The sequence below is a fragment of the Heptranchias perlo genome, unplaced genomic scaffold, assembly GCF_035084215.1.
Source record: "Heptranchias perlo isolate sHepPer1 unplaced genomic scaffold, sHepPer1.hap1 HAP1_SCAFFOLD_645, whole genome shotgun sequence".
Classification (NCBI taxonomy): domain Eukaryota; kingdom Metazoa; phylum Chordata; class Chondrichthyes; order Hexanchiformes; family Hexanchidae; genus Heptranchias; species Heptranchias perlo.
The window spans coordinates 1-118,266 of NW_027139672.1; the positions used below are offsets into that span (position 1 = coordinate 1).

The following is a 118,266-nucleotide window of genomic DNA, read 5'->3' on the forward strand; positions in this document are numbered from 1 at the left end:
TATTCACACTGTATATAATGTCTATACCCACACTCCTCTCTCTCTATTCTAGTTATTCACACTGTATACAATGTCTATACCCACACTCCTCTCTCTCTCCCTATTCTAGTTATTCACACTGTATATAATGTCTATACCCACACTCCTCTCTCTCTATTCTAGTTATTCACACTGTATATAATGTCTATACCCACACTCCTCTCTCCCTATTCTAGTTATTCACACTGTATATAATGTCTATACCCACACTCCTCTCTCTATTCTAGTTATTCACACTGTATATAATGTCTATACCCACACTCCTCTCTCTATTCTAGTTATTCACACTGTATACAATGTCGATACCCACACTCCTCTCTCTCTCCCTATTCTAGTTATTCACACTGTATATAATGTCTATACCCACACTCCTCTCTCTCTATTCTAGTTATTCACACTGTATATAATGTCTATACCCACACTCCTCTCTCCCTATTCTAGTTATTCACACTGTATATAATGTCTATACCCACACTCCTCTCTCTATTCTAGTTATTCACACTGTATATAATGTCTATACCCACACTCCTCTCTCCCTATTCTAGTTATTCACACTGTATATAATGTCTATACCCACACTCCTCTCTCCCTATTCTAGTTATTCACACTGTATATAATATCTATACCCACACTCCTCTCTCCCTATTCCAGTTATTCACACTGTATATAATGTCTATACCCACACTCCTCTCTCTCTATTCTAGTTATTCACACTGTATATAATGTCTATACCCACACTCCTCTCTATTCTAGTTATTCACGCTGTATATAATGTCTATACCCACACTCCTCTCTCCCTATTCTAGTTATTCACACTGTATATAATGTCTATACCCACACTCCTCTCTCTCTATTCGAGTTATTCACACTGTATATAATGTCTATACCCACACTCCTCTCTATTCTAGTTATTCACACTGTATATAATGTCTATACCCACACTCCTCTCTCTCTATTCTAGTTATTCACACTGTGTATAATGTCTATACCCACACTCCTCTCTCTCTATTCTAGTTATTCACACTGTATATAATGTCTATACCCACACTCCTCTCTCTCTATTCTAGTTATTCACACTGTATATAATGTCTATACCCACACTCCTCTCTCCCTATTCTAGTTATTCACACTGTATATAATGTCTATACCCACACTCCTCTCTCCCTATTCTAGTTATTCACACTGTATATAATGTCTATACCCACACTCCTCTCTCTCTATTCTAGTTATTCACACTGTGTATAATGTCTATACCCACACTCCTCTCTCTCTATTCTAGTTATTCACACTGTATATAATGTCTATACCCACACTCCTCTCTCTCTATTCTAGTTATTCACACTGTATATAATGTCTATACCCACACTCCTCTCTCCCTATTCTAGTTATTCACACTGTATATAATGTCTATACCCACACTCCTCTCTCCCTATTCTAGTTATTCACACTGTATATAATGTCTATACCCACACTCCTCTCTCCCTATTCTAGTTATTCACACTGTATATAATGTCTATACCCACACTCCTCTCTCCCTATTCTAGTTGTTCACACTGTATATAATGTCTATACCCACACTCCTCTCTCCCTATTCTAGTTATTCACACTGTATATAATGTCTATACCCACACTCCTCTCTCTCTATTCTAGTTATTCACACTGTATATAATGTCTATACCCACACTCCTCTCTCCCTATTCTAGTTATTCACACTGTATATAATATCTATACCCACACTCCTCTCTCTCTATTCTAGTTATTCACACTGTATATAATGTCTATACCCACACTCCTCTCTCTATTCTAGTTGTTCACACTGTATATAATGTCTATACCCACACTCCTCTCTCTCTATTCTAGTTATTCACACTGTATATAATGTCTATACCCACACTCCTCTCTCCCTATTCTAGTTATTCACACTGTATATAATGTCAACACCAACACTCCTCTCTCTCTATTCTAGTTATTCACACTGTATATAATGTCTATGCCCACACTCCTCTCTCTCTATTCTAGTTATTCACACTGTATATAATGTCTATACCCACACTCCTCTCTCCCTATTCTAGTTATTCACACTGTATATAATGTCTATACCCACACTCCTCTCTCCCTATTCTAGTTATTCACACTGTATATAATGTCTATACCCACACTCCTCTCTCCCTATTCTAGTTATTCACACTGTATATAATGTCTATACCCACACTCCTCTCTCCCTATTCTAGTTATTCACACTGTATATAATGTCTATACCCACACTCCTCTCTCCCTATTCTAGTTATTCACACTGTATATAATGTCTATACCCACACTCCTCTCTCTCTATTCCAGTTATTCACACTGTGTATAATGTCTATACCCACACTCCTCTCTCCCTATTCTAGTTATTCACACTGTATATAATGTCTATACCCACACTCCTCTCTCCCTATTCTAGTTATTCACACTGTATATAATGTCGATACCCACACTCCTCTCTCCCTATTCTAGTTATTCACACTGTATATAATGTCTATACCCACACTCCTCTCTCTCTGTTCTAGTTATTCACACTGTATATAATGTCTATACCCACACTCCTCTCTCTCTATTCTAGTTATTCACACTGTATATAATGTCTATACCCACACTCCTCTCTCTCTATTCTAGTTATTCACACTGTATATAATGTCTATACCCACACTCCTCTCTCTCTATTCTAGTTATTCACACTGTATATAATGTCTATCCCCACACTCCTCTCTCCCTATTCTAGTTATTTACACTGTATATAATGTCTATACCCACACTCCTCTCTCTCTCTATTCTAGTTATTCACACTGTATATAATGTCTATACCCACACTCCTCTCTCTCTATTCTAGTTATTCACACTGTATATAATGTCTATACCCACACTCCTCTCTCCCTATTCTAGTTATTCACACTGTATATAATGTCTATACCCACACTCCTCTCTCCCTATTCTAGTTATTCACACTGTATATAATGTCTATACCCACACTCCTCTCTCTCTATTCAAGTTATTCACACTGTATATAATGTCTATACCCACACTCCTCTCTCCCTATTCTAGTTATTCACACTGTATATAATGTCTATACCCACACTCCTCTCTCCCTATTCTAGTTATTCACACTGTATATAATGTCTATACCCACACTCCTCTCTCTCTATTCTAGTTATTCACACTGTATATAATGTCTATACCCACACTCCTCTCTCTCTATTCTCGTTATTCACACTGTATATAATGTCTATACCCACACTCCTCTCTCCCTATTCTAGTTATTCACACTGTATATAATGTCTATACCCACACTCCTCTCTCTCCATTCTAGTTATTCACACTGTATATAATGTCTATACCCACACTCCTCTCTCTCTATTCTAGTTATTCACACTGTATATAATGTCTATACCCACACTCCTCTCTCTCTATTCCAGTTATTCACACTGTATATAATGTCTATACCCACACTCCTCTCTCTCTATTCCAGTTATTCACACTGTATATAATGTCTATACCCACACTCCTCTCTCTCTATTCTAGTTATTCACACTGTATATAATGTCTATACCCACACTCCTCTCTCCCTATTCTAGTTATTCACACTGTATATAATGTCTATACCCACACTCCTCTCTCTCTATTCTAGTTATTCACACTGTATATAATGTCTACACCCACACTCCTCTCTCTCTATTCTAGTTATTCACACTGTATATAATGTCTATACCCACACTCCTCTCTCTCCCTATTCTAGTTATTCACACTGTATATAATGTCTATACCCACACTCCTCTCTCCCTATTCTAGTTATTCACACTGTATATAATGTCTATACCCACACTCCTCTCTCTCTATTCTAGTTATTCACACTGTATATAATGTCTATACCCACACTCCTCTCTCTCCCTATTCTAGTTATTCACACTGTATATAATGTCTATACCCACACTCCTCTCTCCCTATTCTAGTTATTCACACTGTATATAATGTCTATACCCACACTCCTCTCTCTCTATTCTAGTTATTCACACTGTATATAATGTCTATACCCACACTCCTCTGTCTCTATTCTAGTTATTCACACTGTATATAATGTCTATACCCACACTCCTCTCTCTCTATTCCAGTTATTCACAGTGTATATAATGTCTATACCCACACTCCTCTCTCTATTCCAGTTATTCACACTGTATATAATGTCTATACCCACACTCCTCTCTCTCTATTCCAGTTATTCACACTGTATATAATGTCTATACCCACACTCCTCTCTCCCTATTCTAGTAATTCACACTGTATATAATGTCTATACCCACACTCCTCTCTCTCTATTCCAGTTATTCACACTGTAAAAAATGTCTATACCCACACTCCTCTCTCTCTATTCTAGTTATTCACACTGTATATAATGTCTATACCCACACTCCTCTCTCTCTATTCTAGTTATTCACACTGTATATAATGTCTATACCCACACTCCTCTCTCTCTATTCTAGTTATTCACACTGCATATAATGTCTATACCCACACTCCTCTCTCTCTGTTCTCGTTATTCACACTGCATATAATGTCTATACCCACACTCCTCTCTCTCTATTCTAGTTATTCACACTGTATATAATGTCTATACCCACACTCCTCTCTCTCTATTCTAGTTATTCACACTGTATATAATGTCTATACCCACACTCCTCTCTCTCCCTATTCTAGTTATTCACACTGTCTATAATGTCGATACCCACACTCCTCTCTCCCTATTCTAGTTATTCACACTGTATATAATGTCTATACCCACACTCCTCTCTCTCTATTCTAGTTATTCACACTGTATATAATGTCTATACCCACACTCCTCTCTCTCTATTCTAGTTATTCACACTGTATATAATGTCTATACCCACACTCCTCTCTCCCTATTCTAGTTATTCACACTGTATATAATGTCTATACCCACACTCCTCTCTCTCTATTCTAGTTATTCACACTGTATATAATGTCTATACCCACACTCCTCTCTCTCTATTCCAGTTATTCACACTGTATATAATGTCTATACCCACACTCCTCTCTCTCTATTCTAGTTATTCACACTGTATATAATGTCTATACCCACACTCCTCTCTCTCTATTCTAGTTATTCACACTGTATATAATGTCTATACCCACACTCCTCTCTCTCTATTCCAGTTATTCACACTGTATATAATGTCTATACCCACACTCCTCTCTCCCTATTCTAGTTATTCACACTGTATATAATGTCTATACCCACACTCCTCTCTCTCTATTCTAGTTATTCACACTGTATATAATGTCTATACCCACACTCCTCTCTCTCTATTCTAGTTATTCACACTGTATATAATGTCTATACCCACACTCCTCTCTCCCTATTCTAGTTATTCACACTGTATATAATGTCTGTACCCACACTCCTCTCTCTCTATTCTAGTTATTCACACTGTATATAATGTCTATACCCACACTCCTCTCTCCCTATTCTAGTTATTCACACTGTATATAATGTCTATACCCACACTCCTCTCTCTCTATTCTAGTTATTCACACTGTATATAATGTCTATACCCACACTCCTCTCTCCCTATTCTAGTTATTCACACTGTATATAATGTCTATACCCACACTCCTCTCTCCCTATTCTAGTTATTCACACTGTATATAATGTCTATACCCACACTCCTCTCTCTCTATTCTAGTTATTCACACTGTATATAATGTCTATACCCACACTCCTCTCTCTCTATTCTAGTTATTCACACTGTATATAATGTCTATACCCACACTCCTCTCTCTCTATTCTAGTTATTCACACTGTATATAATGTCTATACCCACACTCCTCTCTCTCTATTCTAGTTATTCACACTGTATATAATGTCTATACCCACACTACTCTCTCCTATTCTAGTTATTCACACTGTATATAATGTCTATACCCACACTCCTCTCTCTGTATTCTCGTTATTCACACTGTATATAATGTCTATACCCACACTCCTCTCTCCTATTCTAGTTATTCACACTGTATAGAATGTCTATACCCACACTCCTCTCTCCCTATTCTAGTTATTCACACTGTATATAATGTCTATACCCACACTCCTATCTCTCCCTATTCTAGTTATTCACACTGTATATAATGTCTATACCCACACTCCTCTCTCTCTATTCTAGTTATTCACACTGTATATAATGTCTATACCCACACTCCTCTCTCTCTATTCTAGTTATTCACACTGTATATAATGTCTATACCCACACTCCTCTCTCCCTATTCTAGTTATTCACACTGTATATAATGTCTATACCCACACTCCTCTCTCTCCCTATTCTAGTTATTCACACTGTATATAATGTCTATACCCACACTCCTCTCTCTCTATTCTAGTTATTCACACTGTATATAATGTCTATACCCACACTCCTCTCTCTCTATTCTAGTTATTCACACTGTATATAATATCTGTACCCACACTCCTCTCTCTCTATTCTAGTTATTCACACTGTATATAATGTCTATACCCACACTCCTCTCTCTCTATTCTAGTTATTCACACTGTATATAATGTCTATACCCACACTCCTCTCTCCCTATTCTAGTTATTCACACTGTATATAATGTCTATACCCACACTCCTCTCTCCCTATTCTAGTTATTCACACTGTATATAATGTCTATACCCACACTCCTCTCTCTCTATTCTAGTTATTCACACTGTATATAATGTCTATACCCACACTCCTCTCTCTCTATTCTAGTTATTCACACTGTATATAATGTCTATACCCACACTCCTCTCTCCCTATTCTAGTTATTCACACTGTATATAATGTCTATACCCACACTCCTCTCTCTCTATTCTAGTTATTCACACTGTATATAATGTCTATACCCACACTCCTCTCTCTCTATTCTAGTTATTCACACTGTATATAATGTCTATACCCACACTCCTCTCTCCCTATTCTAGTTATTCACACTGTATATAATGTCTATACCCACACTCCTCTCTCCCTATTCTAGTTATTCACACTGTATATAATGTCTATACCCACACTCCTCTCTCTCTATTCTAGTTATTCACACTGTATATAATGTCTATACCCACACTCCTCTCTCCCTATTCTAGTTATTCACACTGTATATAATGTCTATACCCACACTCCTCTCTCTCCCTATTCTAGTTATTCACACTGTATATAATGTCTATACCCACACTCCTCTCTCTCTATTCTAGTTATTCACACTGTATATAATGTCTATACCCACACTCCTCTCTCTCTATTCTAGTTATTCACACTGTATATAATGTCTATACCCACACTCCTCTCTCTCTATTCTAGTTATTCACACTGTATATAATGTCTATACCCACACTCCTCTCTCCCTATTCTAGTTATTCACACTGTATATAATGTCTATACCCACACTCCTCTCTCTCTATTCTAGTTATTCACACTGTATATAATGTCTATACCCACATTCCTCTCTCCCTATTCTAGTTATTCACACTGTATATAATGTCTATACCCACACTCCTCTCTCTCTATTCTAGTTATTCACACTGTATATAATGTCTATACCCACACTCCTCTCTCTCTATTCTAGTTATTCACACTGTATATAATGTCTATACCCACACTCCTCTCTCCCTATTCTAGTTATTCACACTGTATATAATGTCTATACCCACACTCCTCTCTCTCTATTCTAGTTATTCACACTGTATATAATGTCTATACCCACACTCCTCTCTCCCTATTCTCGTTATTCACACTGTATATAATGTCTATACCCACACTCCTCTCTCCCTATTCTCGTTATTCACACTGTATATAATGTCTATACCCACACTCCTCTCTCTCTATTCTAGTTATTCACACTGTATATAATGTCTATACCCACACTCCTCTCTCCCTATTCTAGTTATTCACACTGTATATAATGTCTATACCCACACTCCTCTCTCTCTATTCTAGTTATTCACACTGTATATAATGTCTATACCCACACTCCTCTCTCCCTATTCTAGTTATTCACACTGTATATAATGTCTATACCCACACTCCTCTCTCTCTATTCTAGTTATTCACACTGTATATAATGTCTATACCCACACTCCTCTCTCCCTATTCTAGTTATTCACACTGTATATAATGTCTATACCCACACTCCTCTCTCCCTATTCTAGTTATTCACACTGTATATAATGTCTATACCCACACTCCTCTCTCCCTATTCTAGTTATTCACACTGTATATAATGTCTATACCCACACTCCTCTCTCCCTATTCTAGTTATTCACACTGTATATAATGTCTATACCCACACTCCTCTCTCTCTATTCTAGTTATTCACACTGTATATAATGTCTATACCCACACTCCTGTCTCCCTATTCTAGTTATTCACACTGTATATAATGTCTATACCCACACTCCTCTCTCCCTATTCTAGTTATTCACACTGTATATAATGTCTATACCCACACTCCTCTCTCCCTATTCTAGTTATTCACACTGTATATAATGTCTATACCCACACTCCTCTCTCTCTATTCTAGTTATTCACACTGTATATAATGTCTATACCCACACTCCTCTCTCCCTATTCTAGTTATTCACACTGTATATAATGTCTATACCCACACTCCTCTCTCTCTATTCTAGTTATTCACACTGTATATAATGTCTATACCCACACTCCTCTCTCTCTATTCCAGTTATTCACACTGTATATAATGTCTATACCCACACTCCTCTCTCTCTGTTCTAGTTATTCACACTGTATATAATGTCTATACCCACACTCCTCTCTCTCTATTCTAGTTATTCACACTGTATATAATGTCTATACCCACACTCCTCTCTCCCTATTCTAGTTATACACACTGTATATAATGTCTATACCCACACTCCTCTCTCTCTATTCTAGTTATTCACACTGTATATAATGTGTATACCCACACTCCTCTCTCCCTATTCTAGTTATTCACACTGTATATAATGTCTATACCCACACTCCTCTCTCCCTATTCTAGTTATTCACACTGTATATAATGTCTATACCCACACTCCTCTCTCTCTATTCTAGTTATACACACTGTATATAATGTCTATACCCACACTCCTCTCTCCCTATTCTAGTTATTCACACTGTATATAATGTCTATACCCACACTCCTCTCTCTCTATTCTAGTTATTCACACTGTATATAATGTCTATACCCACACTCCTCTCTCTCTATTCTAGTTATTCACACTGTATATAATGTCTATACCCACACTCCTCTCTCCCTATTCTAGTTATTCACACTGTATATAATGTCTATACCCACACTCCTCTCTCTCCCCATTCTAGTTATTCACACTGTATATAATGTCTATACCCACACTCCTCTCTCCCTATTCTAGTTATTCACACTGTATATAATGTCTATACCCACACTCCTCTCTCCCTATTCTAGTTATTCACACTGTATATAATGTCTATACCCACACTCCTCTCTCCCTATTCAAGTGATTCACACTGTATATAATGTCTATACCCACACTCCTCTCTCTCTATTCTAGTTATTCACACTGTATATAATATCTATACCCACACTCCTCTCTCTCTATTCTAGTTATTCACACTGTATATAATGTCTATACCCACACTCCTCTCTCTCTATTCTAGTTATTCACACTGTATATAATGTCTATACCCACACTCCTCTCTCTCTATTCTAGTTATTCACACTGTATATAATGTCTATACCCACACTCCTCTCTCCCTATTCTAGTTATTCACACTGTATATAATGTCTATACCCACACTCCTCTCTCCCTATTCTAGTTATTCACACTGTATATAATGTCTATACCCACACTCCTCTCTCCCTATTCTAGTTATTTACACTGTATATAATGTCTATACCCACACTCCTCTCTCCCTATTCTAGTTATTCACACTGTATATAATGTCTATACCCACACTCCTCTCTCTCTATTCTAGTTATTCACACTGTATATAATGTCTATACCCACACTCCTCTCTCCCTATTCTAGTTATTCACACTGTATATAATGTCTATACCCACACTCCTCTCTCCCTATTCTAGTTATTCACACTGTATATAATGTCTATACCCACACTCCTCTCTCCCTATTCTAGTTATTCACATTGTATATAATGTCTATACCCACACTCCTCTCTCTCTATTCTAGTTATTCACACTGTATATAATGTCTATACCCACACTCCTCTCTCTCTCCATTCTAGTTATTCACACTGTATATAATGTCTATACCCACACTCCTCTCTCCCTATTCTAGTTATTCACACTGTATATAATGTCCATACCCACACTCCTCTCTCTCTATTCTAGTTATTCACACTGTATATAATGTCTATACCCACACTCCTCTCTCTCTATTCCAGTTATTCACACTGTATATAATGTCTATACCCACACTCCTCTCTCTCTGTTCTAGTTATTCACACTGTATATAATGTCTATACCCACACTCCTCTCTCTCTATTCTAGTTATTCACACTGTAGAAAATGTCTATACCCACACTCCTCTCTCCCTATTCTAGTTATTCACACTGTATATAATGTCTATACCCACACTCCTCTCTCTCTATTCTAGTTATTCACACTGTATATAATGTCTATACCCACACTCCTCTCTCCCTATTCTAGTTATTCACACTGTATATAATGTCTATACCCACACTCCTCTCTCTCTATTCTAGTTATTCACACTGTATATAATGTCTATACCCACACTCCTCTCTCTCTGTTCTAGTTATTCACACTGTATATAATGTCTATACCCACACTCCTCTCTCTCTATTCTAGTTATTCACACTGTATATAATGTCTATACCCACACTCCTCTCTCCCTATTCTAGTTATTCACACTGTATATAATGTCTATACCCACACTCCTCTCTCTCTATTCAAGTTATTCACACTGTATATAATGTCTATACCCACACTCCTCTCTCCCTATTCTAGTTATTCACACTGTATATAATGTCTATACCCACACTCCTCTCTCCCTATTCTAGTTATTCACACTGTATATAATGTCTATACCCACACTCCTCTCTCTCTATTCTAGTTATGATGTGGAGATGCCGGTGATGGACTGGGGTTGACAATTGTAAACAATTTTACAACACCAAGTTATAGTCCAGCGATTTTATTTTAAATTCACAAGCTTTCGGAGATTTTCTCCTTCCTCAGGCAAATGTTTCAAGATCTCCTTGAAGCCTACGCATTTATACATATTGAACAATAATACATGGTGTTTACAGACTGCCCCTGCAACTGCCCGTTGCCAAGGCAATCACCGTGTTCAGACAGACAGGTGTTACCTGCAGAACCTCCGAATACACATTCAACAAAAAAACAAACAGGAAAAAAAACAGAGAAAAAAAAAACACAGAGAGAGGCAGAAACATCCGGAAGTATACCCACACTCCTCTCTCTCTATTCTAGTTATTCACACTGTATATAATGTCTATACCCACACTCCTCTCTCCCTATTCTAGTTATTCACACTGTATATAATGTCTATACCCACACTCCTCTCTCTCCCCATTCTAGTTATTCACACTGTATATAATGTCTATACCCACACTCCTCTCTCCCTATTCTAGTTATTCACACTGTATATAATGTCTATACCCACACTCCTCTCTCCCTATTCTAGTTATTCACACTGTATATAATGTCTATACCCACACTCCTCTCTCCCTATTCAAGTGATTCACACTGTATATAATGTCTATACCCACACTCCTCTCTCTCTATTCTAGTTATTCACACTGTATATAATGTCTATACCCACACTCCTCTCTCCCTATTCTAGTTATTCACACTGTATATAATGTCTATACCCACACTCCTCTCTCCCTATTCAAGTGATTCACACTGTATATAATATCTATACCCACACTCCTCTCTCTCTATTCTAGTTATTCACACTGTATATAATGTCTATACCCACACTCCTCTCTCTCTATTCTAGTTATTCACACTGTATATAATGTCTATACCCACACTCCTCTCTCTCTATTCTAGTTATTCACACTGTATATAATGTCTATACCCACACTCCTCTCTCCCTATTCTAGTTATTCACACTGTATATAATGTCTATACCCACACTCCTCTCTCCCTATTCTAGTTATTCACACTGTATATAATGTCTATACCCACACTCCTCTCTCCCTATTCTAGTTATTTACACTGTATATAATGTCTATACCCACACTCCTCTCTCCCTATTCTAGTTATTCACACTGTGTATAATGTCTATACCCACACTCCTCTCTCTCTATTCTAGTTATTCACACTGTATATAATGTCTATACCCACACTCCTCTCTCCCTATTCTAGTGATTCACACTGTATATAATGTCTATACCCACACTCCTCTCTCTCTATTCTAGTTATTCACACTGTATATAATGTCTATACCCACACTCCTCTCTCTCTATTCTAGTTATTCACACTGTATATAATGTCTATACCCACACTCCTCTCTCCCTATTCTAGTTATTCACACTATATATAATGTCTATACCCACACTCCTCTCTCCCTATTCTAGTTATTCACACTGTATATAATGTCTATACCCACACTCCTCTCTCCCTATTCTAGTTATTCACACTGTATATAATGTCTATACCCACACTCCTCTCTCCCTATTCTAGTTATTCACACTGTATATAATGTCTATACCCACACTCCTCTCTCCCTATTCTAGTTATTCACACTGTATATAATGTCTATACCCACACTCCTCTCTCCCTATTCTAGTTATTCACACTGTATATAATGTCTATACCCACACTCCTCTCTCTCTATTCTAGTTATTCACACTGTATATAATGTCTATACCCACACTCCTCTCTCTCTATTCTAGTTATTCACACTGTATATAATGTCTATACCCACACTCCTCTCTCTCTATTCTAGTTATTCACACTGTATATAATGTCTATACCCACACTCCTCTCTCCCTATTCTAGTTATTCACACTGTATATAATGTCCATACCCACACTCCTCTCTCTCTATTCTAGTTATTCACACTGTATATAATGTCTATACCCACACTCCTCTCTCTCCCTATTCTAGTTATTCACACTGTATATAATGTCTATACCCACACTCCTCTCTCTCTATTCTAGTTATTCACACTGTATATAATGTCTATACCCACACTCCTCTCTCCCTATTCTAGTTATTCACACTGTATATAATGTCTATACCCACACTCCTCTCTCCCTATTCTAGTTATTCACACTGTATATAATGTCTATACCCACACTCCTCTCTCCCTATTCTAGTTATTCACACTGTATATAATGTCTATACCCACACTCCTCTCTCTCTATTCTAGTTATTCACACTGTATGTAATGTCTATACCCACACTCCTCTCTCCCTATTCTAGTTATTCACACTGTATATAATGTCTATACCCACACTCCTCTCTCCCTATTCTAGTTATTCACACTGTATATAATGTCTATACCCACACTCCTCTCTCCCTATTCTAGTTATTCACACTGTATATAATGTCTATACCCACACTCCTCTCTCTCTATTCTAGTTATTCACACTGTATATAATGTCTATACCCACACTCCTCTCTCTCTATTCCAGTTATTCACACTGTATATAATGTCTATACCCACACTCCTCTCTCTCTGTTCTAGTTATTCACACTGTATATAATGTCTATACCCACACTCCTCTCTCTCTATTCTAGTTATTCACACTGTATATAATGCCTATACCCACACTCCTCTTTCCCTATTCTAGTTATACACACTGTATATAATGTCTATACCCACACTCCTCTCTCCCTATTCTAGTTATTCACACTGTATATAATGCCTATACCCACACTCCTCTTTCCCTATTCTAGTTATACACACTGTATATAATGTCTATACCCACACTCCTCTCTCCCTATTCTAGTTATTCACACTGTATATAATGCCTATACCCACACTCCTCTTTCCCTATTCTAGTTATACACACTGTATATAATGTCTATACCCACACTCCTCTCTCCCTATTCTAGTTATTCACACTGTATATAATGTCTATACCCACACTCCTCTCTCTCTATTCTAGTTATTCACACTGTATATAATGTCTATACCCACACTCCTCTCTCTCTCTATTCTAGTTATTCACACTGTATATAATGTCTATACCCACACTCCTCTCTCCCTATTCTAGTTATTCACACTGTATATAATGTCTATACCCACACTCCTCTCTCCCTATTCTAGTTATTCACACTGTATATAATGTCTATACCCACACTCCTCTCTCCCTATTCTAGTTATTCACACTGTATATAATGTCTATACCCACACTCCTCTCTCTCTATTCTAGTTATTCACACTGCATATAATGTCTATACCCACACTCCTCTCTCTCCCTATTCTAGTTATTCACACTGTATATAATGTCTATACCCACACTCCTCTCTCTCTATTCTAGTTATTCACACTGTATATAATGTCTATACCCACACTCCTCTCTCCCTATTCTAGTTATTCACACTGTATATAATGTCTCTTCCCACACTCCTCTCTCCCTATTCTAGTTATTCACACTGTATATAATGTCTATACCCACACTCCTCTCTCCCTATTCTAGTTATTCACACTGTATATAATGTCTATACCCACACTCCTCTCTCCCTATTCTAGTTATTCACACTGTATATAATGTCTATACCCACACTCCTCTCTCCCTATTCTAGTTATTCACACTGTATATAATGTCTATACCCACACTCCTCTCTCTCTATTCTAGTTATTCACACTGTATATAATGTCTATACCCACACTCCTCTCTCTCTATTCTAGTTATTCACACTGTATATAATGTCTATACCCACACTCCTCTCTCTCCCTATTCTAGTTATTCACACTGTATATAATGTCTATACCCACACTCCTCTCTCTCTATTCTAGTTATTCACACTGTATATAATGTCTATACCCACACTCCTCTCTCCCTATTCTAGTTATTCACACTGTATATAATGTCTATACCCACACTCCTCTCTCTCTATTCTAGTTATTCACACTGTATATAATGTCTATACCCACACTCCTCTCTCTCTATTCTAGTTATTCACACTGTATATAATGTCTATACCCACACTCCTCTCTCCCTATTCTAGTTATTCACACTGTATATAATGTCTATACCCACACTCCTCTCTCCCTATTCTAGTTATTCACACTGTATATAATGTCTATACCCACTCTCCTCTCTCCCTATTCTAGTTATTCACACTGTATATAATGTCTATACCCACACTCCTCTCTCCCTATTCTAGTTATTCACACTGTATATAATGTCTATACCCACACTCCTCTCTCTCTATTCTAGTTATTCACACTGTATATAATGTCTATACCCACACTCCTCTCTCTCTATTCTAGTTATTCACACTGTATATAATGTCTATACCCACTCTCCTCTCTCTCTATTCTAGTTATTCACACTGTATATAATGTCTATACCCACACTCCTCTCTCCCTATTCTAGTTATTCACACTGTATATAATGTCTATACCCACACTCCTCTCTCTCTATTCTAGTTATTCACACTGTATATAATGTCTATACCCACACTCCTCTCTCTCCCTATTCTAGTTATTCACACTGTATATAATGTCTATACCCACACTCCTCTCTCTCTATTCTAGTTATTCACACTGTATATAATGTCTATACCCACACTCCTCTCTCCCTATTCTAGTTATTCACACTGTATATAATGTCTATACCCACACTCCTCTCTCTCTATTCTAGTTATTCACACTGTATATAATGTCTATACCCACACTCCTCTCTCTCTATTCTAGTTATTCACACTGTATATAATGTCTATACCCACACTCCTCTCTCTCTATTCTAGTTATTCACACTGTATATAATGTCTATACCCACACTCCTCTCTCCCTATTCTAGTTATTCACACTGTATACAATGTCTATACCCACACTCCTCTCTCCCTATTCTAGTTATTCACACTGTATATAATGTCTATACCCACACTCCTCTCTCCCTATTCTAGTTATTCACACTGTATATAATGTCTATACCCACACTCCTCTCTCCCTATTCTAGTTATTCACACTGTATATAATGTCTATACCCACACCCCTCTCTCTCTATTCTAGTTATTCACACTGTATATAATGTCTATACCCACACTCCTCTCTCCCTATTCTAGTTATTCACACTGTATACAATGTCTATACCCACACTCCTCTCTCCCTATTCTAGTTATTCACACTGTATATAATGTCTATACCCACACTCCTCTCTCCCTATTCTAGTTATTCACACTGTATATAATGTCTATACCCACACTCCTCTCTCCCTATTCTAGTTATTCACACTGTATATAATGTCTATACCCACACTCCTCTCTCCCTATTCTAGTTATTCACACTGTATATAATGTCTATACCCACACTCCTCTCTCTCTATTCTAGTTATTCACACTGTGTATAATGTCTATACCCACACTCCTCTCTCCCTATTCTAGTTATTCACATTGTATATAATGTCTATACCCACACTCCTCTCTCTCTATTCTAGTTATTCACACTGTATATAATGTCTATACCCACACTCCTCTCTCTCTATTCTAGTTATTCACACTGTATATAATGTCTATACCCACACTCCTCTCTCTCTCCATTCTAGTTATTCACACTGTATATAATGTCTATACCCACACTCCTCTCTCCCTATTCTAGTTATTCACACTGTATATAATGTCTATACCCACACTCCTCTCTCTCTATTCTAGTTATTCACACTGTATATAATGTCTATACCCACACTCCTCTCTCTCTATTCTAGTTATTCACACTGTATATAATGTCTATACCCACACTCCTCTCTCTCCCTATTCTAGTTATTCACACTGTATATAATGTCTATACCCACACTCCTCTCTCTCTATTCTAGTTATTCACACTGTATATAATGTCTATACCCACACTCCTCTCTCTCTATTCTAGTTATTCACACTGTATATAATGTCTATACCCACACTCCTCTCTCCCTATTCTAGTTATTCACACTGTATATAATGTCTATACCCACACTCCTCTCTCTCTATTCTAGTTATTCACACTGTATATAATGTCTATACCCACACTCCTCTCTCTCTATTCTAGTTATTCACACTGTATATAATGTCTATACCCACACTCCTCTCTCCCTATTCTAGTTATTTACACTGTATATAATGTCTATACCCACACTCCTCTCTCTCTATTCTAGTTATTCACACTGTATATAATGTCTATACCCACACTCCTCTCTCTCTATTCTAGTTATTCACACTGTATATAATGTCTATACCCACACTCCTCTCTCCCTATTCTAGTTATTCACACTGTATATAATGTCTATACCCACACTCCTCTCTCCCTATTCTAGTTATTCACACTGTATATAATGTCTATACCCACACTCCTCTCTCCCTATTCTAGTTATTCACACGGTATATAATGTCTATACCCACACTCCTCTCTCCCTATTCTAGTTATTCACACTGTATATAATGTCTATACCCACACTCCTCTCTCTCTCTATTCTAGTTATTCACACTGTATATAATGTCTATACCCACACTCCTCTCTCCCTATTCTAGTTATTCACACTGTATATAATGTCTATACCCACACTCCTCTCTCTCTATTCCAGTTATTCACACTGTGTATAATGTCTATACCCACACTCCTCTCTCTCTATTCTAGTTATTCACACTGTATATAATGTCGAAACCCACAGTCCTCTCTCCCTATTCTAGTTATTCACACTGTATATAATATCTATACCCACACTCCTCTCTCCCTCTTCTAGTTATTCACACTGTATATAATGTCTATACCCACATTCCTCTCTCCCTATTCTAGTTATTCACACTGTATATAATGTCTATACCCACACTCCTCTCTCTCTATTCTAGTTATTCACACTGTATATAATGTCTATACCCACACTCCTCTCTCTCCCTATTCTAGTTATTCACACTGTATATAATGTCTATACCCACACTCCTCTCTCCCTATTCTAGTTATTCACACTGTGTATAATGTCTATACCCACACTCCTCTCTCTCTATTCTAGTTATTCACACTGTATATAATGTCTATACCCACACTCCTCTCTCCCTATTCTAGTTATTCACACTGTATATAATGTCTATACCCACACTCCTCTCTCCCTATTCTAGTTATTCACACTGTATATAATGTCTATACCCACACTCCTCTCTCTCTATTCGAGTTATTCACACTGTATATAATGTCTATACCCACACTCCTCTCTCCCTATTCTAGTTATTCACACTGTATATAATGTCTATACCCACACTCCTCTCTCCCTATTCTAGTTATTCACACTGTATATAATGTCTATACCCACACTCCTCCCTCTCTATTCTAGTTATTCACACTGTATATAATGTCTATACCCACACTCCTCTCTCTCCCTATTCTAGTTATTCACACTGTATATAATGTCTATACCCACACTCCTCTCTCCCTATTCTAGTTATTCACACTGTATATAATGTCTATACCCACACTCCTCTCTCTCTCTATTCTAGTTATTCACACTGTATATAATGTCTATACCCACACTCCTCTCTCCCTATTCTAGTTATTCACACTGTATATAATGTCTATACCCACACTCCTCTCTCTCTCTATTCTAGTTATTCACACTGTATAATGTCTATACCCACACTCCTCTCTCTCTGTTCTAGTTATTCACACTGTATATAATGTCTATACCCACACTCCTCTCTCTCTATTCTAGTTATTCACACTGTATATAATGTCTATACCCACACTCCTCTCTCTCTATTCTAGTTATTCACACTGTATATAATGTCTATACCCACACTCCTCTCTCCCTATTCTAGTTATTCACACTGTATATAATGTCTATACCCACACTCCTCTCTCCCTATTCTAGTTATTCACACTGTATATAATGTCTATACCCACACTCCTCTCTCCCTATTCTAGTTATTCACACTGTATATAATGTCTATACCCACACTCCTCTCTCTCTATTCTAGTTATTCACACTGTATATAATGTCTATACCCACACTCCTCTCTCTCTATTCTAGTTATTCACACTGTATATAATGTCTATACCCACACTCCTCTCTCCCTATTCTAGTTATTCACACTGTATATAATGTCTATACCCACACTCCTCTCTCTCTATTCTAGTTATTCACACTGTATATAATGTCTATACCCACACTCCTCTCTCTCTATTCTAGTTATTCACACTGTATATAATGTCTATACCCACACTCCTCTCTCCCTATTCTAGTTATTCACACTGTATATAATGTCTATACCCACACTCCTCTCTCCCTATTCTAGTTATTCACACTGTATATAATGTCTATACCCACACTCCTCTCTCCCTATTCTAGTTATTCACACTGTATATAATGTCTATACCCACACTCCTCTCTCCCTATTCTAGTTATTCACACTGTATATAATGTCTTTTCCCACACTCCTCTCTCCCTATTCTAGTTATTCACACTGTATATAATGTCTATACCCACACTCCTCTCTCTCTCTATTCTAGTTATTCACACTGTATATAATGTCTATACCCACACTCCTCTCTCCCTATTCTAGTTATTCACACTGTATATAATGTCTATACCCACACTCCTCTCTCTCTATTCCAGTTATTCACACTGTGTATAATGTCTATACCCACACTCCTCTCTCTCTATTCTAGTTATTCACACTGTATATAATGTCTATACCCACAGTCCTCTCTCCCTATTCTAGTTATTCACACTGTATATAATGTCTATACCCACACTCCTCTCTCTCTATTCTAGTTATTCACACTGTATATAATGTCTATACCCACACTCCTCTCTCTCTATTCCAGTTATTCACACTGTGTATAATGTCTATACCCACACTCCTCTCTCTCTATTCTAGTTATTCACACTGTATATAATGTCTATACCCACAGTCCTCTCTCCCTATTCTAGTTATTCACACTGTATATAATGTCTATACCCACACTCCTCTCTCCCTATTCCAGTTATTCACACTGTATATAATGTCTATACCCACACTCCTCTCTCCCTATTCTAGTTATTCACACTGTATATAATGTCTATACCCACACTCCTCTCTCCCTATTCTAGTTATTCACACTGTATATAATGTCTATACCCACACTCCTCTCTCTCTATTCTAGTTATTCACACTGTATATAATATCTATACCCACACTCCTCTCTCCCTATTCTAGTTATTCACACTGTGTATAATGTCTATACCCACACTCCTCTCTCTCTATTCTAGTTATTCACACTGTATATAATGTCTATACCCACACTCCTCTCTCCCTATTCTAGTTATTCACACTGTATATAATGTCTATACCCACACTCCTCTCTCCCTATTCTAGTTATTCACACTGTATATAATGTCTATACCCACACTCCTCTCTCTCCCTATTCTAGTTATTCACACTGTATATAATGTCTATACCCACACTCCTCTCTCCCTATTCTAGTTATTCACACTGTATATAATGTCTATACCCACACTCCTCTCTCCCTATTCTAGTTATTCACACTGTATATAATGTCTATACCCACACTCCTCTCTCTCTCTATTCTAGTTATTCACACTGTATATAATGTCTATACCCACACTCCTCTCTCCCTATTCTAGTTATTCACACTGTATATAATGTCTATACCCACACTCCTCTCTCTCTCTATTCTAGTTATTCACACTGTATAATGTCTATACCCACACTCCTCTCTCTCTGTTCTAGTTATTCACACTGTATATAATGTCTATACCCACACTCCTCTCTCCCTATTCTAGTTATTCACACTGTATATAATGTCTATACCCACACTCCTCTCTCTCTATTCTAGTTATTCACACTGTATATAATGTCTATACCCACACTCCTCTCTCCCTATTCTAGTTATTCACACTGTATATAATGTCTATACCCACACTCCTCTCTCCCTATTCTAGTTATTCACACTGTATATAATGTCTATACCCACACTCCTCTCTCTCTATTCTAGTTATTCACACTGTATATAATGTCTATACCCACACTCCTCTCTCTCTATTCTAGTTATTCACACTGTATATAATGTCTATACCCACTCTCCTCTCTCCCTATTCTAGTTATTCACACTGTATATAATGTCTATACCCACACTCCTCTCTCTCTATTCTAGTTATTCACACTGTATATAATGTCTATACCCACACTCCTCTCTCTCTATTCTAGTTATTCACACTGTATATAATGTCTATACCCACACTCCTCTCTCTCCCTATTCTAGTTATTCACACTGTATATAATATCTATACCCACACTCCTCTCTCTCTATTCTAGTTATTCACACTGTATATAATGTCTATACCCACACTCCTCTCTCCCTATTCTAGTTATTCACACTGTATATAATGTCTATACCCACACTCCTCTCTCTCTATTCCAGTTATTCACACTGTATATAATGTCTATACCCACACTCCTCTCTCCCTATTCTAGTTATTCACACTGTATATAATGTCTATACCCACAATCCTCTCTCTCTATTCGAGTTATTCACACTGTATATAATGTCTATACCCACACTCCTCTCTCTCTATTCTAGTTATTCACACTGTATATAATGTCTATACCCACACTCCTCTCTCTCTATTCTAGTTATTCACACTGTATATAATGTCTATACCCACACTCCTCTCTCTCTATTCTAGTTATTCACACTGTATATAATGTCTATACCCACACTCCTCTCTCCCTATTCTAGTTATTCACACTGTATATAATGTCTATACCCACACTCCTCTCTCCCTATTCTAGTTATTCACACTGTATATAATGTCTATACCCACACTCCTCTCTCCCTATTCTAGTTATTCACACTGTATATAATGTCTATACCCACACTCCTCTCTCTCTATTCTAGTTATTCACACTGTATATAATGTCTATACCCACACTCCTCTCTCTCTATTCTAGTTATTCACACTGTATATAATGTCTACACCCACACTCCTCTCTCTCTCTCTCTATTCTAGTTATTCACACTGTATATAATGTCTATACCCACACTCCTCTCTCTCTATTCTAGTTATTCACACTGTATATAATGTCTATACCCACACTCCTCTCTCTCCCTATTCTAGTTATTCACACTGTATATAATGTCTATACCCACACTCCTCTCTCCCTATTCTAGTTATTCACACTGTATATAATGTCTATACCCACACTCCTCTCTCTCTATTCTAGTTATTCACACTGTATATAATGTCTATACCCACACTCCTCTCTCCCTATTCTAGTTATTCACACTGTATATAATGTCTATACCCACACTCCTCTCTCTCTATTCTAGTTATTCACACTGTATATAATGTCTATACCCACACTCATATCTCCCTATTCCAGTTATTCACACTGTATATAATGTCGATACCCACACTCCTCTCTCCCTATTCTAGTTATTCACACTGTATATAATGTCTATACCCACACTCCTCTCTCCCTATTCTAGTTATTCACACTGTATATAATGTCTATACCCACACTCCTCTCTCCCTATTCTAGTTATTCACACTGTATATAATGTCTATACCCACACTCCTCTCTCCCTATTCCAGTTATTCACACTGTATATAATATCTATACCCACACTCCTCTCTCTCTATTCTAGTTATTCACACTGTATATAATGTCTATACCCACACTCCTCTCTCTCTATTCTAGTTATTCACACTGTATATAATGTCTATACCCACACTCCTCTCTCTCTATTCTAGTTATTCACACTGTATATAATGTCTATACCCACACTCCTCTCTCTCTATTCTAGTTATTCACACTGTATATAATGTCTATACCCACACTCCTCTCTCCCTATTCTAGTTATTCACACTGTATATAATGTCTATACCCACACTCCTCTCTCCCTATTCTAGTTATTCACACTGTATATAATGTCTATACCCACACTCCTCTCTCTCCCTATTCTAGTTATTCACACTGTATATAATGTCTATACCCACACTCCTCTCTCCCTATTCTAGTTATTCACACTGTATATAATGTCTATACCCACACTCCTCTCTCCCTATTCTAGTTATTCACACTGTATATAATGTCTATACCCACACTCCTCTCTCCCTATTCTAGTTATTCACACTGTATATAATGTCTATACCCACACTCCTCTCTCCCTATTCTAGTTATTCACACTGTATATAATGTCTATACCCACACTCCTCTCTCTCTATTCTAGTTATTCACACTGTATATAATGTCTATACCCACACTCCTCTCTCTCTATTCTAGTTATTCACACTGTATATAATGTCGATACCCACACTCCTCTCTCCCTATTCTAGTTATTCACACTGTATATAATGTCTATACCCACACTCCTCTCTCTCTATTCTAGTTATTCACACTGTATATAATGTCTATACCCACACTCCTCTCTCTCTATTCCAGTTATTCACACTGTATATAATGTCTATACCCACACTCCTCTCTCTCTATTCTAGTTATTCACACTGTATATAATGTCTATACCCACACTCCTCTCTCTCTATTCTAGTTATTCACACTGTATATAATGTCTATACCCACACTCCTCTCTCCCTATTCTAGTTATTCACACTGTATATAATGTCTATACCCACACTCCTCTCTCTCTATTCCAGTTATTCACACTGTATATAATGTCTATACCCACACTCCTCTCTCTCTATTCCAGTTATTCACACTGTATATAATGTCTATACCCACACTCCTCTCTCTCTATTCTAGTTATTCACACTGTATATAATGTCTATACCCACACTCCTCTCTCTCTCTATTCTAGTTATTCACACTGTATATAATGTCTATACCCACACTCCTCTCTCAATTCTAGTTATTCACACTGTATATAATGTCTATACCCTCACCCTCTCCCCTATTTATCATTCACTCTATAGACAATGTATACAATCTATAGGATGTCTATACCCTCACCCTCTCCCCTATTTATCATTCACACTATAGACAATGTATACAATCTATAGGATGTCTATACCCACACCCTCTCCCCTATTTATCATTCACACTATAGACAATGTATACAATCTATAGGATGTCTATACCCTCACCCTCTCCCCTATTTATCATTCACTCTATAGACAATGTATACAATATATAGGATGTCTATACCCACACCCTCTCCCTATTAATCATTCACTCTATAGACAATGTATACAATCTATAGGATGTCAATACCCACACCCTCTCCCCTATTTATCATTCACTCTATAGACAATGTATACAATCTATAGGATGTCTATACCCACACCCTCTCCCCTATTTATCATTCACTCTATACACAATGTATACAATCTATAGGATGTCTATACCCTCACCCTCTCACCTATTTATCATTCACAGTATGGACAATGTATACAATATCTAGGATGTCTATACCCACACCCTCTCCCCTATTTATCATTCACACTATGGACAATGTATACGATCTATAGGATGTCTATACCCACACCCTCTCCCCTATTTATCATTCACTCTATAGACAATGTATACAATCTATAGGATGGCTATACCCTCACCCTCTCCCCAATTTATCATTCACTCTATACACAATGTACACAATCTATAGGATGTCTATACCCTCACCCTCTCCCCTATTTATCATTCACACTATGGACAATGTATACAATCTATAGGATGTGTATACCCTCACCCTCTCCCCTATTTATCATTCACTCTATACACAATGTATACAATTTATAGGATGTCTATACCCACACCCTCTCCCCTATTTATCATTCACTCTATGGACAATGTATACAATCTATAGGATGTCTATACCCACACCCTCTCCCCTATTTATCATTCACTCTATACACAATGTATACAATCTATAGGATGTCTATACCCTCACCCTCTCCCCTATTTATCATTCACTCTATAGACAATGTATACAATCTATAGGATGTCTATACCCACACCCTCTCCCCTATTTATCATTCACACTATAGACAATGTATACAATCTACAGGATGTCTATACCCACACCCTCTCCCCTATTTATCATTCACTCTATACACAATGTGTACAATCTATAGGATGTCTATACCCACACCCTCTCCCCTATTTATCACTCACACTATGGACAATGTATACAATCTATAGGATGTCTATATCCACACCCTCTCCCCTATTTATCATTCACTCTATAGACAATGTATACAATCTATAGGATGTCTCTTCACACACCCTCTCCCCTATTTATCATTCACTCTATAGACAATGTATACAATCTATAGGATGTCTCTTCACAAACCCTCTCCCCTATTTATCATTCACACTATGGACAATGTATACAATCTATAGGATGTCTATACCCACACGCTCTCCCCCTATTCATCATTCACTCTATAGACAATGTATACAATCTATAGGATGTCTATACCCACACCCTCTCCCCTATTTATCATTCACTCTATAGACAATGTATACAATCTATAGGAGGTCTATACCCTCACCCTCTCCCCTATTTATCATTCACTCTATGGACAATGTATACAATCTATAGGATGTCTATACCCACACCCTCTCCCCTATTTATCATTCACACTATAGACAATGTATACAATCTATAGGATGTCTATACCCACACCCTCTCCCCTATTTATCATTCACACTATGGACAATGTATACAATCTATAGGATGTCTCTTCACACACCCTCTCCCCTATTTATCATTCACACTATACACAATGTATACAATCTATAGGATGTCTATACCCTCACCCTCTCCCCTATTTATCACTCACTCTATAGGCAATGTATACAATCTATAGGATGTCCATATCCACACCCTCTCCCCTATTTATCACTCACACTATAGACAATGTATACAATCTATAGGATGTCCATACCCACACCCTCTCCCCTATTTATCATTCACTCTATAGACAATGTATACAATCTATAGGATGTCCATACCCTCACCCTCTCCCCTATTTATCATTCACACTATAGACAATGTATACAATCTATAGGATGTCTATACCCACACCCTCTCCCCTATTTATCATTCACACTATAGACAATGTATACAATCTATAGGATGTCTATACCCTCACCCTCTCCCCTATTTATCATTCACTCTATAGACAATGTATACAATCTATAGGATGTCTATACCCACACCCTCTCCCCTATTTATCATTCACACTATAGACAATGTATACAATCTACAGGATGTCTATACCCACACCCTCTCCCCTATTTATCATTCACTCTATACACAATGTGTACAATCTATAGGATGTCTATACCCACACCCTCTCCCCTATTTATCACTCACACTATGGACAATGTATACAATCTATAGGATGTCTATATCCACACCCTCTCCCCTATTTATCATTCACTCTATAGACAATGTATACAATCTATAGGATGTCTCTTCACACACCCTCTCCCCTATTTATCATTCACTCTATAGACAATGTATACAATCTATAGGGTGTCTCTTCACAAACCCTCTCCCCTATTTATCATTCACACTATGGACAATGTATACAATCTATAGGATGTCTATACCCACACGCTCTCCCCCTATTCATCATTCACTCTATAGACAATGTATACAATCTATAGGATGTCTATACCCACACCCTCTCCCCTATTTATCATTCACTCTATAGACAATGTATACAATCTATAGGTAGTCTATACCCTCACCCTCTCCCCTATTTATCATTCACTCTATGGACAATGTATACAATCTATAGGATGTCTATACCCACACCCTCTCCCCTATTTATCATTCACACTATAGACAATGTATACAATCTATAGGATGTCTATACCCACACCCTCTCCCCTATTTATCATTCACACTATGGACAATGTATACAATCTATAGGATGTCTCTTCACACACCCTCTCCCCTATTTATCATTCACACTATACACAATGTATACAATCTATAGGATGTCTATACCCTCACCCTCTCCCCTATTTATCACTCACTCTATAGGCAATGTATACAATCTATAGGATGTCCATATCCACACCCTCTCCCCTATTTATCACTCACACTATAGACAATGTATACAATCTATAGGATGTCCATACCCACACCCTCTCCCCTATTTATCATTCACTCTATAGACAATGTATACAATCTATAGGATGTCCATACCCTCACCCTCTCCCCTATTTATCATTCACACTATAGACAATGTATACAATCTATAGGATGTCTATACCCACACCCTCTCCCCTATTTATCATTCACTCTATAGACAATGTATACAATCTATAGGAGGTCTATACCCTCACCCTCTCCCCTATTTATCATTCACTCTATGGACAATGTATACAATCTATAGGATGTCTATACCCACACCCTCTCCCCTATTTATCATTCACACTATAGACAATGTATACAATCTATAGGATGTCTATACCCACACCCTCTCCCCTATTTATCATTCACACTATGGACAATGTATACAATCTATAGGATGTCTCTTCACACACCCTCTCCCCTATTTATCATTCACACTATACACAATGTATACAATCTATAGGATGTCTATACCCTCACCCTCTCCCCTATTTATCACTCACTCTATAGGCAATGTATACAATCTATAGGATGTCCATATCCACACCCTCTCCCCTATTTATCACTCACACTATAGACAATGTATACAATCTATAGGATGTCTATACCCACACCCTCTCCCCTATTTATCACTCACTCTATACACAATGTATACAATCTATAGGATGTCTATACCCACACCCTCTCCCCTATTTATCACTCACACTATAGACAATGTATACAATCTATAGGATGTCTATACCCACACCCTCTCCCCTATTTATCACTCACACTATAGACAATGTATACAATCGATAGGATGTCTATACCCACACCCTCTCCCCTATTTATCACTCACACTATAGACAATGTATACAATCTATAGGATGTCTATACCCACACCCTCTCCCCTATTTATCATTCACTCTATAGACAATGTATACAATCTATAGGATGTCTATACCCACACCCTCTCCCCTATTTATCACTCACACTATAGACAATGTATACAATCTATAGGATGTCTATACCCACACCCTCTCCCCTATTTATCATTCACACTATGGACAATGTATACAATCTATAGGAGGTCTATACCCTCACCCTCTCCCCTATTTATCACTCACACTATGGACAATGTATACAATCTATAGGATGTCTCTTCACACACCCTCTCCCCTATTTATCATTCACACTATACACAATGTATACAATCTATAGGATGTCTATACCCTCACCCTCTCCCCTATTTATCACTCACTCTATAGGCAATGTATACAATCTATAGGATGTCCATATCCACACCCTCTCCCCTATTTATCACTCACACTATAGACAATGTATACAATCTATAGGATGTCTATACCCACACCCTCTCCCCTATTTATCACTCACTCTATACACAATGTATACAATCTATAGGATGTCTATACCCACACCCTCTCCCCTATTTATCACTCACACTATAGACAATGTATACAATCTATAGGATGTCTATACCCACACCCTCTCCCCTATTTATCACTCACACTATAGACAATGTATACAATCTATAGGATGTCTATACCCACACCCTCTCCCCTATTTATCACTCACTCTATAGACAATGTATACAATCTATAGGATGTCTATACCCACACCCTCTCCCCTATTTATCATTCACTCTATGGACAATGTATACAATCTATAGGATGTCTATACCCACACCCTCTCCCCTATTTATCATTCACTCTATAGACAATGTATACAATCTATAGGATGTCTATACCCACACCCTCTCCCCTATTTATCACTCACTCTATAGACAATGTATACAATCTATAGGATGTCTATACCCACACCCTCTCCCCTATTTATCACTCACTCTATAGACAATGTATACAATCTATAGGATGTCTATACCCACACCCTCTCCCCTATTTATCATTCACTCTATGGACAATGTATACAATCTATAGGATGTCTATACCCACACCATCTCCCCTATTTATCATTCACTCTATAGACAATGCATACAATCTATAGGATGTCTATACCCTCACCCTCTCCCCTATTTATCATTCACTCTATAGACAATGTATACAATCTATAGGATGTCTATACCCTCACCCTCTCCCCTATTTATCACTCACTCTATAGACAATGTATACAATCTATAGGATGTCCATACCCACACCCTCTCCCCTATTTATCACTCACTCTATAGACAATGTATACAATCTATAGGATGTCTATACCCACACCCTCTCCCCTATTTATCATTCACACTATAGACAATGTATACAATCTATAGGATGTCTATACCCACACCCTCTCCCCTATTTATCATTCACTCTATAGACAATGTATACAATCTATAGGATGTCTATACCCTCACCCTCTCCCCTATTTATCATTCACACTATAGACAATGTATACAATCTATAGGATGTCTATACCCACACCCTCTCCCCTATTTATCACTCACACTATAGACAATGTATACAATCTATAGGATGTCTATATCCACACCCTCTCCCCTATTTATCATTCACACTATAGACAATGTATACAATCTATAGGATGTCCATACCCTCACTCCTCGCTCGCTCCACGGCCACCTCGGTTGTAAGCCGCCTTCCCATTGGCCAGTTCTCCCCCCCGCCCCGCGCGGCGCGACGGTTGCGTTTTAAATCCGACGTCACCAACCGCCGCAGCGCGCGGCTCGGCCCCGCCCCTCTCCGCCCCTCCCTCCTTTGTCCAATCACCGCGTCCGACACATCGGCCGGCCTCCCGTCCCCGAAAGGTAGCGGGTCCTCGATTGGCCGCAGCGGGGTGATGGGTGCGTCCAATCAGCGCGGCCGACACATCACTCCCCCCCCCCCCCCAACCTCCACAACCGCCGGCGGGCTTTCATCCAATCAGAGGCTGCGGTTGACCAGCGCCGGCCGGGCCCGGACCAATGGGGAGACGCCTCCTGCCGCGCGGCCGACCAATCAGAAGCCGCCTCTCCCTGGACCTGGCCCTCTCCACCAATGGCGGCGCTCGGAACGGCCGCCGCCCAATGGGGGAGCCGAAGGCGCCGGCCAATGGGAGGGGCGAGGGGGCGTCGGCGGGGCGGGGCCAGTGACGTCAGCCGCCCGGTTCGCCGTTCAAAGGGGGAGGGAGCGGAGCCTGAAAAAAAACCATCCCCTCCCCCACCCGCCGAGGGATCCACTGGATCTACTGGATCCCCGGGTTAGGAGTCACCGTGTCCGCCCAGGGAGAGCGGGGCCGGATCCCCGGTGAGTGAGGCCCGGGGGGAGGGGGAGGGAGAGGGAGGGGGCTGCTAGTTAACGGCTGGTTAGACACCGCTGACTAGTAACTGGCTGACTAGGCCAGCTCGTTCACTGCATAGTCACCGGCTGGTGACAGTAACCGACCAGCAGTTGGATAACTAGCTCCAAGTATTGGTCGACTAGTAACTAACACTGAAGTATTAGTGATCAGTAACTAGCACTGAAGTACAGTATCTAGCTAGCACTGAAGTATTAGTGATCAGTAACTAGCACTGAAGTATAGTAACTAGCTAGCACTGAAGTATTAGTGATGAGTAACTAGCACTGAAGTATAGTATCTATCTAGCACTGAAGTATTACTGATCAGTAACTAGCACTGAAGTATAGTATCTAGCTAGCACTGAAGTATTACTGATCAGTAACTGGCATTGAAGTATAGTATCTAGCACTGAAGTATTACTGATCAGTAACTAGCACTGAAGTATAGTAACTAGCTAGCACTGAAGTATTACTGATCAGTCACTAGCACTGAAGTATAGTAACTAGCTAGCACTGAAGTATTACTGATCAGTAACTAGCACTGAAGTATTACTGATCAGTAACTAGCACTGAAGTATAGTATCTAGCTGGCACTGAAGTATTACTGATCAGTAACTGGAACTAGCACTGAAGTATAGTATCTAGCTAGCACTGAAGTATTACTGATCAGTAACTAGCACTGAAGTATAGTATCTAGCTAGCACTGAAGTATTACTGATCAGTAACTGGCACTGAAGTATAGTATCTAGCTGGCACTGAAGTATTACTGATCAGTAACTAGCACTGAAGTATAGTAACTAGCTAGCACTGAAGTATTACTGATCAGTAAGTGGCACTGAAGTATAGTAACTAGCTAGCACTGAAGTATTACTGATCAGTAACTAGCACTGAAGTATAGTATCTAGCTAGCACTGAAGTATTACTGATCAGTAACTAGCACTGAAGTATAGTAACTAGCTAGCACTGAAGTATTACTGATCAGTAACTAGCACTGAAGTATAGTATCTAGCTAGCACTGAAGTATTACTGATCAGTAACTAGCACTGAAGTATAGTATCTAGCACTGAAGTATTACTGATGAGTAACTAGCACTGAAGTATAGTAACTAGCTAGCACTGAAGTATTACTGATCAGTAACTGGCACTGAAGTATAGTATCTAGCTAGCAGTGAAGTATTACTGATGAGTAACTAGCACTGAAGTATAGTAACTAGCTAGCACTGAAGTATTACTGATCAGTAACTAGCACTGAAGTATTACTGATCAGTAACTAGCACTGAAGTATAGTAACTAGCTAGCACTGAAGTATTACTGATCAGTAACTGGCACTGAAGTATAGTAACTAGCTAGCACTGAAGTATTACTGATCAGTAACTAGCACTGAAGTATTACTGATCAGTAACTGGCACTGAAGTATAGTATCTAGCTAGCACTGAAGTATTACTGATCAGTAACTAGCACTGAAGTATAGTATCTAGCTAGCACTGAAGTATTACTGATCAGTAACTGGCACTTAAGTATAGTATCAAGCACTGAAGTATTACTGATCAGTAACTGGCACTGAAGTATAGTATCTAGCTAGCAGTGAAGTATTACTGATCAGTAACTAGCACTGAAGTATAGTATCTAGCTAGCACTGAAGTATTACTGATCAGTAACTAGCACTGAAGTATAGTAACTAGCTAGCACTGAAGTATTACTGATCAGTAACTAGCACTGAAGTATAGTATCTAGCTAGCACTGAAGTATTACTGATCAGTAACTAGCACTGAAGTATAGTAACTAGCTAGCACTGAAGTATTACTGATCAGTAACTAGCACTGAAGTATAGTAACTAGCTAGCACTGAAGTATTACTGATCAGTAACTGGCACTGAAGTATAGTAACTAGCTAGCACTGAAGTATTACTGATCAGTAACTAGCACTGAAGTATAGTATCTAGCACTGAAGTATTACTGATCAGTAACTAGCACTGAAGTATAGTATCTAGCTAGCACTGAAGTATTACTGATCAGTAACTGGCACTGAAGTATAGTAACTAGCTAGCACTGAAGTATTACTGATCAGTAACTGGCACTGAAGTATAGTATCTAGCTAGCACTGAAGTATTACTGATCAGTAACTGGCACTGAAGTATAGTAACTAGCTAGCACTGAAGTATTACTGATCAGTAACTAGCACTGAAGTATTACTGATCAGTAACTGGCACTGAAGTATAGTATCTAGCTGGCACTGAAGTATTACTGATCAGTAACTAGCACTGAAGTATAGTAACTAGCTAGCACTGAAGTATTACTGATCAGTAAGTGGCACTGAAGTATAGTAACTAGCTAGCACTGAAGTATTACTGATCAGTAACTAGCACTGAAGTATAGTATCTAGCTAGCACTGAAGTATTACTGATCAGTAACTAGCACTGAAGTATAGTAACTAGCTAGCACTGAAGTATTACTGATCAGTAACTAGCACTGAAGTATAGTATCCAGCTAGCACTGAAGTATTACTGATCAGTAACTAGCACTGAAGTATAGTATCTAGCACTGAAGTATTACTGATGAGTAACTAGCACTGAAGTATAGTAACTAGCTAGCACTGAAGTATTACTGATCAGTAACTGGCACTGAAGTATAGTATCTAGCTAGCAGTGAAGTATTACTGATGAGTAACTAGCACTGAAGTATAGTAACTAGCTAGCACTGAAGTATTACTGATCAGTAACTAGCACTGAAGTATTACCAATGAATAACCAGCTCGCACAAAGTATTACTGATCAGTAACCAGCTAGCACTGAAGTATTGCTGATGAGTAGCTCGGACTGAAGTATAGTAACTAGCTAGCAGTGAAGTATTACTGATCAGTAACTGGCACTGAAGTATAGTAACTAGCTAGCACTGAAGTATTACTGATCAGTAACTAGCACTGAAGTATTACTGATCAGTAACTGGCACTGAAGTATAGTATCTAGCTAGCACTGAAGTATTACTGATCAGTAACTAGCACTGAAGTATAGTATCTAGCTAGCACTGAAGTATTACTGATCAGTAACTGGCACTGAAGTATAGTATCAAGCACTGAAGTATTACTGATCAGTAACTGGCACTTAAGTATAGTATCAAGCACTGAAGTATTACTGATCAGTAACTGGCACTGAAGTATAGTATCTAGCTAGCAGTGAAGTATTACTGATCAGTAACTAGCACTGAAGTATAGTATCTAGCTAGCACTGAAGTATTACTGATCAGTAACTAGCACTGAAGTATAGTAACTAGCTAGCACTGAAGTATTACTGATCAGTAACTAGCACTGAAGTATAGTATCTAGCTAGCACTGAAGTATTACTGATCAGTAACTAGCACTGAAGTATAGTAACTAGCTAGCACTGAAGTATTACTGATCAGTAACTAGCACTGAAGTATAGTAACTAGCTAGCACTGAAGTATTACTGATCAGTAACTAGCACTGAAGTATAGTAACTAGCTAGCACTGAAGTATTACTGATCAGTAACTGGCACTGAAGTATAGTAACTAGCTAGCACTGAAGTATTACTGATCAGTAACTAGCACTGAAGTATAGTATCTAGCACTGAAGTATTACTGATCAGTAACTAGCACTGAAGTATAGTATCTAGCTAGCACTGAAGTATTACTGATCAGTAACTGGCACTGAAGTATAGTAACTAGCTAGCACTGAAGTATTACTGATCAGTAACTAGCACTGAAGTATAGTAACTAGCTAGCACTGAAGTATTACTGATCAGTAACTGGCACTGAAGTATAGTAACTAGCTAGCACTGAAGTATTACTGATCAGTAACTGGCACTGAAGTATAGTATCTAGCTAGCAGTGAAGTATTACTGATCAGTAACTAGCACTGAAGTATAGTAACTAGCTAGCACTGAAGTATTACTGATTAGTAACTGGCACTGAAGTATAGTAACTAGCTAGCACTGAAGTATTACTGATCAGTAACTAGCACTGAAGTATAGTATCTAGCACTGAAGTATTACTGATCAGTAACTGGCACTGAAGTATAGTATCTAGCTAGCACTGAAGTATTACTGATCAGTAACTAGCACTGAAGTATAGTATCTAGCTAGCACTGAAGTATTACTGATCAGTAACTAGCACTGAAGTATTACCAATGAATAACCAGCTCGCACAAAGTATTACTGATCAGTAACCAGCTAGCACTGAAGTATTGCTGATGAGTAGCTCGGACTGAAGTATAGTAACTAGCACTGAAGTATTACCGATCAGTAACTGATGAGTAACTAGCTATCACTGAGCTATCACTGATCAGTAACTAGGACTGAACTAGTACTGATCAGTAACTAGGACTGAACTATTACTAATGAGTAACTAGGACTGAAGTATAGTAACTAGCCAGCACTGAAGTATTACTGATCAGTAACTAGCACTGAAGTATTACTGATCAGTAACTGGCACTGAAGTATAGTATCTAGCTAGCACTGAAGTATTACTGATCAGTAACTAGCACTGAAGTATAGTATCTAGCTAGCACTGAAGTATTACTGATCAGTAACTGGCACTGAAGTATAGTATCAAGCACTGAAGTATTACTGATCAGTAACTAGCACTGAAGTATAGATTCTAGCTAGCAGTGAAGTATTACTGATCAGTAACTGGCACTTAAGTATAGTATCAAGCACTGAAGTATTACTGATCAGTAACTGGCACTGAAGTATAGATTCTAGCTAGCAGTGAAGTATTACTGATCAGTAACTAGCACTGAAGTATAGTATCTAGCTAGCACTGAAGTATTACTGATCAGTAACTAGCACTGAAGTATAGTAACTAGCTAGCACTGAAGTATTACTGATCAGTAACTAGCACTGAAGTATAGTATCTAGCTAGCACTGAAGTATTACTGATCAGTAACTAGCACTGAAGTATAGTAACTAGCTAGCACTGAAGTATTACTGATCAGTAACTAGCACTGAAGTATAGTAACTAGCTAGCACTGAAGTATTACTGATCAGTAACTAGCACTGAAGTATAGTAACTAGCTAGCACTGAAGTATTACTGATCAGTAACTGGCACTGAAGTATAGTAACTAGCTAGCACTGAAGTATTACTGATCAGTAACTAGCACTGAAGTATAGTATCTAGCACTGAAGTATTACTGATCAGTAACTAGCACTGAAGTCTAGTATCTAGCTAGCACTGAAGTATTACTGATCAGTAACTGGCACTGAAGTATAGTAACTAGCTAGCACTGAAGTATTACTGATCAGTAACTAGCACTGAAGTATAGTAACTAGCTAGCACTGAAGTATTACTGATCAGTAACTGGCACTGAAGTATAGTAACTAGCTAGCACTGAAGTATTACTGATCAGTAACTGGCACTGAAGTATAGTAACTAGCTAGCACTGAAGTATTACTGATCAGTAACTAGCACTGAAGTATAGTATCTAGCACTGAAGTATTACTGATCAGTAACTAGCACTGAAGTATAGTATCTAGCTAGCACTGAAGTATTACTGATCAGTAACTGGCACTGAAGTATAGTATCTAGCTAGCACTGAAGTATTACTGATCAGTAACTAGCACTGAAGTATAGTATCTAGCTAGCACTGAAGTATTACTGATCAGTAACTAGCACTGAAGTATAGTAACTAGCTAGCACTGAAGTATTACTGATCAGTAACTGGCACTGAAGTATAGTATCTAGCTAGCAGTGAAGTATTACTGATCAGTAACTAGCACTGAAGTATAGTAACTAGCTAGCACTGAAGTATTACTGATTAGTAACTGGCACTGAAGTATAGTAACTAGCTAGCACTGAAGTATTACTGATCAGTAACTAGCACTGAAGTATAGTATCTAGCACTGAAGTATTACTGATCAGTAACTGGCACTGAAGTATAGTATCTAGCTAGCACTGAAGTATTACTGATCAGTAACTGGCACTGAAGTATAGTAACTAGCTAGCACTGAAGTATTACTGATCAGTAACTAGCACTGAAGTATAGTATCTAGCACTGAAGTATTACTGATCAGTAACTAGCACTGAAGTATAGTATCTAGCTAGCACTGAAGTATTACTGATCAGTAACTAGCACTGAAGTATTACCAATGAATAACCAGCTCGCACAAAGTATTACTGATCAGTAACCAGCTAGCACTGAAGTATTGCTGATGAGTAGCTCGGACTGAAGTATAGTAACTAGCACTGAAGTATTACCGATCAGTAACTGATGAGTAACTAGCTATCACTGAGCTATCACTGATCAGTAACTAGGACTGAACTAGTACTGATCAGTAACTAGGACTGAACTATTACTAATGAGTAACTAGGACTGAAGTATAGTATCTAGCTAGCACTGAAGTATTACTGATCAGTAACTAGCACTGAAGTATAGTATCAAGCACTGAAGTATTACTGATCAGTAACTAGCACTGAAGTATAGTAACTAGCTAGCACTGAAGTATTACTGATCAGTAACTAGCACTGAAGTATAGTAACTAGCTAGCACTGAAGTATTACTGATCAGTAACTAGCACTGAAGTATAGTAACTAGCTAGCACTGAAGTATTACTGATCAGTAACTAGCACTGAAGTCTAGTATCTAGCTAGCACTGAAGTATTACTGATCAGTAACTGGCACTGAAGTATAGTAACTAGCTAGCACTGAAGTATTACTGATCAGTAACTAGCACTGAAGTATAGTAACTAGCTAGCACTGAAGTATTACTGATCAGTAACTGGCACTGAAGTATAGTAACTAGCTAGCACTGAAGTATTACTGATCAGTAACTGGCACTGAAGTATAGTAACTAGCTAGCACTGAAGTATTACTGATCAGTAACTAGCACTGAAGTATAGTATCTAGCACTGAAGTATTACTGATCAGTAACTAGCACTGAAGTATAGTATCTAGCTAGCACTGAAGTATTACTGATCAGTAACTGGCACTGAAGTATAGTATCTAGCTAGCACTGAAGTATTACTGATCAGTAACTAGCACTGAAGTATAGTATCTAGCTAGCACTGAAGTATTACTGATCAGTAACTAGCACTGAAGTATAGTAACTAGCTAGCACTGAAGTATTACTGATCAGTAACTGGCACTGAAGTATAGTATCTAGCTAGCAGTGAAGTATTACTGATCAGTAACTAGCACTGAAGTATAGTAACTAGCTAGCACTGAAGTATTACTGATTAGTAACTGGCACTGAAGTATAGTAACTAGCTAGCACTGAAGTATTACTGATCAGTAACTAGCACTGAAGTATAGTATCTAGCACTGAAGTATTACTGATCAGTAACTGGCACTGAAGTATAGTATCTAGCTAGCACTGAAGTATTACTGATCAGTAACTGGCACTGAAGTATAGTATCTAGCTAGCACTGAAGTATTACTGATCAGTAACTGGCACTGAAGTATAGTATCTAGCTAGCACTGAAGTATTACTGATCAGTAACTAGCACTGAAGTATAGTATCTAGCTAGCACTGAAGTATTACTGATCAGTAACTAGCACTGAAGTATTACCAATGAATAACCAGCTCGCACAAAGTATTACTGATCAGTAACCAGCTAGCACTGAAGTATTGCTGATGAGTAGCTCGGACTGAAGTATAGTAACTAGCACTGAAGTATTACCGATCAGTAACTGATGAGTAACTAGCTATCACTGAGCTATCACTGATCAGTAACTAGGACTGAACTAGTACTGATCAGTAACTAGGACTGAACTATTACTAATGAGTAACTAGGACTGAAGTATAGTATCTAGCTAGCACTGAAGTATTACTGATCAGTAACTAGCACTGAAGTATTACCGATCAGTAACTGATGAGTAACTAGCTATCACTGAGCTATCACTGATCAGTAACTAGGACTGAACTAGTACTGATCAGTAACTAGGACTGAACTATTACTAATGAGTAACTAGGACTGAAGTATAGTATCTAGCTAGCACTGAAGTATTACTGATCAGTAACTAGCACTGAAGTATAGTATCAAGCACTGAAGTATTACTGATCAGTAACTACCAAGTATAATAGAAAGATCCCCCATTTCTACAGTGCCTTTCACCACCTCAGGACGTCCCAAAGCTCTTCACAGCCAATTAAGTACTTTTGAAGCGTAGTCACTGTTGTGATGAAGGAAATGCCAATCTGCGCACAGCAAGATCCCACAAACAGCAATGTGATAATGACCAGATAATCTGTGTTTTTTTTTAGTGATGTTGGTTGAGGGATAAATATTTGGCCCCAGGACACCGGGGAGAACTCCCCCCCCCCCCCCCCCCCCCCCCCACTGCTCTTCTTCGAAATGGTGTCCGTGGGATCCTTTACGTTCACCTGAGACGGCAAATGGGGCCTGGGTTTAACGTCTGATCCGAAAGACTGCGCGGTGCCCCCTCGGTGCCGCCCCTCCGACGGCACGGCGCCCCCCCCTCGGCGCCCCCCCTCCGACGGCACGGCGCCCCCCCCTCGGCGCCCCCCCTCCGACGGCACGGCGCCCCCCCCCTCGGTGCCACCCCTCCGACGGCACGGCACTCCCTCATTCTCCTTTTCAGATATTTATCGATCTCCCTTTTGAAAGTTATTATTGAATCTGCTTCCTCCGCCCCATCAGGCAGTGAATTCCAGATCATCGCAACTCGCTGCGTTAAGAAATTCTCCTCATCTCCCCCCCCTCTGGCTCTTGTGCCAATTATCTTAAATCTGGGTCCTCTGGTTACCTGCCACTGGAAACCGTTTCTCCTTATTTACTCGATCAAAACCCCTCATGATTTTGAACACTTCTATCAAATCTCCCCTTAACCTTCTCCGCTCTGAGGAGAACAACCCCAGCTTCTCCCGTCTCTCCACATAAACCGAGGTCCCTCATCCCTGGCACCATCTGGTAAATCTCCTCCGCACCCTCTCCAAGACTTTGACATCGACTACTTTCGATGATATAAAATGCATCACACAGCCCACCCTGCTCTACAATTCTTCGACTAAACAATGCCTTGCAGTGTGACCTCAAATCAGACTGGGGCTGACTGACCTCAGTCTGCAGGGGGTGGGTCCTGTGTGTAGTGGCCGTCTGGGTCCAGCTGACCATGCTCGACGTTTAACTGGGAACGAAAGACAGCGAGATCCCTGCTGCAGTGTGAGCAACACAGTCGTGAGAGCAGCATCTACAGGAAATCGAGACAAGAAAGGACTTTGCTTTTCTTGACAAAAAGAAATTGGGTCCAAAGATTTTCGAGGGTTCAGCGAGCAGTATCGTTGAGATGTATGGCGTCCATATCTGTAGACCGCCTACTACAAACTGCATGACGTCGCCCCTCTCGGTCTCCGCCCCCTGCCTCAGCTCATCTGCTGCTGAAACCCTCACCCGTGCCCTTTGTGACCTCCAGACTCGGACTATTCCAATGCTCTCCTGGCCGGCCTCCCACCTTCCACCCTCCGTAACCCTCAACTCATCTAAAACTCCTGCAGTCCCGTTCACCCATCGCTCCGCTGTGCTCGCTGGACCGACATTGGCTCCCGGTCCGGGAACACCTCAATTTTAAAATTCTCATCCTCGTTTTCAAATCCCTCCACGGCCCTTTCCCCCCTCCCTATCTCTGTAACCTCCTCCAGCCCCGACAACCCTCCGAGATCTCTGCACCCCTACAATTCCGGCCTCTTGCACATCCCCGATTCCTATCGCTCCACCATTGGCGGCCGTGCCTTCAGCTGCCTGGGCCCTAAGCTCTGGAATTCCCTCCCTAAACCTCTCCCCCTCTCTCTCTCTCTCTCTCCTCCTTTAAGACGCTCCTGAAAACCTCCCTCTTTGACCGAGCTTTTGGTCACCTGTCCTAATATCTCCTTATGTGTCTCGGGGTCAGATTCTGTTTGAATACGCTCCTGTGAAGCGCCTTGGGGACGTTTTACTATGTTAAAGGCGCTATATAAATGCAAGTTATTGTTAACGTAAAGAGTCTGCAAAGGGATATCGACAGGTTAAGTGAGTGGGTGAGAAGGTGGCAGATGGAGTGAAATGTGAGGTTATTCACTTTGGTAGGAAGAATAGAAAAACAGAATATTTTTTAAATGGTGAGAAACTATTAAATGTTGGTGTTCAGAGAGATTTGGATGTCCTTGTCCACAAAACACAGAAAGTTAACATGCAGGTACAGCAAGCAATTAGGAAGGGAAATGGTATGTTGGCCTTTATTACAAGGGGATTGGAGTACAAGAGTAAGGAAGTCTTACTACAATTGTACAGGGTTTTGGTGAGACCTCACCTGGAGTACTGTGTACAGTTTTGGTCTCCTTATCTAAGGAAGGATATACTTGCCTTGGAGGCGGTGCAACGAAGGTTCACCAGACTGATCCCTGGGATGAGAGGGTTGTCCTATGAGGAGAGATTGAGTAGAATGGGCCGAGACTCTCTGGGGTTTCGAGGAATGAGAGGTGATCTCATTGAAACATAGAAGATTCTGAGGGGGCTTCACAGGGTCGATGCTGAGAGATTGATTCCCCTGACTGGAGAGTCTAGAACTAGGGGGACATAGTCTCAGGATAAGGGGTCGGCCATTCAAGACTGAGATGAGGAGGAATTTCTTCACTCAGAGGGTGGTGAATCTTTGGAATTCTCTCCCCCAGAGGGCTGTGATGCTCAGTCATTGAGTATATTCGAGGCTGAGTTCGATAGATTTTTGGACTCTCGGGGAATCAAGGGGGGGAAAGTGGAGTTGAGGTCGAAGATCAGCCATGATCTGATTGAATGGTGGAGCAGGCTCGAGGGGCCGAACGGCCTCCCCCTGCTCCTATTCCTTCTGTTCCAATGTGATGTTGAAAAATAAATAGGATAAATTTAAGTGTTTTTACTTCAAAATGTGGGAGAAAATTACACACCCCATAATCTGAATTTTATCGATGGAAATTGTTTAAAAACTGATTTTATTCTGAAATCCTCCCATTAATCATAAATTCATGCTTTAATTTTGCATCAAATTTCTGATCGTTTAAATTTATCTGCCAAGGTGTCATTCATGACTCTGTTGGTAGCACTCTCGTCTCTGAGTCAGAAGGTCTTGGGTTCGAGCCCCACTCCAGAGACTCGAGCCCCCATAATCGAGGCCAACACTCCCGGCGCCACACTGAGGGAGTGCCGCACTGTGGGAGGGTCAGTACTGAGGGAGTGCCGCACTGTGGGAGGGTCAGTACTGAGGGAGTGCCGCACTGTGGGAGGGTCAGTACTGAGGGAGCGCCGCACTGTCGGAGGGTCAGTACTGAGGGAGCGCCGCACTGTCGGAGGGTCGGTACTGAGTGAGCGCCGCACTGTCGGAGGGTCAGTACTGAGGGAGCGCCGCACTGTGGGAGGGTCGGTACTGAGGGAGCGCCGCACTGTGGGAGGGTCGGTACTGAGGGAGCGCCGCACTGTCGGAGGGTCAGTACTGAGGGAGCGCCGCACTGTGGGAGGGTCGGTACTGAGGGAGCGCCGCACTGTGGGAGGGTCGGTACTGAGGGAGCGCCGCACTGTCGGAGGGTCAGTACTGAGGGAGCGCCGCACTGTGGGAGGGTCGGTCCTGAGGGAGCGCCGCACTGTGGGAGGGTCGGTACTGAGGGAGCGCCGCACTGTGGGAGGGTCGGTACTGAGGGAGCGCCGCACTGTGGGAGGGTCGGTACTGAGGGAGCGCTGCACTGTGGGAGGGTCAGAACTGAGGGAGCGCCGCACTGTGGGAGGGTCAGTACTGAGAGAGCGCTGCACTGTCGGAGGGTCAGTACTGAGGGAGCGCCGCACTGTCGAAGGGTCGGTACTGAGGGAGCGCCGCACTGTCGGAGGGGCAGTACTGAGGGAGCGCCGCACTGTGGGAGGGTCGGTACTGAGAGAGCGCTGCACTGTCGGAGGGTCAGTACTGAGGGAGCGCCGCACTGTCGAAGGGTCGGTACTGAGGGAGCGCTGCACTGTCGGAGGGTCAGTACTGAGGGAGCGCTGCACTGTCGGAGGGTCAGTACTGAGGGAGCGCCGCACTGTGGGAGGGTCGGTACTGAGGGAGCGCCGCACTGTCGGAGGGTCAGTACTGAGGGAGTGCTGCACTGTGGGAGGGTCGGTACTGAGGGAGCGCTGCACTGTCGGAGGGTCAGTACTGAGGGAGCGCCGCACTGTGGGAGGGTCGGTACTGAGGGAGCGCCGCACTGTCGGAGGGTCAGTACTGAGGGAGTGCCGCACTGTGGGAGGGTCAGAACTGAGGGAGCGCCGCACTGTGGGAGGGTCGGTACTGAGGGAGCGCCGCACTGTCGGAGGGTCGGTACTGAGGGAGTGCCGCACTGTGGGAGGGTCGGTACTGAGGGAGCGCCGCACTGTGGGAGGGTCAGAACTGAGGGAGCGCCGCACTGTGGGAGGGTCGGTACTGAGGGAGCGCCGCACTGTGGGAGGGTCAGAACTGAGGGAGCGCCGCACTGTCGGAGGGTCAGTACTGAGGGAGCGCCGCATTGTGGGAGGGTCAGTACTGAGGGAGCGCCGCACTGTGGGAGGGTCGGTACTGAGGGAGCGCCGCACTGTGGGAGGGTCAGAACTGAGGGAGCGCCGCACTGTCGGAGGGTCAGTACTGAGGGAGCGCCGCATTGTGGGAGGGTCAGTACTGAGGGAGTGCTGCACTGTCGGAGGGTCAGTACTGAGGGAGCGCTGCACTGTCGGAGGGTCAGTACTGAGGGAGCGCCGCACTGTGGGAGGGTCAGAACTGAGGGAGCGCCGCACTGTCGGAGGGTCGGTACTGAGGGAGTGCTGCACTGTCAGAGGGTCGGTACTGAGGGAGCGCCGCACTGTCGGAGGGTCAGTACTGAGGGAGCGCCGCACTGTCTGAGGGTCGGTACTGAGGGAGCGCCGCACTGTCGGGAGGGTCAGTACTGAGGGAGCGCCGCACTGTCGGAGGGTCAGTACTGAGGGAGCGCCGCACTGTCGGAGGGTCAGTACTGAGGGAGCGCCGCACTGTCTGAGGGTCGGTACTGAGGGAGCGCCGCACTGTCGGGAGGGTCAGTACTGAGGGAGCGCCGCACTGTCGGAGGGTCGGTACTGAGGGAGCGCCGCACTGTCGGAGGGTTGGTACTGAGGGAGCGCCGCACTGTCGGAGGGTCGGTACTGAGGGAGCGCCGCACTGTCGGAGGGTCGGTACTGAGGGAGCGCTGCACTGTCAGAGGGTCGGTACTGAGGGAGCGCCGCACTGTCGGAGGGTCGGTACTGAGGGAGCGCTGCACTGTCGGAGGGTCGGTACTGAGGGAGCGCTGCACTGTCGGAGGGTCGGTACTGAGGGAGCGCCGCACTGTCGGAGGGTCGGTACTGAGGGAGCGCCGCACTGTCGGAGGGTCGGTACTGAGGGAGCGCTGCACTTTCGGAGTGGCAGTACCTCTTAAGTAGACATAAAAGATCCCATGGTCACTGTTGGAAGACGAGCAGGGGAATTCTCCCCGGTGTTCCTGGCCAATATTTAACAAAGGAACAGGAGGAGGTCATTCAGCCACTGGAGCCTGAGCTGTCATTCAATTAGATTGTGTCTGATCGGTATCTTAACACCATCCACACGCCTTGGTTCTGGAACCTTTAATACCCTTGCGCGTGTGCTCTCTCCCTTTCTCTACGCCTCTATCCCTCTCATCTCCCTCTTTCTCTTTCTGCATCTCTGTGTCTCTCTCTCCCTGAATCTCTCTCTTTGCATCTCTCTCTCTCTCCCTCTCTCTTTGCGTCTCTGTCCGTGTGTGTGTCTGTCTCTCTCTCTCTCTGTCTGTCTCTCTCTCTCTCTCTCTCTGTGTCTCTCTCTTTCTCTCTCTCTCTCTCTCTCTGTGTCTCTCTCTTTCTCTCTCTCTCTCTCTCTCTGTGTCTCTCTCTTTCTCTCTCTCTCTCTCTCTCTCTCTGTGTCTCTCTCTTTCTCTCTCTCTCTCTCTCTCTGTGTCTCTCTCTTTCTCTCTCTCTCTCTCTCTCTGTCTCTCTCTTTCTCTCTCTCTCTCTCTCTCTCTGTGTCTCTCTCTTTCTCTCTCTCTCTCTCTCTGTGTCTCTCTCTTTCTCTCTCTCTCTCTCTCTCTGTGTCTCTCTCTCTCTGTGTCTCTCTCTCTCTCTCTGTGTCTCTCTCTCTCTCTCTGTGTCTCTCTCTCTCTCTCTGTGTCTGTCTCTCTCTCTCTCTGTGTCTGTCTCTCTCTCTCTGTGTCTGTCTCTCTCTCTCTCTGTGTCTGTCTCTCTCTCTCTGTCTGTGTGTCTCTGTCTCTCTCTGTGTCTGTCTCTCTGCGCTTCTTTCTCCGTCTCTGATAGAGAGAGAGAGAGACACGGACACAGAGGGATTCTGCCGGCGGGGCTGGTAGAATGGAGAAAAGAGTGTGAGCTGAAGGGGGGGGATTACTAGTCAGGGGGAGCACTGAGCTGGAGGCCAGGTCGTGTTGTTACCACCCTTCAGGGACGGTGGGCGACCAGCTTTGACATTGCTTTGAGTTTGGATTGGGTGAAGAGAGGGGTGATGGCCAGATGAATGGGTGGGTCAGATTAACCCCCAGGGACTTGGTCTTTGATTCACTGGGACAGACTTAATTGTCTCATTGACTGCTCCCGTACACTGTGGGCAATTAAACTGCTGTTTATTCCACACTCAGCAGCTGCCACACCATTTGCTCGTCTGGAGACACTTACCGGAGTTACTTTTATTTAAAATGTGGGGCTGGGGGGGGCCAAGACAGAGCTGGAAAGGCCCAGGCTTCATCCCCGGGCCTAGTGCTGAGTGAACTGATCTCTCCCGGGGTCCCGACTGAGCCCCTCACACAGAGCAGAAGGGGCGCGGCCCCTCCGACGGTGCAGCGCTCCCTCGGCGCGGCCCCTCCGACGGTGCAGCGCTCCCTCGGCGCGGCCCCTCCGACGGTGCAGCGCTCCCTCGGCGCGGCCCCTCCGACGGTGCAGCGCTCCCTCGGCGCGGCCCCTCCGACGGTGCAGCGCTCCCTCGGCGCGGCCCCTCCGACGGTGCAGCGCTCCCTCGGCGCGGCCCCTCCGACGGTGCAGCGCTCCCTCGGCGCGGCCCCTCCGACGGTGCAGCGCTCCCTCGGCGCGGCCCCTCCGACGGTGCAGCGCTCCCTCGGCGCGGCCCCTCCGACGGTGCAGCGCTCCCTCGGCGCGGCCCCTCCGACGGTGCAGCGCTCCCTCGGCGCGGCCCCTCCGACGGTGCAGCGCTCCCTCGGCGCGGCCCCTCCGACGGTGCAGCGCTCCCTCGGCGCGGCCCCTCCGACGGTGCAGCGCTCCCTCGGCGCGGCCCCTCCGACGGTGCAGCGCTCCCTCGGCGCGGCCCCTCCGACGGTGCAGCGCTCCCTCGGCGCGGCCCCTCCGACGGTGCAGCGCTCCCTCGGCGCGGCCCCTCCGACGGTGCAGCGCTCCCTCGGCGCGGCCCCTCCGACGGTGCAGCGCTCCCTCGGCGCGGCCCCTCCGACGGTGCAGCGCTCCCTCGGCGCGGCCCCTCCGACGGTGCAGCGCTCCCTCGGCGCGGCCCCTCCGACGGTGCAGCGCTCCCTCGGCGCGGCCCCTCCGACGGTGCAGCGCTCCCTCGGCGCGGCCCCTCCGACGGTGCAGCGCTCCCTCGGCGCGGCCCCTCCGACGGTGCAGCGCTCCCTCGGCGCGGCCCCTCCGACGGCGCAGCGCTCCCTCGGCGCGGCCCCTCCGACGGCGCAGCGCTCCCTCGGCGCGGCCCCTCCGACGGCGCAGCGCTCCCTCGGCGCGGCCCCTCCGACGGCGCAGCGCTCCCTCGGCGCGGCCCCTCCGACGGCGCAGCGCTCCCTCGGCGCGGCCCCTCCGACGGCGCAGCGCTCCCTCGGCGCGGCCCCTCCGACGGCGCAGCGCTCCCTCGGCGCGGCCCCTCCGACGGCGCAGCGCTCCCTCCGACGGCCCCTCCGACGGCGCAACGCTCCCTCGGTCTCGGCACAGCGCAGCGCTCCCTCGGACGGCACAGCGCTCCCTCGGCACTGCCCACCGGGGACTGTACGCCTGGATTACGGGGCTCGAATCTCTGGAGTGTGAGGGGCTCAAACCCACGGTCTTCTGACTCGCGAGAGTGAGACCGAGCGAGGCAGGCTGATACTGTGGGGTTCATCGACACCCTGTGTGGGGCTGGGTGCCGGGGTTGGGGGGAGGGAGGGGATGTGGGACTGTGTGTACTGGCTGGTAGCCACCAGTACAATGACCCACAGTGTCCACTTCTTACAGGAAGGGGCCACCGATCATTGAGGAATGGCTGGTCCGTTTGTTTCGGTCTAACTGTCCATGTTTTGTTCACCAGCAGCTGCTCTGTCCGATAGCCCAGGGCCAGGAAGCTCCAGCCTCCTCCATGATTGCTGTGTTGGCCCGAGGACCTCTCCGAGAATCCACACACTCCAGGGCCTGAGGTTTTCACACGCTCTCAATCCAAGCCATGGACGGTGACCTGGAGCAGGCGGCCGCTCCCCTCCTCACTTCCCACGTGACTCTGCGGAGACCTCGCATTCACGGAGCCTGCGGACAGACAGAACGCACAAAGAGGCGGTGTCAGAGGCGGGACAGGTAAGGCAGGGTCTCAGTGTGTGAGATACACAGTCCTTTCCCCCTCTGGGACCGGGTCTCACAGTGTGTTAGATACACTGTCCTTTCCCCCTCTGGGACCGGGTCTCACAGTGTGTTAGATACACTGTCCTTTCCCCCTCTGGGACCGGGTCTCACAGTGTGTTAGATACACTGTCCTTTCCCCCTCTGGGACCGGGTCTCACAGTGCGTTAGATACACTGTCCTTTCCCCCTCTGGGACCGGGTCTCACAGTGCGTTAGATACACTGTCCTTTCCCCCTCTGAGACCGGGTCTCTCACTGTGTTAGATACACTGTCCTTTCCCCCTCTGGGACCGGGTCTCACAGTGTGTTAGATACACTGTCCTTTCCCCCTCTGGGACCGGGTCTCACAGTGTGTTAGATACACTGTCCTTTCCCCCTCTGGGACCGGGTCACACAGTGTGTTAGATACACTGTCCTTTCCCCCTCTGGGACCGGGGTCTCACAGTGCGTTAGATACACTGTCCTTTCCCCCTCTGGGACCGGGTCTCACAGTGCGTTAGATACACTGTCCTTTCCCCCTCTGAGACCGGGTCTCTCACTGTGTTAGATACACTGTCCTTTCCCCCTCTGAGACCGGGTCTCTCAGTGTGTTCGATACACTGTCCTTTCCCCCTCTGGGACCGGGTCTCACAGTGTGTTAGATACACTGTCCTTTCCCCCTCTGGGACCGGGTCTCACAGTGCGTTAGATACACTGTCCTTTCCCCCTCTGGGACCGGGTCTCACAGTGCGTTAGATACACTGTCCTTTCCCCCTCTGGGACCGGGTCTCACAGTGCGTTAGATACACTGTCCTTTCCCCCTCTGGGACCGGGTCTCACAGTGCGTTAGATATACTGTCCTTTCCCCCTCTGGGACCGGGTCTCACAGTGCGTTAGATACACTGTCCTTTCCCCCTCTGGGACCGGGTCTCACAGTGTGTTAGATACACTGTCCTTTCCCCCTCTGGGACCGGGTCTCACAGTGTGTTAGATACACTGTCCTTTCCCCCTCTGGGACCGGGTCTCACAGTGTGTTAGATACACTGTCCTTTCCCCCTCTGGGACCGGGTCTCACAGTGTGTTAGATACACTGTCCTTTCCCCCTCTGGGACCGGGTCTCACAGTGTGTTAGATACACTGTCCTTTCCCCCTCTGGGACCGGGTCTCACAGTGTGTTAGATACACTGTCCTTTCCCCCTCTGGGACCGGGTCTCACAGTGCGTTAGATACACTGTCCTTTCCCCCTCTGGGACCGGGTCTCACAGTGCGTTAGATACACTATCCTTTCCCCCTCTGGGACCGGGTCTCACAGTGCGTTAGATACACTGTCCTTTCCCCCTCTGGGACCGGGTCTCACAGTGTGTTAGATACACTGTCCTTTCCCCCTCTGGGACCGGGTCTCACAGTGTGTTAGATACACTGTCCTTTCCCCCTCTGGGACCGGGTCTCACAGTATGTTAGATACACTGTCCTTTCCCCCTCTGGGACCGGGTCTCACAGTGCGTTAGATACACTGTCCTTTTCCCCCTCTGGGACCGGGTCTCACAGTGCGTTAGATACACTGTCCTTTCCCCCTCTGGGACCGGGTCTCTCAGTGCGTTAGATACACTGTCCTTTCCCCCTCTGGGACCGGGTCTCTCAGTGTGTTAGATACATTGTCCTTTCCCCCTCTGGGACCGGGTCTCACAGTGCGTTAGATACACTGTCCTTTCCCCCTCTGGGACCGGGTCTCACAGTGTGTTAGATACACTGTCCTTTCCCCCTCTGGGACCGGGTCTCACAGTGTGTTAGATACACTGTCCTTTCTCCCTCTGGGACCGGGTCTCAGTGCGTTAGATACACTGTCCTTTCCCCCTCTGGGACCGGGTCTCACAGTGCGTTAGATACACTGTCCTTTCCCCCTCTGGGACCGGGTCTCACAGTGCGTTAGATACACTGTCCTTTCCCCCTCTGGGACCGGGTCTCAGTGTGTTAGACACACTGTCCTTTCCCCCTCTGGGACCAGGTCTCACAGTGTGTGAGATACACTGTCCTTTCCCCCTCTGGGACCGGGTCTCTCAGTGTGTTGGATACACTGTCCTTTCCCCCTCTGGGACCGGGTCTCACAGTATGTTAGATACACTGTCCTTTCCCCCTCTGGGACCGGGTCTCACAGTGTGTTAGATACACTGTCCTTTCCCCCTCTGGGACCGGGTCTCACAGTGTGTTAGATACACTGTCCTTTCCCCCTCTGGGACCGGGTCTCACAGTGTGTTAGATACACTGTCCTTTCCCCCTCTGGGACCGGGTCTCACAGTGTGTTAGATACACTGTCCTTTCCCCCTCTGGGACCGGGTCTCACAGTGTATTAGATACACTGTCCTTTCCCCCTCTGGGACCGGGTCTCTCAGTGCGTTAGATACACTGTCCTTTCCCCCTCTGGGACCGGGTCTCACAGTGCGTTAGATACACTGTCCTTTCCCCCTCTGGGACCGGGTCTCACAGTGTGTTAGATACACTGTCCTTTCCCCTTCTGGGACCGGGTCTCTCAGTGCGTTAGATACACTGTCCTTTCCCCCTCTGGGACCGGGTCTCACAGTGCGTTAGATACACTGTCCTTTCCCCCTCTGGGACCGGGTCTCACAGTGTATTAGATACACTGTCCTTTCCCCCTCTGGGACCGGGTCTCTCAGTGTGTTAGATACACTGTCCTTTCCCCCTCTGGGACCGGGTCTCACAGTGTATTAGATACACTGTCCTTTCCCCCTCTGGGACCGGGTCTCACAGTGTATTAGATACACTGTCCTTTCCCCCTCTGCGACCGGGTCTCTCAGTGTGTTAGATACACTGTCCTTTCCCCCTCTGGGACCGGGTCTCACAGTGCGTTAGATACACTGTCCTTTCCCCCTCTGGGACCGGGTCTCACAGTGCGTTAGATACACTGTCCTTTCCCCCTCTGGGACCGGGTCTCTCAGTGTGTTAGATACACTGTCCTTTCCCCCTCTGGGACCGGGTCTCACAGTGCGTTAGATACACTGTCCTTTCCCCCTCTGGGACCGGGTCTCACAGTGCGTTAGATACACTGTCCTTTCCCCCACTGGGACCGGGTCTCACAGTGTGTTAGATACCCTGTCCTTTCCCCCTCTGGGACCGGGTCTCACAGTGCGTTAGATACACTGTCCTTTCCCCCTCTGGGACCGGGTCTCACAGTGCGTTAGATACACTGTCCTTTCCCCTCTGGGACCGGGTCTCACAGTGTATTAGATACCCTGTCCTTTCCCCCTCTGGGACCGGGTCTCACAGTGCGTTAGATACACTGTCCTTTCCCCCTCTGGGACCGGGTCTCACAGTGTGTTAGATACACTGTCCTTTCCCCCTCTGGGACCGGGTGTCACAGTGTATTAGATACACTGTCCTTTCCCCCTCTGGGACCGGGTCTCACAGTGCGTTAGATACCCTGTCCTTTCCCCCTCTGGGACCGGGTCTCACAGTGCGTTAGATACACTGTCCTTTCCCCCTCTGGGACCGGGTCTCACAGTGTGTTAGATACACTGTCCTTTCCCCCTCTGGGACCGGGTCTCACAGTGTGTTAGATACACTGTCCTTTCCCCCTCTGGGACCGGGTCTCACAGTGTATTAGATACACTGTCCTTTCCCCCTCTGGGACCGGGTCTCTCAGTGCGTTAGATACACTGTCCTTTCCCCCTCTGGGACCGGGTCTCACAGTGCGTTAGATACACTGTCCTTTCCCCCTCTGGGACCGGGTCTCACAGTGTGTTAGATACACTGTCCTTTCCCCTTCTGGGACCGGGTCTCTCAGTGCGTTAGATACACTGTCCTTTCCCCCTCTGGGACCGGGTCTCACAGTGCGTTAGATACACTGTCCTTTCCCCCTCTGGGACCGGGTCTCACAGTGTATTAGATACACTGTCCTTTCCCCCTCTGGGACCGGGTCTCTCAGTGTGTTAGATACACTGTCCTTTCCCCCTCTGGGACCGGGTCTCACAGTGCGTTAGATACACTGTCCTTTCCCCCTCTGGGACCGGGTCTCACAGTGCGTTAGATACACTGTCCTTTCCCCCTCTGGGACCGGGTCTCACAGTGTGTTAGATACACTGTCCTTTCCCCCTCTGGGACCGGGTCTCTCAGTGTGTTAGATACACTGTCCTTTCCCCCTCTGGGACCGGGTCTCACAGTGCGTTAGATACACTGTCCTTTCCCCCTCTGGGACCGGGTCTCACAGTGCGTTAGATACACTGTCCTTTCCCCCACTGGGACCGGGTCTCACAGTGTGTTAGATACCCTGTCCTTTCCCCCTCTGGGACCGGGTCTCACAGTGCGTTAGATACACTGTCCTTTCCCCCACTGGGACCGGGTCTCACAGTGTGTTAGATACACTGTCCTTTCCCCTCTGGGACCGGGTGTCACAGTGTATTAGATACACTGTCCTTTCCCCCTCTGAGACCGGGTCTCACAGTGCGTTAGATACACTGTCCTTTCCCCCTCTGGGACCGGGTCTCACAGTGTGTTAGATACACTGTCCTTTCCCCCTCTGGGACCGGGTCTCACAGTGCGTTAGATACACTGTCCTTTCCCCCTCTGGGACCGGGTCTCACAGTGCGTTAGATACCCTGTCCTTTCCCCCTCTGGGACCGGGTCTCACAGTGCGTTAGATACACTGTCCTTTCCCCCTCTGGGACCGGGTCTCACAGTGTGTTAGATACACTGTCCTTTCCCCTCTGGGACCGGGTGTCACAGTGTATTAGATACACTGTCCTTTCCCCCTCTGAGACCGGGTCTCACAGTGCGTTAGATACACTGTCCTTTCCCCCTCTGGGACCGGGTCTCACAGTGTGTTAGATACACTGTCCTTTCCCCCTCTGGGACCGGGTCTCACAGTGCGTTAGATACACTGTCCTTTCCCCCTCTGGGACCGGGTCTCACAGTGCGTTAGATACCCTGTCCTTTCCCCCTCTGGGACCGGGTCTCACAGTGCGTTAGATACACTGTCCTTTCCCCCTCTGGGACCGGGTCTCACAGTGTGTTAGATACACTGTCCTTTCCCCCTCTGGGACCGGGTCTCACAGTGTATTAGATACACTGTCCTTTCCCCCTCTGGGACCGGGTCTCTCAGTGTGTTAGATACACTGTCCTTTCCCCCTCTGGGACCGGGTCTCACAGTGTGTTAGATACACTGTCCTTTCCCCCTCTGGGACCGGGTCTCACAGTGTGTTAGATACACTGTCCTTTCCCCCTCTGGGACCGGGTCTCACAGTGCGTTAGATACACTGTCCTTTCCCCCTCTGGGACCGGGTCTCACAGTGCGTTAGATACACTGTCCTTTCCCCCTCTGGGACCGGGTCTCTCAGTGTGTGAGATACACAGTCCTTTCCCCCTCTGGGACCGGGTCTCACAGTGCGTTAGATACACTGTCCTTTCCCCCTCTGGGACCGGGTCTCACAGTGCGTTAGATACACTGTCCTTTCCCCCTCTGGGACCGGGTCTCACAGTGCGTTAGATACACTGTCCTTTCCCCCTCTGGGACCGGGTCTCTCAGTGTGTGAGATACACAGTCCTTTCCCCCTCTGGGACCGGGTCTCACAGTGTGTTAGATACACAGTCCTTTCCCCCTCTGGGACCGGGTCTCTCAGTGTATTAGATACACTGTCCTTTCCCCCTCTGGGACCGGGTCTCACAGTGTATTAGATACACTGTCCTTTCCCCCTCTGGGACCGGGTCTCACAGTGTGTTAGATACACTGTCCTTTCCCCCTCTGGGACCGGGTCTCACAGTGTGTTGGATACACAGTCCTTTCCCCCTCTGGGACCGGGTCTCTCAGTGTATTAGATACACTGTCCTTTCCCCCTCTGGGACCGGGTCTCTCAGTGTGTTAGATACCCTGTCCTTTCCCCCTCTGGGACCGGGTCTCACAGTGTGTTAGATACCCTGTCCTTTCCCCCTCTGGGACCGGGTCTCACAGTGTGTGAGATACACTGTCCTTTCCCCCTCTGGGACCGGGTCTCACAGTGTATTAGATACACTGTCCTTTCCCCCTCTGGGACCGGGTCTCACAGTGTATTAGATACACTGTCCTTTCCCCCTCTGGGACCGGGTCTCACAGTGTGTTAGATGCACTGTCCTTTCCCCCTCTGGGACCGGGTCTCACAGTGTGTTAGATACCCTGTCCTTTCCCCCTCTGGGACCGGGTCTCACAGTGTGTTAGATACCCTGTCCTTTCCCCCTCTGGGACCGGGTCTCACAGTGTATTAGATACACTGTCCTTTCCCCCTCTGGGACCGGGTCTCACAGTGTGTTAGATGCACTGTCCTTTCCCCCTCTGGGACCGGGTCTCACAGTGTGTTAGATACCCTGTCCTTTCCCCCTCTGGGACCGGGTCTCACAGTGTGTTAGATACCCTGTCCTTTCCCCCTCTGGGACCGGGTCTCACAGTGTATTAGATACACTGTCCTTTCCCCCTCTGGGACCGGGTCTCACAGTGTGTTAGATACACTGTCCTTTCCCCCTCTGGGACCGGGTCTCACAGTGTGTTAGATACACTGTCCTTTCCCCCTCTGGGACCGGGTCTCACAGTGTGTTAGATACACTGTCCTTTCCCCCTCTGGGACCGGGTCTCACAGTGTGTTAGATACACTGTCCTTTCCCCCTCTGGGGCCGGGTGTCACAGTGTGTTAGATACACTGTCCTTTCCCCCTCTGGGACCGGGTCTCACAGTGTATTAGATACACTGTCCTTTCCCCCTCTGGGACCGGGTCTCTCAGTGTGTTAGATACACTGTCCTTTCCCCCTCTGGGACCGGGTCTCACAGTGTATTAGATACACTGTCCTTTCCCCCTCTGGGACCGGGTCTCACAGTGTATTAGATACACTGTCCTTTCCCCCTCTGCGACCGGGTCTCTCAGTGTGTTAGATACACTGTCCTTTCCCCCTCTGGGACCGGGTCTCACAGTGCGTTAGATACACTGTCCTTTCCCCCTCTGGGACCGGGTCTCACAGTGCGTTAGATACACTGTCCTTTCCCCCTCTGGGACCGGGTCTCTCAGTGTGTTAGATACACTGTCCTTTCCCCCTCTGGGACCGGGTCTCACAGTGCGTTAGATACACTGTCCTTTCCCCCTCTGGGACCGGGTCTCACAGTGCGTTAGATACACTGTCCTTTCCCCCACTGGGACCGGGTCTCACAGTGTGTTAGATACCCTGTCCTTTCCCCCTCTGGGACCGGGTCTCACAGTGCGTTAGATACACTGTCCTTTCCCCCTCTGGGACCGGGTCTCACAGTGCGTTAGATACACTGTCCTTTCCCCTCTGGGACCGGGTCTCACAGTGTATTAGATACCCTGTCCTTTCCCCCTCTGGGACCGGGTCTCACAGTGCGTTAGATACACTGTCCTTTCCCCCTCTGGGACCGGGTCTCACAGTGTGTTAGATACACTGTCCTTTCCCCCTCTGGGACCGGGTGTCACAGTGTATTAGATACACTGTCCTTTCCCCCTCTGGGACCGGGTCTCACAGTGCGTTAGATACCCTGTCCTTTCCCCCTCTGGGACCGGGTCTCACAGTGCGTTAGATACACTGTCCTTTCCCCCTCTGGGACCGGGTCTCACAGTGTGTTAGATACACTGTCCTTTCCCCCTCTGGGACCGGGTCTCACAGTGTGTTAGATACACTGTCCTTTCCCCCTCTGGGACCGGGTCTCACAGTGTATTAGATACACTGTCCTTTCCCCCTCTGGGACCGGGTCTCTCAGTGCGTTAGATACACTGTCCTTTCCCCCTCTGGGACCGGGTCTCACAGTGCGTTAGATACACTGTCCTTTCCCCCTCTGGGACCGGGTCTCACAGTGTGTTAGATACACTGTCCTTTCCCCTTCTGGGACCGGGTCTCTCAGTGCGTTAGATACACTGTCCTTTCCCCCTCTGGGACCGGGTCTCACAGTGCGTTAGATACACTGTCCTTTCCCCCTCTGGGACCGGGTCTCACAGTGTATTAGATACACTGTCCTTTCCCCCTCTGGGACCGGGTCTCTCAGTGTGTTAGATACACTGTCCTTTCCCCCTCTGGGACCGGGTCTCACAGTGCGTTAGATACACTGTCCTTTCCCCCTCTGGGACCGGGTCTCACAGTGCGTTAGATACACTGTCCTTTCCCCCTCTGGGACCGGGTCTCACAGTGTGTTAGATACACTGTCCTTTCCCCCTCTGGGACCGGGTCTCTCAGTGTGTTAGATACACTGTCCTTTCCCCCTCTGGGACCGGGTCTCACAGTGCGTTAGATACACTGTCCTTTCCCCCTCTGGGACCGGGTCTCACAGTGCGTTAGATACACTGTCCTTTCCCCCACTGGGACCGGGTCTCACAGTGTGTTAGATACCCTGTCCTTTCCCCCTCTGGGACCGGGTCTCACAGTGCGTTAGATACACTGTCCTTTCCCCCACTGGGACCGGGTCTCACAGTGTGTTAGATACACTGTCCTTTCCCCTCTGGGACCGGGTGTCACAGTGTATTAGATACACTGTCCTTTCCCCCTCTGAGACCGGGTCTCACAGTGCGTTAGATACACTGTCCTTTCCCCCTCTGGGACCGGGTCTCACAGTGTGTTAGATACACTGTCCTTTCCCCCTCTGGGACCGGGTCTCACAGTGCGTTAGATACACTGTCCTTTCCCCCTCTGGGACCGGGTCTCACAGTGCGTTAGATACCCTGTCCTTTCCCCCTCTGGGACCGGGTCTCACAGTGCGTTAGATACACTGTCCTTTCCCCCTCTGGGACCGGGTCTCACAGTGTGTTAGATACACTGTCCTTTCCCCTCTGGGACCGGGTGTCACAGTGTATTAGATACACTGTCCTTTCCCCCTCTGAGACCGGGTCTCACAGTGCGTTAGATACACTGTCCTTTCCCCCTCTGGGACCGGGTCTCACAGTGTGTTAGATACACTGTCCTTTCCCCCTCTGGGACCGGGTCTCACAGTGCGTTAGATACACTGTCCTTTCCCCCTCTGGGACCGGGTCTCACAGTGCGTTAGATACCCTGTCCTTTCCCCCTCTGGGACCGGGTCTCACAGTGCGTTAGATACACTGTCCTTTCCCCCTCTGGGACCGGGTCTCACAGTGTGTTAGATACACTGTCCTTTCCCCCTCTGGGACCGGGTCTCACAGTGTATTAGATACACTGTCCTTTCCCCCTCTGGGACCGGGTCTCTCAGTGTGTTAGATACACTGTCCTTTCCCCCTCTGGGACCGGGTCTCACAGTGTGTTAGATACACTGTCCTTTCCCCCTCTGGGACCGGGTCTCACAGTGTGTTAGATACACTGTCCTTTCCCCCTCTGGGACCGGGTCTCACAGTGCGTTAGATACACTGTCCTTTCCCCCTCTGGGACCGGGTCTCACAGTGCGTTAGATACACTGTCCTTTCCCCCTCTGGGACCGGGTCTCTCAGTGTGTGAGATACACAGTCCTTTCCCCCTCTGGGACCGGGTCTCACAGTGCGTTAGATACACTGTCCTTTCCCCCTCTGGGACCGGGTCTCACAGTGCGTTAGATACACTGTCCTTTCCCCCTCTGGGACCGGGTCTCACAGTGCGTTAGATACACTGTCCTTTCCCCCTCTGGGACCGGGTCTCTCAGTGTGTGAGATACACAGTCCTTTCCCCCTCTGGGACCGGGTCTCACAGTGTGTTAGATACACAGTCCTTTCCCCCTCTGGGACCGGGTCTCTCAGTGTATTAGATACACTGTCCTTTCCCCCTCTGGGACCGGGTCTCACAGTGTGTTAGATACACTGTCCTTTCCCCCTCTGGGACCGGGTCTCACAGTGTGTTGGATACACAGTCCTTTCCCCCTCTGGGACCGGGTCTCTCAGTGTATTAGATACACTGTCCTTTCCCCCTCTGGGACCGGGTCTCTCAGTGTGTTAGATACCCTGTCCTTTCCCCCTCTGGGACCGGGTCTCACAGTGTGTTAGATACCCTGTCCTTTCCCCCTCTGGGACCGGGTCTCACAGTGTGTGAGATACACTGTCCTTTCCCCCTCTGGGACCGGGTCTCACAGTGTATTAGATACACTGTCCTTTCCCCCTCTGGGACCGGGTCTCACAGTGTATTAGATACACTGTCCTTTCCCCCTCTGGGACCGGGTCTCACAGTGTGTTAGATGCACTGTCCTTTCCCCCTCTGGGACCGGGTCTCACAGTGTGTTAGATACCCTGTCCTTTCCCCCTCTGGGACCGGGTCTCACAGTGTGTTAGATACCCTGTCCTTTCCCCCTCTGGGACCGGGTCTCACAGTGTATTAGATACACTGTCCTTTCCCCCTCTGGGACCGGGTCTCACAGTGTGTTAGATGCACTGTCCTTTCCCCCTCTGGGACCGGGTCTCACAGTGTGTTAGATACCCTGTCCTTTCCCCCTCTGGGACCGGGTCTCACAGTGTGTTAGATACCCTGTCCTTTCCCCCTCTGGGACCGGGTCTCACAGTGTATTAGATACACTGTCCTTTCCCCCTCTGGGACCGGGTCTCACAGTGTGTTAGATACACTGTCCTTTCCCCCTCTGGGACCGGGTCTCACAGTGTGTTAGATACACTGTCCTTTCCCCCTCTGGGACCGGGTCTCACAGTGTGTTAGATACACTGTCCTTTCCCCCTCTGGGACCGGGTCTCACAGTGTGTTAGATACACTGTCCTTTCCCCCTCTGGGGCCGGGTGTCACAGTGTGTTAGATACACTGTCCTTTCCCCCTCTGGGACCGGGTCTCACAGTGTGTTAGATACCCTGTCCTTTCCCCCTCTGGGACCGGGTCTCACAGTGTGTTAGATACACTGTCCTTTCCCCCTCTGGGACCGGGTCTCACAGTGCGTTAGATACACTGTCCTTTCCCCCTCTGGGACCGGGTCTCACAGTGTGTTAGATACACTGTCCTTTCCCCCTCTGGGACCGGGTCTCTCAGTGTGTTAGATACACTGTCCTTTCCCCCTCTGGGGCCGGGTGTCACAGTGTGTTAGATACACTGTCCTTTCCCCCTCTGGGACCGGGTCTCACAGTGTGTTAGATACACTGTCCTTTCCCCCTCTGGGACCGGGTCTCACAGTGTGTTAGATACACTGTCCTTTCCCCCTCTGGGACCGGGTCTCTCAGTGTGTTAGATACACTGTCCTTTCCCCCTCTGGGGCCGGGTGTCACAGTGTATTAGATACACTGTCCTTTCCCCCTCTGGGACCGGGTCTCACAGTGTGTTAGATACACTGTCCTTTCCCCCTCTGGGACCGGGTCTCACAGTGTATGAGATACACTGTCCTTTCCCCCTCTGGGACCGGGTCTCACAGTGTATTAGATACACTGTCCTTTCCCCCTCTGGGACCGGGTCTCACAGTGCGTTAGATACACTGTCCTTTCCCCCTCTGGGACCGGGTCTCTCAGTGTGTGAGATACACAGTCCTTTCCCCCTCTGGGACCGGGTCTCACAGTGTGTTAGATACACAGTCCTTTCCCCCTCTGGGACCGGGTCTCTCAGTGTATTAGATACACTGTCCTTTCCCCCTCTGGGACCGGGTCTCACAGTGTATTAGATACACTGTCCTTTCCCCCTCTGGGACCGGGTCTCACAGTGTGTTAGATACACTGTCCTTTCCCCCTCTGGGACCGGGTCTCACAGTGTGTTGGATACACAGTCCTTTCCCCCTCTGGGACCGGGTCTCTCAGTGTATTAGATACACTGTCCTTTCCCCCTCTGGGACCGGGTCTCTCAGTGTGTTAGATACCCTGTCCTTTCCCCCTCTGGGACCGGGTCTCACAGTGTGTTAGATACCCTGTCCTTTCCCCCTCTGGGACCGGGTCTCACAGTGTGTGAGATACACTGTCCTTTCCCCCTCTGGGACCGGGTCTCACAGTGTATTAGATACACTGTCCTTTCCCCCTCTGGGACCGGGTCTCACAGTGTATTAGATACACTGTCCTTTCCCCCTCTGGGACCGGGTCTCACAGTGTGTTAGATGCACTGTCCTTTCCCCCTCTGGGACCGGGTCTCACAGTGCGTTAGATACACTGTCCTTTCCCCCTCTGGGACCAGGTCTCACAGTGTGTTAGATACACTGTCCTTTCCCCCTCTGGGACCGGGTCTCACAGTGCGTTAGATACACTGTCCTTTCCCCCTCTGGGACCGGGTCTCACATTGTATTAGATACACTGTCCTTTCCCCCTCTGGGACCGGGTCTCACAGTGTGTTAGATACACTGTCCTTTCCCCCTCTGGGACCGGGTCTCACAGTGCGTTAGATACACTGTCCTTTCCCCCTCTGGGACCGGGTCTCACAGTGTGTTAGATGCACTGTCCTTTCCCCCTCTGGGACCGGGTCTCACAGTGCGTTAGATACACTGTCCTTTCCCCCTCTGGGACCGGGTCTCACAGTGCGTTAGATACACTGTCCTTTCCCCCTCTGGGACCGGGTCTCACAGTGCGTTAGATACACTGTCCTTTCCCCCTCTGGGACCGGGTCTCACAGTGTGTAAGATACACTGTCCTTTCCCCCTCTGGGACCGGGTCTCACAGTGCATTAGATACACTGTCCTTTCCCCCTCTGGGACCGGGTCTCACAGTGCGTTAGATACACTGTCCTTTCCCCCTCTGGGACCGGGTCTCTCAGTGCGTTAGATACACTGTCCTTTCCCCCTCTGGGACCGGGTCTCTCAGTGCGTTAGATACACTGTCCTTTCCCCCTCTGGGACCGGGTCTCTCAGTGCGTTAGATACACTGTCCTTTCCCCCTCTGGGACCGGGTCTCACAGTGTGTTAGATGCACTGTCCTTTCCCCCTCTGGGACCGGGTCTCACAGTGTGTTAGATACACTGTCCTTTCCCCTTCTGGGACCTGGTCTCACAGTGTGTTAGATGCACTGTCCTTTCCCCCTCTGGGACCGGGTCTCACAGTGTGTTAGATACACTGTCCTTTCCCCCTCTGGGACCGGGTCTCACAGTGCGTTAGATACACTGTCCTTTCACCCTCTGGGACCGGGTCTCACAGTGTGTTAGATACACTGTCCTTTCCCCCTCTGGGACCGGGTCTCACAGTGTATTAGATACACTGTCCTTTCCCCCTCTGAGACCGGGTCTCACAGTGTGTTAGATACCCTGTCCTTTCCCCCTCTGGGACCGGGTCTCACAGTGTGTTAGATACACTGTCCTTTCCCCCTCTGAGACCGGGTCTCACAGTGTGTTAGATACACTGTCCTTTCCCCCTCTGGGACCGGGTCTCACAGTGTGTTAGACACACTGTCCTTTCCCCCTCTGGGACCGGGTCTCACAGTGTGTTAGATACACTGTCCTTTCCCCCTCTGGGACCGGGTCTCACAGTGTGTTGGATACACTGTCCTTTCCCCCTCTGGGACCGGGTCTCACAGTGTGTTAGATACACTGTCCTTTCCCCCTCTGAGACCGGGTCTCACAGTGTGTTAGATACACTGTCCTTTCCCCCTCTGGGACCGGGTCTCACAGTGTGTTAGATACCCTGTCCTTTCCCCCTCTGAGACCGGGTCTCACAGTGTGTTAGATACACTGTCCTTTCCCCCTCTGAGACCGGGTCTCACAGTGTGTTAGATACACTGTCCTTTCCCCCTCTGAGACCGGGTCTCACAGTGTGTTAGATACACTGTCCTTTCCCCCTCTGAGACCGGGTCTCACAGTGTGTTAGATACCCTGTCCTTTCCCCCTCTGGGACCGGGTCTCACAGTGTGTTAGATACACTGTCCTTTCCCCCTCTGGGACCGGGTCTCACAGTGCGTTAGATACCCTGTCCTTTCCCCCTCTGGGACCGGGTCTCACAGTGTGTTAGATACACTGTCCTTTCCCCCTCTGGGACCGGGTCTCTCAGTGTGTTAGATACACTGTCCTTTCCCCCTCTGGGACCGGGTCTCACAGTGTGTTAGATACACTGTCCTTTCCCCCTCTGGGACCGGGTCTCACAGTGTGTTAGATACACTGTCCTTTCCCCCTCTGGGACCGGGTCTCACAGTGTGTTAGATACACTGTCCTTTCCCCCTCTGGGACCGGGTCTCACAGTGTATTAGATACACTGTCCTTTCCCCCTCTGGGACCGGGTCTCTCAGTGTGTTAGATACCCTGTCCTTTCCCCCTCTGGGACCGGGTCTCACAGTGCGTTAGATACCCTGTCCTTTCCCCCTCTGGGACCGGGTCTCACAGTGCGTTAGATACACTGTCCTTTCCCCCTCTGGGACCGGGTCTCTCAGTGTGTTAGATACACTGTCCTTTCCCCTCTGGGACCGGGTCTCACAGTGTGTGAGATACACTGTCCTTTCCCCCTCTGGGACCGGGTCTCACAGTGCGTTAGATACACTGTCCTTTCCCCCTCTGGGACCGGGTCTCACAGTGCGTTAGATACACTGTCCTTTCCCCCTCTGGGACCGGGTCTCACAGTGCGTTAGATACACTGTCCTTTCCCCCTCTGGGACCGGGTCTCTCAGTGTGTTAGATACACTGTCCTTTCCCCCTCTGGGACCGGGTCTCTCAGTGTGTTAGATACACTGTCCTTTCCCCCTCTGGGACCGGGTCTCACAGTGCGTTAGATACACTGTCCTTTCCCCCTCTGGGACCGGGTCTCACAGTGCGTTAGATACACTGTCCTTTCCCCCTCTGGGACCGGGTCTCACAGTGCGTTAGATACACTGTCCTTTCCCCCTCTGGGACCGGGTCTCACAGTGTGTTAGATACACTGTCCTTTCCCCCTCTGGGACCGGGTCTCACAGTGCGTTAGATACACTGTCCTTTCCCCCTCTGGGACCGGGTCTCACAGTGTATTAGATACACTGTCCTTTCCCCCTCTGGGACCGGGTCTCTCAGTGTGTTAGATACACTGTCCTTTCCCCCTCTGGGACCGGGTCTCACAGTGCGTTAGATACACTGTCCTTTCCCCCTCTGGGACCGGGTCTCACAGTGCGTTAGATACACTGTCCTTTCCCCCTCTGGGACCGGGTCTCACAGTGCGTTAGATACACTGTCCTTTCCCCCTCTGGGACCGGGTCTCACAGTGTGTTAGACACACTGTCCTTTCCCCCTCTGGGACCGGGTCTCACAGTGTGTTAGACACACTGTCCTTTCCCCCTCTGGGACCGGGTCTCACAGTGTGTTCGATACACTGTCCTTTCCCCCTCTGGGACCGGGTCTCACAGTGTGTTCGATACACTGTCCTTTCCCCCTCTGGGACCGGGTCTCTCAGTGTGTTAGATACACTGTCCTTTCCCCCTCTGGGACCGGGTCTCACAGTGTGTTCGATACACTGTCCTTTCCCCCTCTGGGACCGGGTCTCTCAGTGTGTTAGATACACTGTCCTTTCCCCCTCTGGGACCGGGTCTCACAGTGTGTTCGATACACTGTCCTTTCCCCCTCTGGGACCGGGTCTCTCAGTGCGTTAGATACACTGTCCTTTCCCCCTCTGGGACCGGGTCTCACTGTGTGTTAGATACACTGTCCTTTCCCCCTCTGGGACCGGGTCTCACTGTGTGTTAGATACACTGTCCTTTCCCCCTCTGGGACCGGGTCTCACAGTGCGTTAGATACACTGTCCTTTCCCCCTCTGGGACCGGGTCTCTCAGTGTGTTAGATACACTGTCCTTTCCCCCTCTGGGACCGGGTCTCACAGTGTGTTAGATACACTGTCCTTTCCCCCTCTGGGACCGGGTCTCACAGTGTGTTAGATACACTGTCCTTTCCCCCTCTGGGACCGGGTCTCACAGTGCGTTAGATACACTGTCCTTTCCCCCTCTGGGACAGGGTCTCACAGTGTGTTAGATACACTGTCCTTTCCCCCTCTGGGACAGGGTCTCACAGTGCGTTAGATACACTGTCCTTTCCCCCTCTGGGACCTGGTCTCACAGTGTGTTAGAAACACTGTCCTTTCCCCCTCTGGGACCGGGTCTCACAGTGTGTTAGATACACTGTCCTTTCCCCCTCTGGGACCGGGTCTCACAGTGCGTTAGATACACTGTCCTTTCCCCCTCTGGGACCGGGTCTCTCAGTGCGTTAGATACACTGTCCTTTCCCCCTCTGGGACCGGGTCTCACAGTGTGTTAGATACACTGTCCTTTCCCCCTCTGGGACCGGGTCTCACAGTGTGTTAGATACACTGTCCTTTCCCCCTCTGGGACCGGGTCTCACAGTGTGTTAGATACACTGTCCTTTCCCCCTCTGGGACCGGGTCTCACAGTGTGTTAGATACACTGTCCTTTCCCCCTCTGGGACCGGGTCTCACAGTGTGTTAGATACACTGTCCTTTCCCCCTCTGGGACTGGGTCTCACAGTGTGTTAGATACACTGTCCTTTCCCCCTCTGGGACCGGGTCTCACAGTGCGTTAGATACACTGTCCTTTCCCCCTCTGGGACCGGGTCTCACAGTGTGTTAGATACACTGTCCTTTCCCCCTCTGAGACCGGGTCTCTCAGTGTGTTAGATACACTGTCCTTTCCCCCTCTGGGACCGGGTCTCACAGTGTATTAGATACACTGTCCTTTCCCCCTCTGGGACCGGGTCTCACAGTGTGTTAGATACACTGTCCTTTCCCCCTCTGGGACTGGGTCTCACAGTGTGTTAGATACACTGTCCTTTCCCCCTCTGGGACCGGGTCTCTCAGTGTGTTAGATACACTGTCCTTTCCCCCTCTGGGACCGGGTCTCACAGTGTATTAGATACACTGTCCTTTCCCCCTCTGGGACCGGGTCTCACAGTGTGTTAGATACACTGTCCTTTCCCCCTCTGGGACCGGGTCTCACAGTGCGTTAGATACACTGTCCTTTCCCCCTCTGGGACCGGGTCTCACAGTGTATTAGATACACTGTCCTTTCCCCCGCTGGGACCGGGTCTCTCAGTGCGTTAGATACACTGTCCTTTCCCCCTCTGGGACCGGGTCTCACAGTGTGTTAGATACACTGTCCTTTCCCCCTCTGGGACCGGGTCTCACAGTGTATTAGATACACTGTCCTTTCCCCCTCTGGGACCGGGTCTCACAGTGTGTTAGATACCCTGTCCTTTCTCTGCTGGATTCTGTCTGATCTCACTTGTAAAGTTTTCCGTCTCCTTCCAGTCCTGCGGGCGCAGTTGGAGGAGGGACTGAGCCGCCCACCACGTTGGAACCAGGCCTTGGCGCCCCGTTCACCGAACCCCCCCGACCCCGACGAGAAGACGAGCCCCCCACCTTCCATCGGACCAGCCCGCTGCCTCCCATCTTCGAGAGCCCCCGTCCGGCCCCCTCGCAACTCGCCACCGAAGCAAGGACTCCCAAAGTGGGGCACCGGCGCCCGACCCCCAGCAAGCGACGGAAGCTGCGTTGGCCCGCCGCACCGGTCTCCCCCCTGGAGCGGGGGGCTGGGAGGGTCCTCTCCATCAACCTGGAGAACTGCCTGCGCGCCGATGACCCCGAACCCGCCGCTGAGACGGCGGCGGCGGCGGCAACGCCGAGCAGGACCGCCAGCAACGGGGTGAGTGATTCCCCAGCAGGGTAAGTTCCAGCAGGACTGCATCGTTTTTGGCACGTTCGGAGGGAGGCTCCGAATAAAGCTCCTGGTTTAAACGTATTGGAGTCCTGCCTACCTCCATCATATTTCCTTTCCTCCACCCCCCCCAACTTCGTATCACAGAATCATACAGCACAGAAGGAGGCCATTCAGCCCATCGTGCCTGTACCGGCTCTTTGAAAGAGCTGTCCAATTAGTTCCCCTTGCCCCCGCCCCCAGAGCCCTGCAGAGTTTTTCCTTTCCAAGAGTTTATCCGATTCCTTTTTGAAAGTTACTATCGCCTACACTCAGATCCTGGACTCTTCTCTCTCTATGTCAAGGCCTTTGGAGAGGGGGCAGAGGAGATTTACCAGAATGCTACCAGGGATGGGGACTCCAGTTATGAGGACAAAGAGATTGATTAAGAGGGGAAAAATAGAGTATGAGAGTAAACTAGCGGGGAACATAAAAACTGACTGTAAAAGCTTCTATAAATATGTCACGAGAAAAAGATTAGTGAAGACAAATATAGGTCCCTTACAGTCAGAAATGGGGGAAATTATAATGGGGAACAAAGAAATGGCAGAACAATTAAACACATACTTTGGTTCTGTCTTCACAAAGGAGGACACACATAACCTGCCAGAAATGTTAGGGAACCAAGGGTCTAGTGAGAGGGAGGAACTGAAGGAAACCAGTATTAGTAAAAAAAACATAGTGCAAGGGAAATTAATGGGGCTAAAGGCTGACAAATCCCCAGGACCTGATAATCTACATCCCAGAGTACTAAAGGAAGTGGCCCTGGAAATAGTGGATGCATTGGTGATCATCTTCCAAAATTCTATAGACTCTGGAACAGTTCCTACAGATTGGAGGGTGGCAAATGTAACCCCACTATTTAAAAAAGGAGGGAGAGAAAAAACAGGGAATTACAGACCAGTTCGCCTAACATCAGTAGTGGGGAAAATGCTAGAGTCCATTCTCAAAGATGTGATAACAGAACACTTGGAGGGCATTAACAGGATTGGACAAAGTCAGCATGGGTTTATGAAAGGGAAATCATGCTTAACAAATCTACTGGAGTTTTTTGAGGATGTAATTAGTAAAATATAGGGGAGAACCAGTGGATGTGGTGTACTTGGATTTTCAGAAGGCTTTTGATAAGATCCCACACAAGAGGTTAGTGTGCAAAATTAAAGCACATGGGATTGGGGGGAATATACTGGCATGGATTGAGAATTGGTTGACAGACAGGAAACAGAGAGTAGGAATAAACAGATCTTTTTCTGGGTGGCAGGCAGTGACTAGTGGGGTACCGCAGGGATCAGTGCTTGGGCCCCAGATATTCACAATATATATCACTGATTTGGATGAGGGAACTAAATGTAACATTTCCAAGTCTGCAGACGACACAAAGCTGGGGTGGAATGTGAGCTGTGAGGAGGACGCAAAGAGGCTCCAATGTGATTTAGACAAGTTGGGTGAGTGGGCAAGAACACGGCAGATGCAGTATTGGGAAAAGGGGAGGTGCAACGAGACCTGGGTGTCCTTGGACACCAGTCGCTGGAGGTGAGCATTCAGGTGCAGCAAGCAGTTAGGAAGGCGAATGGTATGTTGGCCTTCATTGCAAGAGGATTTGAGTACAGGAGCAGGGATGTCTTACTGCAGTTGTACAGGGCCTTGGTGAGACCACATCTGGAGTATTGTGTGCAGTTTTGGTCTCCTTATCTGAGGAAGGATGTCCTTGCCATGGAGGGAGTGCAACAAAGGTTGATTCCTGGGATGGCAGGACTGACGTATGAGGAGAGATTGGGTCGACTAGGCCTGTATTCACTCGAGTTTAGAAGAATGAGAGGTGATCTCATCGAAACGTATAAAATTCTAACAGGACTAGACAGACTAGATGCAGGGAGGATGTTCCTGATGGCTGGGGAGTCCAGAACCAGGGGTCACAGTCTCAGGATACGGGGTAGGACATTTAGAACCGAGATGAGGAGAAATCTCTTCACTCAGAGGGTGGTGAACCTGTGGAATTCTCTACCACAGAAGGCAGTGGAGGACGAGTCATTCGATGTATTCAAGAAGGAGATGGATATATTTCTTAACGCTAAAGGGATCAAGGGATATGGGGAAAAAGCGGGAACAGGGGACTGAGTTAGACGATCAGCCATGATCATTTTGAGTGGCGGAGCAGACCCGAAGGGCCTAATCTTGCTCCTATTTTCTTTGTAATCTATGTTATGTGGAGAGACTGGGGAAGCTGGCAGGGCAGATTGAGAAAGTGGTTAAAAAAGCAGACGGGATCCTGGGCTTTATAAATAGAGGCAGAGAGTACAAAAGCAAGGAAGTCATGATGAACCTTTAGAAAACACTGGTTCGCCCACAACTGGAGTATTGTGTCCAGTTCTGGGCACCGCACTTTAGGAAAGATGTGAAGGTCTCAGAGAGGGTGCAGAAGAGATTTACCAGAATGATTCCAGGGATGAGGGACTTTAGTTCCGTGGACAGACTGGAGAAGCTGGGGTTGTTCTCCTTGGAACAGAGACGGTTGCGAGGAGATTTGATCGAGGTGTTCAAAATCATGAAGGGTCCAGACAGAGTAGATAGAGAGAAACTGTTCCCATTGGTGGAAGGGTCAAGAACCAGAGGGCACAGATTTAAGGTGATTGGCAAAAGAACCAAAGGTGAGATGAGGAGAAACTTTTTTACCCAGCGAGTGGTGAGGATCTGGAATGCACTGCCCGAGGGGGTGGTGGAGGCAGATTCAATCATGGCCTCCAAAAGGGAACTGGATAAGTACTCGAAAGGAAAAAATTGCAGGGCTGCGGGGAAAGGGCGGGGGAGTGGGACTGGCTGGATTGCTCTTGGATAGAGCCGGCACGGACTCGACGGGCCAAATGGCCTCCTTCCATGCTGTAACTTTCAACGATTGTATGAAGCTGGGGTTGTTCTCCTTAGAGCAGAGAAGATTAAAGGGAGATTTGATAGAGTTTACAATCATGAGGGGTTAGGATACAGTAAATATGGAGAAATTGTTTCAAGTGGCAGGAGGGTCAGTGACCAGAGGACACAGATTGACGATAATCGGGAAAAGAACCAGAGGGGGAGATGAGGAGACATTTTTTTACGCAGCGAGTTGTGATGATCTGGAATTCACTGCCTGAAAGGGCGGTGGAAGCAGATTCAATAATAACTTTCAAAAGGGAATTGGATAAATACTTGAAGGGGAAAAATTACAGGGCTACAGGAGAAAGAGCAAGGGAATGGGACTAATTGGAGAGCTCTTTCAAAGACCAGGCACGATGGGCTGAATGGCCTCCTGTGCTGTGTGATTCTAGTTGAGAATCACCCGCAAAAAAAAAATGAATGAGCACGAGGGAAGTGGTAAATTATTCCTGTGATATTTTCAGTTGTTGAGTGAAATCTCCAGACACGATGTGGCCCTGAGACTGACTGCGAGTGTAATACTGACGTTCGTTTCAGGGGCACGGTGCCCGCAGGGAGCCGACCCCTCCGGTCCCTTCTGTAAATTTGCCTTTTCGCTCCGGGTGTGCTTGAAACCTGCCTGGCTTGGTCAGTGCCGCTGTTGTCATCCTGTGACTCTCTCCCGCCTCTCTTTGTCCAGGTGTCACGTGCCATTTCCAGAGCCGGTCCAGAGGCATCACTGCTGAGCCAGAGGTAAGTGGATCCGTTCCGTTGCTCGTTTTCACCTCTGACCCCGCCCTCCCCGCACACACTCGACCCCTGACCCATTGCTGTGCGCACAATGGCTGCCATGTTTTGAATCTGAATCTCGAGAGACGTTCATTGAGGGTGAAATGTTTTTGAGATGTTTGCGACACGGAACGGCCTTGTTTTCGAGTTACTGTATTCATCACGTTAGTTTACGAGCTGTCGGCCATGTCTCAGTGGGTCTCACTCTCTCTCCTCCTGAGTCAGAAGCCCCACACAATCTGGAGGCTCGAGCCCCATAATCCAGGCCGACACTCCCCGGTTGTCAGCCCCGAGGGAGCGCCGCACTGTCGGAGGGTCAGTACTGAGGGAGCGCCGCACTGTCGGAGGGTCAGTACTGAGGGAGCGCCGCACTGTGGGAGGGTCAGTACTGAGGGAGCGCCGCACTGTCGGAGGGTCGGTACTGAGGGAGCGCCGCACTGTCGGAGGGTCAGTACTGAGGGAGCGCCGCACTGTCGGAGGGTCGGTACTGGGGGAGCGCCGCACTGTCGGAGGGTCAGTACTGAGGGAGCGCCGCACTGTCGGAGGGTCAGCCCCGAGGGAGCGCCGCACTGTCGGAGGGTCAGCACTGAGGGAGCGCCGCACTGTCGGAGGGTCAGTACTGAGGGAGCGCCGCACTGTCGGAGGGTCGGTACTGGGGGAGCGCCGCACTGTCGGAGGGTCAGTACTGAGGGAGCGCCGCACTGTCGGAGGGTCAGTACTGAGGGAGCGCCGCACTGTCGGAGGGTCAGTACTGAGGGAGCGCCGCACTGTCGGAGGGTCAGTACTGAGGGAGCGCCGCACTGTCGGAGGGTCAGTACTGAGGGAGCGCCGCACTGTCGGAGGTGCCGTCTTTCGGATGGGACGTTAAACCGAGGGCCCCGTCTGCCCTCTCAGGTGGGTGTAAAATCCCACGGCCACTATTGGAAGAAGAGCAGGGGGGAGTTCTCCCTGGTGTCCTGGGGCCGATATTTATCCCTCAACCAACATCACTAAAAAAAAACAGATGATCTGGGTCATTATCTCATTGCTGTTTGTGGGATCTTGCTGTGCGCAAATTGGCTGCTGCGTTTCCTACGTTACAACAGTGACTACACATTGTCTGTGAAGTGTTTTGGGAGGTCCTGAGGTGGTGAAAGGTGCTGTAGAAATACAAGTCTCTCTTTATTTTACTTGATTACTATTGTGCCTCTCCATCACCACTGGTGTGTGTGGTGGTGCAGTGGTTATGTTGCTGGACTAGTAATCTCAAGGCTCTGAGACCACCAGTTCGAATCCCACCACGGCAAACTTAATTCAGACTTTTAAAGTGCTGCAATCAGTAAAAGTGAGGATGAAACCGTGGGAGAGGCCCGCCGTCCCTTTTCAGGGCAGGAAACCTGCCATCCTTCCCCAGGCCCTCACCTTCCATTGGCAGGCTGTTAAAATCCAAGGTTTGGAGTCGCTGATTCGTGCCCTCCCCCTTCACCGAGTCCTCTTGTCCCATTTCTAACAAACTTCTTGTGCCCCTCTCTCTGCTTCTCTCTCTTTCCCCTAGACCTACCCTCTGGCCGACCAGGGTGAAGTGCGCAGAGAAGGCGGACGATACCAAGCCCAGTGCACACAGCCCCCTGAGGGAGTGTCGAGAATACAGCCCCCCAAGTAAGTCGAGGGGAGGGGAGAGCTCTGCGATTGGCCTCAGTGCCGTTGTCTATGGAGTTTGGGGGGCGGGGGGCAGGGATATCGTCCGTCTGTCCGATTTTTGATTGCAGCCTCTGACCCGCTCCCTTTCCCCTCTGTAGGTGAGGCCGGAGATCGTCCGACTCCCCCCAGCGACTGCGAGCCCCCTGCCCCCAGCCCCGCCGCACCCCCGACCTACCTGTACAGCAGGTGGAAACTCTCCCCCTTCATCCAGACCGTCAAGTCCAAGCTGGAGACTTTCGCCGGCATCTTCCTGTCTCCAGTCAGGAATCACCTCATCTGGCCGACCCCTGACCCCCCCCCTCCCCCTCCTCCTCCTCCTCCTCCTCCTCCCCCCGCCGCTGACCCCTCGGCCGGGGCCGCCGCCCCCCCCGACCCGGCCGAGAGGGAGACTCCGGCGGGCGGCGGGCCCCAGAGCGGGGTCAACATCCAGGTGAAGATCGCCATCTCCCCTCCCCCTCCGTCGCCCCCCAAGGCCCAGCGGGCGGTGGAGGAGGAGGCCGCAGACCCCCAGGGCAGACGCCGCTCCCCCCGCTGCCCCCTCTCCCCCCAGCCCCGCCTCAGCCGCAGCCACTCCTGCCCCGATTTCCCCGCCGACTGCCTCCGGCTCTCCCGTCAGCCGCCTCGCCGCTCGGGCTCCGAGCTGTGCTGCCCTCCCCCCGGGCACCGGCACCGCCGCCACACGGTCGGGGGTGGGGAGCCCTCCCGAGAGCTGGCCCGGCCCCCCCCGGCTCTCCTCTGCCTGCGCAAGGAGGTCTTCCCCGCCTCTGGACCCCCCCCACTCCTGGAACGGCTCCTCGTCGGCTCCAAGAGGGAGCCCTGCTCCACACCGCAGAGAGAGAGGAAGAGGGACAGTGGAACGGGCATCTCCAGGTAACTACACCCGGCGGGGAGAGGGGGGAGGGGGGAGAGGGGAGGGGGGAGGGGGGAGGGGGGAGAGGGACAGTGGAACGGGCATCTCCAGGTAACTACACCCGGCGGGGAGAGGGGAGGGGGGAGGGGGGAGGGGGGAGAGGGACAGTGGAACGGGCATCTCCAGGTAACTACACCCGGCGGGGAGAGGGGAGGGGGGAGGGGGGAGGGGGGAGAGGGGAGGGGGGAGAGGGGAGGGGGGAGAGTGGAACGGGCATCTCCAGGTAACTACACCCGGCGGGGAGAGGGGGGAGGGGGGAGAGGGGAGAGGGGAGGGGGGAGGGGGGAGAGGGACAGTGGAACGGGCATCTCCAGGTAACTACACCCGGCGGGGAGAGGGGAGGGGGGAGGGGGGAGGGGGGAGAGGGACAGTGGAACGGGCATCTCCAGGTAACTACACCCGGCGGGGAGAGGGGAGGGGGGAGGGGGGAGGGGGGAGAGGGACAGTGGAACGGGCATCTCCAGGTAACTGCACCCGGCGGGGAGAGGGGGGAGGGGAGAGGGGGGAGGGGGAAGGGGGGAGGGGGGAGGGGGGAGAGGGGAGAGGGGAGGGGGGGAGAGGGACAGTGGAACGGGCATCTCCAGGTAACTACACCCGGCGGGGAGAGGGGAGGGGGGAGAGGGGAGGGGGGAGAGGGGAGGGGGGAGAGGGGAGGGGGGAGAGGGGAGAGGGGAGGGGGGAGAGGGGAGGGGGGAGAGGGGGGAGAGGGGAGGGGGGAGAGGGGAGAGGGGAGAGGGGAACGGGCATCTCCAGGTAACTACACCCGGCGGGGAGAGGGGGAGGGGGGAGGGGGGAGAGGGGGAGAGGGGGAGGGGGGAGGGGGGAGAGGGGAGGGGGGAGAGGGGAGAGTGGAACGGGCATCTCCAGGTAACTACACCCGGCGAGGGGGGGGGAGAGGGGGGAGAGAGGGGAGGGGAGAGGGGGGAGGGGAGAGGGGGGAGGGGAGAGGGGGGAGGGGGGAGGGGGGAGGGGGGAGGGGGGAGAGGGGAGGGGGGAGAGGGGAGGGGGGAGAGTGGAATGGGCATCTCCAGGTAACTACACCCGGCGGGGAGAGGGGGGAGGGGGGAGAGGGGAGAGGGGAGAGGGGAGAGGGGAGGGGGGAGAGGGACAGTGGAACGGGCATCTCCAGGTAACTACACCCGGCGGGGAGGGGGGAGGGGGGAGGGGGGAGAGGGACAGTGGAACGGGCATCTCCAGGTAACTACACCCGGCGGGGAGAGGGGAGGGGGGAGGGGGGAGGGGGGAGGGGGGAGGGGGGAGAGGGACAGTGGAACGGGCATCTCCAGGTAACTGCACCCGGCGGGGAGAGGGGGGAGGGGAGAGGGGAGAGGGGAGAGGGGAGAGGGGGGAGGGGGGAGGGGGGAGAGGGGAGGGGGGGAGAGGGACAGTGGAACGGGCATCTCCAGGTAACTACACCCGGCGGGGAGGGGGGAGGGGGGAGAGGGGAGGGGGGAGAGGGGAGGGGGGAGAGGGGAGGGGGGAGAGGGGAGGGGGGAGAGGGGAGGGGGGAGAGGGGAGGGGGGAGAGGGGAGAGGGGAGGGGGGAGAGGGGAGAGGGGAACGGGCATCTCCAGGTAACTACACCCGGCGGGGAGAGGGGGGAGAGGGGGAGGGGGGAGGGGGGAGAGGGGGAGGGGGGAGAGGGGGAGGGGGGAGAGGGGGAGGGGGAGGGGGGAGAGGGGAGAGGGGAGAGTGGAACGGGCATCTCCAGGTAACTACACCCGGCGGGGAGAGGGGGGAGGGGGGAGGGGGGAGAGGGGGGAGGGGAGAGAGGGGAGGGGGGAGGGGGGAGGGGGGAGAGGGGAGGGGGGAGAGGGGAGAGGGGAGGGGGGAGAGTGGAACGGGCATCTCACCGTCCAGGTAACTACACCCAGAGGGGGGAGGGGGGAGAGGGGGAGGGGGGAGAGGGGGAGGGGGGAGGGGTGAGAGGGGAGGGGGGAGAGGGGAGGGGGGAGAGGGGAGGGGGGAGAGGGGAGGGGGGAGAGGGGAGAGGGGAGAGGGGAGGGGGGAGAGGGGAGAGTGGAACGGGCATCTCCAGGTAACTACACCCGGCGGGGAGAGGGGAGGGGGGAGAGGGGAGAGTGGAACGGGCATCTCCAGGTAACTACACCCGGCGGGGAGAGGGGGGAGGGGGGAGGGGGGAGGGGGGAGAGGGGAGGGGGGAGGGGGGAGAGGGACAGTGGAACGGGCATCTCACCGTCCAGGTAACTACACCCAGAGGGGGGAGGGGGGAGGAGGGGAGGAGAGGGGAGGGGAGGGGAGAGGGGAGGGGGGAGAGGGACAGTGGAACGGGCATCTCACCGTCCAGGTAACTACACCCGGAGGGGAGGGGGGAGGGGGGAGAGAGGGGAGGGGGGAGGGGGGAGAGGGAGAGGGGGGAGAGGGAGAGGGAGAGGGGGGAGAGGGAGAGGGAGAGGGGGGAGAGGGAGAGGGGGGAGAGGAAGAGGGACAGTGGAACGGGCATCTCACCGTCCAGGTAACTACACCCGGCGAGGGGAGAGGGGAGAGGGGAGAGGGGAGAGGGGAGAGTGGAACGGGCATCTCACCGTCCAGGTAACTACACCCGAGGAGGGGAGAGGGGGGAGGGGGGAGGGGGGAGAGGGGGGAGGGGGGAGAGGGGGGAGGGGGGAGGGGGGAGAGGGGGGAGGGGAGAGGGGGGAGGGGGGAGGGGAGAGTGGAACGGGCATCTCACCGTCCAGGTAACTACACCCGGCGGGGAGGGGGGAGAGAGGGGAGGGGAGAGGAGAGGAGGGGAGAGGAGGGGAGGGGAGGGGAGGGGAGAGGAGGGGAGGGGAGAGGAGGGGAGGGGAGAGGAGGGGAGGGGAGAGGAGGGGAGGGGAGAGGAGGGGAGGGGAGGGGAGAGGAGGGGAGGGGAGGGGAGAGGAGGGGAGAGGGACAGTGGAACGGGCATCTCACCGTCCAGGTAACTACACCCGGAGAGGGGAGGGGAGGGGAGGGGAGAGGGGGAGGGGAGAGGGGGAGGGGAGAGGGGGAGGGGAGAGGGGGAGAGGGGAGAGGGGGAGAGGGGAGAGGGAGAGGGGAGAGGGAGAGGGGAGAGGGAGAGGGGAGAGGGAGAGGGGAGAGGGGAGAGGGAGAGGGACAGTGGAACGGGCATCTCACCGTCCAGGTAACTACACCCGGAGGGGAGGGGAGGGGGGAGAGGGGAGGGGAGGGAAGGGGAGGGATGGGGAGGGGAGGAGAAGAGAGGGAGACTGCCCAGACCTGGGGGGGGGGGGGGGAGGATTGGGAGAGAGCTGTCCCCAGCGGTGAAGGGTTCAGATCCCATTACATGAGACGGGAGCAGAGGGGTGGGTGTAATCTCCAGGGGTGGGTGTAATCTCCAGGGGCAGGGGGTCTGGAGCAGAGGGGTGGGTGTAATCTCCAGGGGCAGGGGGTCTGGAGCAGAGGGGTGGGTGTAATCTCCAGGGGCAGGGGGTCTGGAGCAGAGGGGTGGGTGTAATCTCCGGGGGCAGGGGGTCTGGAGCAGAGGGGTGGGTGTAATCTCCAGGGGCAGGGGGTCTGGAGCAGAGGGGTGGGTGTAATCTCCAGGGGCAGGGGGTCTGGAGCAGAGGGGTGGGTGTAATCTCCGGGGGCAGGGGGTCTGGAGCAGAGGGGTGGGTGTAATCTCCAGGGGCAGGGGGTCTGGAGCAGAGGGGTGGGTGTAATCTCCAGTGCAGGGGGTCTGGAGCAGAGGGGTGGGTGTAATCTCCAGGGGCAGGGGGACTGGAGCAGAGGGGTGGGTGTAATCTCCGGGGGCAGGGGGACTGGAGCAGAGGGGTGGGTGTAATCTCCGGGGGCAGGGGGACTGGAGCAGAGGGGTGGGTGTAATCTCCGGGGGCAGGGGGACTGGAGCAGAGGGGTGGGTGTAATCTCCGGGGGCAGGGGGACTGGAGCAGAGGGGTGGGTGTAATCTCCGGGGGCAGGGGGACTGGAGCAGAGGGGTGGGTGTAATCTCCGGGGGCAGGGGGTCTGGAGCAGAGGGGTGGGTGTAATCTCCGGGGGCAGGGGGTCTGGAGCAGAGGGGTGGGTGTAATCTCCAGGGGCAGGGGGTCTGGAGCAATGTCCAGCAATGTGTGCGTGTGTCCCGAGTGACCCACCACGGACCCTATCCCGTCTGTAACACTGACCTCCTTGTCTCCGTCTGCCCAGACAGGGCTCTCCCTCCGAGGACAGGGCCGAGAGCCCACAGCTGCAGACACTGGAGACCAGTTTCCCCGGCCCTCGGGCTGGCGTGCCGGAGGAGCTGTTCGAGGGGCCGGGCTGCCCCCCGAAGAAACGCAAGTATCTGGAGGACACGACCCAGGAGCCGGGCGCCAAGGTCAGTGTTGGGTGAAGGGTCAGAGGGCGCGGCCGGTGCTCACATGACCGGGAATGTTTGCTCACTGTGCTGAGATATGTCAGCAACAACTTGCATTTATTTGGCACCTTTAATGGACTAAAACCTCCCCACAGGAGCGATTATCAGGCAGAAATTTGACCCCGAGCCACATAAGGAGATATTCGGACAGGTGACCAAAAGCTCGGTCAAAGAGGGAGGTTTTAAGGAGCGTCTTGGAGGAGAGAGAGGGGGAGAGGGGGAGAGGGGGAGAGGTTTAGGGAGGGAATTCCAGAGCTTAGGGCCCAGGCAGCTGAAGGCACGGCCGCCAATGGTGGAGAGATGGGAATCGGGGGATGGACAAGAGGCCGGAATTGGAGGAGAGCAGAGATCTCGGAGGGTCGTAGGGGCTGGAGGAGGTTACAGAGATAGGGAGGGGGGGTGAGGGGCCATGGAGGGATATGAACACGAGGATGAGAATTTTAAACTCGAGGCGTTCCCGGACCGGGAGCCAATGTCGGTCCAGCGAGCACAGGGGGGGTGACGGGTGAACGGGACTGGGCGCGAGTTAGGATACGGGGGGGGGCAGCGGGAGTTTCAGATGAGTTGATGGTTACGGAGGGTGGGAGGACGGCCAGGGGAGCATTGGAGCTCACCACCGTCCGGCTTCCCCCGCCCCGCTCACCCTGTTCCCCCAACCATCTCACGCAGGCAGCCGGCCTCCCTCACGAGGAGTGAGGTTGGTGAGGGTGAGGGGTGTGTGGCGTTTGTGTACAGTGAGTGAGAACGCAAGGGGGTGCGGTCGGTGAGGATCTGGTGGAGAGAGGACAGGATCAGGTTGGCCTGTGATGGCCCCCACAGTCGAATGGCCGGGCTGTGATGCCCCCCGCGGTCAAACAGCCGGGCTGGAGACCGGCCGTTGAGCGGCTCCCAGTGCGGCGAGGTGGAACAACAGGTTTGCCGGCCCGGGCGCTGCGCTGAAGCTGACGGTATCCGTATCTCCCTCCAGGGCTCTGAATCCTCAGGGGGCAAGAACCTGGGCAAAGTGTCGAGGTTCCGCATCAGGAAGGCTCCAGTGAGGCCGCAGACCAACCTCACACCCATGGGCCTCCCCAAACCAGCAAGGTAAGGAGGGCAAAGGGTGTCGGGGGGGAAATCATTGGCTCACAGCAACTCTCCAACTCATACCATCACTCAGGGAGATATCTGTACACTGACTGGTGTCTCCCAGTCCCTCTCTCTCTCAGGGAGATATCTGTACACTGACTGGTGTCTCTCAGTCCCCTCTCTCTCAGGGAGATATCTGTACACTGACTGGTGTCTCTCAGTCCCCTCTCTCTCAGGGAGATATCTGTACACTGACTGGTGTCTCTCAGTCCCTCTCTCTCAGGGAGATATCTGTACACTGACTGGTGTCTCTCAGTCCCTTCTCTCTCAGGGAGATATCTGTACACTGACTGGTGTCTCTCAGTCCCTCTATCTCAGGGAGATATCTGTGCACTGACTGGTGTCTCAGTCCCTCTCTCTCAGGGAGATATCTGTACACTGACTGGTGTCTCTCAGTCCCTTCTCTCTCAGGGAGATATCTGTACACTGACTGGTGTCTCTCAGTCCCTTCTCTCTCAGGGAGATATCTGTACACTGACTGGTGTCTCTCAGTCCCCTCTCTCTCAGGGAGATATCTGTACACTGACTGGTGTCTCAGTCCCTCTCTCTCAGGGAGATATCTGTACACTGACTGGTGTCTCTCAGTCCCTCCCTCTCAGGGAGATATCTGTACACTGACTGGTGTCTCTCAGTCCCCTCTCTCTCAGGGAGATATCTGTACACTGACTGGTGTCTCTCAGTCCCCTCTCTCTCAGGGTGATATCTGTACACTGACTGGTGTCTCTCAGTCCCCTCTCTCTCAGGGAGATATCTGTACACTGACTGGTGTCTCTCAGTCCCTCTCTCTCAGGGAGATATCTGTACACTGACTGGTGTCTCTCAGTCCCCTCTCTCTCAGGGAGATATCTGTACACTGACTGGTGTCTCTCAGTCCCCTCTCTCTCAGGGTGATATCTGTACACTGACTGGTGTCTCTCAGTCCCCTCTCTCTCAGGGTGATATCTGTACACTGACTGGTGTCTCTCAGTCCCCTCTCTCTCGGGGAGATATCTGTACACTGACTGGTGTCTCTCAGTCCCTCTCTCTCAGGGAGATATCTGTACACTGACTGGTGTCTCTCAGTCCCTCTCTCTCAGGGAGATATCTGTACACTGACTGGTGTCTCTCAGTCCCTCTCTCTCAGGGAGATATCTGTACACTGACTGGTGTCTCTCAGTCCCCTCTCTCTCAGGGAGATATCTGTACACTGACTGGTGTCTCTCAGTCCCCTCTCTCTCAGGGAGATATCTGCACACTGACTGGTGTCTCTCAGTCCCCTCTCCCTCAGTGAGATATCTGTACACTGACTGGTGTCTCTCAGTCCCCTCTCTCTCGGGGAGATATCTGTGCACTGACTGGTGTCTCTCAGTCCCCTCCCTCTCGGGGAGATATCTGTACACTGACTGGTGTCTCTCAGTCCCTCTCTCTCAGGGAGATATCTGTACACTGACTGGTGTCTCTCAGTCCCCTCTCTCTCAGGGAGATATCTGTATACTGACTGGTGTCTCTCAGTCCCCTCTCTCTCAGGGAGATATCTGTACACTGACTGGTGTCTCTCAATCCCTCTCTCTCTATCTAACAGGTTGTTTAAGAAGGAGTTTAGTCTGGAGGAGATCTACACAAACAAGAACTACAAGGCGCCAACGGAGAAACGGTGAGAGCTGGTGAACCATGGGGGCCTGAGCAATGGGTTTCCACTTCCCTCGCCCCGTGTTCCATTGATGTGGAAATGAGCATTGTAGGACATTGTAGAGGGAGCTTTACTCTGTATCGAACCCTGTACCTGCCCTGGGAGTGTTTGACGGGACAGTGGAGAGGGAGCTTTACTCTGTATCTAACCCTGTACCTGCCCTGGGAGTGTTTAATGGGACAGTGTAGAGGGAGCTTTACTCTGTTTCGAACCCGTGCTGCACCTGCCCTGGGAGTGTTTGATGGGACAGTGTAGAGGGAGCTTTACTCTGTATCTAACCCTGTACCTGCCCTGGGAGTGTTTGATGGGACAGTGTAGAGGGAGCTTTACTCTGTATCTAACCCTGTACCTGCCCTGGGAGTGTTTGATGGGACAGTGTAGAGGGAGCTTTACTCTGTATCTAACCATGTACCTGCCCTGGGAGTGTTTGACGGGACAGTGTGGAGGGAGCTTTACTCAGTATCTAACCCTGTACCTGCCCTGGGAGTGTTTGATGGGACAGTGTCGAGGGAGCTTTACTCTGTATCTAACCCTGTACCTGCCCTGAGAGTGTTTGACGGGACAGTGTGGAGGGAGCTTTACTCAGTATCTAACCCTGTACCTGCCCTGGGAGTGTTTGACGGGACAGTGTAGAGGGAGCTTTACTCTCTATCTAACCCTGTACCTGCCCTGGGAGTGTTTGATGGGACAGTGTAGAGGGAGCTTTACTCTGTATCTAACCCTGTACCTGCCCTGGGAGTGTTTGATGGGACAGTGTAGAGGGAGCTTTACTCTGTATCTAACCATGTACCTGCCCTGGGAGTGTTTGACGGGACAGTGTAGAGGGAGCTTTACTCTGTATCTAACCCTGTACCTGCCCTGGGAGTGTTTGATGGGACAGTGTGGAGGGAGCTTTACTCTGTATCTAACCCTGTACCTGCCCTGGGAGTGTTTGACGGGACAGTTTAGAGGGAGCTTTACTCTGTATCTAACCCTGTACCTGCCCTGGGAGTGTTTGATGGGACAGTGCAGAGGGAGCTTTACTCTGTATCTAACCCTGTACCTGCCCTGGGAGTGTTTGACGGGACAGTGTAGAGGGAGCTTTACTCTGTATCTAACCCTGTACCTGCCCTGGGAGTGTTTGATGGGACAGTGCAGAGGGAGCTTTACTCTGTATCTAACCCTGTACCTGCCCTGGGAGTGTTTGATGGGACAGTGCAGAGGGAGCTTTACTCTGTATCTAACCCTGTACCTGCCCCGGGAGTGTTTGATGGGACAGTGTAGAGGGAGCTTTACTCTGCATCTAACCCTGTACCTGCCCTGGGAGTGTTTGATGGGACAGTGCAGAGGGAGCTTTCCTCTGTATCTAACCCTGTACCTGCCCTGGGAGTGTTTGACGGGACAGTGCAGAGGGAGCTTTACTCTGTATCTAACCCTGTACCTGCCCTGGGAGTGTTTGATGGGACAGTGTGGAGGGAGCTTTACTCTGTATCTAACCCTGTACCTGCCCTGGGAGTGTTTGATGGGACAGTGTAGAGGGAGCTTTACTCTGTATCTAACCCTGTACCTGCCCTGGGAGTGTTTGATGGGACAGTGTAGAGGGAGCTTTACTCTGTATCTCACTCTGTACCTGCCCTGGGAGTGTTTGATGGGACAGTGTAGAGGGAGCTTTACTCTGTATCCAACCCTGTACCTGCCCTGGGAGTGTTTGATGGGACAGTGTGGAGGGAGCTTTACTCTGTATCTCACCCTGTACCTGCCCTGGGAGTGTTTGATGGGACAGTGTAGAGGGAGCTTTACTCTGCATCTAACCCTGTACCTGCCCTGGGAGTGTTTGATGGGACAGTGTAGAGGGAGCTTTACTCTGTATCTAACCCTGTACCTGCCCTGGGAGTGTTTGATGGGACAGTGTAGAGGGAGCTTTACTCTGTATCTAACCCTGTACCTGCCCTGGGAGTGTTTGATGAGACAGTGTAGAGGGAGCTTTACTCTGTATCTGACCCTGTACCTGCCCTGGGAGTGTTTGATGGGACAGTGTAGAGGGAGCTTTACTCTGTATCTAACCCTGTACATCCCCCTGGGAGTGTTTGATGGGACAGTGTGGAGGGAGCTTTACTCTGTATCTAACCCTGTACCTGCCCTGGGAGTGTTTGACGGGACAGTGTGGAGGGAGCTTTACTCTGTATCTAACCCTGTACCTGCCCTGGGAGTGTTTGACGGGACAGTGTAGAGGGAGCTTTACTCTGTATCTAACCCTGTACCTGCCCTGGGAGTGTTTGACGGGACAGTGTAGAGGGAGCTTTACTCTGTATCTAACCCTGGACCTGCCCTGGGAGTGTTTGATGGGACAGTGTAGAGGGAGCTTTACTCTGTATCTAACCCTGTACCTGCCCTGGGAGTGTTTGACGGGACAGTGTGGAGGGAGCTTTACTCTGTATCTAACCCTGTTCCTGCCCTGGGAGTGTTTGATGGGACAGTGTAGAGGGAGCTTTACTCTGTGTCTAACCCTGTACCTGCCCTGGGAGTGTTTGATGGGACAGTGTAGAGGGAGCTTTACTCTGTATCTAACCCTGTACCTGCCCTGGGAGTGTTTGATGGGACAGTGTAGAGGGAGCTTTACTCTGTATCTAACCCTGTACCTGCCCTGGGAGTGTTTGGTGGGACAGTGTAGAGGGAGCTTTACTCTGTATCTAACCCACGCTGTACCTGCCCCGGGAGTGTTTGACGGGACAGTGTGGAGGGAGCTTTACTCTGTATCTAACCCTGTACCTGCCCTGGGAGTGTTTGATGGGACAGTGTAGAGGGAGCTTTACTCTGTATCTAACCCTGTACCTGCCCTGGGAGTGTTTGATGGGACAGTGTGGAGGGAGCTTTACTCTGTATCTAACCCTGTACCTGCCCTGGGAGTGTTTGATGGGACAGTGTGGAGGGAGCTTTACTCTGTATCTAACCCTGTACCTGCCCTGGGAGTGTTTGACGGGACAGTGTAGAGGGAGCTTTACTCTGTATCTAACCCTGTACCTGCCCTGGGAGTGTTTGATGGGACAGTGTGGAGGGAGCTTTACTCTGTATCTAACCCTGTACCTGCCCTGGGAGTGTTTGATGGGACAGTGTGGAGGGAGCTTTACTCTGTATCTAACCCTGTACCTGTCCTGGGAGTGTTTGATGGGACAGTGTAGAGGGAGCTTTACTCTGTATCTAACCCTGTACCTGCCCTGGGAGTGTTTGATGGGACAGTGTAGAGGGAGCTTTACTCTGTATCTAACCCTGTACCTGCCCTGGGAGTGTTTGACGGGACAGTGTAGAGGGAGCTTTACTCTGTATCTGACCCTGTACCTGCCCTGGGAGTGTTTGATGGGACAGTGTAGAGGGAGCTTTACTCTGTATCTAACCCTGTACCTGCCCTGGGAGTGTTTGATGGGACAGTGTAGAGGGAGCTTTACTCTGTATCTAACCCTGTACCTGCCCTGGGAGTGTTTGATGGGACAGTGTAGAGGGAGCTTTACTCTGTATCTAACCCTGTACCTGTCCTGGGAGTGTTTGATGGGACAGTGTAGAGGGAGCTTTACTCTGTATCTAACCCTGTACCTGCCCTGGGAGTGTTTGATGGGACAGTGTAGAGGGAGCTTTACTCTGTATCTAACCCTGTACCTGTCCTGGGAGTGTTTGACGGGACAGTGTAGAGGGAGCTTTACTCTGTATCTAACCCTGTACCTGCCCTGGGAGTGTTTGATGGGACAGTGTAGAGGGAGCTTTACTCTGTATCTAACCCTGTACCTGTCCTGGGAGTGTTTGATGGGACAGTGTAGAGGGAGCTTTACTCTGTATCTAACCCTGTACCTGCCCTGGGAGTGTTTGATGGGACAGTGTAGAGGGAGCTTTACTCTGTATCTAACCCTGTACCTGTCCTGGGAGTGTTTGATGGGACAGTGTAGAGGGAGCTTTACTCTGTATCTAACCCTGTACCTGCCCTGGGAGTGTTTGACGGGACAGTGTAGAGGGAGCTTTACTCTGTATCTAACCCTGTACCTGCCCTGGGAGTGTTTGATGGGACAGTGTAGAGGGAGCTTTACTCTGTATCTAACCCTGTACCTGCCCTGGGAGTGTTTGATGGGACAGTGTAGAGGGAGCTTTACTCTGTGTCTAACCCTGTACCTGCCCTGGGAGTGTTTGATGGGACAGTGCAGAGGGAGCTTTACTCTGTATCTAACCCTGTACCTGCCCTGGGAGTGTTTGATGGGACAGTGTAGTGGGAGTTTTACTCTGTATCTGACCCTGTACCTGCCCTGGGAGTGTTTGATGGGACAGTGTAGAGGGAGCTTTACTCTGTATCTGACCCTGTACCTGCCCTGGGAGTGTTTGATGGGACAGTGTAGAGGGAGCTTTACTCTGTATCTGACCCTGTACCTGCCCTGGGAGTGTTTGATGGGACAGTGTAGAGGGAGCTTTACTCTGTATCTAACCCTGTACCTGCCCTTGTTGTTTGTTGCTCTCCCGCCAGGTCCTTCGAGACCATCTTCGAGGAGCCGATGGAACGGAACGGGTTCCTGGTGCTGACCAGCCAGCGGCGCCTGAAACGGTGCTTGGAGTTCCAGGACAGCAGCCGCCCCCGCAAGCGTCGGCAACGGCAACGGCTCCGGCAGCCCCGCGGGGGAGGGGGCCGCGGCCTCCGCTCTGCCATCAAGGAACCAGAGCTCGAGCTGCTGCTCCGCCAGCGGCTGGACGAGCTGGACGATCTGTCTGCGGCTGAAGACGTCTAGACGCTCGGTGGGTGGGTGTCCGGTGCGAGGGTGCGTTGACCCTTCCTCCTCCCCCCACTTCCAACATCCCAAAGGACTCTGTACAGATGTAATTTTTATGAGAAAATATATATTTTTTAGTAACTCGATTTTTGTACCTTGTCGCACGTTTTTGTTTAAAATGATTCCGTCTCTCTGCCTCTGGCCCTGGTCATTACTGTTTAATTGTCCGAGTGCTGATTATGACTTTTATTTAAATAAAAGTAAGAATGCTCTTTTTGTAATGTATGAAATGTGAAAAACTGCTGTACCGTCCGCCATTAAAAACCTCTGGATTTTTTCCTTCTTGCTCCTTCCTCTGTCTCTCGCCAGTCCCCCGGTGTGAGGGTTACTCTCCCCGGGGAGACGTGTCTCTGTGTCACTCGCCCTCCCCCTCTCTTTGTCTCTCCCCTCAGTGTGGGGGTTACTGTCCCCGTGGAGACGTGTCTCTCTGTCTCTCCCCTCGGTGTGGGGGTTACTCTCCCGGGACTGTCCGTCAGAGGATCAGTACTGAGGGAGCGCCGCACTGTCGGAGGGTCAGTACAGAGGGAGCGCCGCACTGTCGGAGGGTCGGTACTGAGGGAATGCCGCACTGTCGGAGGGTCAGTACAGAGGGAGCGCCGCACTGTCGGAGGGTCGGTACTGAGGGAGCGCCGCACTGTCGGAGGGTCGGTACTGAGGGAGCGCTGCACTGTCGGAGGGTCAGTACTGAGGGAGCGCCGCACTGTCGGAGGGTCGGTACTGAGGGAGCGCCGCACTGTCGGACGGTCAGTGCTGAGGGAGAGCCGCACTGTCGGAGGGTCAGTGCTGAGGGAGCGCCGCACTGTCGGAGGGTCGGTACTGAGGGAGCGCCGCACTGTCGGACGGTCAGTACTGAGGGAGCGCCGCACTGTCGGAGGGTCGGTACTGAGGGAGCGCCGCACTGTCGGAGGGTCGGTACTGAGGGAGCGCCGCACCGTCGGAGGGTCGGTACTGAGGGAGCGCCGCACCGTCGGAGGGTCAGTACTGAGGGAGCCCCGCACTGTCAGAGGTGCCGTCTTTCGGATGAGACGTTAAACCGAGGGCCCCGTTTGCCCTCTCAGGTGGACGTAAAATCCCACGACCACTATTGGAAGAAGAGCAGGGGGGAGTTCTCCCCGGGGTCCTGGGGCCGATATTTCTCCCTCAAGCAACATCACTAAAAAACAGACGATCTGGGTCATTCTCACATTGCTGTTTGTGGGATCTTGCTGTGTGTAAATTGACTGTGGTGTGTCCGTCATTACAACAGTGACTAAATACTTTTTTTGAGTTGTAATCAGCTGGGAATTGCCTTGGGATGTCCTGAGGCGGTGAAAGACACTGTAAAAATGCAATCAGTCCAACGGAGGTACAGAATTGAAAGTGTGTGGATATCTGTCCTCGTTGCAATTTTATTTCTGTATTTAAAGAAAAACAAGAGAGACGGGAAGTGACATAACTTAATATAAATATGCTGACGCAGTAACAGGAAACCTTTTGTAAATAGGGCCCAACGCCCATCAGTAAAATCAACTCCTGTCTGTAACATGATCTGGCCTTTCCTCCCATCTCGTTTATTGCTGCCTCCGGCTTTGTCCTCGAGGGGGTTCGGATCCAGAGACCCTCCGATACCCGCCTCAGTCAGAGCCGAGCAGGCTATTTGACCATGGGGGGAATCGCGGCCGAGTGGGCCAGTTGTTGGTCAAGTGTCCGCAGCGCGAACGGATCGGGGCAGCTCCCCCCACTGCCGCCCGTCCCCGACCCTACCCTGCCCGGGCTGTGGACACGGCCTGTCTGAGGGAGAAGGGGGTGCTGCACCTCTTCTGTCTGTGTCCCACGAGCTGCCGATTGCAATCCCTCAGAGTTTTGAGATGAGACGAGTCCTCTCCCCTCTGCCCTGGGGCGGGGTGGTGGGGGGGAATCACACAGCCCTCAGTGGGCCAAACGGACCAGGTAGGACACGAGGACGATCAGAGCCAGGGCCAGGAGCACGCTGACAACACAGGCCCCAAAACTGGCGATGCTGCACCACTCCGCCCTCTTCTGGCACCTCTGGGCTTTCTCCTCATCTCCCCGTTTCTCATTCTCCATGGCCTGTGGAAAATGGAAACAAGAAACCACTGTGAGTGGAGGGGTCCCTCTCATCAACGGGGCTTATATATAGAGTAACAGATACCCCGGGGAGTGGGTTATAGGCTGGAGTCCAATCGAGGGGTTCGGGGGGGTTTATATATAGAATAACAGATACCCGGGGAGTGGGTTATAGGCTGGAGTCCAATCGAGGGGTTCGGGGGGTTTATATATAGAGTAACAGATACCCGGGGAGTGGGTTATAGGCTGGAATCTAATCGAGGGGTTTATATATAGAGTAACAGATACCCCGGGGAGTGAGTTATAGGCTGGAGTCTAATCGAGGGGTTCGGGGGGTTTATATATAGAGTAACAGATACCCGGGGAGTGGGTTATAGGCTGGAGTCTAATCGAGGGGTTCGGGGGGTGTATATATACAGTAACAGATACCCCGGGGAGTGGGTTATAGGCTGGAATCCAATCGAGGGGTTCGGGGGGTTTATATATAGAGTAACAGATACCCCGGGGAGTGAGTTATAGGCTGGAGTCGAATCGAGGGGTTCGGGGGGTTTATATATAGAGTAACAGATACCCCGGGGAGTGAGTTATAGGCTGGAGTCCAATCGAGGGGTTCGGGGGGTTTATATATAGAGTAACAGATACCCGGGAGTGAGTTACAGGCTGGAATCTCATCGAGGGGTTCGGGGGGGGTTTATATATAGAGCAACAGATACCCCGGGGAGTGGGTTATAGGCTGGAGTCTAATCGAGGGGTTCGGGGGGTTTATATATAGAGTAACAGATACCCGGGAGTGAGTTGCAGGCTGGAGTCCAATCGAGGGGTTCGGGGGGTTTATATATAGAATAACAGATACACGGGAGTGAGTTGCAGGCTGGAATCTAATCGAGGGGTTCGGGGGGTTTATATATAGAATAACAGATACCCGGGAGTGAGTTATAGGCTGGAATCTAATCGAGGGGTTCGGGGGGTTTACATATAGAGTAACAGATACCCCGGGGAGTGAATAATAGGCTGGAGTCCAATCGAGGGGTTCGGGGGGTTTATATATAGAATAACAGATACCCCGGGGAGTGAGTTACAGACTGGAATCTAATCGAGGGGTTCGGGGGGGGTTTATATATAGAGTAACAGATACCCCGGGGAGTGGGTTATAGGCTGGAGTCAAATCGAGGGGTTCGGGGGGTTTATATATAGAGTAACAGATACCCGGGAGTGAGTTGCAGGCTGGAGTCTAATCGAGGGGTTCGGGGGGTTTATATATAGAATAACAGATACCCGGGAGTGAGTTGCAGGCTGGAATCTAATCGAGGGGTTCGGGGGGTTTATATATAGAATAACAGATACCCGGGAGTGAGTTACAGGCTGGAATCGAATCGAGGGGTTCGGGGGGTTTATATATAGAATAACAGATACCCGGGAGTGAGTTACAGGCTGGAATCGAATCGAGGGGTTCGGGGGGTTTATATATAGAATAACAGATACCCCGGGGAGTGAGTTATAGGCTGGAGTCCAATCGAGGGGATCAGGGGGTTTATATCCAGAATAACAGATACCCGGGAGTGAGTTACAGGCTGGAATCTAATCGAGGGGTTCGGGAGGTTTATATATAGAATAACAGATACCCGGGAGTGAGTTACAGGCTGGAATCTAATCGAGGGGTTCGGGAGGTTTATATATAGAATAACAGATACCCGGGAGTGAGTTACAGGCTGGGATCTAATCGAGGGGTTCGGGGGGTTTATAGAGAGAATAACAGATACCCGGGAGTGAGTTACAGGCTGGAATCTAATCGAGGGGTTCAGGGGGTCTATATATAGAATAACAGATACCCGGGAGTGAGTTACAGGCTGGAATCTAATCGAGGGGTTCAGGGGGTCTATATATAGAATAACAGATACCCGGGAGTGAGTTACAGGCTGGAATCTAATCGAGGGGTTCAGGGGGTCGATATATAGAATAACAGATACCCGGGAGTGAGTTACAGACTGGATTCAAATCGAGGGGTTCAGGGGGGTTTATACATAGAATAACAGATACCCGGGAGTGAGTTACAGGCTGGAATCTAATCGAGGGGTTCAGGGGGGTTTATATATAGAATAACAGATACCCGGGAATGAGTTACAGACTGGAATCTAATCGAGGGGTTCGGGGGGGTTAGATATGGAATAACAGATGCCCGGGAGTGACTTACAGACTGGAATCTAATCGAGGGGTTCAGGGGGGTTTATATACAGAATAACAGATACCCGGGAGTGAGTTACAGGCTGGAATCTAATCGAGGGGTTCGGGGGGGTTATATATAGAATAACAGATACCCGGGAGTGAGTTACAGACTGGAATCTAATCGAGGGGTTCAGGGGGGTTTATATATAGAATAACAGATACCCGGGAGTGAGTTACAGACTGGAATCTAATTGAGGGGTTCAGGGGGGTTTATATATAGAATAACAGATACCCGGGAGTGAGTTACAGGCTGGAATCTGATCGAGGGGTTCAGGGGGGCTGATATGTACAATAACAGATTCCCGGGAGTGAGTTACAGGCTGGAATCTAATCGAGGGGTTAGGGGGGTTTATATGTAGAATAACAGATACCCGGGAGTGAGTGACAGACTGGAATCTAATCGAGGGGTTCAGGGGGTCTATATATAGAATAACAGATACCCGGGAGTGAGTTACAGGCTGGAATCTAATCGAGGGGTTCAGGGGGTCTATATATAGAATAACAGATACCCGGGAGTGAGTTACAGGCTGGAATCTAATCGAGGGGTTCAGGGGGTCTATATATAGAATAACAGATACCCGGGAGTGAGTTACAGGCTGGAATCTAATCGAGGGGTTCGGGGGGTTATATGTAGAATAACAGATACCCGGGAGTGAGTTACAGACTGGATTCTAATCGAGGGGTTCAGGGGGGTTTATACATAGAGTAACAGATACCCGGGAGTGAGTTACAGGCTGGAATCTAATCGAGGGGTTCGGGGGGTTTATATATAGAGTAACAGATACCCGGGAGTGAGTTGCAGGCTGGAGTCCAATCGAGGGGTTCGGGGGGTTTATATATAGAATAACATATACACGGGAGTGAGTTGCAGGCTGGAATCTAATCGAGGGGTTCGGGGGGTTTATATATAGAATAACAGATACCCGGGAGTGAGTTATAGGCTGGAATCTAATCGAGGGGTTCGGGGGGTTTATATATAGAGTAACAGATACACGGGAGTGAGTTGCAGGCTGGAATCTAATCGAGGGGTTCGGGGGGTTTATATATAGAATAACAGATACCCGGGAGTGAGTTATAGGCTGGAATCTAATCGAGGGGTTCGGGGGGTTTATATATAGAATAACAGATACCCGGGAGTGAGTTACAGGCTGGAATCTAATCGAGGGGTTCGGGGGGGGGTTTATAGAGAGAATAACAGATACCCGGGAGTGAGTTACAGGCTGGAATCTAATCGAGGGGTTCAGGGGGTTTATATATAGAATAACAGATACCCCGGGGAGTGAGTTACAGGCTGGAATCTAATCGAGGGGTTCGGGGGGTTTATATATAGAATAACAGATACCCCGGGGAGTGAGTTACAGGCCGGAATCTAATCGAGGGGTTCGGGGGGTTTATATATAGAATAACAGATACCCCGGGGAGTGAGTTACAGGCTGGAATCGAATCGAGGGGTTCGGGGGGTTTATATATAGAATAACAGATACCCCGGGGAGTGAGTTATAGGCTGGAGTCCAATCGAGGGGATCAGGGGGTTTATATACAGAATAACAGATACCCGGGAGTGAGTTACAGGCTGGAATCTAATCGAGGGGTTCGGGAGGTTTATATATAGAATAACAGATACCCGGGAGTGAGTTACAGGCTGGAATCTAATCGAGGGGTTCGGGAGGTTTATATATAGAATAACAGATACCCGGGAGTGAGTTACAGGCTGGGATCTAATCGAGGGGTTCGGGGGGTTTATATATAGAATAACAGATACCCGGGAGTGAGTTACAGGCTGGAATCTAATCGAGGGGTTCAGGGGGTCTATATATAGAATAACAGATACCCGGGAGTGAGTTACAGGCTGGAATCTAATCGAGGGGTTCAGGGGGTCTATATATAGAATAACAGATACCCGGGAGTGAGTTACAGGCTGGAATCTAATCGAGGGGTTCAGGGGGTCGATATATAGAATAACAGATACCCGGGAGTGAGTTACAGGCTGGAATCTAATCGAGGGGTTCGGGGGGTTATATGTAGAATAACAGATACCCGGGAGTGAGTTACAGACTGGATTCAAATCGAGGGGTTCAGGGGGGTTTATACATAGAATAACAGATACCCGGGAGTGAGTTACAGGCTGGAATCTAATCGAGGGGTTCAGGGGGGTTTATATATAGAATAACAGATACCCGGGAGTGAGTTACAGGCTGGAATCTAATCGAGGGGTTCAGGGGGGTTTATATATAGAATAACAGATGCCCGGGAGTGACTTACAGACTGGAATCTAATCGAGGGGTTCAGGGGGGTTTATATACAGAATAACAGATACCCGGGAGTGAGTTACAGGCTGGAATCTAATCGAGGGGTTCGGGGGGGTTATATATAGAATAACAGATACCCGGGAGTGAGTTACAGACTGGAATCTAATCGAGGGGTTCAGGGGGGTTTATATATAGAATAACAGATACCCGGGAGTGAGTTACAGACTGGAATCTAATTGAGGGGTTCAGGGGGGTTTATATATAGAATAACAGATACCCGGGAGTGAGTTACAGGCTGGAATCTGATCGAGGGGTTCAGGGGGGCTGATATGTACAATAACAGATTCCCGGGAGTGAGTTACAGGCTGGAATCTAATCGAGGGGTTAGGGGGGTTTATATGTAGAATAACAGATACCCGGGAGTGAGTGACAGACTGGAATCTAATCGAGGGGTTCGGGGGGTGTTTATATATAGAATAACAGATACCCCGGGGAGTGAGTTACAGGCTGGAATCTAATCGAGGGGTTCGGGGGGGTTTATATATAGAGTAACAGATACCCCGGGGAGTGAGTTATAGGCTGGAGTCTAATCGAGGGGTTCGGGGGGGTTTATATATAGAGTAACAGATACCCCGGGGAGTGAGTTACAGGCTGGAGTCCAATCGAGGGGTTCGGGGGGGGTTTATATATAGAATAACAGATACCCGGGGAGTGAGTTACAGGCTGGAATCTAATCGAGGGGTTCGGGGGGGGGTTTATAGAGAGAATAACAGATACCCGGGAGTGAGTTACAGGCTGGAATCTAATCGAGGGGTTCGGGGGGTTTATATATAGAATAACAGATACCCGGGGAGTGAGTTACAGGCTGGAATCTAATCGAGGGGTTCGGGGGGGGGTTTATAGAGAGAATAACAGATACCCGGGAGTGAGTTACAGGCTGGAATCTAATCGAGGGGTTCAGGGGGTTTATATATAGAATAACAGATACCGCGGGGAGTGAGTTATAGGCTGGAATCTAATCGAGGGGTTCGGGGGGTTTATATATAGAATAACAGATACCCCGGGGAGTGAGTTACAGGCTGGAATCGAATCGAGGGGTTCGGGGGGTTTATATATAGAATAACAGATACCCCGGGGAGTGAGTTATAGGCTGGAGTCCAATCGAGGGGATCAGGGGGTTTATATATAGAATAACAGATACCCGGGAGTGAGTTACAGACTGGAATCTAATCGAGGGGTTCGTGGGGTTTATATATAGAATAACAGATACCCGGGAGTGAGTTACAGACTGGAATCTAATCGAGGTGTTCGGGGGGGTTATATATAGAATAACAGATACCCGGGAGTGAGTTACAGACTGGAATCTAATCGAGGTGTTCGGGGGGGTTATATATAGAATAACAGGTACCCGGGAGTGAGTTACAGACTGGAATCTAATCGTGGGGTTCGGGAGGTTTATATATAGAATAACAGATACCCGGGAGTGAGTTACAGACTGGAATCTAATCGAGGTGTTCGGGGGGGGTTGTATATAGAATAACAGATACCCGGGAGTGAGTTACAGACTGGAATCTAATCGAGGGGTTCGGGGGGTTTATTTTTAGAATAACAGATACCCGGGAGTGAGTTACAGGCTGGAATCTAATCGAGGGGTTCGAGGGGTTTATATATAGAATAACAGATACCCGGGAGTGAGTTACAGGCTGGAATCTAATCGAGGGGTTCGTGGGGTTTATATATAGAATAACAGATACCCGGGAGTGAGTTACAGGCTGGAATCTAATCGAGGGGTTCAGGGGGTTTATATATAGAATAACAGATACCCGGAGTGAGTTACAGTCTGGAATCTAGTCGAGGGGTTCGGGGGGTTTATATGTAGAATAACAGATACCCGGGAGTGAGTTACAGACTGGAATCTGATCGAGGGGTTCAGGGGGTTTGTGTATAGAATAACAGATACCCGGGAGTGAGTTACAGGCTGGAATCTAATCGAGGGGTTCGGGGGGGTTATATGTAGAATAACAGATACCCGGGAGTGAGTTACAGGCTGGAATCTAATCGAGGGGTTCGGGGGGTTGAAAATATAGAATAACAGATACCCGGGAGTGAATTACAGGCTGGAATCTAATCGAGGGGTTCGTGGGGGTTTATATATAGAATAACAGATACCCGGGAGTGAGTTACAGAATGGAATCTAATCGAGGGGTTCGGGGGGTTTTTATGTAGAATAACAGATACCCGGGAGTGAGTGACAGACTGAAATCTAATCGAGGGGTTCGTGGGGTTTATATATAGAATAACAGATACCCGGGAGTGAGTTGCAGACTGGAATCTAATCGAGGGGTTCGGGGGGTTTATATACAGAGTAACAGATACCCGGGAGTGAGTTACAGGCTGGAATCTAATCGAGGGGTTCGGGGGGTTTATATATAGAATAACAGATACACGGGAGTGAGTTACAGGCTGGAATCTAATCGAGGGGTTCGGGGGGTTTATATATAGAATAACAGATACCCGGGAGTGAGTTACAGACTGGAATCTAATCGAGGGGTTCGGGGGGTTTATATATAGAATAACAGATACCCGGGAGTGAGTTACAGGCTGGAATCTAATCGAGGGGTTCGGGGGGTTTATATATAGAATAACAGATACCCGGGAGTGAGTTACAGGCTGGAATCTAATCGAGGGGTTCGGGGGGTTTATATATCGAATAACAGATACCCGGGAGTGAGTTACAGGCTGGAATCTAATCGTGGGGTTCGGGGGGTTTATAGAGAGTATAACAGACACCCGGGAGTGAGTTACAGGCTGGAATCTAATCGAGGGGTTCGGGGGGTTTATATATAGAATAACAGATACCCGGGAGTGAGTTACAGACTGGAATCTAATCGAGGGGTTCGGGAGGGTTTATATATAGAATAACAGATACCCGGGAGTGAGTTACAGACTGGAATCTAATCGAGGGGTTCGGGGGGTTTATATATAGAATAACAGATACACGGGAGTGAGTTACAGACTGGAATCTAATCGAGGGGTTCGGGGGGTTTATATATAGAATAACAGATACCCGGGAGTGAGTTACAGGCTGGAATCTAATCGAGGGGTTCGGGGGGGTTTATATATAGAATAACAGATACCCGGGAGTGAGTTACAGACTGGAATCTAATCGAGGGGTTCGGGGGGGTTTATATATAGAATAACAGATACCCGGGAGTGAGTTACAGGCTGGAATCTAATCGAGGGGTTCGGGGGGTTTATATGTAGAATAACAGATACCCGGGAGTGAGTTACAGACTGGAATCTAATCGAGGGGTTCGGGGGGGTTTATATATCGAATAACAGATACCCGGGAGTGAGTTACAGGCTGGAATCTAATCGAGGGGTTTGGGGGGTTTATATATAGAATAACAGATACCCGGGAGTGAGTTACAGGCTGGAATCTAATCGAGGGGTTCGGGGGGTTTATATATAGAATAACAGATACCCGGGAGTGAGTTACAGGCTGGAATCTAATCGAGGGGTTCGGGGGGTTTATATTTCGAATAACAGATACCCGGGAGTGAGTTACAGACTGGAATCTAATCGAGGGGTTCTGGGGGTTTATATATAGAATAACAGATACCCGGGAGTGAGTTACAGGCTGAAATCTAATCGAGGGGTTCGGGGGGTTTATATATAGAATAACAGGTACCCGGGAGTGAGTTACAGGCTGGAATCTAATCGAGGGGTTCGGGGGGTTTATATATAGAATAACAGATACACGGGAGTGAGTTACAGACTGGAATCTAATCGAGGGGTTCGGGGGATTTATATATAGAATAACAGGTACCCGGGAGTGAGTTACAGGCTGGAATCTAATCGAGGGGTTCGGGGGGTTTATATATAGAATAACAGATACCCGGGAGTGAGTTACAGGCTGGAATCTAATCGAGGGGTTCGGGGGGTTTATATATAGAATAACAGATACCCGGGAGTGAGTTACAGGCTGGAATCCAATCGAGGGGTTCGGGGGGTCTATATATAGAATAACAGATACCCGGGAGTGAGTTGCAGGCTGGAATCTAATCGAGGGGTTCGGGGGGTTTATATATAGAATAACAGATACCCGGGAGTGTGTTACAGGCTGGAATCCAATCGAGGGGTTCGGTGGGGTTTATATATAGAATAACAGATACCCGGGAGTGAGTTGCAGACTGGAATCTAATCGAGGGGTTCGGTGGGGTTTATATATAGAATAACAGATACCCGGGAGTGAGTTACAGACTGGATTCTAATCGAGGGGTTCGGGGGGTCTATATATAGAATAACAGATACCCGGGAGTGAGTTACAGGCTGGAATCTAATCGAGGGGTTCGGGGGGTTTATATATAGAATAAAAGATACCCAGGAGTGAGTTACAGACTGGAATCTAATCGAGGGGTTCGGGGGTTTATATATAGAATAACAGAAACCCGGGAGTGAGTTACAGACTGGAATCTAATCGAGGGGTTCGGGGGGTTTATATATCGAATAACAGATACCCGGGAGTGAGTTACAGGCTGGAATCTAATCGAGGGGTTCGGGGGGTTTATATATAGAATAACAGATACCCGGGAGTGAGTTACAGTCTGGAATCTAATCGAGGGGTTCGGGGGGTTTATATATAGAATAACAGATACCCGGGAGTGAGTTACAGTCTGGAATCTAATCGAGGGGTTCAGGGGGTTTATATATAGAATAACAGATACCCGGGAGTGAGTTACAGGCTGGAATCTAATCGAGGGGTTCAGGGGGTTTATATATAGAATAACAGATACCCGGGAGTGAGTTACAGTCTGGAATCTAATCGAGGGGTTCAGGGGGTTTATATTTCGAATAACAGATACCCGGGAGTGAGTTACAGACTGGAATCTAATCGAGGGGTTCTGGGGGTTTATATATAGAATAACAGATACCCGGGAGTGAGTTACAGGCTGAAATCTAATCGAGGGGTTCGGGGGGTTTATATATAGAATAACAGGTACCCGGGAGTGAGTTACAGGCTGGAATCTAATCGAGGGGTTCGGGGGGTTTATATATAGAATAACAGATACACGGGAGTGAGTTACAGACTGGAATCTAATCGAGGGGTTCGGGGGGTTTATATATAGAATAACAGATACCCGGGAGTGAGTTACAGGCTGGAATCTAATCGAGGGGTTCGGGGGGTTTATATATAGAATAACAGATACCCGGGAGTGAGTTACAGGCTGGAATCTAATCGAGGGGTTCGGGGGGTTTATATATAGAATAACAGATACCCGGGAGTGAGTTACAGGCTGGAATCCAATCGAGGGGTTCGGGGGGTCTATATATAGAATAACAGATACCCGGGAGTGAGTTACAGGCTGGAATCTAATCGAGGGGTTCGGGGGGTTTATATATAGAATAACAGATACCCGGGAGTGTGTTACAGGCTGGAATCCAATCGAGGGGTTCGGTGGGGTTTATATATAGAATAACAGATACCCGGGAGTGAGTTGCAGACTGGAATCTAATCGAGGGGTTCGGTGGGGTTTATATATAGAATAACAGATACCCGGGAGTGAGTTACAGACTGGATTCTAATCGAGGGGTTCGGGGGGTCTATATATAGAATAACAGATACCCGGGAGTGAGTTACAGGCTGGAATCTAATCGAGGGGTTCGGGGGGTTTATATATAGAATAAAAGATACCCAGGAGTGAGTTACAGGCTGGAATCTAATCGAGGGGTTCGGGGGGTTTATATATCGAATAACAGATACCCGGGAGTGAGTTACAGACTGGAATCTAATCGAGGGGTTCGGGGGGTTTATATATAGAATAACAGATACCCGGGAGTGAGTTACAGACTGGAATCTAATCGAGGGGTTCGGGGGGTTTATATATCGAATAACAGATACGCGGGAGTGAGTTACAGGCTGGAATCTAATCGAGGGGTTCGGGGGGTTTATATATAGAATAACAGATACCCGGGAGTGAGTTACAGTCTGGAATCTAATCGAGGGGTTCGGGGGGTTTATATATAGAATAACAGATACCCGGGAGTGAGTTACAGTCTGGAATCTAATCGAGGGGTTCAGGGGGTCTATATATAGAATAACAGATACCCGGGAGTGAGTTACAGGCTGGAATCTAATCGAGGGGTTCAGGGGGTTTGTGTATAGAATAACAGATACCCGGGAGTGAGTTACAGGCTGGAATCTGATCGAGGGGTTCGTGGGGTTTATATATAGAATAACAGATACCCGGGAGTGAGTTGCAGGCTGGAATCTAATCGAGGGGTTCGGGGGGTTTATATACAGAATAACAGATACCCGGGAGTGAGTTACAGGCTGGAATCTAATCGAGGGGTTCGTGGGGTTTATATATAGAATAACAGATACCCGGGAGTGAGTTACAGGCTGGAATCTAATCGAGGGGTTCGGGGGGGTTTATATATAGAATAACAGATACCCGGGAGTGAGTTACAGGCTGGAATCTAATCGAGGGGTTCGGGGGGGTTTATATATCGAATAACAGATACCCGGGAGTGAGTTACAGGCTGGAATCTAATCGAGGGGTTCGGGGGGTTTATATATAGAATAACAGATACCCGGGAGTGAGTTACAGACTGGAATCTAATCGAGAGGTTCGGGGGGTTTATATATAGAATAACAGATACCCGGGAGTGAGTTACAGGCTGGAATCTAATCGAGGGGTTCGGGGGGTTTATATATAGAATAACAGATACCCGGGAGTGAGTTACAGGCTGGAATCTAATCGAGGGTTTCGGTTGCTGATCTGCTGGTGAGCTGGTGGATGGCCCGGGTGAGAGGTTTTATCGAGGGGGCTGTCACCGACAAACGTGTCTGGAAATCCCCTGGTGATTTTTCTGAAAGACTGCAAGAGAAAATGCCGGAAACACACCATCCAGTCACTGTACACTGACTGGTGTCTCTCAGTCCCCTCTCTCTCAGGGAGATATCTGTACACTGACTGGTGTCTCTCAATCCCCTCTCTCTCAGGGAGATATCTGTACACTGACTGGTGTCTCTCAGTCCCCTCTCTCTCAGGGAGATATCTGTACACTGACTGGTGTCTCTCAGTCCCTCTCTCAGGGAGATATCTGTACATTGACTGGTGTCTCTCAGTCCCCTCTCTCTCAGGGGGATATCTGTACACTGACTGGTGTCTCTCAGTCCCCTCTCTCTCAGGGAGATATCTGTACACTGACTGGTGTCTCTCAGTCCCCTCTCTCTCAGGGAGATATCTGTACACTGACTGGTGTCTCTCAGTCCCTCTCTCAGGGAGATATCTGTACACTGACTGGTGTCTCTCAGTCTCTCTCTCTCAGCGAGATATCTGTACACTGACTGGTGTCTCTCAGTCCCCTCTCTCTCAGGGAGATATCTGTACACTGACTGGTGTCTCTCAGTCCCCTCTCTCTCAGGGAGATATCTGTGCACTGACTGGTGTCTCTCAGTCCCCTCTCTCTCAGGGAGATATCTGTGCACTGACTGGTGTCTCTCAGTCCCTCTCTCTCAGGGAGATATCTGTACACTGACTGGTGTCTCTCAGTCCCCTCTCTCTCAGGGAGATATCTGTACACTGACTGGTGTCTCTCAGTCCCCTCTCTCTCAGGGAGATATCTGTACACTGACTGGTGTCTCTCAGTCCCCTCTCTCTCAGGGAGATATCTGTACACTGACTGGTGTCTCTCAGTCCCCTCTCTCTCAGGGAGATATCTGTACACTGACTGGTGTCTCTCAGTCCCCTCTCTCTCGGGGAGATATCTGTACACTGACTGGTGTCTCTCAGTCCCCTCTCTCTCAGGGAGATATCTGTACACTGACTGGTGTCTCTCAGTCCCCTCTCTCTCAGGGAGATATCTGTACACTGACTGGTGTCTCTCGGTCCCCTCTCTCTCAGGGTGATATCTGTACACTGACTGGTGTCTCTCAGTCCCTCTCTCTCAGGGAGATATCTGTACACTGACTGGTGTCTCTCAGTCCCCTCTCTCTCAGGGAGATATCTGTACACTGACTGGTGTCTCTCAGTCTACTCTCTCTCAGGGAGATATCTATACACTGACTGGTGTCTCTCAGTCCCCTCTCTCTCAGGGAGATATCTGTACACTGACTGGTGTCTCTCAGTCCCTCTCTCTCAGGGAGATATCAGTACACTGACTGGTGTCTCTCAGTCCCCTCTCTCTCAGGGAGATATCTGTACACTGACTGGTGTCTCTCAGTCCCCTCTCTCTCAGGGAGATATCTGTACACTGACTGGTGTCTCTCAGTCCCCTCTCTCTCAGGGAGATATCTGTGCACTGACTGGTGTCTCTCAATCCCCTCTCTCTCAGGGAGATATCTATACACTGACTGGTGTCTCTCAGTCCCCTCTCTCTCAGGGAGAAATCTGTACACTGACTGGTGTCTCTCAGTCCCCTCTCTCTCAGGGAGATATCTGTACACTGACTGGTGTCTCTCAGTCCCCTCTCTCTCAGGGAGATATCTGTACACTGACTGGTGTCTCTCAGTCCCCTCTCTCTCAGGGAGATATCTGTACACTGACTGGTGTCTCTCAGTCCCCTCTCTCTCTCAGGGAGATATCTGTACACTGACTGGTGTCTCTCGGTCCCCTCTCTCTCAGGGAGATATCTGTACACTGACTGGTGTCTCTCAGTCCCCTCTCTCTCAGGGAGATATCTGTACACTGACTGGTGTCTCTCAGTCCCCTCTCTCAGGGAGATATCTGTACACTGATTGGTGTCTCTCAGTTCCATCTCTCTCAGGGAGATATCTGTACACTGACTGGTGTCTCTCAGTCCCCTCTCTCTCAGGGAGATATCTGTGCACTGACTGGTGTCTCTCAGTCCCCTCACTCTCAGGGAGATATCTGTACACTGACTGGTGTCTCTCAGTCCCCTCACTCTCAGGGAGATATCTGTACACTGACTGGTGTCTCTCAGTCCCCTCACTCTCAGGGAGATATCTGTACACTGACTGGTGTCTCTCAGTCCCCTCACTCTCAGGGAGATATCTGTGCACTGACTGGTGTCTCTCAGTCCCCTCACTCTCAGGGAGATATCTGTACACTGACTGGTGTCTCTCAGTCCCCTCACTCTCAGGGAGATATCTGTACACTGACTGATGTCTCTCAGTCCCCTCACTCTCAGGGAGATATCTGTGCACTGACTGGTTTCTCTCAGTCCCTCTCTCTCAGGGAGATATATGTACACTGACTGGTGTCTCTCAGTCCCTCTCTCTCAGGGAGATATCTGTACACTGACTGGTGTCTCTCAGTCTCTCTCTCTCTCTCAGGTAGATATCTGTCCACTGACTGGTGTCTCTCAGTCCCCTCTCTCTCAGGGAGATATCTGTACACTGACTGGTGTCTCTCAGTCCCCTCTCTCTCAGGGAGATATCTGTACACTGACTGGTGTCTCTCAGTCCCCTCTCTCTCAGGGAGATATCTGTACACTGACTGGTGTCTCTCAGTCCCCTCTCTCTCAGGGAGATATCTGTGCACTGACTGGTGTCTCTCAATCCCCTCTCTCTCAGGGAGATATCTATACACTGACTGGTGTCTCTCAGTCCCCTCTCTCTCAGGGAGATATCTGTACACTGACTGGTGTCTCTCAGTCCCCTCTCTCTCAGGGAGATATCTGTACACTGACTGGTGTCTCTCAGTCCCTCTCTCTCAGGGAGATATCTGTACACTGACTGGTGTCTCTCAGTCCCTCTCTCTCAGGGAGATATCTGTACACTGACTGGTGTCTCTCAGTCCCCTCTCTCTCAGGGAGATATCTGTACACTGACTGGTGTCTCTCAGTCCCTCTCTCTCAGGGAGATATCTGTACACTGACTGGTGTCTCTCAGTCCTCTCTCTCAGGGAGATATCTGTACACTGACTGGTGTCTCTCAGTCCCCTCTCTCTCAGGGAGATATCTGTACACTGACTGGTGTCTCTCAGTCCCCTCTCTCTCGGGGAGATATATGTTCACTGACTGGTGTCTCTCAGTCCCCTCTCTCTCATGGTGATATCTGTACACTGACTGGTGTCTCTCAGTCCCCTCACTCTCAGGGAGATATCTGTGCACTGACTGGTGTCTCTCAGTCCCCTCACTCTCAGGGAGATATCTGTACACTGACTGGTGTCTCTCAGTCCCCTCTCTCAGGGAGATATCTGTACACTGACTGGTGTCTCTCAGTCCCCTCTCTCTCAGGGAGATATCTGTACACTGACTGGTGTCTCTCAGTCCCTCTCTCTCAGGGAGATATATGTACACTGACTGGTGTCTCTCAGTCTCCTCTCTCTCAGGGAGATATCTGTACACTGACTGGTGCCTCTCAGTCCCCTCTCTCTCGGGGAGATATCTGGACACTGACTGGTGTCTCTCAGTCCCCTCTCTCTCGGGGAGATATCTGTACACTGACTGGTGCCTCTCAGTCCCCTCTCTCTCGGGGAGATATCTGTACACTGACTGGTGCCTCTCAGTCCCCTCTCTCTCGGGGAGATATCTGTACACTGACTGGTGTCTCTCAGTCCCCTCTCTCTCAGGGAGATATCTGTACACGGACTGGTGTCTCTCAGTCCCCTCTCTCTCAGGGAGATATCTCTGCACTGACTGGTGTCTCTCAGTCCCCTCTCTCTCAGGGAGATATCTGTACACTGACTGGTGTCTCTCAGTCCCCCCTCTCTCGGGGAGATATCTGTACACTGACTGGTGTCTCTCAGTCCCTCTCTCTCAGGGAGATATCTGTACACTGACTGGTGTCTCTCAGTCTCCTCTCTCTCAGGGAGATATCTGTACACTGACTGGTATCTCTCAGTCCTCTCTCTCAGGGAGATATCTGCACACTGACTGGTGTCTCTCAGTCCCCTCTCTCAGGGAGATATCTGTACACTGACTGGTGTCTCTCAGTCCCTCTCTCTCAGGGAGATATCTGTACACTGACTGGTGTCTCTCAGTCCCTCTCTCTCAGGGAGATATCTGTACACTGACTGGTGTCTCTCAGTCCCCTCTCTCTCAGCGCGGACACGGGGACTATGGACACGGGGAGCGCGGACACGGGGACTATGGACATGGGGAGCGCGGACACGGGGACTATGGACGCGGGGAGCGCGGACACGGGGAGTGCGGACACTGGGAGTGCAGACACGGGGACTATGGACACGGGGAGTGCAGACACGAAGACTGTGGACACGGGGAGTGCAGACACGGGGAGTGCAGACACGGGGACTATGGACACGGGGAGTGCAGACACGGGGAGTGCAGACACGGAGACTGTGGACACGGGGACTATGGACACGGAGACTGTGGACACGGGGAGTGCAGACACGGGGACTATGGACACGGGGAGTGCAGACACGGGGAGTGCAGACACGGGGACTATGGACACGGGGAGTGCAGACACGAGGACTATGAACACGGGGAGTGCAGACACGGGGAGTGCAGACACGGGGAGTGCAGACACGGGGAGTGCAGCCACGGGGAGTGCAGCCACGGGGACTGTGGACACGGGGAGTGCAGACACGGGGAGTGCGGACACGGGGACTATGGACACGGGGAGTGCAGACACGGGGACTGTGGACACGGGGAGTGCAGACACGGGGTGTGCGGACACGGAGACTGTGGACACGGGGAGTGCAGACACGGGGAGTGCAGACACGGGGAGTGCAGACACGGAGACTGTGGACACGGGGAGTGCGGACACGGGGAGTGCGGACACGGGGACTATGGACACGGGGAGTGCAGACACGGGGACTGTGGACACGGGGAGTGCAGACACGGGGTGTGCGGACACGGAGACTGTGGACACGGGGAGTGCAGACACGGGGAGTGCAGACACGGGGAGTGCAGACACGGAGACTGTGGACACGGGGAGTGCGGACACGGGGAGTGCGGACACGGGGAGTGCAGACACGGGGAGTGCAGACACGGGGACTATGGACACGGGGAGTGCAGACACGGGGAGTGCAGACACGGAGACTGTGGACACGGGGACTATGGACACGGAGACTGTGGACACGGGGAGTGCAGACACGGGGACTATGGACACGGGGAGTGCAGACACGGAGACTGTGGACACGGGGAGTGCAGACACGGGGAGTGTGGACACGGGGAGTGCAGACACGGAGACTGTGGACACGGGGAGTGCAGACATGGAGACTGTGGACACGGGGAGTGCGGACACGGGGAGTGCAGACACGGGGAGTGCAGACACGGGGACTGTGGACACGGGGAGTGCAGACACGGAGACTGTGGACACGGGGAGTGCAGACACGGGGAGTGCGGACATGGGGAGTGCAGACACGGGGCGTGCGGACACGGGGAGTGCAGACACGGGGACTATGGACACGGGGAGTGCAGACACGGAGACTATGGACACGGGGAGTGCGGACACGGGGTGTGCAGACACGGGGAGTGCAGACACGGGGAGTGCAGACACGGGGAGTGCGGACACGGGGAGTGCAGACACGGGGAGTGCAGACACGGGGAGTGCAGACACGGGGACTATGGACACGGGGAGTGCAGACACGGGGAGTGCAGACACGGAGACTATGGACGCGGGGAGCGCGGACACGGGGACTATGGACACGGGGAGTGCAGACACGGAGACTGTGGACACGGGGAGTGCGGACACGGGGAGTGCAGACACGGGGAGTGCAGACACGGGGACTATGGACACGGGGAGTGCAGACACGGAGACTGTGGACACGGGGAGTGCAGACACGGGGAGTGCAGACACGGTGAGTGCAGACACGGGGAGTGCAGACACGGAGACTATGGACACGGGGACTATGGACACGGGGAGTGCGGACACGGGGAGTGCGGACACGGGGAGTGCGGACACGGGGAGTGCGGACACGGGGAGTGCGGACACGGGGAGTGCGGACACGGGGAGTGTGGACATGGGGAGTGCAGACACGGGGAGTGCAGACACGGGGAGTGCAGACACGGAGACTGTGGACACGGGGAGTGCAGACACGGGGAGTGCAGACACGGGGACTATGGACACGGGGACTATGGACACGGGGACTGTGGACACGGGGAGTGCAGACACGGGGAGTGCAGACACGGGGAGTGCAGACACGGGGAGTGCGGACACGGGGAGTGTGGACACGGGGAGCGCGGACACGGGGAGCGCGGACACGGGGACTGTGGACACGGGGACTATGGACGCGGGGACTATGGACACGGGGACTGTGGACACGGGGAGTGCAGACACGGGGAGTGCAGACACGGGGAGTGCAGACACGGGGAGTGCGGACACGGGGAGTGTGGACACGGGGAGCGCGGACACGGGGAGCGCGGACACGGGGACTGTGGACACGGGGACTATGGACGCGGGGAGCGCGGACACGGGGAGCGCGGACACGGGGAGTGCGGACACGGGGAGTGCGGACACGGGGAGTGCGGACACGGGGACTATAGACGCGGGGAGCGCGGACACGGGGAGTGCGGACACGGGGAGTGCGGACACGGGGACTATGGACACGGGGAGTGCGGACACGGGGAGTGCAGACACGGAGACTGTGGACACGGGGAGTGCAGACACGGGGAGTGCAGACACGGGGAGTGCAGACACGGGGACTATGGACGCGGGGAGCGCGGACACAGGGAGTGCAGACACGGGGACTATGGACACGGGGAGTGCGGACACGGGGAGTGCGGACACGGGGAGTGCAGACACGGGGAGTGCAGACACGGGGACTACGGACACGGGGAGTGCGGACACGGGGACTATGGACACGGGGAGTGCGGACACGGGGAGTGCGGACACGGGGACTATGGACGCGGGGAGCGCAGACACGGGGAGTGCGGACACGGGGAGTGCGGACACGGGGAGTGCGGACACGGGGACTATGGACGCTGGGAGCGCGGACACGGGGAGTGCGGACACGGTGAGTGCGGACACGGGGAGTGCAGACACGGGGAGTGCAGACACGGGGACTATGGACACGGGGAGTGCGGACACGGGGAGTGCGGACACGGGGAGTGCGGACACGGGGACTATGGACGCGGGGAGCGCAGACACGGGGAGTGCAGACACGGTGAGTGCGGACACGGGGAGTGCAGACACGGGGAGTGCAGACACGGGGACTATGGACACGGGGAGTGCGGACACGGGGAGTGCGGACACGGGGAGTGCGGACACGGGGAGTGCGGACACGGGGAGTGCGGACACGGGGAGTGCGGACACGGGGAGCGCGGACGCGGGGACTATGGACGCGGGGAGCGCGGACACGGGGAGCGCGGACACGGGGAGTGCGAACGCGGGGACTATGGACGCGGGGAGCGCGGACACGGGGAGCGCGGACACGGGGAGTGCGGACGCGGGGACTATGGACGCGGGGAGCGCGGACACGGGGAGTGCAGTCACGGAGACTGTGGACACGGGGAGCGCGGACACGGTGAGTACGGACACGGGGAGTACAGACACGGGGAGTGCAGACACGGGGACTATGGACACGGGGAGCGCGGACACGGGGAGCGCGGACACGGGGAGCGCGGACACGGGGAGCGCGGACGCGGGGACTATGGACGCGGGGAGCGCGGACACGGGGAGCGCGGACACGGGGAGTGCGGACGCGGGGACTGTGGACGCGGGGACTGTGGACGCGGGGACTGTGGACGCGGGGACTGTGGACGCGGGGACTGTGGACACGGGGACTGTGGACGCGGGGACTGTGGACACGGGGACTGTGGACGCGGGGACTGTGGACACGGGGACTGTGGACGCGGGGACTATGGACGCGGGGACTGTGGACGCGGGGACTGTGGATACGGGGAGCGCGGACGCGGGGACTATGGACGCGGGGAGCGCGGACGCGGGGAGCGCGGACGCGGGGACTATGGACGCGGGGAGCGTGGACGCGGGGAGCGCGGACGCGGGGAGCGCGGACGCGGGGACTATGGACGCGGGGACTATGGACGCGGGGAGCGCGGACGCGGGGACTATGGACACGGGGACTGTGGACACGGGGACTGTGGACACGGGGAGCGCGGACACGGGGAGCGCGGACACAGGGAGCGCGGACGCGGGGACTATGGATGCGGGGAGCGCGGACGCGGGGACTGTGGACACGGGGACTATGGACGCGGGGAGCGCGGACGCGGGGACTGTGGACGCGGGGAGCGCGGACGCGGGGAGCGCGGACGCGGGGAGCGCGGACGCGGGGACTGTGGACACGGGGAGCGCGGACGCGGGGAGCGCGGACGCGGGGACTGTGGACACGGGGAGCGCGGACGTGGGGACCGTGGACGCGGGGACTATGGACGCGGGGAGCGCGGACGCGGGGAGCGCGGACGCGGGGAGCGCGGACGCGGGGACTATGGACGCGGGGAGCGCGGACGCGGGGAGCGCGGACGCGGGGAGCGCGGACGCGGGGAGCGCGGACGCGGGGACTATGGACACGGCCTCCCTTACCTTGACTGCATTGACGAGGGCGACGATCCCCACACAGGAACACCCGAAAACCACACTGCAGACGGCCAACCAGAAACACCTTCTCAGAGGGGGGGAGAGAGGCCGACCCCCTCGATCCCCTTCACCCCCGTCTCCTCCCATCAGCGGCCGGTCCGCCTCTGCTCTCCCGTTGGCCTTGGGCACCGCGATGGCCACCTCTGCCTTCCCCTCGAGGTCAGGGGTCGCGGTCGGGGGGCCGCTCTCCGTCCCCGGACTCTCTGCCCTCGCGATCTCGGCCATCTCCACGCAACTGGTGCTGTCAGTCAGCCTGTACCCCCCCGACATCGTAGCTTGGGCCGAGGGGGGTCCCTGAAAGGCAAACGGAGAGGTCGGGGGGCAAAGGTTAAAGGTCGGGAAAAGGCCGCCTCCCTCCCCTACGGCTGCCCCTGTCCTTTCCCCTCCTCACAGCCCCAGACGGGGACGCTCGTCCTCCCACTCCCACCGTCTCGTCGACCTGGGCCCACCACCTCGGAGCAGCTCTTCACGAAAATCTGACTTCCCCCCTCGGGAAAAACCCTGTCAACAAATTCCTCTTTTCATGATTTCTCATCAGTTGCTTCCTGTCGTGGATTGGCGCTCCCCTCCCCTCCCCTTCCCGGCACAGTGCTGACTGCGTCTTCTCACACTTCTTCAAACCTCCAGCAGCACAGGAGGCGGCCACTCGGCCCATCCTGCCTGTGCCGGCTCTTTGAAAGAGCTATCCCATTCGTCCCACTCTCCCCCGCTCTTTCCCCGCAGCCCGGCAAATTTCTCCCCTTCCACTATTTATCAATTCCCTTTTTGAAAGTTACGATTGAATCTGCTCCCACCGCCCTTTCAGGCAACGAGTTCCAGATCATAACAGAGATAGTGGACGCATTGGTCACGATCGTCCAGAATTCCCTCGTTTCTGGAACGTTCCCCGTGGATTGGAAGGTGGCGAATGTAACCCCGCCATTCAAGAAAGGAGGGAGAGAAAAAACAGGGAACTACAGGCCAGTTTGCCTGACATCAGTCGTCGGGAAAATGCTGGAATCCATTATTAAGGAAGTGGTAACAGGGCACTAAGAAAATCATAATATGATTAGGCAGAGTCAACATGGTTTTATGAAAGGGAAATCGTGTTTGACAAATTTATTGGAGTTTTTTGAGGATGTAACTAGCAGGGTAGATAAAGGGGAACCAGTGGTGTGGTATATTTGGATTTACAAAAGGCAATCGATAAGGTGCCACACAAAAGGTTGTTACACCAGATAAGGGCTCATGGGATTGGGGGTAATATATTAACATGGATAGAGGATTGGTTAACGGACAGAAAACAGAGAGTAGGGATAAACGGGTCATTCTCAGGTTGGCAGGCTGTAACTAGTGGGGTGTCGCAGGGATCAGTGCTCGGGCCTCAGCTATTTACAATCTATATTAATGACTGAGATGAAGGGACCGAGTGTAATGTATCCAAGTTTGCTGATGATACAAAGCTGACGATACAGAATATTTTTTAAATGGTGAGAAACTATTAAATGTTGGTGTTCAGAGAGATTTGGATGTCCTTGTCCACAAAACACAGAAAGTTAACATGCAGGTACAGCAAGCAATTAGGAAGGGAAATGGTATGTTGGCCTTTATTACAAGGGGGTTGGAGTACAAGAGTAAGGAAGTCTTAATACAATTGTACAGGGTTTTGGTGAGACCTCACCTGGAGTACTGTGTACAGTTTTGGTCTCCTTATCTAAGGAAGGATATACTCGCCTTAGAGGCGGTGCAACGAAGGTTCACTAGATTGATTCCTGGGATGAGAGGGTTGTCCTATGAGGAGAGATTGAGTAGAATGGGCCGAGACTCTCTGGAGTTTAGAAGAATGAGAGGTGATCTCATTGAAACATAGAAGATTCTGAGGGGGCTTCACAGGGTCGATGCTGAGAGATTGTTTCCCCTGGGTGGAGAGTCTAGAACGAGGGGGAATAGTCTCAGGGTAAGGGGTCGGCCATTCAGGACTGAGATGAGGAGGAATTTCTTCACTCAGAGGGTGGTGAATCTTTGGAATTCTCTCCCCCAGAGGGCTGTGATGTTCAGTCATTGAGTATATTCGAGGCTGAGATGGATAGATTTTTGGACTCTCGGGGAATCAAGGGACATGGGGATCGGGGGGGAAAGTGGAGTTGAGGTGGAAGATCGAATTGAGAGAGAGGGACTGAGAGACACCAGTCAGTGTACAGATATCTCCCTGAGAGAGAGGGGACTGAGAGACACCAGTCAGTGTACAGATATCTCCCTGAGAGAGAGGGACTGAGAGACACCAGTCAGTGTACAGATATCTCCCTGAGAGAAAGGGGACTGAGAGACACCAGTCAGTGTACAGATATCTCCCTGAGAGAGAGGAGACTGAGAGACACCAGTCAGTGTACAGATATCTCCCTGAGAGAGAGGGGACTGAGAGACACCAGTCAGTGTACAGATATCTCCCTGAGAGAGAGGGGACTGAGAGACACCAGTCAGTGTACAGATATCTCCCTGAGAGAGAGGGACTGAGAGACACCAGTCAGTGTACAGATATCTCCCTGAGAGAGAGAGGGACTGAGAGACACCAGTCAGTGTACAGATATCTCCCTGAGAGAGAGGGGACAGAGAGACACCAGTCAGTGTACAGATATCTCCCTGAGAGAGAGGGGACTGAGAGACACCAGTCAGTGTACAGATATCTCCCTGAGAGAGAGGGGACTGAGAGACACCAGTCAGTGTACAGATATCTCCCTGAGAGAGAGGGGACTGAGAGACACCAGTCAGTGTACAGATATCACCCTGAGAGAGAGGGGACTGAGAGACACCAGTCAGTGTACAGATATCTCCCTGAGAGAGAGGGGACTGAGAGACACCAGTCAGTGTACAGATATCTCCCTGAGAGAGAGGGGACTGAGAGACACCAGTCAGTGTACAGATATCTCCCTGAGAGAGAGGGGACTGAGAGACACCAGTCAGTGTACAGATATCTCCCTGAGAGAGGGACTGAGAGACACCAGTCAGTGTACAGATATCTCCCTGAGAGAGAGGGGACTGAGAGACACCAGTCAATGTACAGATAACTCCCTGAGAGAGAGGGACTGAGAGACACCAGTCAGTGTACAGATATCTCCCTGAGAGAGAGGGGACTGAGAGACACCAGTCAGTGTACAGATATCTCCCTGAGAGAGAGGGACTGAGAGACACCAGTCAGTGTACAGATATCTCCCTGAGAGAGAGAGGGACTGAGAGACACCAGTCAGTGTACAGATATCTCCCTGAGAGAGAGGGGACTGAGAGACACCAGTCAGTGTACAGATATCTCCCTGAGAGAGAGGGGACTGAGAGACACCAGTCAGTGTACAGATATCTCCCTGAGAGAGAGGGGACTGAGAGACACCAGTCAGTGTACAGATATCTCCCTGAGAGAGAGGGGACTGAGAGACACCAGTCAGTGTACAGATATCACCCTGAGAGAGAGGGGACTGAGAGACACCAGTCAGTGCACAGATATCTCCCTGAGAGAGAGGGGACTGAGAGACACCAGTCAGTGTACAGATATCTCCCTGAGAGAGAGGGGACTGAGAGACACCAGTCAGTGTACAGATATCTCCCTGAGAGAGAGGGGACTGAGAGACACCAGTCAGTGTACAGATATCACCCTGAGAGAGAGGGGACTGAGAGACACCAGTCAGTGTACAGATATCTCCCTGAGAGAGAGGGGACTGAGAGACACCAGTCAGTGTACTGATATCTCCCTGAGAGAGAGGGGACTGAGAGACACCAGTCAGTGTACAGATATCTCCCTTGGAGAGAGGAGACTGAGAGACACCAGTCAGTGTACAGATATCTCCCTGAGAGAGAGGGGACTGAGAGACACCAGTCAGTGTACAGATATCTCCCTGAGAGAGAGGGGACTGAGAGACACCAGTCAATGTACAGATATCTCCCTGAGAGAGAGGGGACTGAGAGACACCAGTCAGTGTACAGATATCTCCCTGAGAGAGAGGGGACTGAGAGGACACCAGTCAGTGTACAGATTTCTCCCTGAGAGAGAGGGACTGAGAGACACCAGTCAGTGTACAGATATCTCCCTGAGAGAGAGGGGACTGAGAGACACCAGTCAGTGTACAGATATCTCCCTGAGAGAGAGGGGACTGAGAGACACCAGTCAGTGTACAGATATCTCCCTGAGAGAGAGGGGACTGAGAGACACCAGTCAGTGTACAGATATCACCCTGAGAGAGAGGGGACTGAGAGACACCAGTCAGTGTACAGATATCTCCCTGAGAGAGAGGGGACTGAGAGACACCAGTCAGTGTACAGATATCTCCCTGAGAGAGAGGGGACTGAGAGACACCAGTCAGTGTACAGATATCTCCCTGAGAGAGAGGGGACTGAGAGACACCAGTCAGTGTACAGATATCTCCCTGAGAGAGAGGGGACTGAGAGACACCAGTCAGTGTACAGATATCTCCCTGAGAGAGGGACTGAGAGACACCAGTCAGTGTACAGATATCTCCCTGAGAGAGAGGGGACTGAGAGACACCAGTCAATGTACAGATAACTCCCTGAGAGAGAGGGACTGAGAGACACCAGTCAGTGTACAGATATCTCCCTGAGAGAGAGGGGACTGAGAGACACCAGTCAGTGTACAGATATCTCCCTGAGAGAGAGGGACTGAGAGACACCAGTCAGTGTACAGATATCTCCCTGAGAGAGAGAGGGACTGAGAGACACCAGTCAGTGTACAGATATCTCCCTGAGAGAGAGGGGACTGAGAGACACCAGTCAGTGTACAGATATCTCCCTGAGAGAGAGGGGACTGAGAGACACCAGTCAGTGTACAGATATCTCCCTGAGAGAGAGGGGACTGAGAGACACCAGTCAGTGTACAGATATCTCCCTGAGAGAGAGGGGACTGAGAGACACCAGTCAGTGTACAGATATCACCCTGAGAGAGAGGGGACTGAGAGACACCAGTCAGTGCACAGATATCTCCCTGAGAGAGAGGGGACTGAGAGACACCAGTCAGTGTACAGATATCTCCCTGAGAGAGAGGGGACTGAGAGACACCAGTCAGTGTACAGATATCTCCCTGAGAGAGAGGGGACTGAGAGACACCAGTCAGTGTACAGATATCACCCTGAGAGAGAGGGGACTGAGAGACACCAGTCAGTGTACAGATATCTCCCTGAGAGAGAGGGGACTGAGAGACACCAGTCAGTGTACTGATATCTCCCTGAGAGAGAGGGGACTGAGAGACACCAGTCAGTGTACAGATATCTCCCTTGGAGAGAGGAGACTGAGAGACACCAGTCAGTGTACAGATATCTCCCTGAGAGAGAGGGGACTGAGAGACACCAGTCAGTGTACAGATATCTCCCTGAGAGAGAGGGGACTGAGAGACACCAGTCAATGTACAGATATCTCCCTGAGAGAGAGGGACTGAGAGACACCAGTCAGTGTACAGATATCTCCCTGAGAGAGAGGGGACTGAGAGACACCAGTCAGTGTACAGATTTCTCCCTGAGAGAGAGGGACTGAGAGACACCAGTCAGTGTACAGATATCTCCCTGAGAGAGAGGGGACTGAGAGACACCAGTCAGTGTACAGATATCTCCCTGAGAGAGAGGGGACTGAGAGACACCAGTCAGTGTACAGATATCTCCCTGAGAGAGAGGGGACTGAGAGACACCAGTCAGTGTGCAGATATCTCCCTGAGAGAGAGGGGACTGAGAGACACCAGTCAGTGTACAGATATCACCCTGAGAGAGAGGGGACTGAGAGACACCAGTCAGTGTACAGATATCTCCCTGAGAGAGAGGGGACTGAGAGACACCAGTCAGTGTACAGATATCTCCCTGAGAGAGAGGGAACTGAGAGACACCAGTCAGTGTACAGATATCTCCCTGAGAGAGAGGGACTGAGAGACACCAGTCAGTGTACAGATATCTCCCTGAGAGAGAGAGGGACTGAGAGACACTAGTCAGTGTACAGATATCTCCCTGAGAGAGAGGGGACTGAGAGACACCAGTCAGTGTACAGATATCTCCCTGAGAGAGAGGGGACTGAGAGACACCAGTCAGTGTACAGATATCTCCCTGAGAGAGAGGGGACTGAGAGACACCAGTCAGTGTACAGATATCTCCCTGAGAGAGAGGGGACTGAGAGACACCAGTCAGTGTACAGATATCACCCTGAGAGAGAGGGGACTGAGAGACACCAGTCAGTGTACAGATATCTCCCTGAGAGAGAGGGGACTGAGAGACACCAGTCAGTGTACAGATATCTCCCTGAGAGAGAGGGGACTGAGAGACACCAGTCAGTGTACAGATATCTCCCTGAGAGAGAGGGGACTGAGAGACACCAGTCAGTGTACAGATATCTCCCTGAGAGAGGGACTGAGAGACACCAGTCAGTGTACAGATATCTCCCTGAGAGAGAGGGGACTGAGAGACACCAGTCAATGTACAGATAACTCCCTGAGAGAGAGGGACTGAGAGAAACCAGTCAGTGTACAGATATCTCCCTGAGAGAGAGGGGACTGAGAGACACCAGTCAGTGTACAGATATCTCCCTGAGAGAGAGGGACTGAGAGACACCAGTCAGTGTACAGATATCTCCCTGAGAGAGAGAGGGACTGAGAGACACCAGTCAGTGTACAGATATCTCCCTGAGAGAGAGGGGACTGAGAGACACCAGTCAGTGTACAGATATCTCCCGGAGAGAGAGGGGACTGAGAGACACGAGTCAGTGTACAGATATCTCCCTGAGAGAGAGAGGGACTGAGAGACACCAGTCAGTGTACAGATATCTCCCTGAGAGAGAGGGGACTGAGAGACACCAGTCAGTGTACAGATATCTCCCTGAGAGAGAGGGGACTGAGAGACACCAGTCAGTGTACAGATATCTCCCTGAGAGAGAGGGACTGAGAGACACCAGTCAGTGTACAGATATCTCCCTGAGAGAGAGGGGACTGAGAGACACCAGTCAGTGTACAGATATCACCCTGAGAGAGAGGGGACTGAGAGACACCAGTCAGTGTACAGATATCTCCCTGAGAGAGAGGGGACTGAGAGACACCAGTCAGTGTACAGATATCTCCCTGAGAGAGAGGGGACTGAGAGACACCAGTCAGTGTACAGATATCTCCCTGAGAGAGAGGGGACTGAGAGACACCAGTCAGTGTACAGATATCTCCCTGAGAGAGAGGGGACTGAGAGACACCAGTCAGTGTACAGATATCTCCCTGAGAGAGAGGGGACTGAGAGACACCAGTCAGTGTACTGATATCTCCCTGAGAGAGAGGGGACTGAGAGACACCAGTCAGTGTACAGATATCTCCCTTGAGAGAGAGGGACTGAGAGACACCAGTCAGTGTACAGATATCTCCCTGAGAGAGAGGAGACTGAGAGACACCAGTCAGTGTGCAGATATCTCCCTGAGAGAGAGGGGACTGAGAGACACCAGTCAGTGTACAGATATCTCCCTGAGAGAGAGGGGACTGAGAGACACCAGTCAGTGTACAGATATCTCGCTGAGGAGAGAGGGACTGAGAGACACCAGTCAGTGTACAGATATCTCCCTGAGAGAGAGGACTGAGAGACACCAGTCAGTGTACAGATATCTCCCTGAGAGAGAGGGACTGAGAGACACCAGTCAGTGTACAGATATCGCCCTGAGAGAGAGGGGACTGAGAGACACCAGTCAGTGTACAGATATCTCCCTGAGGGAGAGGGGACTGAGAGACACCAGTCAGTGTACAGATATCTCCCTGAGAGAGAGGGGACTGAGAGACACCAGTCAGTGTACAGATATCTCCCTGAGAGAGGGACTGAGAGACACCAGTCAGTGTACAGATATCTCCCTGAGAGAGAGGGGACTGAGAGACACCAGTCAATGTACAGATAACTCCCTGAGAGAGAGGGACTGAGAGACACCAGTCAGTGTACAGATATCTCCCTGAGAGAGAGGGGACTGAGAGACACCAGTCAGTGTACAGATATCTCCCTGAGAGAGAGGGGACTGAGAGACACCAGTCAGTGCACAGATATCTCCCTGAGAGAGAGAGGGACTGAGAGACACCAGTCAGTGTACAGATATCTCCCTGAGAGAGAGGGGACTGAGAGACACCAGTCAGTGTACAGATATCTCCCTGAGAGAGAGGGGACTGAGAGACACCAGTCAGTGTACAGATATCTCCCTGAGAGAGAGGGGACTGAGAGACACCAGTCAGTGTACAGATATCTCCCTGAGAGAGAGGGGACTGAGAGACACCAGTCAGTGTACAGATATCACCCTGAGAGAGAGGGGACTGAGAGACACCAGTCAGTGCACAGATATCTCCCTGAGAGAGAGGGGACTGAGAGACACCAGTCAGTGTACAGATATCTCCCTGAGAGAGAGGGGACTGAGAGACACCAGTCAGTGTACAGATATCTCCCTGAGAGAGAGGGGACTGAGAGACACCAGTCAGTGTACAGATATCACCCTGAGAGAGAGGGGACTGAGAGACATCAGTCAGTGTACAGATATCTCCTGAGAGAGAGGGACTGAGAGACACCAGTCAGTGTACAGATATCTCCCTGAGAGAGAGGGGACTGAGAGACACCAGTCAGTGTACAGATATCTCCCTTGGAGAGAGGAGACTGAGAGACACCAGTCAGTGTACAGATATCTCCCTGAGAGAGAGGGGACTGAGAGACACCAGTCAGTGTACAGATATCTCCCTGAGAGAGAGGGGACTGAGAGACACCAGTCAAGTGTACAGATATCTCCCTGAGAGAGAGGGACTGAGAGACACCAGTCAGTGTACAGATATCTCCCTGAGAGAGAGGGGACTGAGAGACACCAGTCAGTGTACAGATTTCTCCTGAGAGAGAGGGGACTGAGAGACACCAGTCAGTGTACAGATATCTCCCTGAGAGAGAGGGGACTGAGAGACACCAGTCAGTGTACAGATATCTCCCTGAGAGAGAGGGGACTGAGAGACACCAGTCAGTGTACAGATATCTCCCTGAGAGAGAGGGGACTGAGAGACACCAGTCAGTGTGCAGATATCTCCCTGAGAGAGAGGGGACTGAGAGACACCAGTCAGTGTACAGATATCACCCTGAGAGAGAGGGGACTGAGAGACACCAGTCAGTGTACAGATATCTCCCTGAGAGAGAGGGGACTGAGAGACACCAGTCAGTGTACAGATATCTCCCTGAGAGAGAGGGGAACTGAGAGACACCAGTCAGTGTACAGATATCTCCCTGAGAGAGAGGGGGACTGAGAGACACCAGTCAGTGTACAGATATCTCCCTGAGAGAGAGGGACTGAGAGACACTAGTCAGTGTACAGATATCTCCCTGAGAGAGAGGGGACAGAGAGACACCAGTCAGTGTACAGATATCTCCCTGAGAGAGAGGGGACTGAGAGACACCAGTCAGTGTACAGATATCTCCCTGAGAGAGAGGGGACTGAGAGACACCAGTCAGTGTACAGATATCTCCCTGAGAGAGAGGGGACTGAGAGACACCAGTCAGTGTACAGATATCTCCCTGAGAGAGAGGGGACTGAGAGACACCAGTCAGTGTACAGATATCTCCCTGAGAGAGAGGGGACTGAGAGACACCAGTCAGTGTACAGATATCTCCCTGAGAGAGAGGGGACTGAGAGACACCAGTCAGTGTACAGATATCTCCCTGAGAGAGAGGGGACTGAGAGACACCAGTCAGTGTACAGATATCTCCCTGAGAGAGGGACTGAGAGACACCAGTCAGTGTACAGATATCTCCCTGAGAGAGAGGGGACTGAGAGACACCAGTCAAGTGTACAGATAACTCCCTGAGAGAGAGGGACTGAGAGACACCAGTCAGTGTACAGATATCTCCCTGAGAGAGAGGGACTGAGAGACACCAGTCAGTGTACAGATATCTCCCTGAGAGAGAGGGACTGAGAGACACCAGTCAGTGTACAGATATCTCCCTGAGAGAGAGAGGGACTGAGAGACACCAGTCAGTGTACAGATATCTCCCTGAGAGAGAGGGGACTGAGAGACACCAGTCAGTGTACAGATATCTCCCTGAGAGAGAGGGGACTGAGAGACACCAGTCAGTGTACAGATATCTCCCTGAGAGAGAGGGGACTGAGAGACACCAGTCAGTGTACAGATATCTCCCTGAGAGAGAGGGGACTGAGAGACACCAGTCAGTGTACAGATATCACCCTGAGAGAGAGGGGACTGAGAGACACCAGTCAGTGCACAGATATCTCCCTGAGAGAGAGGGGACTGAGAGACACCAGTCAGTGTACAGATATCTCCCTGAGAGAGAGGGGACTGAGAGACACCAGTCAGTGTACAGATATCTCCCTGAGAGAGAGGGGACTGAGAGACACCAGTCAGTGTACAGATATCACCCTGAGAGAGAGGGGACTGAGAGACACCAGTCAGTGTACAGATATCTCCCTGAGAGAGAGGGGACTGAGAGACACCAGTCAGTGTACTGATATCTCCCTGAGAGAGAGGGGACTGAGAGACACCAGTCAGTGTACAGATATCTCCCTTGGAGAGAGGAGGACTGAGAGACACCAGTCAGTGTACAGATATCTCCCTGAGAGAGAGGAGACTGAGAGACACCAGTCAGTGTCAGATATCTCCCTGAGAGAGAGGGGACTGAGAGACACCAGTCAGTGTACAGATATCTCCCTGAGAGAGAGGGGACTGAGAGACACCAGTCAGTGTACAGATATCTCGCTGAGAGAGAGGGACTGAGAGACACCAGTCAGTGTACAGATATCTCCCTGAGAGAGAGGGACTGAGAGACACCAGTCAGTGTACAGATATCTCCCTGAGAGAGAGGGACTGAGAGACACCAGTCAGTGTACAGATATCTCCCTGAGAGAGAGGGGACTGAGAGACACCAGTCAGTGTACAGATATCTCCCTGAGAGAGAGGGACTGAGAGTCACCAGTCAGTGTACAGATATCTCCCTGAGAGAGAGGGGACTGAGAGACACCAGTCAGTGTACAGATATCTCCCTGAGAGAGAGGGGACTGAGAGACACCAGTCAGTGTACAGATATCTCCCTGAGAGAGAGGGGACTGAGAGACACCAGTCAGTGTACAGATATCTCCCTGAGAGAGAGGAGACTGAGAGACACCAGTCAGTGTACAGATATCTCCCTGAGAGAGAGGGGACTGAGAGACACCAGTCAGTGTACAGATATCTCCGTGAGAGAGAGGGGACTGAGAGACACCAGTCAGTGTACAGATATCTCCCTGAGAGAGAGGGGACTGAGAGACACCAGTCAGTGTACAGATATCTCCATGAGAGAGAGGGGACTGAGAGACACCAGTCAGTGTACAGATATCTCCCTGAGAGAGAGGGACTGAGAGACACCAGTCAGTGTACAGATATCTCCCTGAGAGAGAGGGACTGAGAGACACCAGTCAGTGTACAGATATCGCCCTGAGAGAGAGGGGACTGAGAGACACCAGTCAGTGTACAGATATCTCCCTGAGGGAGAGGGGACTGAGAGACACCAGTCAGTGTACAGATATCTCCCTGAGAGAGAGGGGACTGAGAGACACCAGTCAGTGTACAGATATCCCCTGAGAGAGAGGGGACTGAGAGACACCAGTCAGTGTACAGATATCTCCCTGAGAGAGAGGGGACTGAGAGACACCAGTCAGTGTACAGATATCTCCCTGAGAGAGAGGAGACTGAGAGACACCAGTCAGTGTACAGATATCTCCCTGAGAGAGAGGGGACTGAGAGACACCAGTCAGTGTACAGATATCTCCGTGAGAGAGAGGGGACTGAGAGACACCAGTCAGTGTACAGATATCTCCCTGAGAGAAAGGGGACTGAGAGACACCAGTCAGTGTACAGATATCTCCCTGAGAGAGAGAGGGACTGAGAGACACCAGTCAGTGTACAGATATCTCCCTGAGAGAGAGGGGACTGAGAGACACCAGTCAGTGTACAGATATCTCCATGAGAGAGAGGGGACTGAGAGACACCAGTCAGTGTACAGATATCTCCCTGAGAGAGAGAGGGACTGAGAGACACCAGTCAGTGTACAGATATCTCCCTGAGAGAGAGGGGACTGAGAGACACCAGTCAGTGTACAGAAATCTCCCTGAGAGAGAGAGAGACTGAGAGACACCAGTCAGTGTACAGATATCTCCCTGAGAGAGAGGGGACTGAGAGGACACCAGTCAGTGTACAGATATCTCCATGAGAGAGAGTGGACTGAGAGACACCAGTCAGTGTACAGATATCTCCCTGAGAGAGAGGAGACTGAGAGACACCAGTCAGTGTACAGATATCTCCCTGAGAGAGAGGGGACTGAGAGGACACCAGTCAGTGTACAGATATCTCCCTGAGAGAGAGGGACTGAGAGACACCAGTCAGTGTACAGATATCTCCCTGAGAGAGAGGGGACTGAGAGACACCAGTCAGTGAACAGATATCTCCCTGAGAGAGAGGGGACTGAGAGACACCAGTCAGTGTACAGATATCTCCCTGAGAGAGAGGGGACTGAGAGACACCAGTCAGTGTACAGATATCTCCCTGAGAGAGAGGGGACTGAGAGACACCAGTCAGTGTACAGATATCTCCCTGAGAGAGAGGGGACTGAGAGACACCAGTCAGTGTACAGATATCTCCCTGAGAGAGAGGGGACTGAGAGACACCAGTCAGTGTACAGATATCTCCCTGAGAGAGAGGGGACTGAGAGACACCAGTCAGTGTACAGATATCTCCCTGAGAGAGAGGGGACTGAGAGACACCAGTCAGTGTACAGATATCACCCTGAGGAGAGAGGGACTGAGAGACACCAGTCAGTGTACAGATATCTCCCTGAGAGAGAGGGGACTGAGAGACACCAGTCAGTGCACAGATATCTCCCTGAGAGAGAGGGACTGAGAGACACCAGTCAGTGTACAGATATCTCCCTGAGAGAGAGGGACTGAGAGACACCAGTCAGTGTACAGATATCTCCCTGAGAGAGAGGGGGACTGAGAGACACCAGTCAGTGTACAGATATCTCCCTGAGAGAGAGGGGACTGAGAGACACCAGTCAGTGTACAGATATCTCCCTGAGAGAGAGGGGACTGAGAGACACCAGTCAGTGTACAGATATCTCCCTGAGAGTGAGGGACTGAGAGACACCAGTCAGTGTACAGATATCTCCCTGAGAGAGAGAGGACTGAGAGGACACCAGTCAGTGTCCAGATATCTCCCTGAGAGAGAGAGGAACTGAGGGACACCAGTCAGTGTACAGATATCTCCCTGAGAGAGAGGGACTGAGAGACACCATTCAGTGTACAGATATCTCCTGAGAGAGAGGGACTGAGAGACACCATTCAGTGTACAGATATCTCCCTGAGAGAGAGGGGACTGAGAGACACCAGTA

General features: G+C 49.7%; 2 protein-coding genes across 4 annotated transcripts; one reads left to right on the top strand and one right to left on the bottom strand.

Moving 5' to 3' along the window:
• The first annotated feature begins 30,441 nt into the window (after positions 1-30,441).
• LOC137318086 (proline-rich protein 14-like) lies at positions 30,442-83,165 on the top strand. Of its 3 annotated transcripts, none has more exons than XM_067981052.1 (10): positions 30,442-30,600; positions 46,889-47,148; positions 64,245-64,638; positions 68,279-68,331; positions 69,902-70,005; positions 70,146-70,917; positions 75,106-75,274; positions 76,281-76,396; positions 78,000-78,071; positions 82,588-83,165. In XM_067981052.1, exons 2-10 carry the CDS (start codon positions 47,021-47,023, stop codon positions 82,844-82,846), a joined length of 2,067 nt encoding a protein of 688 aa, XP_067837153.1. In that variant the 5' UTR covers positions 30,442-30,600; positions 46,889-47,020; the 3' UTR covers positions 82,847-83,165. The 3 variants fall into 3 exon arrangements, with proteins under 3 accessions (XP_067837153.1, XP_067837154.1, XP_067837155.1); XM_067981053.1 differs by having other exon boundaries at positions 46,892-47,148; XM_067981054.1 differs by lacking the exon at positions 82,588-83,165 and having other exon boundaries at positions 75,110-75,274.
• Positions 83,166-84,258: 1,093 nt separating this feature from the next.
• LOC137318084 (interferon-induced transmembrane protein 5-like) lies at positions 84,259-105,358 on the bottom strand. Its single transcript, XM_067981051.1, has 2 exons — positions 104,843-105,358; positions 84,259-84,958 (listed from the first exon to the last, which is right to left on the bottom strand). Exons 1-2 carry the CDS (start codon positions 105,164-105,166, stop codon positions 84,797-84,799), a joined length of 486 nt encoding a protein of 161 aa, XP_067837152.1. The 5' UTR covers positions 105,167-105,358; the 3' UTR covers positions 84,259-84,796.
• Positions 105,359-118,266: the final 12,908 nt, after the last annotated feature.

Coding starts and splice junctions, on each gene's coding strand:
- LOC137318086 (XM_067981052.1), top strand. CDS start 47,021: ATGGACGGTGACCTGGAGCAGGCGGCCGCTCCCCTCCTCACTTCCCAC. Junction 47,149..64,244: donor CGGTGTCAGAGGCGGGACAG/GTAAGGCAGGGT, acceptor GTCTCCTTCCAG/TCCTGCGGGCGCAGTTGGAG. Junction 64,639..68,278: donor GCAGGACCGCCAGCAACGGG/GTGAGTGATTCC, acceptor CTCTTTGTCCAG/GTGTCACGTGCCATTTCCAG.
- LOC137318084 (XM_067981051.1), bottom strand. CDS start 105,166: ATGTCGGGGGGGTACAGGCTGACTGACAGCACCAGTTGCGTGGAGATG. Junction 84,959..104,842: donor CCCTCGTCAATGCAGTCAAG/GTAAGGGAGGCC, acceptor CATTTTCCACAG/GCCATGGAGAATGAGAAACG.